This window comes from Barbus barbus (assembly GCF_936440315.1).
Source record: "Barbus barbus genome assembly, chromosome: 3".
NCBI lineage: Eukaryota > Metazoa > Chordata > Actinopteri > Cypriniformes > Cyprinidae > Barbus > Barbus barbus.
Window position 1 is genome coordinate 36,838,682 of NC_136731.1, and position 144,179 is coordinate 36,982,860.

Below are 144,179 nucleotides of genomic sequence, written 5' to 3' on the forward strand. Positions count from 1 at the left end.
GCGCCATGAAGAGGAGCAGTTGAACTCTCTGATGGAGAGAGAGAGGATGCATTCAATAAATGTTGAATATTAATTAAACAATTCAGACCATCTGGATAATGATATTGAAATCATAATACGGCTGATTTACGTATTTGCATCTGAGATTTTATAACTTTTTATCCCAGGAGCCTCAGAACTCCGCCAGTTTTTATTTTTTTATTATTATTGTCTTAAATGGGTTCATATTCAACTGTACTCCTGTTTTTGATCGCTTGTGTTTCTTTATCTGATTTTTATGATTGAAAGCTAGTGGTTTACGAAGATAGAATCTTCACCACACTAAAATGGGTTTATTTTAAACTATTTGTTTGTTAGTCAGATGTCAGGAGCTTTATTGCCAAGTATGTTTGCACATACAAGGACTTTGTTTTAGTGTCACAAGCTTCCAGTTCACAGACATAACAACACACAGATAATAAAAAAAAATAAGATGAGAATAAAAATACACATGTATAAATAAACAAAAATAGAAAGAAATTTGAAAAATAAAATAAATTGTATGTACAGGTGTGCTATAGATAGAATAGAATAGAATAGAATAGAATAGAATAGAATAGAATAAGATATAGGGATGTACTAGGATGTAGGGTGGTAATAAATAAATAAATAAATAAATATAAGGTTATTGCACATATTTTTATTGTACAGTAGGGCGAACATTTAACTTTTCATGAGGTAGATTGCACAAGGGAAGAAACTGTTGTTGTGCCTGGCTGTCCTGGCAGTGTCTAGGTATCTGATTGATTAGTCTGATTGAAATTATTTTCCATTATCTGGCAGCAGGGCCGTTATAGTGGGGTGAAAGGTGGTGACAATTAGGGGCCCACGGCTGAGGAGGCCAGCCTAAAAAGATGCTCAGGACGGGCCACTGCTGCGAGTCGTCACGAAAGCTTATCATTTGCATGTGTTTTTAAGCCTTGCCAATTTAAACATTCAAAAGAGTTTAAAGCATTCAAACACAAGACGCGGAAAAGCTCATCTGTACTCGCGCGCCCACGCAGAGTCACGTCTCACAGACAGCAAGACCGAGCCAAGCTCTACCTTCACGTCCTCCTGCACCTGAACGAACAAATACAAATCGCAGTTTAAACATGTAAAAAGAAAAAGATGTGAAAGAGTCCAATTCAGCACCCGCGCGCGGTGTACTGTCCATTACATCTTACGTGAAAGTAAACAGTTGAGAAAGAAATCTGATGTGCATCATTACATTGGATGCATTGTCTCTTAAAGGAACACTCCACTTTTTTTGGAAATAGCCTAATTTTCCAACTCCCCAAGAGTTGAGTTTTACCGTTTTTGAATCCATTCAGCCGATTGGTCTGGCGGAAGCACTATTAGTTTAGCTTAGCATAAATCATTGAATCAAATTAGACCATTAGCATCTTGCTCAAAAATGACCAAAGAGTTTTGATAATTTTCCTATTTAAAGCTTAACTCTTCTGTAGTTTATGGAAGCCCGTTCCTGCCACCTTAAGAAAAAATATAATTCAGTAAGTCATAATAATGAGATACTTTCTCATAATTATGACTTAGTATCTCGTTATATTGAGAAACTTAATGACTTAGTTTCTCATAATAATGACTTAGTTTCTCGTAATAATGATAATAATTACTTAGTTTCTCATAATAATGACTTAGTTTCTCGTAATAATGATAATAATGACTTAGTTTCTCATAATAATGATAATAATGACTTAGTTTCTCGTAATAATGATAATAATGGCTTAGTTTCACATAATAATAACTTAGTTTCTCGTAATAATGATAATTACTTAGTTTCTCATAATGATATAATTATACAGTTTTATTAATGATAGATTATACAGTTTTAGATTACAGAACAAATGTTTGCGGTGTTCCTGCATGACTTTGACCAGCAGATGTCGCTAGCGTGCCGCCACTCATGCACTGCGCATGCGCGGAGTAAGTGTTTTTTTTTTTTTTTTTTTTTTTTTTTTTTTAGGAGTATCTCATTATTACGAGAAAATAAGTCATTATTGTGAGAAACTAAGTCATTATTATGAGAAACTAAGTCATTATTACGAGAACGTTTCTCAATATAACGAGATACTAAGTCATAATTATGAGAAAGTATCTCATTATTATGACTTACTGAATTATATTTTTTCTTAAGGTGTCGGGAATGGGCTTCCATAGTAGTTACATCGTGTACTAAGACCGACGGAAAAAGAAAAGTTTTCTAGGCCGATATGGCTAGGAACTATACTCTCATTCCGGCGTAATAATCAAGGAACTTTGCTGCAGTACCGTGGGTGCAGCAGGCGGAATGATATTATACAGCGTCTGAAAGTAGTCCCCAGCTAGGTAACCAATTATGATATAATGCAACCTTTTTACACCACAGATTGATTGGCCAACAAAGTATTGATAGTTGTGTAAATATGTCATACTAACAGTTGCCTAAATTTTTGGTTGATTTTAATCCATTACATACCTTTCAAAGTTATCTGACATTATCAAGATTAATTTGTTCTGACACAGTTTAACTCTTCTTGTCATATTTTATTACCATTTTCTTAACCATAGCAAATAAACTATGATTATTCGGTTTCTGTACCTGGACACCTACATATTTTAAAAAACTTAAACATTGTGTGAATAGCACAAATAAATAAATAGAATGAACATACAAATGAAATAATTTCAAACAGGGCCCACTGGTACAACCTGCACCGGGGGCCCGCAATCCCCAGCTACGGCCCTGTCTGGCAGGTACAAATAGAACAATTTTAACACATTTAATAAAGTTAAATTAAATATACACTCTAAAAAAATGGTGCTAAATGGCACTAAAAGTGGTTCATTAGCTCGTTATCATAGGGAACCACTTTAAGTGCTACATAGCGCCTATATCTTTAAAGATGGTGCTATATAGCACCTTGACCATCCCAAAGAACCGCTGAAGAACATGTTCTTTATAGGTGCTATATAGCAAATTGGTTCCCAATTCTAATTATCATGGACAGCTGTCAATACAAAAACTAGTTACTAATAGACTTGATTGATTCATTTTAGCTATGATTTTGAAGGAATCATATGTGTTTTGAGTCAACCTTTAATTAAAAGTTTTAAAAACTGTTTTCTTTTGGAAAGTTCACTGACTGTCTAAACGGTCAGACTGCCTTACTCTTTATCATTTAAGCGTAGCAGCTGCAGCTTGTATAATTTTTTTGGTTCCAATTAAATTTTATGATCAGCATGAATGTCATTGCAAATTAAATTGTATTATCCCCAGATGGAACCATTAAAATTCAAGCCTTCAGTTTAAATGGCTGAAATAATTTCTGAACAGTCTCTGACTGGTCTTACCTTGCCTGTGCAGTCCATGCGTCTGGCTGCTGCCCCGGTCTTGTTGTAGACAAATGTCATGTGTCCGATGGACTTCAATGTAGATGGTCCTTTCACTCTCTGATACGGGACTAGTGTTTTTATACAGATGTGCCACCCACCCCTCCGTCCTCCGAGGTTAATTACAAGCATAAATTAGACTGGCAAAGAACACCAGCTGTTATTACCCCCTTTATTTCTTCAACGTCATGTTTCTCATTTGTGAATTATGATACAATAAAGAACTGTTAGGGTTGTTAGCATCTTTGTCATTAGCGTCTGCCTGTATCCAAGTAATTGTATGGAGAGCTCTTTAGGACTATTGTGGAGGGCCAGACAAGCTTCGTTAGCGAATGCCAACAGAATGAGTGTGTGACGAGGCCTGGACTTAATTAGCTGGATATGTAGAGGGTCCTGATACAGTGACAAAAGGCTGAATGGAACAAAGGAGCAACAACACATCAGTGTCACTAATAAATAAGAATATGAATGACAGGATGCCTTTGTGTGAAGCAGAAGGTCAGAGAGCAGTCAGAGTTAACGGCCACATACACAGGTAGATGGACCATCCCAACTCGCCACAGAGAAAGAGCAGTCTATTTATATGATGTGTGATGGATTGCATTAGTAATGGAATTCACATTATACGTAAATGGAGCTTTTTGGATGCGAGCACTCGTAGGACACTACAAGAAAAGACAAACACAACCAGATTCTTTCAGTATTTCAGCAGGCTAATTATGAAGAAATGTACAGAGGAATGTAAAACATGAAGGAATTCAAAAATTATGCAACACAAATCATCGTAGTTGTAAATGACTATATATGTGTGTAATGGTCTGTACCAATGTCACGTGTCTTTGGATTTGATAGTTGTGTTCCTGTAGCTCAATATAACAATGCCAAAGTCTTACAAAATGTATTTCACGAATGCACATTGAGTCTAAAACCTGTATGACCTTGTGCCATTTACTCTACCTTTCAAAAAGTTTTAATATTCAGCAAGGATAGATTAAATTGATCGAAAGTGTCAGCAAAGCCATTTATAATGTTACAAAAGATCTCTATTTCAAATAAATGCTGTTCTTTTGAACGTTCTATTCAAAGAATTCTGAAAAACAAAAATGGTTTTGATCAAATAAATGCAGCATTTGTGAATATAAGACTTCTTTCAGAAGCAATGCAAATGTACTGACCCCAAACTTTTGAACAGTAGCTTATGTCCTCTGATTTTTAAAATATGTAATACAACATATGTATAAAAAATGACCTGGAGACATTTCTGATGTCAATTAGCTTTTATATAACATCATGTGGGCTTTATAAATGACAGACATCATCTCAATCAGATGTTATTTGACATTAATGTGACAGTAAACACCCAAATTCTTTGACCCAAACTACATTTTCCACCCTGGTCCCCTCATCTCCCAAACATTTCCTCTTCCTGTGAAGTTTCAACTGATGAAAACTGGTACAGAATGACACCTGTTTACACAAATATAAAATAACCTCCGTTTTAATTAACACCTACCCACAATATTAACAGCAGTAATAACAATATTCATGAACAGGGTGTATTATTGGGTGTGATGGGTTTCTTAATGAGATGGTCAAGTGTCCTTTACTTTGTCTTAAAATTATTAATTCTTCATTTATTGAAATATTTAATTGCTTGTCTGATCCTCAGTGGTGCTCAACGACTGAGATCCGTATTTTCCCAGCGTCTCTATTCTTCCCAGTAGAGCCTATCTCAACGGGACGTATCCAGTTTCCAGTTTAGAAACAATTTACACACTATTCCTTATTCAAAATACACCACATATGCATCACACATACATATATATATATATATACACACACACACTCACACACACGACCCCTGGAGAAAGGCCCCTTTTACGACCAAGGTATACTGAGCTGACAGTTTTCTTTTTATCTTAGGAGTCAGTTCTAAAATTAATAAAAATGTGTGGAGGGGCCAGCAGAGGGAGTGAGAGAGTCTTTAGTTCTACATTGGTGTAAACTGAGGGGGCCTTTGCCTCTATAAGCGAGTTCTCATTTGTATTGCTTTGTCTTGTTCTGTTTCCTGAAGCTCTCTTTGTTTGCTCAAAATACTTTACTTCTGTTTCAGCAAGTAGTTTTGTACTTTTCAAAAATTCTTGCTCCATCTGGAGTCTAGGGAGATTCAAGTTCAATAACCGCCATGCTGTTTTGACCCACTTTTGACTTTACTACAGATTTACGAACATCGGTTTTCACAAAAGAAGATATTTTAAGAATGATTTAACCACTTTTGTCCATACAATAAAACTCAGCGGTGTTCAAAACAACACTGGACCCCATTGACTTTCATTGTATGTACTACAACCACAAGAACATTTATTTTTCAAAATGCCTACTTTTGTGTTCAACGGAAGAAAGTCATACAGATTTGGAACGAACTTGGGGTGAGTAAACGATTACCGAATTTTCATTTTTGGGTGATTTATCCCTTTACATGACTGATTATGATTGAGATTTGGGGCTTTTGACTGAATATCGTGGCTAGAGTTAAGTGATCACAGCAAATTTTCAACAGCAGCTGTGTCACAGGAGAGCTGGTCACTATAATCCTTTAAAACATGACTCCATAGTGGGGATACCAATTTAAGACCTGAGCCCAGCAGGCATGGTGGGGCTGGGAAGAGAGTTAAACTGGCTCCTGTGTGTCCTTCACTGAATCACCCCACCTGACTCTTTCCTTACGGCTTCCTTTCCCTGGTTTAAAGAGGCAAAGACCACCTTCCTCACAATGTGGATAATTGTGGATCTTCCTCTCTCTCAGTGCAGGGTGGTGTTGTCCGGCTCAGTCTCGTTGATGGTATGCAGAGGCCGTGCGTGGGGCGGCAGTAGAGGTGAGGCAGGGGACGTGGATGCTCCGTTCTTGGCCAAGCCGCACGAGTGAGCAGCACAGTGAATCTGTCGCAAAGTGTCTACCGCTTCTCCTTTTGCATGCTTCAGCAAGTCTGCCTGGCCCTAAAAGACACAGAAAAAAAAGAGAAGTTCAAGTCGTGACAGTAAGCACAGTCAGAAGTTGTGAACTACTGAGGTTGCAGAACAAAAATGTGCAAGCAGGAGGTGCTAAAGTTATGCTAACTGCAATAATTATTTCCGACTTGAATATTTCCAAACATATGGATACCCTGCATTATATATATATATATATGGCATATCTGTAATTGTAAATAAAACACCCTAAAAGAGGATTTACCAAATTGTGTTAAATAGACTAACAAATAAATATAAATAATAAAAATTTAATTATTATAAATAAATAATTAAAATGTCTCATTACTGCATTAAAAAATAGGTCCCACTTTATATTAGGGGGCCTTAAATACTACATACTTCAAAAAATAAGTACAATATGTATTGCAAAACACTTCTGCCGATATTGAGGTGGGATATGGGTAAGGTTAGGGACAGGTTTGGTGGTATGGATAGGTTTAAGGGTGGGTTGAGACGTAAGAGATGGGTAAACGGTGTAATTATAAAAGTAATTACAGAAATTAATTACAGATGTAATTACATGCAGGTACTTTTTAAAATATAAGTACAATGTAAATGTCAGTCCTCTGTCGTTTGTGTCATGTGTTCCTGCCTCTTGTTTCCATATTTAGATTGTTTCCTGTCCTCGTTTAGTGTCATTATTAGTTAATTCTTGTCCAGCTGTGTTTGTCTCATTGTCTATGATTATCCTGAGTATTTATAGTCCTGTCTATTCAGTTTGATTTTGTCTGGTCTACTCGTTACTCCCCGGTGTTCCTGTCTGTCAGCCTTGCCCTGATGTCTACATTAAAGACTGTTCATTTGAGTTTACTCCTCGTCTGCGTGTTCTTGTATCCTCCCTGCTGTGTGTACCGTGACAGTAAAAACATGTTTGTACACAATAAGTGCATTGTATCAAATTATTAATTGTAAGTTCATAGTAGTTAAGGCCACTTAATATAAAGGGGTACCAAAAAAACTTATTTCTCACTGACAATGTAGTCTTTTCTAGTTGAAAGAACTGCATAATTTCTTTTATCAGGGCACAGCACAGGTGTGGGTTTTTTTTTTTTCATTTTAAAAGATTGCAAATAATGCCAGAACTACAGTAGATTTGAAAATATATTTAATAAAAAAAACTTACATTTTACAGAGGTGCTAGATAAAAATACTGAGAATAAATCTATCATGCTCCTGAAATGCAATGAAAGGGTCCATCCTGCAGGGTTCAGTCTAACACAAGGTGACTGAGCACATAGAGCACTGCATACATTCACAGCACAGCCAGAATCCTCCCAATCCCCTCCATAAATCAACCTCTCCTTCTCTCTTTCTGGAAACGACCCAGAGGGGACTGGATGAAGGGGACAGAGACAGTGTGAGAGGATGGGACAGGGAAGGGGGAGGGAGGAGGATCAGAACAGCGTGTCTCCTCGTCCTGTGTGAAATGTCCCTTAAAACAGTGTGCCAGGAAATTTATAAGCTTTTATGTATGCATTTATGTGTGTGAAAAGACATTTTGAAGGGACATAATACATAAATGCTAATATACAAGGACATATCAAATACACCTTCACCTGCAAAACATGCATAACCACACATAAATTAGCTTTATATCTTTCTTACAAGGACACCAGTCCTCCCCAGCCTTGTTTCTTCATTGGTACAAATCTAAGCCTAGGACACAACTTGCACTTTCCTTAAAAAAGTCAAAGGAAATAACATGTTTAGGTATGATCGATTGAAGCTTATTTGTCCATTTCAGATGTAACTGCATGGACTAATTTCGCAAACTTTTCTTCTCTTGAGTTATAATTTATGATTCAAACACGAACCAGCCAATGAAATCTCCCAAGCGCTTTTAGCAGAGCCGCATCATGAGGTCACCTAGCGTTCCTAACCAGAGTAAAACAGATTCAACTTTACTCAACGTGATGACAACTCCCTAGGAGAGCACTGCAACATCAGCTGCACTGCGTTTTTATCATTTAGACTGCAGTGACGCTCTTTATGCAGCCTGATGTGAAACAGACAGGACAGGTGAGACTAATACAGGTGGCTGGATGCTTTTCCTGCATGTGCTCCAGCACGGATCCTCGGAGGACACCTGCATGGGTGCCCAGAGCTGAAGACGCTCCTTGACCTGGATAGAGGAGTCTTTTGCCATAAATAAGTGATATATTTTAAAACAGATTAATTATGCATACAGCGTGACGCATATAGACTCTTAGGCTGTGGGGAGAAGAGAGGCTAAGAGCACTGCAGAAAGAAAAGGTGGTACAGACAGTTTGATGTCACTTCCTGGAGTCAGGACTCATCTAACTCATCTAAATGTGTCACAGGATAAAATTAAGCATGAAATGAAGTGGTTAATCTGCACAATGAAGCACAAAATATTTCAAATGAATGATTAGTTTTGGGGGTCCGTGCAAAATTGCAGAGAAAAGCAAATGTTAAAATAAAGGCCTACATTTTTTTAGAGATTACACAATTAAAGTGTTAACTTAGAATATTTATTAAATACATTAAATATTTATTTAATATATAAATTATATACATTAAGTTTACTTAATTCAATAATTTAAAAAAAACTGCTGTGGAAAGGGTTTTATAAATAAATTAATATTGTACTTATAAATAAATGCTGTTAATGTTACACAATTATTCACCTTCACGCAAATTAACAATTAATATTCAGATATCAATATGTATTAATAATTCAAATAATTCAAAGTTTTTATAATTGCTTCTGCTATAATACAATGATATAATACCATTTTTTAACATCACACATTATTATTATTTTTATACTTATACTTAAAATTTTTGGATGTGTGTCCTTAACAATTATATAATTATATTGTATATTGTAACTATATTTAGTTACATACACTAACATACATGTTTATAATTATTTTAAAAAAGTTCTTATATAAGTAATTTAATAAACTTCAACATAAATTTGATATTTATTTTCTGTATATTTTCTGGCTTTTCTGTAGCTCAAATAGTAGAGCATGGCGCTAGCAACGCCAAGGTCATGGGTTCGATTCCCAGGGTAAGCAAGAGCTGGTAAAATATAAAAACTGTAACTTGAATGCAATGTAAGTCGCTTTTGCTAAATGCATAAATGTAAATGTAGATCAAGAAATGTATTACAATAGGATCATAATTCCCGGAATGAAAACCGGTCTGACCTGAAGATTCCCACCTCTAGTTATATTTGGGGGTGTCAAAAAGTTTAATCAAAAAGTTAGAAAAACCCTTATCTAATGCTGTCTGGCTAAAGAATATATGCAATTTCATTCAGTTCTGTGCATGTGGAACAAAAGTAAATAAATAAGATGATACATACAAAGACACACAAACAGTAAGGTTTGTGTGGAATGCAAACAGTTCAATCCCTTTTAGGCCTCTTTAGTGCTTTAGTCTAAAGTCATATAATTAAATTAAAGACTTAATTAAGACAACAATCTGCCCCACCTGTGCTGCATACTTGCTCTGCAAACACACACAAACCTATTTTAACAAATAACTCTTTATACATATTCAAAACACCCATTAAATATACTACTAAATATTCTACAACGTAGATATTTCAAAAAGAGTGAATTGCCAATGACAGTGAAATTAAATCTACAACTAGACCAGACACACATCCGTACCGTTGTTCCGCGGTTTGACACTTTCATTAACACTATCACACGCTAAAGGTGACATGTCCTAATCTTTGTTCCCACTGTGTGCAGTTTATCTGTTTACATAAGTAAGGACACAATTAATCTGTTAGGAAACATGGCTCTTTGGTGAAGCTTATCTTATCATAAACACCATAAATATATAAACACATCTCCAGAGATAAAGAGCGAGCAAGAGTGATTAAACAGAGAGAGAGCTGAAAAGAAGAGGCAAAAAAGTAGATAGTAGTAGTAAAAGTAGTAGCAATCTGCACAAATGAATTTTCACAGTGTTGGTGGGATAATGGGTAAGACTGGAAAGACCCTGGAGTATCATTTCAGGTTAACTGTCTTTCCATGTGCTACAGTGGAAGCTGACTGCTGTTTAGAGATGCATAATACATTACAATATATATTACCATCATCTGACATTTACTGAAAGCCGTTACTCCAGTCTTCAGTGTCACATGACCCTACAGATATCATTCTAATATGCTGAAACACTACTTATTATCAATGTTGAAAAACAGTTGTGCTGCTTGGAAACCATTATGCTTTTTTTTGTATTCTTCATTTAGAAAGTTAGTAGAACCTAGTACCAATCAGTGAGAAAAAGAGCACAGGACAGACTTCAATATAAAGATCCTACACTAAGGTAAATACTATGTTGGGTGACACATTTGTATAAACAATAATAGCAACCATTGACTGCAACCATAACCAAATGATTGCTCTACAGACTTTTATTTTCATATCTTTCATAAAAATCCACACATATAATTTTATAAATTACCATGTTCTGTAATTCCACGGCTTTAGGGTGCAGGTTTAAGGATCATGTAGTTTCAACTTCAGCCATTGTAAGGTACACAACGATGTCAGGATAAAAGCTATTTAATTGTGGCCTCGACTAGCGTGAAATCTGATTGGTTGTGTTTCAGCTGCAAGCCAGGAAACACTTTGAGTAGTTGCACTGGATGCAAACCAATTAGCAACCCTGTAACGATTATCCCCTATAATAAAGTGTTTTACCTTGTGCTAAACAAGGCCCTGGTGTATACCAGCCTCAATCCATAACATAAAGAATAGGTACAAACCTTCAGCACAGTGATGTTCCAAGCGTAACTCTCCATGGCCTTCTGTAACTTTCTCCCTTTCAGTCCTTCCCTCGCCCCGATCCGATGCAGATCCTCATGAAAGTCCAATCCTGAAAGTCCAATAAAGCAACATCTGTTATAATTCCTAGCCAGCATACGGTGGACTTCAAGAATATGTTTTGTAAACATATGGGCAAAAATACCACACAGTAATACAGGAGTATTGTTATTGTTAGAAGCTGTTTTTTTCTGACATGCTGCCACAGGGCAACCCCAGTCGTGACTCACTCCATATATCATTCATAACAGAGAGAGTCACACAGATAAAAAACAAACAAGCAGAGCACTTTGACAAATGGATGGATGGACAGATGGACGAACTTAAATGAAAACAGCAAGTGAAAATAAAAAGTATCTGCTTCAAACAATAGAGCTGATCAAAGGCCGGCTGTACGATTCAGAAACGTTTGTTAACAGCATCCCAGTGTCAGTGAGCCAATCTGACGGCAGACAAGAAAGGGCTGTTTATGTTGACAAAAATCGCCAGCACAAATGTTCTCTCAAGTAGAAGAGTTTATATCAGACTACACTCTATCAAAAATATGTTTTCTGCCTAGTAAACCAAAGTCCATTTTGCACCAATAGCCATCAATCCTTTACGAAAAAGTGCTGTGGCAGCTCAAAGTACTTTCTGTTGGGGATTTATGTCACAAATATCTTTCAGGTTAAAGAGAGAAAAGCAATGTTTACCCTTAAAAAGTGAAAGACAGTGGGCGCTGACAGCCTTGTGGTTAGAGCGTCAACATATAGCACAACTGCACTCATGAAAACTCGAGTTTGATTCCCGCCTTGAGGTCCTTTTATGGAGCGAATTTTGTGCCAATATTCATCAAACAAATCCAGTGTTTTGCAAATAAACACAATCTGCTTTGCAAAGAAAAACTCAACTTTCAAACAAATGCAAAGTGATTTGCAAATACAAAACTCTATTTGAGAGAGAATGCAGAGGTATGGACAAATATATGTATTGTGTGTTACAATTGTGAGACTCATTTGCCTTTTTATGAGGAAACTTGGCTTGATTTTCTCACAAGCGTGCAGGCTGATTTTCTCACATGTGCAATTGAGCAACTTTCTTTTCCAAAAACAGCAGATGGCACTGTAGGTCAATTTACACTAGTCTCCCGAGACCTGAAACACCTCTTTACCTTTTCAGACCAATATGAGTGGGGAACAGGTGAGTTTCTGTCTTACTAGATCTATAATTAACCATTTAGATGTTTTCACAAAGCAACCCTACTACAGTGTCAGTGAAGTTCACAACAAGTGCTGTAAAGTTGTTAACATGATTGATTAGTTCAAATATCAGGAGTGACGTGGCTAAACATTTAACTAGGCTGTCTTTCCCTTTAAAATCTGATCCATTCTCCGTACCTCTTATCCTCTGTTGGATCGCGGGATATAGAATATACATATATATTGATACAATTGTTCAACATTCAAAACAATCTCTCCACCAAATACTTTCCTGTCCTCTCACAATCAACTTATAAGTGCATTATCGCCACCTATCTCTCAAATGGACCATTGATACTCTATCTACAATCTCAATTAGGAGTGTCAATGGTCCATTTGAGTGATAGGTTGCAGTAATGCACTTACAAGTCTGGAATCCGATGTGAACGCGCTCAGGACATCTGAACAGTGCAGTGGATCAGAGGTGAAAAACAATATAAATACTGTTCAGTTTCTTGCACAGATCGATCGTTTCGTGTCTTTAGAACTCAATGTATCGTCACAAGCTGCAGGGTTTAATTTGGTTTTGTATGTGCATGTTTTTTTTTCTCTCAAAGCCGTGAGTACCATTGACTGACATTATATGACTGGCAGACTGCAACGGTTTGAGTTAAAAATCTTTGTTTGTGTTCTACTGAAGAAACAAAGTCACCTACATCTTGGATGCCCTTGGGGTAAGCAGATAAACATCAAATTTTCATTTTTGGGTGTACTATCCCTTTAATTTTTTTTGGAGGCAAAATTCAGTCATTACAATAGGAATTTGTGCAATCTGAAGATTCGAGTGTGGGTGAAAAAGTTCCCCGCACAGATTTACTTCAGTACAAGCTCACTTGTTTTAAAAAGTAGTTTAAATGTGGGTTCTGTGTGAGTGGTGCTTCATGCATTGCTACACTATTGGACGACGACGTTTGCCAGGCAAAATAAAATAAAATAAACAATAACTGCAACTTCATACTCCAGAGCTGCTTCTTGCTATTTTTTAATGTAGTTTTATATACGTATATCTAAATCGTGACTTTATATCTTAAAATTTGACTATTTATTCTATTTTGAATTATCTCTTTTTTCCGTGAGGTTGAAACGGACATCCTATGGCATGCAAAGGTGAAATGAAGCAGCAGTAAAGTAGTGCCCCAAACACACACACTTTTCACACTTTCTGTTTTTTGAATTTGCTGCCAATGTGACTTTTACTCTGGTTTTCACACTCTCTCTCATGGATAAAAGCACCCACAAGCCTGCAGAAAACACACACTTGTGACATCCTGAATGAGACGCTAGATATGATGCAGGTTTTCAGCTGGTGCGACTAGTGCACACGTGTAAGAGAAACATCTGAGTGTGTATTTGTGAAAATACCCTTTAGGTGCTAAGCCTGAAGGTGTCAAAACGCTCCCTAACACCTGCCCACCATCCACTTCACTCAGCTAGGACTCGGTCCAAGAACAGCTCCTCTTGTCTCCACTGCCAAAGCCTAATTTATGCCAAGAGACTAGGCTAGCTAGTCATAAATACTCTTTTTTAAGTACAAATCGGCTGCAGTTGATTTTACATAGGCCTCGAGGCCACTAGTGCACAGCTGTACACAAGAACAGCAAGTTTATTTGCTTACTATGTCAGTATTCTGACAACATCGTTATCTAAATGAGCTCATCTGGAGCTCCACATTTTCACGGGCACAGAGCGAGGAAGGCCTTGTGAGAAGGAAGGAGTAATAGGGCTGCAAATGACAACAGATTCCATCATTTCCACACAATGTCCCTTTCCGAGCTGTCAACGAGTGAGAGGATGGCTACATGTGTTTGTGCCTGCGAGCCTTTGAAGTTTGATGCAGATGAGAGTGTTTAATGACAGACAAAGTTGCCCTGTTACGTTTAATGTGGTTGCTATGGTAATGGGGATGTATGGTGATCCTCTTAGAATAGGCCGCGTCCTGATTGCACAATCGGATGTGACATGTTTGCGTGTGGGATGGGATCTTTAAGTCGGAGGTGTCATGATGAAGGCAAGAGGAAAAGAGATGGATGAAGAAAAGGATTAAGGGAAGAAATGAAGGACAGGATTAAAGTAACAGGATAAAATACAGGATTGAGTGATTGCAATGAATTAAAGAAAGATTGTGTTAGTTATGGGCAGTACTGAATAGGCGTTTAAATGCGTAGATAATTTGAGTGTTTGAAAAAGGAATGTATGGGCATGTCAAGTAGATTATTATGAATATAAACTGAACGCATACAGTTATATTTATATATATGCATGTGTGTGTGTGTTTGAATGCATATAAACATGCATTTCAATTAAGTGTGAGAGTTAGACCTGAAACATCCATCCATCTATCCATCCACCTGACGTGTTGCAAACCACAAATAGGTTACAGATCTATTCTGATGAGTCACGGACACCAGGTAAAAACTACAGTAAATGTATAATAGTTCGGCATTGTTGAATCATTTTATTGTTAAAGTGTAGATTTCAAAACTCAAAAATAATTGCCAAGTTTAAAATATAAATTACTTTCTACCTTTTCTGAGGCCAGGATTTAACATCTGGAGAATGTTAAAATGTAAAAAAACAAAAATGGGTCCCACTTTATATTAGGTGGCCTTAACTACTATGTACTTACATTTAAATTAATCATTTGATACAATGCACTTACTGTGTACATACATGTTCTTACATTGTACTTATATTTTTAAAAATACCTATATGTAGTTACATCTGTAGTTAATTTCTGTAATTACATTTATAATTACACTGTTGACCTATCCCTTACACCTTAACCCATCCTTAAACCTACCCATACCACCAAACTTGTCCCTAACCTTACCCATATCCCACCTCAATAGCAGAAAAAGTGTGTTGCAATACAATATGCAATACATTTTTTGATGTAAGTACATAGTAGTTAAGGCCACATTATATAAAGTGTGACCAAAAATGTAATGTAAAATGTAAAAAGAAAAAAAAACATACTAATTGCATCTCAACAAATGTTATAAAATAATCATTAAAAAAATTAATTTCATGCCCCTCTAACTAAAACCTGAGCTATTAAATCCATTAATTGAAATAAAACTGAAATAACATATAAATATTAGATAATTGTTTTTAAAGTAAATGAAAATTAGAAATGTTTCTGCCAACTAAATGAAATTAAAAAAAGATCAGGTTGAAGTACTAAATTTATTAAAATCAGAACTGAACTAAATTAAAGCTAAATAGAAATATTTTTAAACAAAAATAAAAAAATACAAAAGCATATAACAGAATTACAAAAAATTAAAATTAAAATTAAAACTGAAAAATAAATAATCTCAAAATAATTCAAAATATGAATATTTACTATAATAGTGTATAAAACAAACAAACAAACAAACAAAACACGGGTTGGGATATAAAAAAAGAAAGAAAAAATTTTTTAACTTTTAAAAGGGAGGGAAACCAGCTTCTCATATCTTTAAAGCCTGTACAATATTTTGGTGGAAAAACACCTGGTAATGCTAATTCAAATTTTGAATGAATGAATGAATGTTTGTTTAATGTGTCACCTTTCTGCTGTTCATAAAACAATCAGTTATTCTATTCAATTTATGTTATGTTATGTTGGGCCTAAGCAGGTCATGGTAACATTAATATATAGTTCAGTCATGAAACTCTAGATGGCACAGGCTGACCGGTTGTTAACGTAACTGATGATATTCACAGAGTTAAACATGATGCATGATTGGTTCATGATGCATATGCAGCCAATGAGCTTACTGCCTTGCATTTATATGGCTGGCTAGCATTCACTTGAGATTCCTGCAGCACGCTTTCAGAGTTTCTCTGAAACCCTCCACCTTCCCCAGCTCCACCTGTATAGATCTGCTACGGGTTATTTTATATGCTATTTGTGCAGCAGCAGTATGTCTTAAATACTCACGGCACCGTATCGCCATATGCATTGGCAGTAGCAAGTTCCTGTACTTGCTTGCAGCAGCAGCAATAATCTACAACTACAGCAATAACCAACAGCAGCAGCGTAGCAGATCTATTCCGCTGAGACCAAATACATTAACACTGTCATATCCATCACCATGCTAAAATCTTCCGAGAGTTGTCATGATTGAAATACAGTTTTTACAATAAACAACTTTGGCTTTAAACTATTTAATGACATTTTCAAAGGCACATTATTCTTATAGCCTGACTGAAATTAAAATGCATGCAAACATCCAGGGAGGTGAAGAGTATATTTCTGGCCTGACACAACCATGGGAAATGATAATCATTTGAACACGTGAGCAGGAGCTGACAGTTATACTTGTCCTATCCCTCAATCCTCTCCATCATGATTACTTAACTCACATTTAATTAGCAGAGTCTGACCGAAGTGTTTATTAGAATGGAGAGGTGCTGGACAAGGCTATCAGCGCCTTCCACAGCTGCCCACCCTCCCCTCACGCTACTAATTATGCTTCAGATCGGCAGCTGTGACACTCAGCTGGACAAGTCCAGATCCGCGGCAGAATGTGAGAGACTGTGAGTGCTGTAGAAACGTGATTATTTTTTAGTCAAAACCAGTAAGAGCAGAGAAGGTCATTAGCCAAAGTGTGATTCAACCTCCCCACTGGCGCGAGATAGATGGAGGGAGGTGGAAGAATGCGAGATAAGAAAAAGTGGGCAAGGAGACAGCGCTAGAGCACGCCAACCTTGTTTATTTACTGACGCTCTACTGCTCTCTAAAGCAGATTTCTCCATTAACATGGTGACACAAGGCCGACCAGGGGTTCTGAGGCAATGTTATAAAATGGATTGTTCCAAATTTAGCATGAGCTGCATTCAAAGCTACATATAAACACACTCGTATTAATGCCCACATTCTGTATTAATGCACAATGTAGCTTGGCAACCACAAATAAACGTCAAATTAGCACAATGAACTATATTGCTTAGTAGAAAATGTTTTGTTCATTTCAGATTTTTATCAATAATAATTATTTGTGTCATGTTATGCCTTAGGCTGTAGTCACACTAGACTTTCATTAATATGTTAAGCTCATGTATAGAGTTTCACATTTCAAATTTGGTGAACGCTGACTGGCGAATTCAGATGATGAGAATAGATGTCACAGATCTTAATGTCACAGACTGACATCTTTGGCTGAATTGAAAGAACACAAACTTGGAGTAGATACTATATTTTCACATTTGAATGTGCACTACCATTAAAAAGTTTTGAGTCAGCAAATAAAAAAAAAACAATAATACTTTTATTCTGCAAGGATGCATTAAATTGATCAAAAGTGATAGTAAAGACTTTTACACTGTACAAAAACAGAACTTCCTATTAATGAAAGAATCATGAAAAAAAATGCTAAATTAATTTGAAATTTGAAAAGGAAGGGTTAAATTAATTTAAATTTGCTTTAAATTTGCAATAATATTTCAGAATATTTCTGTTTTTTATTTTTGATCAGATAAAGGCAGCCTTCGTGTACACATTCAAAATTATTTAAAAATCTCACCAACCAAAACATTTTGAATGCTTGTATATTTTAATTACTTTATTAAACAAAAAAAAGCCCTAAAGCACGATATCATATCTTATGCTCTGTTGTCTTATAAAATGTTGCATTCTTAAAATCTAGTGTAACTGCGGCTAATCAACACCCCAATTCCACTTTAAAATCACTGCAATGCATGACCTTGTGGCATATCCTTTTATTAATCTATGATATAAATACAGTTAAACAAACATTGTTTTATTAAAATGTTTTCTCTCTGTTGCCCAAATCTTTGCCTTATCTATGTGAACATAGTAAAAGGCTTTAGGGCACAAGCCTTCTTGCATCACTTCAAAATAATGAATAATTGTGTCTGTTGGTATTTGTGTTTTATGTGGGTAAAAAAGCCCCTAGGCTATTCAATACTGTCCACAGGAGGTCAGAGGATTCAAATGTTTTTTTCCAAAACATGCAAAAAGACGCAGAAAAACATAGTTTTCCACTGTGCTCTGGAGAAAAATTCACATCAGCTACAGAGTAGATTATTATAGGGTTCACTGATTATTAACTGAGTAAGAAACTGTGTAAGAGCTTGTTTCCTGTTGCTCCATGAGTAAACAGACAAAACATTACAGTCATTAATAATGCCTAATTGTGACATACTGTATTTAAATGATCAACCGGCGATGTGCTTGCACTGTTAATCTCACTGTTTATATGTGAATGTGTGTTTTGTGCAACATTACCTGCTCGCTGTGCTTGTGTAAGTTTAGAGTACACGCCATCAGCTGATTCGATCAGTGTGCGACTCGTCTGGATCATCTATAGGAAACCAAAAACAGGAAACAGGATGTCAGGTCTCAGCAGGAAGTGAGACTTCCAAATCAGGAATGCCCTCCCCAGAGAAGCTCAAACTCACAAACACATTCACACACTCTGTAATGAGCTCTATTGACAGAAGAGATTGAGCTGCATTCCTCAGCCCAGGTGAGATGTGTTTGCTTTCGTTGTCTCTTTTGTTATTGCTACTGATTCAATGATACAGTTTAAAGGGGTCATCGGATGCAAAATTCACTTTACAAGTTGTTTGAACATAAATGTGTGTTGGAAGTATGCGTGCACATCCATCCTATAATGAAAAAAAACCACCAAGTGTTTTTTTTTTTTTTTAAATCCCTATTTTAAAATCCCCTTTCTCAAATCAGGCTGTTCTGAGATTCCTGTCAGAATGATGTAGTTCTGCACAGACCCCTCCCGCGAGAGTTGATTGACACAAGCGTCTTACCTTAGACCCGCCCTGAGTGAACTGAGAGCTGTCCGCCATTGTGTCGACTCCGGTGCAGGGGAAGACAAGAATGTCTCCGATTAAGCGATTGAGGTGTTTTGTTGTTGGATGTAATAATGAATATAGCAGTCGTCAGTTACTCCCGACACCGCAGAGGATAAACGTTACTTTCGTTTTGAAGGGAATGCGCCGATCCCGATCTACATAAATGCATCTATGTTCGCGTGAATCATTCGTGATCCAGCTTCATCTACAGAAGAAGTGAGTATAAGGGTTTTTATGAATCTTTGCAAATTTCCTTTCCTAATATGTGCTAGTTAGCCAGTTCCGCGGCTAAAGTAAACAGTACTGCTCATCACCCCACAGAAGAGAGGGGCGGGGTCAGCAGAGCTCATTAGCATTTAAAGCAACATGGACTATATCAGCGTGCTAAAAACACAGCTAATTTTGACAGGGTAAAAATGTGTTTTTTATACTACCATTGAGAAATTTTAACCAAAGTATTTTATGGACTTTTTATTAAGACCCTAAAGAATCATATCAACTGGAAAATGGGCATCCGATGACCCCTTTAAAGCTAAATTTAGAATCAAGTAAGAACATATACACATCAATATACAGTATATTATGTACACACATTTGCTAAACTGCTTTGGCATTGAGTGTGGCTGTCTCATTCCACTCCCTAGTTTCTTAAAATGTAAATCTATACTGTATATTGTGAACCCAAAAGCACTAACCACTATAAACCAACCTGGACCAATGCAAAAATTCATGCTGGTCTAAGCTGGTGCTTTCAAAGATTTGTCAAAAAAATTCTTCAAAATTTCTACTGTGAGACAAGACACTACATTCCTGATTCAGAGCCTAACAAATACTTTGACACCTGACAAATAGTTTGACCCTCATGGAGGCCTAATCCAAAGTGCAAATCCTACACAGCCAATCTTGGGCTGACAAGCACTGACACACACACACACACACACACACAGAGAGACAGAGTACATTACTGCATACATTATATATGAGCATGTTTACTCATATCAAAATAGAATTGTGCCATGAAAGGGAAAATACACGGCAGAGTGTGATAGAGCAGCTTTGGAGGGTATGGAGTGTTTGTGTGAGTGTGTGTGTAATACAATCTCACATTTCTGCAGAATTTAATCTGTTGTAGTAAAGTCCCATTATAAAGGAACAAGCAAGAAAGAGCAGAATGCTGCAGCTATTCTGCTGTAGATAGCCTACTGAATTCATTAAAGCCAATTAAAGTTAATCTACATGCTGTATAACTATATAAATAAATATTTAGATTTATAAATATATATCTTGATTTATTATTCAGTACAGTATATAGCCTATATAAAACAAACATATATAGACACTTTCCTATTCAGAATTTAAATCTATATATTAATATTCACAACTATAGATTCAGCATTTATGGCATTATATTCAGACTGTCTTCTACATATTCAGGACCTATGATTATTAAAACAACACATTCTGTATTTATGACATACATTCTGGGTTTCTGAAATTATGTTCAGATTATCAACTATTATGGATTTATGACAGTATATGCAGAGTTACAACAACATATTCTCGATATATGACATTCTGATTTTCAACTGTGTACTCAGGATATATGACTATATATTTATATTCGGAACTATGTATTTAGGATTTATAAAAAATATTTATTCAGATTTACCACAATATTATATTCAGGATACATCATGTATACATGTATATTCATATATTTTGGATTTAAAAAAATATATTTTGATTTGCTAAAGTGTATTCAGAAGTCATGACATTATATTCAGATTTATATATTCAGGATTTATGATTATATACAGTATATGTTTATCTTGATTGTTAAAGACCCTATTTTTGTTCAGTTTTGCAGTACAACTATTAAAGAAGTTAATGCAATATTCAAGCTCATTTATTACCATCATGTTGCCTCCTGCAGTATTTTCTGCAACGTAACAGTTTAATGGTTCACATGTGCTAGTTTATTCACATTGCGGTACATAAAGTTAGCATCACGCTGTTGAATTTCACCCTACCGTGTCATAAGCGGTGAGCACTTTACGCAGAAGTTCTGGAATGGGGCCATGGGCTTCCATGGTGGGGTAGGCCTCGCTCAGATTTAATGTAACCCGCAGCGCTCGCTCGCTGTTCATCAGCCAGGAGGACACAGTCAGGATACACTGTTTCATGTTAGCTGCCGGAGTCAAGCCGCAGAGCTCCTTGAACGACACCATGGCATTCTGGAGAAAAAAGATACAAAAGACATTAGCTTTAGTGACATGTATGAAAACTGCAGGTAAGTTTCACATTCAAGATAAATGTGAGAATAGGGCTGAAATGATTATTCAACATTATCAATGAGAAAGAACAGTCAATATTTTTGTTGCCAATTAGTCGTCTGATCTCATTTGACCTAATGTAAGGGCCTGCAATAATGCGGTTGAACATAGTGACATTATATATGAATGTATAATAATATATCCTGTATGTGCAATTACCCACAGCAACAGCACACAGTGTAATGCTGTTCAAATACATCTACATCTGACCATGGAGAAGCTCAAATTTGCCTCAACCAAGCGAATTATTAAATTTTCCTCTCTGTTTTTGCTCAGTAACTGTAGAATGTGCACAAGAGGACATGACAGTTGGAGGCTGGATCAAAGTCACGCACAAGATCGTAATGGAAGCACATTCAGCCCATTGAGTCTCAAAGCGACGCAGAAAGGACTAAGCTTTGCCTTCTAGTAACAAACGCTGGAGAACTAAATCACCACTAAGTCTGAGAACCGCTCTTGCCAACAATGTTGCCTTAGTTCAGGAAATTATTATGGATGATATCATACACATCTAAGAAAAATGAAGTTTCTATGAGAGCTCTGTAAACACAGAAGGTCTTTGAGAGAAAAGCAGCACGGTTTAAGTTCCCATGACATTAGGATCTCAGACTGCTTGGATTTTGGGTTATTTGCAGACTTATGCTGTGTTTGTGTGTGTATTACGAGAGTATCAAGCAAGCCAGTGTTTTGATTCATGAGTGTGAGGGTGGACAGCTGCTTGTGAGCCTTTGACACTGAACATAGCAATGCTGTTTTCCTGGCCTACAGACATACACACACACAACACAGTGAGCACCTTACGGCTTCACGATTAATTGGAATTAAAATGAAACCATTGCGATGTGGTTTAGTGTAAGTATGTGCTTTGTGTTTCACAATGAGTCGCAGCACTGTTTTCTTTTACACACAAGCAGTTCTATGTTTTCTGTGTCTCAGAGCGACTCGGTTCACAGTGAATGCTGCTCTATGCTCACCCGTATCTGAATCTATGGGTCTGGGTTGCATATACAGTACAATGTTCATTTGGGAATGCAATGTGTCAACCATTCCCAAACTTATATTGAAAATAGGGCTGAAATGATTATTAACACAAAATTAACACACAACAAAAATGACAGTGGTGAAAAAACAGTAATTAAGAAAGCATCTGATCATAGATAAGTTTGCACTAGCTATTTTTCATACAGTTAATTAAATGGTGAATTTCTCCGTTATCTCATTTTGTGTGCCAAATACATTTATATGTATTGTTAAAAATAATTGTATAATAATTGTAAATGTACTATAGTAATATATAATTGTTTGAAATTTTCAAAATATTTTATTTATTAGTTAGAATATATGTAACTCCAAATTTTAAAAATTTTTAAAAGCTGAATAATATAACAGTTTACTGATTAATCTGTGAAATAATCAACGTGTAATAATCGTTAGATTAATTGATTATCAAAATAATAGTTTGTTGTAGCCCTAATTGAGAAGCACTTAAACCGGCTTTTGTCAACAAATAGAAGCTTTAATGTCTTCTTGCAGCTTTCCACCAAAATAAAAGCTAGACTGCCACTGCATGGATAAAAACAGTTCTACAGATTCAAAAACATTCTTCAAACGATCTATCATACAGGTTTAAAACAACATGAACGTGAGTAAATGATAACAGATGTTTCATTTTTGGCTGAACTATCCCTTAACAATACTCTGGTTTTGGTATCATAACAGCATTTGTCAAGCCGACAACCATCTCCAGACACATGCAGCCACATACTCTTTCACACACGTGAATTTATATTTAGAGTATTTATTAATCTGTTTTCCCTGTGGGACAACCCTCACAAGATGCTTTCAACAGGATTTGCTATTCCCTTGGGACATTTTCAGAAATATGGTCCCAACAGGAATACCAAAAAACCCACCTATCTACTACGTTGGGCAGCAAAATGATAAATGTTTATAACGCTATCACGTTATCACGTTTATCACGCTAGCTGAGCTATAATGCGAAAATGGATAAAAAATATAGTGTAAAAACAGACTATCGTAACCATAGATTTGGGTCAAAATTGAGCTTGTGAGTCACTGAGAACATGGAGAATCATGAATAAAAATGAATTTGGATTATGTGGAACTTGAATTAGGAATTAGCCAATAGAAAAAAAATTCACAACGAAGATCTATTTAATATCTAAGTTGTCCCTATTAGACACATTAGTTTAAATGGAGAATTTATTTCACCCAAAAATGTAAATTCATCATTCACTTTACCCTTGTGTTGTCCCAAACATGTATTGCTTGCTTTCATTTGTGGAACAAAAGGGGGCCACAAGGCGGTGCAATGAAAAAAAAAAAAAAATATATATATATATATTTTTTATTATTTATTAGTTGATATTCCACAAAAGAAATAAAGGTCATTTGGCTTTAGAATGCAGAAACCCCAGTTCCTCAAAAGAACGAGACACTGCGTCAGGAGACGCTTTGGGGAACGCCTACAGCGTAACCGGCTCTGAATACCAATGAAATCTGTCCAACGGATGGGAGGGACGTCACGGGCGAGGTGACGTAATGACCAGCTGGTATAAAAGCACCGAGACCTCCTTGGTGGTTGATATAATAGACCACCGATGTGTTGTCGGTGCGAACTAACACATGGTGACCTCTCAGGTCTGGGAGAAAGTATTTCAGAGCCTGAAACACGGCCAGCATCTCGAGCCTGTTGATGTGCCAGGCGAGATGATGACCTCTCCACTGACCGTGGGCAGGGCGGCCACTCATGACCGCTCCCCAACCGGTGAGGGATGCGTCTGTCGCTAGCGTTACGCGGCGACAAGGAGCTCCCAACACCAGGCCCTGGGACAAGAACCAAGGTTGTCTCCACATGTCCAAAGCACGTAGGCACCGTCGCGTGACCTTGATCATGCGAAGTGGGTTTCCCCTCGGGGAGAACCCCTTGGTCTTGAGCCACCACTTTAGGGATCTCATGTACAGCAGGCCAATAGGTAACACGTTGGACGCAGCCGCCATCGGACCCAGCAGTCTCTGAAACTGCTTGACAGTGAGTGACTGGCCTTCTCTCACTCTCCTGACTTCCGTGAGGGCTGACTCAATCCGAGCAGGAGACATATGTGCCTGCATCGTGGTCGAATCCCACACTACACCAAGATAAACGGTTCTCTGTACAGGAGAAAGAACACTCTTCTTGGCGTTTAGTCTTAACCCCAACACCTTCATGTGGGCGAGAACAACATCTCGATGTTGAGCCGCCCTCCGCTCTGAATGAGCGAGAATCAACCAATCGGCGATATAATTGAGTATGCGGACGCCCCGTAGCCGCAGCGGAGCTAACGCGGCGTCCACACACTTCGTGAAAGTGCGGGGTGAGAGTGCTAGGCCGAAGGGAAGTACCCGATATTGGTAAGCTTCGCCCCCGAAAGCAAACCTCAGGAACTTCCTGCGAGAGGGAAGGATGGAGACGTGGAAGTATGCGTCTTTTAGATCGATCGCGACAAACCAGTCCTCGGACCTGATTTGGGACGCGACCTGCCTGAGCGTGAGCATCTTGAACTTCAGTCTGCTGACTGAGTGGTTCAGACGCCGCAGATCCAAAATGGGATGAAACCCTCCATCCTTCTTTGGAACTATGAAGTACCGGCTGTAGAACACGGACTCTCTCTCGTGAGGAGGACCACCTCGATGGCCTCCTTCCTTAAGAGAATATGTACCTCCTGTTCCATTACCAGAGCCTGCTCGGGGTTCTATTCTCCGTCCGGCAGGAATTGTAGGTGGGGGGAGTGAATGTCCAGCGCTCTCTCCACCCTCAATACCACGACTGAGGTGCCCTTGAGCAAGGCACCGAACCCCCAACTGCTCCCCGGGCGCTGCAGCATAAAATGGCTGCCCACTGCTTCGGGTGTGTGTTCACGGTGTGTGTGTGTTCACTGCTGTGTGTGTGCACATTGGATGGGTTAAATGCAGAGCACGAATTCCGAGTATGGGTCACCATACTTGGCTGAATGTCACTTCACACTTCACACTTCTTGGCCGAAGACCTCCTCGCCTGAAGCATGGTCCGCAGATCCTGCTTAGGCTGAGAGGTCCTCGGTAGCGCACCCTTCTTTCCACCCCTCTTACGAGGAGGCGCACCAGTGGCCACGCTCTCCTTTTGCGCCTCCCTATTAGGCTTGCTGCGATAGACGGTGTTGGCGGTGATACCGGTGTTAAGCCGCAACACCGGTTACTTCACTTGCCCACTGCGGCACCGTCCCTCACCATAATTTAGATTTTTTTTTAACAGTAATAAAAATCATTTAGTTCAGTTAGAGAACAGACACTACAATCAAAACTGAACACGGCTGCTCAATGCAACACATCGAGCGAACGACAGTCGCACATCACAGATCAGATTTCATTGAACACGTGAGGAGAGTGAGCCGAGGTGACTGACAGAAGAGTGAGGTGAGACAGACAAGACGATGGCAGAAGAATTTCAAAACGAAATGTAAAAGCGCCTGTTTAAAAAATTATTTTGGATTTTGAAAAGCCTGTTGACCTGCCATTTATCTAAGGTGATATTGGAAGTTTTTTTTTTAACATTCGTTTCTCATTTATTTGGTTCCACAGTATTTGCTAGTTTTTATTTTATTTAAACTGTGTGATTTTCCCCCCAAGTGAAAGTAAAATGCGCACGGTGCTTTTACATGCAAAGGAAAGTGGGAAAACTCAAACAAACTAAAAACAAACAACTGTTTGATGCAGAATTGCCGCAAATTCGAGGAAAAGAGGGAAAACTCAAACGACCCCACCACCACGGTAATACCGGTATTGTCACACGTCGATTAACCGGTGGGAAAATTTCCTCACCGTCACAACCCTATTCCCTATGCGAGGAGCCAGCATGCGGCAGGGGCTGCTCTCGCCCAGCAGCCCCGAGACGAGTGATTACCTCCACAAGCTCCTCATACTGGGGTGAAAGAGGGGGTGCGACGTGTTCGGCGCCTCCCATGTCAACCTCCTCAGAGGAAGACAAGAGAAGCACCGCGGCCGCTGCCCGAGGGAAAGTAACCGCCAGACGTGCTTCCGGACTCGGGGAGCGGTCGCGGGATCCAGCAGGTGAGGATGGAGATAAACGATCGCTCGTCTCCGATCCCGTTGCGAACCCCACGAGCGCTGTCTCCGCTCTGCCTCAGCGAGAGCGGGACCCGCGCTGCGGGGAACGCCAATGAAAGAACCCTCTCCTGAAAAGAGGGCCTTTCGGGAGCGAAGCACACGCAGAGGAAAACCCTCACAGTGCGGACAGTCAGCCCCCTCGAGGGCTGCCTCCGCGTGCCTCGCTCCCAAGCAAAGCACACACAAGCTGTGTGTATCCTCCGCACACAAATAACGTTTGCACGGAGGCACACATAGCCTGTATTGCGCCTCACTCCTCCCAAACTTGGTTTTACAAAGCCTCTTTGACATTGCAAAACGGACAGACAACAGTAAACAAGACTTACAAGACACAGAGCGCTTAGCTGAATGACAGAAAGCTGACGCCGGTTTCACCGCACGTGCTTTTATACTAGCTGGTCATTACGTCACCTCGCCCGTGATGTCCCTCCCATCCATTGGACAGATTTCATTGGTATTCAGAGCCGGTTACGCTGTAGGCGTTCCCCAAAGCGTCTCCTGACGCAGCTCGAGTTCCTGAAGAGGAACTCCTACATTCTTTAATGAAACAACAATTTGTTTCCAGATCTATAAAAAAGCAACCTTTTAGCAATAAAACCTTCCTAGCAGGGCCTAAAATTAACACTCAAAAAGCGCCAAATGCATGCAAAAATCAGTGCTGGCGAGTACATGAAGCAGTGTCACTTGCCAGTTGTCTTTTTTATTAATGCTTACAAAGTCTGAGAACGCGATATGGCTTAGCGCGATTATCAGATCGCAAAGACTGCGCTATAATTATGCAAAATGCAATCTTCCTAGTAAAAAGCGGTTAATGCAGAAGTTCATTATCATGAAACTCTATAGATGCTCTTACAGTTCACAGTTCTCACACTATGACAGCTGTGATTTATTATTGCTGTTGAAGCATAAAGCTGTCGCTCAATGGCCATGAAATACTCATACTTACCTATTAAACACTGCAGCACAAGTCTAATTCATCCATTTACTGGCTCTGTGGTTTAGACTATAGAGCTCAGACTAGAACAGGCACGTTAACTTTAGACAGGATGTTATGCTAGTCAAAAGTGCTGACTCATGACAGTGTGCATAGTAAACACTGTGTTGTGCACGCTAATATGTGCATATGTAAATCAGAGCAGATTTAGATTAGAATCAGACTTCAATATGCAACACAAGCGGTTTTTTTCCTGCATTGAAAGATTACTTTCTAGTGATAGGCTGACAGCATCGAATTTAAAACTGACACGCAAGCCACAATTACAAGTGGATTTGTGAGACTAAAATAGTTCAAGATGTGCTTTCAAAAATAAAAACATTAAAGTATCCATACCAGAGAACCATAATCTAATCATCTGTGTATTCACATGTAAGTCTGTGTATGTGTGTGTGTGCTGGCATTATTTCATTAGTGTGAGCATGCGGTTCACAGCAGTGACAGATAAGTCTACACAAAAAGCCCTTCCTGTGGGATTGCTATGACACCATGGAGACCATGAAGACATGCTTGCTGTTTAAGTGTATGAGAGACATTGAGAAAGAGGAAGAAGCAGACAGCTTGTCGAAAATTTACAAATGATGATAGAGCAGAATAACATCCTGCCAAGTACAGGATCACCTGCCGCTTGATACATACTGGAGCTCTGCACTCGTCTTCCCTGATCTTATTCCAAGATACAGCAGGACGAAATGAAGCCTTACGCAACACATGCATTCTTAAAAGCAGCATTAAAACCCTACACACATTCTGCAGTGTGACTGAAGTTGTTCACTGATCCCTTTAATTTTTACACACTTGAAAGGAGTGTTTTCCTGCACCCTTCCCCCTTCTTCTCTCGTCTTTAGTTGACACACATCAGTTTCTCACATAAATAATCAGTAGACTAGAAGCATTTTACGATATAAAAACTAGGTGAACATATGCAAAACCAGAGAAACTGACAATGCAAGACAATAAGAGTATGCAAAAACACATCTGTGGAATAGGAACAGCAAAAAATAAGTCCTGGCAAATTAAATAACACAATTACACACATACGTGCACAAATTTAAAGACAAGGGGAGAGATCCAGAGCAGAAGGACAGCTTAAGCTGGCCATATGTTTTCTGTCTCTAATCATCTAATGGGATGTCCTTTGAGGTTTTAGTCTTCTTAAATTAGGACCATGTGCTAGAGGACAACGTGTTACATCTGCTGAGCAAGAGTCATTTGAAATCAATATTATTTGCAGTTTACATCCAGTCTTTCATGACATGAACAGGAATGATGTATTGCCTTCATAACCCTGCAATTTTACTCCTCCACCACCAGTATTCAATAACAAAGCTTGATTAACATTCTAGCATTTGAGAAACATCTGCAGTCTCACTGAATTATCTGATCTATAAAAGCACAAACATTTTTTAAAAGATGTGAAAACATCTTTAGAGAGGAAAATCGGGTATCCGGTTTTAAGGGCATTACTAATGAGCTCAACAACAAAAGCTTCCACTTGGCTTCTTTCTTGTATAATTTTCTCTCTCTCTCACTTTTTACCTGTCCCTGACTACACAGGCAATTTTAAGTGTGTGTTTTTAATTAATACCATGTTGTCATAATCCTTGTTATATCCCCTTTACTTCCCTTGAACTGCCTGCAGGGCCAAGGCAGCTTGTGAAAACTGAAAGTGGCAGCTGATGCCAGTCGACATGGGAGGAATTTACCATTTTTTCTTTGTGAGACCTTCATCTGACATTGCAAGCAAATTTCACATTTCATACCAAATATATTTTGTACTTTGGCACAACATTTAATATTGGGTTTATTTAAATGTGGAGAGGAAGGAATGTGATTTCTACTATGGGGGAACCCCCCCTCCCACCAGACCGCTTGTTTAGGGCCCCCAAAAAGCTAAACATGCCCAAATAACTTTGCTCTCTAATGAGAAAAGAACATTTGACAGTGTCATCTAATGAACTCCTGAAGCAATAAAAATATCACTAATACTTTCAATATCAGTGGTTGCTGCCTATGCATCAATTTCTCAAAAATTTATCAGTGCAAACAGACTCTTAAAATCACTGACCCTGAAAAGACCGAATTCATACCTGCACATTTTCCCGTAGGTCTGTTGCTTCACGTAGTGGCTGGGTAGATGCCCTGAAGAGCTCATCTACCACTTTGATCCCTGTGGTCTTAGTGGAGGTGTATTCCCTTGCTTTGCGGCCTTTTCTCACAGAGAGACCCCTCTTATGGGCCTTGCCCCCACCTCGACGATTTGTAATGGCAACGTGAACAAACAGTGTGGTGTTACGCAAAAATTCCCCTGTAAGTGACTGCAGTGGTACGTGCCGGTAACCAGGAAGCAGGCACTCAAAAGGAATGGTGTACTGGCCAATAAATTCATCGCCAATGTAGTCATCATCAAGGACAACAAAACGCAAAGCAGCCAATTCCGGAAGGTTGATCTGGAACTCAAAGCTTTCATCAAAAATTGGATTGTCACCATTTTGAGAGACAGTTTTTGTGCGTTGTTCTGAACAGTCTGCAGGAATTCCGTGGATCTCCACGTAGATGTATGGCTCTACCACATCGCCTTTAGCAGCCGAGCCTCGAGGCTTTGGTAGGTTTTGACCACTGATCACTTTGATGTGGAGAAGTTGGGCTGAGACTCCCGGAAGTGAGTCACGAGCATTGGCACTGAAATACGACACCTCCTCACGCATTATAGCTGGACGCAGGACATAGCCACAGTTGCCGTTTTGCCTGAACCAACCAAGGTTCAAATCCATCATCAAGCCTGGAGTCTGGTAATTCATGGCCACGATTTGGCAACCGCACTTCCAGAAGTCCTGTGGATTCATGTTGCTAGCATCAATGCGCATGGGTGTAGGGTACACCCGTGACAGAAATCGCTTATTGTAGGAGACAAAGTCCTCAGGAAACTCATTGGCAAAGCGGTTGGCATCAACCTCGTTAAAGGAGCAAATCTCCCAATGCTTCTGTTCCCGTTTCGATGTCTCAAAGTCACGGAACTGAACAGACTTGCAGAGGGTGACTACGTCAGAAAGATCTTTGCAGAGTCGTAACCGTTTGCAGCCAATCCCGTTGAGCTGGTCCTTATCGTCTCCACCCATCATTCTCCTGGACATCTCAAAGCCTTCTTCTTCATCTGTGACCTCCCCTTCAGAGTCTTGCAAGTCTGAAGGCAAGCTCTTCCCTTTGATGAGTATCTTTCCCTTGAGTTTTTCAGGGGAGGGCAAGTAGTAATCCTCCATATTGGGAGGATCAATGTGCAGTTTGTCCCCAAGGATCTTCTTCAGGTGTTGAGCCATGACCCTCTGCTGGGGAACACTGCAGTGTGTGACAAGACAGAGGATTAGTGGATACTCTGAACTCTCAAAGGCATACTGGTTAATGACATCTAGAACTTTACAGAAGGCCAGCTGGGAGGCAACAGAACTACCGATATAGACCACGGGCTCACAGTCAGCGCCATCCCAGACTACAACCTCCAGGCTTCGACAACCCATGCGTAGAGCCCGAACGTAGCTGCTGAGGTCCGATGAGCCCCAATAGTGATCTTCCAAAAGTGAGGCGTTGTGGGAAGAGTTGATGTAGTAGTGTGAAAGGGGCTGCGTCATATCCTGACAAACATGCTGGTGCTGCGGGTCAAAAATGTGGCACTCTGCTGACAGGAGGTAGTGTGTGAAGCCATCTATGGACAAGTAGCCATTTTTACGTCCTTCAGCGGAGGGTTCGTACTTGTGCACAATCTCCCGACACATTTCCTCTGTGACTCCCTCGACTCCCTGCTCCACCTCCACAAAGAGCATCAAGTCCTTGGAGTCCAGGTACTCTTTGTTGCTTGAGAACTGCATCAGCAAGAAAAAGATCTCAGGACGTGTGCACAGTTCACAATAGGCCTCTACAAATGTGTCTAAATCGATGCCTTCACCATAGCAGTCCTTGGCCTTCTGAAGCTCTTTGAACTTCAGTTCAATACGGGACTCCCTCATGCCAGGATTGAGACCCTTGATGATTTGGGTGGCCCGGAATAGGTCGATGTGTCCTTGCCTTTCTGGATCAGCTAGCTCAAATACGGACCCAATCCAGGACGTTCTTACACTGGGTTGACTAGGCTCAACTACACCCACCATGTGCCGCCCGTATGAGACCAGGTAACGCAGTCCCATCACCCAGGTGCTCACCACATCTGCCGTGCTGGCGACCAGATCCAGGGACTCGTAGTTGTCTCCGTATATAATTGAGAATGCACACTCATCCGGGAACTGATCCGAGAGGCCGTTGCTGCGTAGGACGGGTGTTTTCTTTCCCAATCGAACTTCTTTGATGCTCTTGATCTCAAGCTTGGCCTTCTCTGAGTCTTTCTTTGATGGTTCCCAGCGGAGCCAGCACATGTCAGGGTCCAACAGGAAGTAACGATTGTACATGCGAGAATTGGAACGAACTTTCTTCATCTCACAGCCTTCCATCATGAAAGCCATGCAGGCAGCTGTGCTGTTCATCTTGCGGTCACTTGGCATGGAGCTGAATGAGACAGTCTTCTTCCTTGCCTGCCTCTGCTTTGAACCATCCTGCAGAAAGAGTACAAAGAAGGCCGATAAGTATATCTGACACACACAATCTAAAAAGCAAACATTACAGATAATTGTTTCTTATATAGGTTATCAAAGATATGGAACATACTAGAATGCCTATTTTAAAAATCACTATGCCTTGAGTTGGGATGTTGAAAGTTCTGGTGCTTTGTCACCACATAAATGCCTACTGAGGATTAAAAATCACCGTAAAGAGTAGGCTTTGGGGTGTAACAGTACATGTATTCGTTCGTACCAAAAATTTTCAGTATGGGTATTTCGGTTCAGTACGCATCTGTACCGAACAAATACAGCAATGTTTTAACCACTGCACAAATAGAACTTTATTGGAAAGTTCCAGTTTTATTTAATGTTGCTTCAAGATTAAAGATTTTTATTTGTCACATGCACAATTATACAGGGTATAACCAGCAGTGAAATGTACGATAATTTACATGTTTGCATGCATACAATTTATTTTTAAGTTGAGTGTTGATTATTATATTTAAAAATAAATAGTAATTGAATTTAGGTTTGGGTTCTGGTGTTAATTTATATGTAACCTTATAGTAATGTAAAAGTGCTCACTATAGTTTAGAGCATACGCTGAGGTCGATTTTTTATCCCTAAGAAATTTGTAATTATAACTGAATTTATTTAAAGAAAGAGCAATTTGTTCAGTAAACCACTGATTAATAATAAAAAAGCAATTCTATGCTTATTTTTCCCCCTGCAGTCCAGAAACCATACCAAACCGTGACGTCAAAACCAAGGTACGTACCGAACCATCATGTTTATATACAGTTACACCCCTACTAGGCTTATATCAGTATTGCTGGGGGTGAACAGAACAAGAACTATCTGAACATAACATAATGAAAAATAATTTCTATATACTGTTACTCAACAAAAACATAAATATACCTTCCATATCACTACATAATCAACCAACATTGATAATAATCAACCAACTAATCACTGCTCCTTCTTTAATTTTCTACAGAGCATGACAACAACACATGTTGTCTTTTCCAGGAAAGATATAGACAGATATTGACACTACTAATCAGTCAGGTGCAAATCAGTGGCAATAGGCTATAACACATTAACAAATTTACAACTATATACATTAAGGGAAATAAAGTAAATGGTGTGAGACAAGGCACAAACATGTATCAAAGGAAATATGGACAACTATTGTCTGGAATACATATAAGGAAACAACCATAAATACAATGCTATCTACACCTGCCTCAGCTACATAAAATCTAAAATACCCATTCTACCACAGGTCAATGTAATCTGTCACACAGCAATCAATACAGAACAGACAGGAAAGAGCAGCCAATAGCAGATATGCCACTTAAATCAAGCTTTTAACCTATAACCTCTGATAACGACCACTGAGTGTCCTTTAAAAAAAAACACACAGAAAAAACAATTACACACATTCATGCATGCTTTAGCACACATAAAAGAAAGAAATACAAAGTGCAGCGATATTTAAACTATCAAAGATGCTAAGTTGCTGTCTTCAGCTTCAATAAAAACTATAAAGTTTCTTCACAGATGAGACACTACCAATCACATACCAGCAAAAACAGCATGCATACACAGAAGATCAGAGATATGAATGTGTTCACTGCCAGAAGAAACATCAAAATAGATCTGATTACTTCTAAATATGAACTCCTGCTCTGGAGACTTTTCAAGTTGATGCACACGCACAGAGTAATACCAGGGGAATCTTCAGCCGGATCAAAACCATATCAAGCCCATATCACATCAACCCACCTCTGATAAAGAGGTCTGTTATGACAGCTGAGCTTTATGAACTCTTGACACATATGAATATCAAATCGCACACATTACAGGAAGCATTAAATGAAAATGGGAGTGTTGTGGAATTTAGTGCATGTTTGTTAGTTCTAAGCACATAATACTGAAGCTGAGCTGCAAATGTGAGTTTACAGTCTGAATTGAATTATAGATGAGACTGAAAATATATATATATATATAAAACACACTAGTGTTGCAACACTCTGCATTTTACACACCTTAGTCTTTTGATCCAGTTATTTTAATTAATCAAATATGACTCACAACCTCAGGAGTTTGAATTAGTGAATCCTTTTCTGAATGAACTCACTGAATCCATTAGAGTGGTTAATAAATCAACATTTTACTCTCTCTGAACTGTAAATTTTTACATTACTTTCAGTAATGTTGATCTGAAAATGAGGCATGTTTTGTGTAGATGACATCTATGACTATGTGATTAATGACACAAATTTCCAAGATTTCATAATGAATTATATTATCCTGTTGAAAAAACCAGCATATGCTTGTTAGGTATGTTTTGAAGCATAGCTGCTGGTTTGAGCTGGTCCTTAGCTGGTCATGCGCTGTTTAAACTGGTCCTGAGAAGGAGCTAGTTGCTTAGGACCAGCACATGACCAGCTTAAACCAGCTCAAACCAGCAGCTATGCTTCAAAACATACCTAACCAGCATATGCTGTTTTTTTCAACAGGCTAGTTTTTATTTGTATTTAAGCTTTATATTTATTTTATTTTAAAAGTCCTTTCCCAAAGCATTGCTAATTAAACCAATGTTGCTGGTTAAAATGCTCAAGCAAACTGTTGAAGTCAAACAAACGATTTCAACATTGAACACTTCAAGTAATGTGTGTGTATTTATATTCAAACAGACTTGTAGTGATTTGTGCTAGAGACCTGATGAAATGAGCAAAACAAACTCAAAAAAGCCAATTTCTGGTACCAGGCAACTTAGTTCAAAAGGTTGAGGGTCGTATTTCATTTCCTGGAAAATTCAGAGTTTATTTCGGCACTTGGATTATTTTGGCATCGCTACACAGGAAGTCATTTCACCAAGCCATGTGCATGTTATTAGGAGTGGATCCGTGAGGGTCGTCTGCACATTAGCCTTGTTTCATAACACAGCTGTGTTTGCCCTGAACTGTTGAAGGGTGTCTGCATGCAGACTGCTCCTGAATGAGAATGACAATGTCAGCGCATGTTTGAGAACGTCTCCATGTGATGAGGAGTAACTGACAGAGAGGTTAAGGGTGAGGGTGCACCAAGCTGACAGAGAATTATTGTGCACTGACCTTTGTCAAAGGATAACAGAACATATATCTATACGCAAACCCACACACAAGACATGAGAAGGAACACGACTGTCTTCACTCACAGCTATTTACACTAGTCAAAGTGTCAGCACGTCTGTGTCTGCTACAGGAATACATATACATATCCTTGTCGAATAATCTGTTCCTCCTAATATGTGACTATAGGAAAGAAATAAATATCTCTAATGCCTTTAATGATTCTCCTGGACAGCAATGACATTAAACAGTAACTTCTTAAGCGGTATCGTCTCTTGCTATCCAGTAAAAAATAAAAAAAAGATAAGTTTACTTGAGAAGCAAAATTGTGAAATATAAATATCAAATGAAAATATCAGTGATATCAGTGAGCAAAGAAAAACAACCTCTAAGCAACTTCTGTTTAGTTGGGTTGGTATTTTGACATAAGCAATGAGAAGGTTATTCAACATAAACAGTTATTTTCATGCTGTGGCTCAATTGCTAGGAAGGCTAATTGCTTCATTTGAAGAATAATGAACAGGTGAATATCAAAAAGAAAGCCTTTGCATATAGACTTATATCTGTGTTTTTGATAAGCACTTCAGTTGGTGAAAAAAACACTCGCAAATGGTTTTACTTTGTGAAATTGATTCAAATCACAGCAAAGGACACACACATTATGATCAAGTTCAAAGAGGTTAATTTGTCATGTTACCATGAAGGAAACTGGAATAAGAGGATAAAACATACATGAAAGCATAAATGATTCTGATGTATACACTTTGAAATTCTTACACTCTCAGAAGGGTACAACACTTTCAAAAGGTACTAATGTGCACACTTTAGACACTTATATGTACTTTTAAGCTAATATTTTGTATCATTTAGCAGCAGTAAATAAAATACAAAGATGCGCCTTTTAGCTTTTGCACTAGTGACAGCTTTGTACCTTTTTTTCCAAGAGTGTAGGAGCTGCTCAGACTGAGAAACAGTTTAGTATCTAACCTAATTTAAGCATATAGGTTGTGGGATGTTGATAAGAACAGGAGGGGTCTCTCTTGTGTTATCTACTATGCACTTGGCTCATGTTTTTGGAATTATTTTTATGTTTTTCCAGCTTGTGCATGTATCTACTCCAAAGGGACCAATTAGAGTGCTGTTTGTGATACCGCACTGGTCATACTAGCTCAATCCCATGTGTGCGTGAATTAATGTATGTGCACGGCACACAGTCAGTATGTGCTTTATCAGTCAGTATGTGCCTGTAAATCAGTTATGGTGTGTTTGTGTACGTGTGCGTGTGTGTGAGTGTGATTCTTTTTAGCTGCAATGCAGGTTGCAGTCAAGGATTGTGCGGCGTATATAAATCCTTTAACAGGTTTCTGTCTCTCAACATTGTGTATTTCCATTCTCTCTTCGATTTTGCATTATTAGATGCAGATGTTTCATTGACATGCTTTGTTTAGACAGTCGATATGACTAACACATACCTGTGATTTTTTCTTCACAACATTCTGTGAAATTTTACTTTATACTGCCAATTAAATTAACAAACAATCATTCAGTTTAGCAGTGCTTTAATTAGTTGTGAATTCTGTAACTTTGGAATTAAGTAATAAATAAACTGAGCACCTGTTCTGAGTCATTAATTACCTACACAGATTATGCTTATAGATACTTCTTAGAGATGATCAAGCTGGCCTTTTTTGATATTTTTGAGTTTTCTGATTGGTCAGAATGTCTGAACGCAAACAGTGCATGCATTATGATGGAATCATCCTTTAGGAGGCAAATGATTGGCCTGTGTAAATGGATCTGAGCATGGTCTCAAGTGTGTGGGTGTGCTTTCTAGACACTGTGTCACTTCTGAAAGCAATAGCCCTAATGGTTTGACTTGATATTTATATTGCATAATGGTTCCATTATATACACTTACATTCATGCATCTGGCACATTCTTCTATCTAAAGCGACTTCCAGTGCATTCAAGGCATACAGTTTTTTCAGTTTATGCTTTCCTGGGAATCAAACCCATGACCTTAGCATACCTCAAGTCACTTAGCTGGAGCTATAGGAACACTGTACACTGTACTCCGCATATAAAACATAGTATGACTGACTCTAAATTGTAGTTGAGCTGAAATCAAACGATTGAACTGCTCATCATTTGAATTCTACTGTGCCAAATCATGTTGTTTGGCACCCACATAAAGCCTACAGTGAACTGATTAAGTATATTATATGGCACAAAAACTGTTGCAAATCTAAATCTAAATACTATTATTATTAATGATTATTAGTAGTAACTATTTCTTTTGAAGAACACCAGTGTCTTTCTTCAAACTGATGTTGCCGTCATTTTGTAAACGTAATAAGCCACATGTGAATTTTTCTTCCTGTAATATACACTACTACAGAGACAGAATAATGTCATTTAGTAGCTGTTTGCCAATGGAAATTAAACAGTTCCCTTGTGTCTGTATATTGTGCTTTTGTATGTGAGTGTTTTTGACTGTGTGTGTTGTGTTATTCACATTTGTGTGTATGTTAAAAATGCACGAGAGCCAGTTTTAGCAAACTCACTCTGCTAAAATTACAGACTGAGGAAATGAAACACAGTCCCAGACTGCAGACCAACAGTCTGAGAGAAAGAAAGGAATAGAGAGTTAAGAGCAAGTAAAAGAGAACATGGTGGGAGTTACAGAGAGTGAATGGAATTGATGTCAAGCACTGAAAATGTAAATTTTGTCCACTCCATTCAATCCTGTGTTCAATACATATTTCTTAGTAACAAACAAACAAACAAAAACATCTTAGATTGACAAACATCCCAGACTGGTTTTAGAGGGGTTTTGAGTTTTCAACTGGTCAGACTGGGAGACCGGCTTAAACCTGCTGCGACCAAAATTGTCAGTAGCGAATACACAAAAACAAAATTTATATTCTAAGATTGATCAGTCATTACTATCAGTATATTATACAGTAATGGCCAAAAATATCGGCACCCTTGGTAAATATAATCAAAGATGGCTGTGAAAATCTGCATTGTTAATCCTGTTGAACTTTTATTTAAAAAATTCACAAAACATCTAACCTTTCTTTGGATAATAAGAATTTAAAATGGGGGAAAATATCATTATGAAATAAATGTTTTTCTCAAATACACATTGGACAAAATTATTGGCACCCCTAGAAATTCTTATGAGTAAAATATCTCTGAAGTATATTCCCATTCATATTCACAATTTTGAGCACTCCAGGGTGATTATAAACATGAAATTATCCAGCCATGGCTTCCAGGTTTCACAGAAATATAAATAGGAGGGAAAACAAAGCCCAAATTCCCTTAATCATCCATCACAATGAGAAAAACCAAAGAATATATTTCTGATGTGCAGCAAAAGATAATTGAGCCTCACGAATTAGTGAAGTGGCTTTAAGAAAAGAGCTAGAGCAGTGAAAATTCCCATTTCCACCATCAGGGCAATAATTAAGAATTTCCAATCAACATAAAATGTTACGAAACCGCTTGGAAGAGGACATGTGTCTATATCGTCCTAATGCACGGTGAGAAGTAGAGTTTGAGTGGCTAAAGACGCTCCAAGGACCACAGCTGGAGAATTGTAGAAAATAGTTGAGTCTCAGGGTCAGAAAACCTTAAAAAAAATTGTCAAACAGCACCAACATCACCGCATGTTGTTTGGGAGGGTTTCAAGAAAAGTTCTCCTAGCTCATCCAAAAGCTCCAGCATATTCAGTTATCAGACACGACTGGAACTGCAAATGGGACTGGCTTCTATGGTCAGATGAAATAAAAAAATTAGCTTTTTAGCAGCAAACACTCAAGATGGGTTTGGTGAACACAGGGATAAAAAGTACCCCATGTGTACAATGAGATATACTGCTGTATTTTTGATGTTGTGGGTCTGTATTTTTGCTGGAGGTCCTGGACATCTTGTTTAGATACATGGCATAATGGATTCTATCAAATACCAACAGATAAAAAATCAATAAGTGACTGACTCTGTTAGAAATCTTATAATGGGCCATGTTTGGATCTTCCAACCGGACAATAATCCAAACACAAACCTCAAAAACAACACAAAAATGGGTCACTGAGCACAAAACCAAGCTTCTGCTATGGCCATTCCAGTCCTCTGACCTGAACCCTGTAGAAAATGAGTGAGGTGAACTGAAGAGAAGAAGCACCAACATTGAGCTGTGAATCTAAAGGGTCTGGAGAGATTCTGGATGAAGGAATGGTCTCTGATCTCTTGTCAGGTGTTCTCTAACCTCATCAGGCATTATAGGAGAACATTTAGAGCTGTTAAACTGGCAAATGAAGGTTTCAAAAAGTATTGAATAAAAGGGTGCCGTTATTTGTGGCCAATGTGTATTAGAGAAAAACATTTATTTCATAATGATATTTCCCGCCATTTTAAATTCTTATTATCCAATGAAAGGTTATTTTTGTGAACTTTCTTAAATAAAAGATAAAAAATGCAGATTAATTTTCACAGCCTTCTTTGATCATATTTACCAAGGGTGCCGATATTTTTGACCATGACTGTATACTGTATATCATTATAGTATTACCTGCTTATGGTAGTGTAAGTGATTTCACAGGTAAGAGCCAGAGTCCAGATCGAGACAGGACTAACTCCATACGTAAGATTAATATCCTGCAGAATGGCCCATTTTCATTCTCCACTTATACCTGCACATCCTTTCTGATGAAAGGAAAACAGCTGTACAGGTCAGACGCTATTTAATTCCTCATATATCATCTCACTGCAGATGACAGGCAGCAGACAAACCAATTTTGCTGTTCTTCCAGTGTGTGTATGAGTATGCATATATGATTAGGAAACTCATAAATGCCCTCACCCCTTCCCATTGTTCTCCATTTTTCTATTTTATTCAGAACTAATCAATACTGATTTAAGTAATCAGTCTCACTCTTTTTTAAAAGAGGATGCAGGGCTAAAATGCTCTTTTCCTGTGTGATTTGGATTTTTCTCTTTCTGTCTTTCAATATTTATAACGCTGTTTGTAAAACGCAACTGTATGCAAATGCGCCTTAATTGCTGTTGAAACATACACATGTACACAAATGCACACACACCATGAATGTGGAATAGCTGGTGGGTGGAATAATTGACAGGTATGCCTTACAGACACAAAGAGAGATAGATAGATGGATAGATGGATAGATGGATAGATGGATAGATGGATGGATGGATGGATGGATGGATGGATGGATGGATGGATGGATGGATAGACATTTTTCTTCGTGTGTTTTTAAGAGTGGGAATATTAAAGCATCCTTTTTTAGCGCAGAAGTCTTGGCTCGGTTCTGCTACGTGAGGGTTCCTCTGGCATGTGACGCGGGCCGCCCCTGCAATGGCATAACCCACGCACTGCTATAAATACATCCAGTACGGGTGCTCTGCTATAAATCTGCTCAGCCCACTGAACACCTCTGAGCCTTTGGATCTCTCCTGACGCTCCAACGGACCAGAACTTTAGGCCTCAAAGCATAAAAGATTTTTCTTAATCTTGCTGCCAAAATGCAAAGGCTACAGTATTCGGTTTCTTTTCCGTGCAGAGGAGGAACGAGAATAAACCCACCTTGACTCTGATTTGACAGATGCCCCATGTAAACTGTCACTGCACTCCATTGTCTTGATTGTGCTGTGTGTGCTTGGCGTTTGATGCCGCTGTTCTTTTGTGGCTTATGTTCCACAGAGTTTGCAAAGCACTGTTTTTGAGATCTGAACTGTTTCTGTAAGAACATTACATTTCCAAAAGCCTAAAATGTTATTTTAAAATGGTTTATGATAATTAGTTTTTCTATCTAGACTTTCTTCCCTTCTTAATATTTAGTACCCTAGTGAAAAAGTAATATAATGAAAATACATTTATTTCATACCATAGTTCAAATCTATTAACATATTTACTGAAATATCGTTCAGAACTTACCGATATAAAAATTATAATTAAACTTTCTTTGGCATACTACTTATGCATAATGCACATGTCTTAATATGAAGTCTAAAATGTGTTTTAATGTCACTTTTGATGAGGAATGTATGATCTTTGAATAATAATATCGGTCTTTAAATGCGAAATATTTAAAGTGTATCTGAAGTATAGCCTACTTGCAATAGTTCCACTTGAGCACGATCAAATTTATTAAGTATATCTTTAATTGGACTTCAGCACTACTTCCGCATAATTAAAGTGCATCAAGTACAAAATTAGCTGTTCCAATTTAGCAGACTTTACGTATAGCAGTTTAGTATACTAAAAGTACAATTGCAGGGCATTTTATTAAGTACATAAATATGAAAATGTATTTGCAGTGTACTTAGCATAAATAAATGTATTTTAAATACATTTAAATATATTTATTTTTCACTAGAGTAAATTAGAAAGTGAAGAATCATATCAGAACACACGTCTGACTGGAGCATTTGACCGCTTAAAGGAGATGTGTGTGTTAATGGTATTTAAACCACTCAGCACCAGCATACAGTAAAGGTGACCTGCTGACTACCCAGAATGCACTACGGCCACATATCAAGGCCACCTACCCAGTATAGCCCTGCACGTACTTGCTACTTCCTTTGGGAGAAGAAGGAGTGGCTGCTCAGTAAGTACCTCTGCAGGAGCGGAAACAACAACTCTTCTCACCTTGTTTCCCAAGGGGTCGACACAAACAGTGCAGAGTCTATCTGACCTGAATTCAGTTTCGCAGTTTCTATTACAACAGCATATGTGAGATGAACTGAATGAAGGAGGACCCAGGTTGAAGGAACAGTTTACCAAAAAAATGTAATGTACTCACCTTCAGGCAATCTAAGATGTAGATGAGTAAAGTTTCTTCACTGGAACAGATTTGGAGAAATTACATCATTGGCAAGCATTAGCTCACAAGTGGATCCACTGCAGTGAATGGGTGCCGTCAGAATTAGAGTCTAAACAGCTGAGTTCAAACACAGTCTAGTCCATCAATTATTAACTTGTGAAGTGAAAAGCTGCGAAACAAATTCATCATTAAGGCGTTTTAACTTTAAATCATTGCTTCTGGCCAAAATGTGACTGTTCTTGATCTGTGCATATTTCACTCCTGGTTTAGAAGAGTTGACTATTTCACTGGAGAGAGCAATATTATGGATAGAGGTCTTAGCCAAAAGCAACAGCTTGAAGTTAAAAACATCTTGGTGATGGATTCGGTTCTTACAAACACAGAGCTTTTCATTTCACAAGATGTTAATTGACGCTGGATTACTTGTGGATTACTGTGATGTTTTTATCAGCTGTTTGGACTCTCATTCTGACGGCACCCATTCACAGCAGAGGATCCACTGATGAGCAAGTGATGCAATACTTAATTTTTCCAAATCTGTTCTGATGAAGACACAAACTCAACTACATCTTGAATGGCCTGAGTGTGAAAAAATTCAGCAAATTGTCATTTTTAGGTGAATTATTCCTTTAACACAAATTAATGATTCATGGAAACCCTCGGCAACATTCTGGATCCAACATTTAGACACATTCATACATGCCTATGTACAATAAGTATAACCATCAGATTTAAACAGCATGCAAACAGCTGCATTCTGAGCAAAATCATAATTTAAATGAGCAAGTCCTACACAATAAAGACCTTTGTTTACAGAGTCAACAGCAGCAATTTTCCTTCTATTCAAAAGAAAAACAAAAACACACAAGCATACCTAACAATATGAATCAGAGCCAACAACTCTCATAGAATGGCAGGTCCTAAAGTTCTCAACACCACTCTAAAGTGTAAAAAATCTGTAGAAAGTATCCTCGCAGCCAGCTTTTGATAAACAGAGCTCACTTCTTCTTACCATAGTGCTCTGCATAGCGAACACAAGCATTGAAGCACAACGTGACTTACAATAGTCAGCATTTGCTTTCTCATTCTCAAAACGAGACCTCTCTCTGTGAAGAACAGAAAATACACTAAGACAGAAATAGAGATAGCAAAAAGAAATGAAACTTTGGAACAAGAGCCAGATACAAACTTGGACACATACACACAGTGAAGTGCGGCATTAGTCAGAGCTCTCCAGGGAGAGAAGAGAACCTGTTTGTATGTTTCAAAAGGTAAATGACCGTACATGACTAATTTAAACCTGTGGCAGAGCTGCTTTTAATGATGGTCTTTCAGCTGAGGTGTGTGACGAGTGGACGGCAGTGCTTAGTCTGGGGGAGGATGGCTGTACAGAATTAGCAAATCTGCACAAACTTTCCAAAAAGCACCTGCACATCATTGTCTGCTATTGAATGAAGAGTTCAGATGAGTGGAAAAACATGTACTGGAACAATCCACCACTGAACCCAACATAAGCTGATTAATTCAACATTTATATATCAAAAAGCAAAAATTAAGTTGCTAACGCTTTCTTATACAGCATTTCTCTTTCAAATGACATATATTACTATAATTACTTAGGCCCAAACATTCTTTATGCCGGTATCTGAATGCAAATACTTCTAATTGTGATTTTATTTTGTGTTCACAATGCACAAGTACACACTGCATTTTCTGCATTACCACAAGGTGCACACTAGTGGGTATTGACATAAAGAGTACACTGTAAAAAATATCAGTGAATTTAATGGTAAAAGACTGTAAAATTTCTACAGTAAAAACCTGTTAAATAATTAACGGTAAGTTTCCCTACTATATATGGTTAATAACTGTATTGTACATGTAATTTGACAGTAGTATACCATTTTTGGAAGTGAAAAAGAATGTATAATTTAAAGTGAATAACCATAAATTGCCATTCCCAGAGAATTCCCTGTTACATTTCAAATTTGATGTTTTTTGTTGAAATAACTATGTTTCTCTAGTTAACTATGTAACTCGGTTTTGTACATTAGGGTTGTATGTTACATCTAATGTTGTTAAATTAATGTTTATTGCATTATTTCAGTTTCATGTGTGTTACCATGATGGTGTTTAGTGTATATGTGAATGACACTGTGCACCTTCATATATATGTTTGTATTTAAAAGCTGCTTGTGATGGGCTTTGGTTCATTATGTTACTTTCTCATCACCGTCTGCTTTTGGTGGTTATCAGTGTATTACAAAGGTACAAAACAGATTTCAGTACTTCAATAGTTTGGTATATTAACAATATACCAGTTATTGAAATTGCGGTATTTAAATGTAATTTTAAGTTAAAACAGTTAAACCTAAAATGTTGCTACTGTATTTTTCACGGTAAAATTCTGGCAACCACAGCTGCAAGTTTTTACAGTAAATTTTACCGAATTTTTTTACTGTGTATTTTTCTAAAATTTCAGGTAAAATACTATCATGGAGGAGATACAGTTGACGTTTATTGCTAGCAGTATAGTGTGCTTTACATATGTTTAACAGGACTGTGTTCACATCTGAATTTGTATACTTGCCTGAAGTACTATGGCATTTCTTTTACATTGTTCAAACAAGTCCAAAACACACTGTACACAGTTTTATGTTTTAGCGCCGTGTCGCATTGATTTCATGCCGCATTTTTATTGGCTGGTTAGTAAACGTGGGTCGTAGCATCAAACACACTGTGCGATGATCATGCTGAATTTCTGACACTGTGAGATAATTATTGCAGTCTATCTTTGGTCGCAAGACCGTGACAATGGGCGTTTTTGAACCTCTCTCACTGTACGACATTAGAGCCCCGATTAGGAGCCACGATCACAGAAACGATTGTTTCACGATGCCAATCTTTTGTCTGGGACAGCCGAAAATCATGCAGTGTGTCTCAGGCTTAATGCAAGAGCATGCTAGGTTAAATTCACTGAACTCTTTATGATCTTTTGCTAGTTATTCTCTGTATTCTTCAAAGGTAAAAGTGTGTGCTGAAATAAAGCCTAAGATACCATTCCTGAACTTTTTCTCCTCAGAGTAAACAGACAGTATCTAGAAGAAGGGAGAGAGAAAGAGACAGGCAGAGAGTGAGTGAGGGAGATGTTTTTGTGTGCTTGTGCGCAGGTGTTGTGTTCTAAATCTTTGAGATGCTGCCAGCCTTCCACTAAACACAAATGTACTTTTTTGCTTTCTTCACACGGTGCGACCTCTTCTTGCTACACTACAGACAAAACTGCCTACAGCTGTGCTTGCTCTCACCCTCTCCCCCTCACACACATCGGCTTTATAAAGTAGAAATAATCATATTTGCTTATATATTTGCCAGAGTTCATCCTGTCAAAATCTGTCGGTTTATAGTTATTTTTAGACAGGCAGGTCCAAGGCTACTACCACACGCAAATGCTGCCTTTTGTTTTTTTATCAGACCTCACGAAACTTACTCTAAAGATGCAGTAACACTTGTTTGCGGGTGAAATCCAATCTTTTAAATAGGAATCCATGCCATGGAGTTCCTTACACAGATTTCACTCATGTTCAAGTTGGTCTCGCAAATTCATTTGAAGGTGACTTTTTGTCATTGTCTCATTGTAAAATATCAATAATGTGACTGAACCTTCATACAAAATACACCAGTATTTGATATTTGCATTTTATTTTTTCATAATATTTTAAAAAATCGGGATAAATACTTTAATTCACCGTAAAATATCAATAATGAGACTGTAGCTTCAGACAAAATTCACAAGTATTTTATTTTTTATTATTTTTCAAAACATCTGGGACAACAATTATATTTGTTGTCCCATTTGCTCCAAGTGTTTTTAGTTTAGTATTATATAAAGAGTAACAAACATCAAGAGATTGATTTTTTTTTTTTTTGTCAGAAGAGAAAAGGATGTCAAATTTTTCCATCACTCCCTTAGCCGTTGTCTTAGAAACACTCATGCAGCAACGTTAACCAGTTTTCTGTAATTTAATGCCAAGGTAATGTAACACAAAGTATAGTTATAAATGTACACTTTTTCATGGACATGGAGTAGCCTGGTATTCTAAATTGTCTAAAATATCTGGGTTTTGGCTTTGTTTTCCTGCTGTTTTCATACATGCTAAAGGTAATGTACATTATCGACCAAATTTGGCATGCAAAAGGTGGGATCTACAGAGAAAGGTCAAAGCAATGCAAATACATGTACATTTAATGGACTGTGCAGAGCATATCAGTAAAAACCAAAACATGCAAATTTTAGGCTAAAATTAGAACTTATGGTCACCCCAATTACCTACAGATTTACCAAACTCAGCCCTACTGTACCGGTCTTCTATCAGAATTTGTTTTTTAAGATCTGTTCCATACAAGGTCATTGATGCATGCACAGCCGTATCACGCATAGGGAGACCAAGGGCCCGCTGTCATCTGTAATGTTCAAAAACTGGGCCTGATGGAGGCTTATTTGAGTAGAACAGTAGCATTGATTAATGGCAGGAGGAAATTCTGCACTAATGCTCTGCAAACATTCCAACAACCCTCCCTCTTATGTCCTCCAAACGTTAAGTGACATTGAAGCAAGGCAATAGTAAAATGATTCCGACTAAATGATGATAAATCAATGTATGACCCTGTGAGGCTGCTCTGAATCCCTTTTAATACTCACCCTATATCTTTCTTTCTTCCTTTGTCATTTCCTTTTCTCCTGTCTATTCTTTCCTTTTCCTTTCCCTCCTTCCGTCCTCTTATGCCTTCCTTTTTTCCCTTCCTTTCCCGGTCAAGCATAATCACTGTTATCAAACACGAGCAATTTGTAATCATCAATCTGCCTATCTCTATTAGGACACATCTGTCATATGAGCCGTATAGCTGAATTCTGTCAATCTTTTGCAGGCTGTAGAGGTGTATATGTGCACTCAGCAGACTTGACAGAGGATAATAAGTCTTTGAACATTAAGATAAAAAAAAAAAATGACTTGGGCGGAAAAGCTTTTAAATATTTTCCTCCAGAGGCCACAAACAGTCAATGAATTCAGCCATTTCATGACAAAATAATAATAACAGTCCTAATAAGAATGTGTGCCTGGAATAACATTAAGGGAATATTACAGTGGCCTTGCCATTTTCCAACATATTCAAATAATAATGAAAAACAGCTTTCATCAGTATATATTATTTTTTTATATCTAGAGTTTTCTGCTAGCAGCCAACTAGAAAAAGTGTTTCTGCTCTAAAAAATACCATATCTGAAAAAATATACAGACCACCTGTTGCCTGAATCCCTGAAACTATATTGTTAGATAAGGTAAGAGGACTTTAGATCCGGCGTTCAATTGGACACTAAAGCTCTCTATTGGTTCACATCAGATAAGTACCATCTTAATAACCAAAAAACGGTTTGAGCTAAAAATCTTCATTTGTGTTCTACTGAAGAAACAAAGTCACCTACATCTTGGATGCCCTTGGGATAAGGAGATAAATATCAAATTTTCATTTTTGGGTGAACTATCCCTTTAAAGCCCACACACACACACACACATTTTCTTCTTTTATTTGGATCCACAAGACAAGCTACAAAAAAACAGAATCCAAATACCTTGGGAAGTCAGTTTGCAAGATGACAGGACTTTTAATAATACTAAATACTACTATAATATTAAAACTGAAATGTGCTTTAATGTCACTACTGATGATCTTTGAATAATATCGGTCTTTAAAAGATCGGTCATTGTATGATGTTTGAATAATATCGGTCTTTAAAAGATCGGTCATTGTACGATCTTTGAATAATATCGGTCTTTAAAAGATCGGTCATTGTATGATCTTTGAATAATATCGGTATTTAAAAGATCGGTCATTGTATGATCTTTGAATAATATCGGTATTTAAAAGATCGGTCATTGTATGATCTTTGAATAATATCGGTCTTTAAAAGCAAGATATTTAAATTGTACCTGAAGTATACTTGCAATAGTTCCAGTTTTAGCAGTTTAGTATACCAAATGTACAATTTTGCAGGGTATTTTTATTAAGTATATAAATATGTAAATGTATTTATAGTATACTTAGCATGAAATAAATGTATTTCAAAAACGTTTATTTTTCACTGTAGGGCACACACACATTTATCTATCAAAGCAATCAAAGTGAGAACAGACGGCAACCTTCTACGGTTTTATATAAAATGAATTCTAATTACTACAGACTATTCTAGATCTCAATCAAATAATTTAATAAAAATATCTTTCAATTGAGCACCTCCCCAAGTGTCACCAACGGGAGGTTTTGTCAATAATCTTGGCCAAATGAAGCTAAATAACCCCACACACACTCAACACATCTAATGACTATACAGCGCCACACTACACGACCTCAGGAGTCAGTAATCTCTCTGCGTATTGTGCATGCTGATATTGACACTGAATTAGATTATTAACCATTTGCCATTCCCAATTGAATGCTGAGCTAATTAACGAGCTAAATCATAATGCCAGATTAGCTCATAATACCAGAGTAAAGTCAGCGTATTGTTGTGATCCCTTAATATAGTCTTTACACTTGACTTGAAGTTTTCATATATAGCGCCATTCATAACCCATTTTACTTTGATAATCTAATGTATTTTCAACCAGAAATAAATATTTGAAATTACATGGACCAATGAATTCTGCACAATAAGACAAGAAACATATATTAAGAAAGTAAACAGGGTCAGTTTTTTAGGTAATAGAGTTCTTCAAGCCTTTTGACTTTGAGGTGTTAAACAGGAACAAAAAGAGACTCAACGGAGTCAAGGCCTCATTGTCCTGCTATAAATTACCTCCTGACAAAAAGAGGCCATGGAGAGAAGGGACACAGGAAATCTGCATCTGAGAAGCTCTCAATCTCATTAAAGTGTTAAACCCTAATCATGAATGCCGGCCAAGAATGCTTTAGAGCTGGAGGAGTGAAGGATGTCAGACAATGACACTGTGTCTCAAACCATAGCAAGCTGCCTTGACAGTATTATCAGGCTTTATAGACATGCTTACTTTGAAGCTACAAAAAAAATTTAAATAAACAAAAAAATAAAATCCACCCTGCTTCCAGCTTCTTGCTTAAAAAAAACATCTTTAAAAAAGATACTTGCTTAATTAGGTAAATAAACTTTATGTTTCACAAAATATCGAATGACTAATGTAAATCTAAGCTGTTTCAATTGAAAGAAACTTGCAATGACTGATCTTAAAACATGTCAGTGCTTTTGTTTTGTCTCAAGATGTACCCCAGTAATATTTTTTTTCTAAGGCACGTTTATAAAAATTACTTAAATGTCCTAATTGAACTATGGCCTAATCCTGGCTTAGTCTAAGCCCTGTCTCTGAAACCAGGCCATAATGCAATATATACTAAACCAGCATGTGCTAAATAGTATAGTATATATTTTATATTCTATACAAAATATATATACATATATCTTTAATGTATATATTTTACAAACATGCATTTTACAGTTTTCAGATATTTGTGTACATGTCTTTCAGGGCGTCAGTGATAGCAGCATTGCCTACTTTCTATTATTCCAGAAACAGTGGCCAGGGGAAGTACAGGAAAGGCTGTTGCTAGGCAATATGATGATGCCTTTTAAAACATGGTTGACATGGCAAGGTCAAGGACTCTTCCCTCAGACTTTCCCCTTGTTCTCAGTACAAGGACTAAGTGAAACAAAACCAGCTTTCACCTGCACACAGCACCCACAGCGATACTAGGATTTTAGTATCGCTGTAGAATCATAGACTGACAGTTTTATAACTCTACATTAAAATAAAATGAAATTGAATGTATACAATTTGGTGTCTTTGAGAACTTTTAAAACTACCATTCGACAATTGGAGAACGAGTCAATGATATGTAAATGTTTTTAATTTTATGCTTGTAGAGGTTTTGTGTTCCTATAAGTTACACTGGGCTGCCTCTCTAGGCCAGGACACTTCTGTAAAAGAGATGTTTTTCATCTCAGAGAAGTCTTTCCTGATTAATTAAAGGTTAAATAAATTAAATTGAATGAACTGGTTGCTCTAACAACTGAAACTGTGTGTGCAGGGAGGAATGTCAGGACACATTTCTCAATAATTACAACAAAATGCTTTAAAACTACAACACTTCATGCATCTCAACATTAGGAAAGGCTGTCACTAAATAAACACACGTTGTCACTCAGAAAACAACAACCTAAAACATAGGTAGTGGTATATGTTTTCAACAACACTATGACCAATTACTATGAACTAGTTGCTTATTAGCATGCCTATTACTAGCATATTGGCTGTTTAATAGTACATATTCTGCATGATCATATTCTATATCCCTAATCCTACCCAATACTACAACTACAACTACATTTTCTTTTGTAATATATATATATATATATATACATACATAGTTTGTACATAGTTTTGATGGTGGTTGTGTTGGAGTGAGAAAAGAATTTTGAAAGATGTAGTCGTTGAATGTATTTTGTGCCAAAGCAATGAAAAATTATCCACGATTTACCCCACATATAGAATGACAAAACAAATGACCTAAGTATTGAGAAATGTGTTCTAGTGAATATATTAAAAACTGTAAGCTCACTGAAAACTGTTCAGCTGAGCTGGTGACCTGAATCATGAATCAAAATAGTGATATTTGATTACTTGCAAACCCAAGTGTGCTTGGTCCAAACCCCCAACCAGTTTCTTTTTTGGGTCATGTTAGTATGACAATGATTACTAAAGCACGACTAAAGCAGAGTAATGACTCAGATAGAGAAAATGCCAGTTTAACGGTAAAACCTTAAATGCACGCAGATGCTTTGCAACTTGCAAGAGGTGCAAAAAATGAAAGTCAAATGAGAAATGCATTACACTGTCTGTAAGCATACAAAGATGCACATATTTTTATATTCTTGAAAATTATTTGGCCTACTATCCAGCTTAAAAATGAACAAAGGACAGCTTGTACAAAATGTTTTTTATCCTAACAGCTCTTGGTAAAACTTGCCTTCTGGATAGACAAACCTGAAAGGCTGAAACAGAGCCTAATGATTGTAATTCCCAAAGGGACCTGTCATACTGACACAACCGTCCACTGCTGACAGGAATATGTTCTCTTCACATAATGAGACCGTGGCTTAAGGGGAGACCTGAGGCTCTGGAATGCAGCACAGACAGGAACCAGCTGCCCGGCAGGGGATGGGTCTGTTTCTCTGGCCTTGTGTGCTGGGTCAGCAGGATAGCAGAGGAATCCTGACCTCATCTGCCCTCAGAATCAAACTCAGAGTACTTATGCTTTTCTGGACATCTACTAAGAAAGTTGCATGAACACAAACATTTCAAAATGCATAAAAAGCCCTCATCCCCAGCAATGACAAAGACTTTGAATCAGTCATAAATATCCATGTCTGCATGCATGTTCTGTGTCTCTGTGCATGTGTGTATCTTCATGTCTCTGCGTGTATGTGTGTGTGTGTTTTTATCCTGCACTATAGTTATCAAAAGCTGAGTTACTGAGATAAAAGACAAAACAGTTTACTAGAACACATTTGATTTCCTGTCTCCTCTGTTACAACTTTCATATCAAATACACCCTCAAATACAAACACCCACACAAGCATGTTTTTTCTTCTATCATGGTAGGGACTTTCCATTGACTGTTTGTACTGAGCTACTGATATTTTCTACAGCAAATCCCCAAGTCTTACCCTTATAGAAACTTTTCTGGATTTTTATTTTTCATTAAGGCATTATTTAGTATGTTACTTAACTTGCCATTGCCTGATCTCAACAATGATTTCATCCTGTTATTATCCTTATGAATACATTTGGTTCCCACCACAACACAGACAAAACGTGACCCACACATTTATTATTGGCCCTCACCGAAGCCATGGATACTTTGTTAAGGATGAATAATTTAAAAGACTGATGTGTTAATAGTGGTCCAAGCCCTTGGGCCGTGTGTCCACCAAAGCGTTTTTTTCCCCCAAGGCTAGCATATCTTTTCAATTGTTTTCAATGGGAATTTTTTATAACGCCAGGAGTGTGATGAGGCACTGAGTGTTTAGCACTCTGCATTTTTTTCTCAGTGCCAAGAGTTGAAGAATATTCAACTTTGTCACTTCACAGCCGTCCATTCACAGTGGAGGAGGGGCGGGACAAATACCACCCCGACCAACTGCCACATCCTGCTAATACAATAGCAACAGACGACAACAACAAGCACAACAACAGAGCAAAATCAATTAAAGCAAGGGCCAGAGCAATTACAACATTTTTATATTCAAAAATAAACTGTCTGTGAAATCCAATTGACAGTTCTGCGGATATTCCGTATTATAGCAAATAAAGCATCTCAACTGAAAAAGAAAGAAAGAAAGAAAGAAAGAAAGAAAGAAAGAAAGAAAGAAAGAAAGAAAGAAAGAAAGAAAAATAACACACTGAAAAATCATTACATGAAGTGGCAAGCCAAACGAGGTTACCCACAAACCTACTGGGTATCTCAGGGCCATCTGGATTGCTGTGGCCAGATTCAATAGAAAACCCATTCAATTTAGCCCGACAGCCATTAGACAGCCTGGACAACATTTCCAAGAGTCAAGGACTCTGATGGGACAGATTATATGTTGGTAGGAGATGCTTTCACAGGCCTGATGACATATAGATCTACAATCTCTAGGGAAATGGTATGTGGAAAAGCAGTGTATGTCACTGCTAATGTTCACAATCACTCACAATTACACACACACACACACACACACACACACACACACATTAGACATACAAATGCTTCTCCTTTAAAAGACTAGATAACTTAATGAGCTGAAATGACTTTTTCTCTACATGATTTCAGTTTTCAGTAAGAATGAGGCCAGAAACACACTACGCAAATATGAGAACAAAAATACAGCGTTTCATACTTATTTTATAAGTATGAATTAAATTACACCATGCAAAGAGAGTAAATGACTTTCTGGATTCTAGATTTGATTTATAAATGAGCTACAAAAAGAAGCAGTTTTATACACTACCACTTGGGTCATTATGTTTAAAAAAAAAAAAAAAAATCAATACTTTTATTCAGTAAGCATGCATTAAACTTGTTAAACTTGTTAAATTAAAAAGGATGCGTTAAAATGTTCTTTTTAACTTTCTACTCATCAAAGAAACCTGAAAAAAAAAACACATATATATATATATATATATATATATATATATATCACAGTTTACACAAAATGTTTTTGGACATTAATGTTGGTTTTCAACAATGATAATAAGAAATGTTTTCAAATCAGCATATTAGAATGATTTCTGAAGGATCAGGTGACCCTGAAGACTGGAGTAATGCCCAATGGCCATTACAGAAATAAATGACATTTTACAATATATTAAAATATAAAACAGTTATTTTTAATGTTGATAACATTTCATAACATTACTGTTTTTTACTGTATTTTTCATTAAACAAATGAAGCCTTTGAGAGCATTGGAGACTTTAAACTCCAAACGTTTAAATGGTAGTGTAAATATGTTAAGTATGGTTAAAACACTTAAATGTCTATTTTTCCTGCAGATGCTGAACTGTGCTAAATAGCTGTCATCCAGATCAGGCACTGAAAGGAAAAAGATGATAAAACTACTATTTTTGTCCCAGTCAACCACTCTCTTGCAATATGCAGTTTAATGTGTATATTTGTGCTAATATTTGATAAATGGCTCGCTAATCTGATTTAATCATGTGAATCCTCTAATTTAACATCCTTTCCCTATGATTTCTCTTTTGCAGTTTCCTCATCTTGTTTCCTTTCCTCTCTCTGTCAGCCCACCTCCCTCCATGAGCAATCGACATTTGTCTAAACTTGTGAATATTCATCATATACAAACTAAGGAGAAGATTAAACACATGGCCCATGTGTGTGTGCAAGGCGACATTTGATTACAGGTCACCATTATTCATTTTTATTTTTCAGTTCACATACAGCTTGTTGTATAAAACAAAAGCCAATTTATAACAAATATGTGTGCGTGTTTGTGTGTGTGTGGATGAATCTAGTAAAGCCCTGCCAGTTGTCTGTTCTTCATCTCACATGTTGACTCTCTCACTCTCTAAGAGCTATCCTACAGCTTTGTGTGTGTCTGAATACTTATGACCAGGCACAATCTTGCAGTTTCTGGGAGAGCATGGTAAACATGGTAAAATGTGTTACACAGTTGTACTAAACTCTTACAGATAGTAAATTGGCTGAAATATTAAATAAATGAAGATGTGTACAAATTTGTGAATTTTGACTCAACCGAAATCTATGTGTGCAGATTCCATGCATGCCTGCTTATGACATTGTTTGTGGTCAAGGAAATGATCAAAATAAAACATAACCAGTGCACAATCTCTTTCTCTCTCCTCTTATAATATTTACAGTCTTTACAGGACCCTACTGTTTTTACAAGGAGAGAGGGGGTTCATAGATCTTTTGCTATTTGCTCCTCAGCTACTTCTGCCTAAGAGAATCATCTACAAACACCCACAAACGTGTGTGTGTGTGTGTGGGTGGCTGTGTGTGTGTGCATCTCCGCAAGGATCTGAATCACTGTTCAGCCCAGAGATATCACACAATAACAAACACATCTCTGAAACAAACAAACACAGACACACACACACACAAACACCAACAGTCAGCATCCTCATCAACAATACATCAAGTTCTCAACTTTTCCACACTTACACACACACACTAGAGATGCTGGGATAAAGGCTATGAATGCAGCTGAGATGCCCCAGGATAACATCCTGCACACACACACATTGAGAAGGCTGATGGGGAGCAGGGGAGGTGAGGCTGTTGTGACTCATGCAACAAAAGAGAAAAAAAACAGTACAACAAACTCTTCTACTCAGAAATTAAAGGCAGAAAAGGCCAGCTGCAATAATCTATTCAATCGTGCACTGTACTTCCTCTTGCTTCATTTTTTCCCCCTTTAAAATTAACATTTGTCTTTCATCTACAGTTTCTGTGACCTACAATATTATTTCATCATGGATTAAAATATTACTTCTGTGTGGGAGGGGACATTTGAGTGACAGGTGAATTGTCCAGTCACCTTGCTCCAATTTCACTCTAGAAAAGCTCTAGAAAACTCGCAAGGGCTGCATTTATTTGAACTACAATAAAAACAGTTATATATTGTGAAATATAATTACAATTTAAAATAACTTCTCTATTGGAATATATTTTAAAATGTAATTTATTCCAGTGATGGCAAAGATGAATTTTCAGCAATCATTATTTCAGTCTTCAGTGTCACATGATCCTTCAGAGATCATTCTAATGTGATGATTTGGATTATTATCTTTCTTAAAAACAGTTGTGTTGCTTAATATTATTGCGGATATCTTGAAATATATATTTTTAAGGATTATTTGATTAATACAAATATCGAAAGAACAGAATTTGCTAGAAATAGAAATCTTTTGCAACATTATAAATATTTTTATTCAGCAAAGATGCATTACATTGATCAAAGTGACAGTAAAGAAATTACTTTTTTTTTGTAGTGTATCTCAATGCAATTGTAGGATTTCAGCCTTTCAATAAAACGTGGTTATGGATCAATCTGGGACTGGAGTACAGACATGGATTTACAAACCAAATGTAATTTTTTTGTTCATTTCTAATCTAAAAATAGTGAAAACTTGTTCCAGCCCAAGGCCCACCGCATGCTATCCACTCAATCTGTGCAACATTTTGCAACCATTGACGTGAGTCAATGCAACACAATTGCTGATTTTTAATGGGGCTGAGGCGATCACAGATTTGGGTGCTGACAGCTGAATTAAACACAGATGTTTGCAGAGGAGGGGTGAAGATGAAAGATGTACAGTAGGACCGAGAATGATTTTGTCAATAGTCACAAATAAGCAAATTTGTAAAGATTTTAAAATTAGTTATTTTTTCACCCATCACATTAAGAATGTAATTTGACTTATTTCACAATCGTTCCATATGAGAATGTTAAGATAAATGTTTAGGAGTCCCAGTAGTTACAGTTTAGATGCTTATGTGTGAATTCAACCATTATTTTTTTTCATGCATTACAATAGACAGGGTGTGGTCACAGCTTTGAGGGGGCCCCACGGCGAACGGACGGAGGTGGAAGGCCCCTACCCCCAGAACGCGATTGCGAACAGACCACACAACGGGCCCCGCATCAGCTAAGGACGGCCCTGATAATGCATAAAAATTAAAGTAAAAATTACATTGTTGCTAATAAATAAAATTACATATAATTTCTACTGTTGTGAAAAACTGCACAAAAATGCCCCCTTTTTAAATAATTAGTTTTGCCTTTTTGATAGGACGTTGGTAGACAGAATGTGAAGTGAGAGAGAGAGGAAGGCGGGATCAGGTAAGGTCCATGAGCTGGGATTCGAACTTGGGACACCCAAAGCGCAATAGCAGAAATATGCCCTTTTTTTTTTTTTTTTACTATATTTTACATCTTGCACTTTAAATCTTGAATATATTATTTAATAATAATATATAATATATATATTTTTTAAACTGTCAAAAATTGTCAAAAGGTTGGAAAATCTACTAAGATATCCAAACTCTAAATACTGTAGGTCTAGAATCGCCTACGCTTATCAACATTACACTGTGGAGGACAGAAAGAGAGAGACAGAGAGACATTCATGCATAAACTTGACAGCACATGCTTAGTCTCTCAGTGGCAGGATGTGTCACTGAGGTCAATATGTTTTGCAAATGTAAATAAAAGCACTGATGGAATGGTGACCAGTCACTGCCCCCTCATCCTCCAAGTTTAGGCCTATATGTGGCCAGTGGTTCTGGGGATTTAGTTGAATTGAACCTCTCAACAGCACAAATACTGTATATAAGGAATAAGAAATGCTACTTTTTAATACATACTTTTTAACATTTAACATAAAAAGGTTTCATGTTTGACAAGTTACATTTAGATCATCTAACGCTACTTTGAAGTTAATCTTTAAACCCATTAATAAATTACACTGTCAAATGTAATCTTTAGCAAATATCAAAATGAATATTGATTTTTCATTCTGTACAATGTTATGATTCTTAAATGTATTTGTAGCTCTTAAAATGACTGCTTTTAGCTTTCAGTGTTTTATTATTTATTTATTCAGACAAAATATATATAAATTTAAATATATCCCATTTGTCAATGATCCATATGAGCGAAATCAGTGCATTCTTACATAAAATTCATACAAAACGACTTCACGCACATCAGCTTTAAAAGAAAGTATTCTGAAACAACTTCATGTGAGCTGTAATCTGAATAATTTAACTACGAACAGCACCAAAAGCCAACTGGAAGCACAGAGCTCTGCACTGTCAGCACGAGGAGCATTCCATAAACCTGCAGCTGATCTGCTTATAGTATCCTGCCCCTCAAGTAGTGGACTGTGGAGGGTCTCTCAGAGAATTTTTAGGAACTCTCTAGAGATCAGTACTGGCATAGTTTACCTCCAGATTCCAATATGCAGCAGCCATATCACCCTGCAGCCCAAGACTGATTGCCCACTGAAGCTAAGCAGGGTTGAGCCTGGTCAGTACCTGGATGGGAGACCTCCTGGGAAAACTAAGTTGCTGTTGGAAGAGGTGTTAGTGAGGCCAGCAGGGGGTTCTCACCCTGCAGTCTGTGTGGGTCCTAATGCCCCAGTGTAGTGACGGGGACACTATACTGTAAAAAGCACCGTCCTTCGGATGAGACGTTAAACCGAAGTCCTGACTCTCTGTGGTCATTAAAAATCCCAGGATGTCCTTCGAAAATGAGTAGGGGTGTAACCCTGGCATCCTGGCCAAATTTCTCCATTGGCCTCTGACCATCATGGCCTCCTAATCATCCCCATACACTGATTGGCTTCATCACTCTGTCTCCTCTCCACCAATAAGCTGGTGTGTGGTGGGCGTTCTGGTGCAATATGGCTGCCGTCGCATCATCCAGGTGGATGCAGCACATTGGTGGTGGTTGAGGAGATTCCCCCCCATCTATGTAAAGCGTTTTGAGTACCCAGAAAAGCGCTATATAAATGTAACAAATTATTATTATTATTAATTCTATACAGAATAATAGCACCGCACTGCTGGAGAAAGACACACACACACAGAGCCACACATACACAGAGCCACACACACACACACACACACACAGGGCTCACAGCACAAGATCTCAGCAAAAACCTTAAGCAACAGATTGAATCAACATGACAGCCAAAAACAAGGATGCTATTTCCATTTGCACATGACCAAATCCTACACACATACGCACACAGCATGTCAGCATGCACACAAACACACACCGTATACGCCTCCTCCACTTTCATGGCACTAGTTGCCATCGTATCGAAGCCATCTGTGTACCAGCAGTACTGGCACCTTGAGTAGAGAGAAAGCCAGGACAGAGTTAGCACCATGCTTATCTACAGGCCATTATAATACCAAAGACTCATTTAAAACTCATGCACTGTAAAGCAAACAACCAAAGGGAAAGCTGACAGGCTTTATAAGGTGTTAAAGGCATTATTTAGCAAGATTTTTTCTAGCGATCAAGCAAATTGGCGGTCATCAAGTCTTGGCGTTGTTGGTTGCTAGAAGGCATCAGCTCACAATAATAGTATCCAACTGAGAGAGAGAGACAGATTATATATGTGACCCTGGACCCCTAAAACCAGTCATAAGTAGCACGGCTATATTTGTAGCAATAGCCAAAACAACATTGTATGGGTAAAAATGATTGATTTTTCTTTTATGCCAGAAATCATTAGGACATTAAGTAAAGATCATGTTCCATGAAGATATTTGGTAAATTTCATACCGTAAATATATCAAAACTTAATTTTTGATTAGTAATATGCATTGCCAAGAGCTTCATTTGGACAACTTTAAAGGCCTTTTCTTTGCACGCTCTGATTCCAGATTTTCAAATAGTTGTATCTTGGCCAAATATTGTCCTATCCTAACAAATCTACATCAATGGAAAGATTATTTATTCAGCTTTCAAAAATCTTAATTTTTAACAACTGATTTCTATTTAACTATACTTTTCAATATATTTTAAAATTTAATTTATTCCTGTGATGCCAAGCAAGATGTCTTCAGTGTCACACGATCCTTCAGAAATCATTCTAATATGCTGATTTGCTGGTCAAGAAGCATTTCTTGTTATTATCAATGTTAGAAACGGCTGTGCTGCTTAATATTTTTGTGTAAACCGTGATACTCTTCTTTCAGGATTGTAATGCATCCCTGAGTAAATATCTGTTGCACTGTCAATCTTTTTTTTCTCATAAAACTTCAATATTTTGAATTTTTAAATATTTCCATGCTCCTGCTTAGATTTATGTGTTTTTGCTCGTCTCTTGGTTGCATGCTGCCTTGTTTCGAGGTTTTTTGAAGTTTGAACCACCTTCAGGTGTTTTTCTAATCTCAGTAGTTGTTTACTGCTCTGGCGGATGTCTTTTTTAGTTAAAAAAACAGAGCAAAACTAGACTGGACTGTTTTGGGAAACATGTAAATAACAGCAGAACAACCGAGTACAATAGTTCATCACACAGCCTGCAAACACAGGGAGGACAGGGCAAATTTATTACTAATAAAACCACACGTAATAAAACATACAAATCTTGATGTCTACTGTAGTATATAAGGCCCACAGACACACACAGTGCTTTATTACTAACGTGGGAACATGCAGTGCTCTCTAGAGCACAGTGCCAGCTACAACATATAATAGCACATACATAAACAGGGAACTCATGTTGAGGTTGTCAAGTTGGTAGACTGTGATTGATCATCCTGACCTAACCTTAGTCATGACAACTCACATTAAAAACCTGTTCTGAGATCAGTCTTCCCATCACAACCTCATTCACTAGCTGCTCTCACTGTCTGAATCTGAGCCAGACGCCTGGCTGAGAGGGTTGGCGTACTGTCAAGATTGTGTCTTCGGGACTTTTAAAGAGAGTTTGAGTGTTCCCGCTGTTCTTTACTCTACCCTGTGAGAACAAGTGTCTTTAGGGTGCGGAGCTAAGAGTCTAGCACAGCTAGACAAACTCACCCTGCAGCTACTGATCTGACTGCAGTCAGAATTCAGCCACATGAGTGTATGCATGTTGGGTAATTAGTTAAGGGTAAATAACTATAGATCCATGCAAGTTAAGACTGTCAGCTAAATATTTTATTTGTTCCTCAGAACGCAGTCATACGAGTTTGGATGACAGCTTTCATTTTTGGGTGAACTATCCCTTTAATCAGGGTTCCATACTAAAAAAATGACTAGTAGTGAGTAATTGGCTCTGAATGTGAAAAATTTAGGAGCCAAATGCCTTTAGTTGCCAATTGCTGCGATTCACATTGAACCAGACATGAGCAAGTTTGAGGCTGTTTTGTGAATCTTTCTGATTCTGAGGCTGAGCAGTTCACGGACTCAGTCAGTCCGATTCAAAGCGCTAACTCAAAAGCGAGTTTTGTGAATCTTTCTGACTGACTTCTTAAAAAGAACCAGTTCATTACATTAATTTGTTCAAATCAGACACCTGCTGTGTTCATGCAATTGGAGAACACTGGCATGTACTCTAAACATTAATGCCACCTTACAGGATCACACATAGCAAGAAAATAATGCATTTTTGTTGCAATGTTTTATTTTTTTATTCAGTTTTGCATTTGCATCAATTTTATTCACAGTCTAGATCCCTGCTTTAATTTTTCTGCAGTAATATGACTTCCAAGAACATGAGTAAATGACAGAGTTTCCATTTTTGGGGGAACTATGCCTTTAATCGTGGATTCAGGCTTAAAAAATGACTACAGAGCAATTGACTCAGAACATCAAATATTAAGGAGCCAAAATCCTTTAGTTGTCACACACAGTGATTCATTTTGAAACGGACATAACTAAAAAATGACTTGCGGTTCAGAAAGGGAGTCAGTTGTGAACTAAGCGACAGCTCTGAGCAATTTGCTGAATTTACAAACGACTTTTGAGATTTGTTTTGTAAATCTTTCTGACTGACGCAGTTTTTCAAATCATATATAGTGGCTCGAGTTGTGTTCACACAATAAGGAAGCACTGACATGCATCAAACCAATATGTAATTAACAGCACCTCTTGAAATCATCAACAGCAAAAAATATTGCAGAAAAGTTTATTTTTGTTGTATTTTTCAACCATTTTAATCACGGTCCAGATCCCTCTTTAAATATTTAGAAAATAATATAACTTACAAGAACATGAGGGGTAGTAAATCCACTTTGTGGTGAACTATTGCTTTAATGTTTCTGTTAAGCAGTGATGTGGTTTTCAAGAACCATCTACAATTTAAATGAAGACATAAATAAAACATAGCTCTACAAGATACATTGATTTCCCATGCATGTGACAACCACAAACACATACAGTGCTGAAATATGACCTGCAATGTGCTGATAACTACTCTCATTTCCTGTTTTTTTTTCTTTTTGAAAGCCAGCCAACTTCCTCCATGCCTCATGCACTCCTCATCCAGGCAAGACTTCATCATGTGACAGAATGACGGGGACGAAATGAGACAAAATGCAGATGCACTGAGCAGTCAAAGTAAACAAACCAATCAGATGGAACATTAGCAGGGCTTTAATGAAAGAGGATAAATTTGCTCCCTTTCAAGGGACTCTCTGTCTGGCATCATGTTCTCTCACTATTTACTGACACCTGACTTTCTGCTCGCAAAACTTGATGGATGGACATAATTATGCATGCATGTATGAGACGTATGGTTAATGATTCACTGAATTTTGTACTGAGATTCTCTTATTGAAAAAACAACCCTATAACTACACTTACAACATAGACAATGGTCTTTTTTTTAAGAGACAGTTTGCTGAACTAATCAGTTTCATCTATTTTTGATAATCTAATGCGCTGCTCTATATTGACTGACCTGAATCTTCATGACTGGAATGCATTTGTCAGCCAACAGTGATGAAATCCCACTGTCTCTGTCTATGTGAAACCCAGTCTTTATGAGCCCAGTCAGCTGGTTGAGGAGATGACAGATGTGTGGTCAGTCCAATAGACTTACAATAGATGTAAACAGTCCCTGCCTTTTCAATGAAGTCACTGTTGTAATTTGTAGCATGTGATATACTGAGCTTCACACAGAGGATAAGAGTCCATGAAAAAGTGCCACAAACTGGGCCTGCAGCCAGCTGCCTTACCTGCTGCCAGGAGGGGCAGGCAAAAAGAGGACAGGCTTAGAAAGAGGGAAAAACGGGTTTCTTGAATTACCTTTCAGTCGTGTATGCATGAAATAAGCGCACAATGATCGGTTTACACCAGAGAGAGCAGATATCTCACAGAAGGCAGAGATCTACCTGCCTTCCTAAGAAACAAAGATGGGAACACAGATGAGAACAGAAAGAAAGCATGCAGGACGGGGTGTAAAATAGCTCTACGTGCTCATGCTGTTAAATGAACCTCCTGAGCAGCTTCAAATTAGGACTAAATTACTCTACAAGAACTTCAAGACCACCTTAACTAAATTCAAAACCACAGCTGCATACTGTATTACTTTGCATGCTATCCATACTGTCATACACAAGATTAGAACAATTTCTTGTATACTGTCTTAAAGGGATAGTTCACCAAAAAAATTTAAATTCTGTCATTAATTACTCACCCTCATGTCATTCCAAACCAGTAAGACCTTTTTTATTCACATTTTATTCAAAATTTTTTAAACACATTTTTTTTTTTGATGAAATCCAAGAGCTTTCTGTCCCTCCATAGACAGCAAGGGAACTACTACTTTCAAGGCCAAGAAAGGTAGTAAGGACATCGATAAAATAGTTAATGTGACATCAGTGGTTCAACCTTCATTTTATGAAGCTACATGAATACATTTAATGCGCAAAAAAAAATAAAAAAAATAACGACTGTATTCAACAATTTCTTCTCTTCCGTGTCAGTCTTTGACATGTATAAACAAAGTGTCCTTACTATGTTTCTGGGCCTTGAACGTGTCAGTTGCATCGCTGTCTATGGAGGGTCTGAAAGCTGAAAATAAACGAGGATCTTACAGATTTGAAACAACATGAGGGTGAGTAATTAATAACAAAATTTTCATTTTTGGGTAAACTATCCCTTTAAATCATCGTATCCTGAATATATACTAAAGATTGCTTGTATGCTATAATGCATGTGTTTGTCTAAATTCACTTGTAGCATTTAAAATGACTGATTTTAGCTTTATTTTTAATGTATCTAGACAAAAATAGTGTTTAATTTAATATCGGGCATAACATGAAATCGGTTATCGCTGGTCTGGTTTGATGGTTTCAGTGTGGATCAGCAGCTTGGATAGCTGAGACTATGAGACTGGCTAGACCACCAAAGCCACTTTAGGCTGATTTAAGTCTGGTTTTGTAAGCTGGGATGTGGCTTTGTTTTGGCATGATGCTAGTTCTACAGAACAACATCTAACACTCACCAGATGCAAAAGCATTATGAGTGAGAAAAACAGTGTTATTGGAAGGCTATCTCACGCTCTTGCTCCAGCTAGATTCGTATCCAGTTTCATCACAGCCTCACTGGACTCTGGGATACTAGACTGAATGTATAGCTTTTGGATGACAGAGCCGCTTCCTGAGAGGGGGTGAGGGGAAACACACTTCGTGGGGGGAGGTGAGAGGAGAAGGAGAGAAAGAAACAAGGGTCCCAGCCACAATCTGGTACACATGAGGTCATTTCTGGGAAAAGGGAGAGAAAGTATGCCCAGATTTCGCACCATGAACAACAGACTCACAGATGCACTTTGTCTGTCTCTCTCTTTCAAAAAACAAAAACTGGCATGCTGATGATACATAAAAGAGAAACATGTGAAAACAGAATATTAAACAGTGACTGGACATTTGATGCACAATGAAGATCAACCGTATCATGAGATTTTACATATAAATTTTAAATATAAATGTGTGGAATGTAGGATTTTTCATGTTTTTGAAAAATTATGCTCACAAACGCTGCATTTATTTGATTAAAATTCAGTGAAAACAGTAATATTGTGAAATACTATTAGAATTTAAAATAACTGTTTTCTATTACAATATATTTTAAAATGTAATTTATTCCTGTGATGGCAAAGCTGAATTTTAGCAGCCATTACTCAACATCACATGATGCTTCAGAAATCATTCTAATAGGCTGATCTGTTGCTCAAGAATCATTTTATTATTATCAATGTAGTGCTGCATAATATTTTTGTGTAAACCATGAAATAGAACCACGAAAAGAATGTTCAAAAGAAACAGCATTTATTTGAAATAGAAATATTTTGTAACGTTTTAAAATTCTTTACTCTCACTTTTGAACAATTAAATGAGTCTTTGTCAAATAAAAAGTATTATTTTTTTTTTTTTAAATCTTATAGAGGCAAAACTTTTGAATGGTAGTGCGCATACAAAAATATTTTATAAGTTAGAATTTTTTTAATTTGAAGTATAAGTATATTCCATGTAGTCTCTCTATGAGGTCAAAGATTCAGCATGTATAATAATTTGAAAAGAATGAGAAAATTCACTGTATGTACACTGTATGTCAGTTGCCTTTTTATATACACATATTCATGCACACACACATACCCACACCCAATTATGCATACATACACACTGACAGGGCTCTGCTGCTGTCCAAGGTTCAGGTATTATGTAACACTGACAAGTGAACATGTCCCTCTGGCAACTTTTGGGGGCCTGGTGACAGCAAAATGTAATTGTGGACAACCACTGAGACACACATACTGTATCCTTAACACAGACTTAAAACCTGATAACGCCTGCACGCTGATAAAGATAACTAATAGAGACTAATATAAAGATCCCTCAAACATCAAATATGTTTGATCATGGAAATCCATGACTAGATGAAGCTTCACACACTCGCAGAAAGCCTGAGTGCATTTGATGTCTCCACTAAAGCGTATGTGTGAACTCTAGAGACCAGTGACCCAGATTCCCAGCGTACTCTTATTCGGCATCTATGCGTGTCTTCCAAATGTCACTTTCATATGGACTCTTTACCTACAATGAACATGAACAGAGACAGCGTAACAACGCTGAAGTCAAAACCCATTATACCCAGAGCAGACAAGGTGGTACTCTGCACAAATTAGCTTAGTGGAAGCCTCCATGAGGCAGCATTATCAGATGCTGTCTCACACGTAGTGTGGCCCCACTGACCACCTCAGCAAACTCACATCAGATTCAGCCGAGGGCGATTTCTCCAATGCACATATTCCTCCAGCCATTCTAATCTCCAAACCTCCAGACGGCCACCCTGAGCCTTTCTCCCCAGATGAGACCAAAAGGAGAGCTGTCTATGGCCCAAATCCATTACCACACTGAAGAAAATCAACGATGCAGCATGGATTTGAGTGGACTGTTTATACCAGCAGTGCATTTATTCTCATAACTGGAATTTTGTCAAAAGTGTAAATGGAAAAACAAAAGAATGAATGCATAATTATACCAAACACACCTCAAAAAAAAAAAAAAACTATTAAAACATTAATTAACATTAATTGAAATAAAGCTGAAATAACAAAAACATTCAAACCTAAAAACCTAAAACTTAACCTAAATAAAAATTTTGAAACACTGCCTTGGTAACTAACTGAAATACATTGAAGCACTAAAATTACTGAAAAAAAATGAATTAAAACTAAACCAGAATTAAAAAATAAATCAAACCCAAATAGAAAAAAATTATACAAAATATTAAATTAAAGCTAATTCAAGATGTTAATAAAATATAATGTTTAAATAATACTTAACTAACACTGAAGCACACAATAAATTTGTGATAAACAAATAAAATACTGGAAAAATGTGATGAGAATTTATATGATATGATATGATCTGAGATTGAGACTTCTGTATCTTGGCGAGTGTGTTGCATTTTTAAGATCTTTTCTCGAACTCTAGAGTAGACACTTGTGAAATTATGAGGGAACATTTTCTGAAGACAAAAATCTGGAAACATGAGATGCCAGCAAAGATCTCCATTTATTCTCATTGCTGACACAATTGCGACATTAGAAACATTTGTGATTTTCCTACCTATAAGAAGTGAATGTACAGGACATTAGCACATGTCAACAAACTAAACTACAGCCTAAAGCTGTTATACAGTAATGAGCCAGTCACTTATCAATGTCATAATTAATGCCTGCTCGACACAACTCAGTTACATATACACTAGGTGTGCGATTTATAATAACATAATCAGAAAATGTCACATTTGTTAGTACGCCATGGCCTGACTTCACCTGTTGTTTCCTAATATGCAGAGGCGTGCACGTTGCTACCGAGTCTAGATATTTTTCCATTTGTCAATGACATTTGCTCGGTTTAACAGCATCTGATTTGATTAAATGCTCCTGTGTTCACTCAACCAAACGCACAACAACCCTTTCCCTTTCACTTTCTCCCTTTTGCTGTGTAGTATTGAAATCACCCACCGCTATTCTCTGGGTGTCGATATAAACTCATAAGCAACACGGTAAATTGATTACCAACAGAAATGTCATGAATACAGGTTTTATGAGCAGAAGCATCAAGCATTTGTGACTGACGCCTTAGAGATTTATAGCCGTTAATCATTATTCTTGAGGGGTGATGCATCTATCACCCTCCTGATCAACCTCAACAGTCCTGTTCACACCAAGGACGCTAACTATGAATTTATTTATTATTGTTCTTGATTTCTGATACCATAGAACTTTCATAATTCTCTTCACCAGTGTCAATATCACAAAAAAAACTAATGCTAGCCTAAATAAAAAAACAAACAAACAAACAAATTCAAGCTCCCTGATGACATGTGAACAGTCAGTGATTAAATAAGAATAAGAAACTAATTACAAGCAATAGGACAAAAAAGCTACAGTAGAACAAATAAATGAGAAATGCTACATTGTATAAAGTACTCAAATGTATACTGTAAAACACTGCATATTCTTTACTGTGGAAATTAAATATATATTTCTTCTTATTAAAGTTACAAAAGTGAGTTAGTCAAGAGCAGCGAGATATTTTCTCTCTCTTGTTGTTTGATTAACATTAATGACAGACAGCAGGAATATTAGACTGCTGTCACTTTAAGAGCTGCCCGGATCCAATATACTGTTACACATGTGTTTTCTTTCTCAGCTGTTTGCTTTCACTTAAGACCTGAATTACTGTGTTTATGAGGATACTTGCAAAAACAGGCATTTTGACCGTTCAAAGCCTATAAAGGGGCAAAAATAACTCAGTTCAGTACTCCCAGTAGCTCCTCCTATGAGCACCGTCTTCGCAAAATGAATTCTCTTTCGCTGCTGATTGTGTTTAAAATCACTTGTTTTTAAACAGAAATTCTTTAAAACGCATGTAAACTGTAACAATTTTCGTGACCATATAGCACAGAGCATGAGCATGTAACTGCAATAGAGACAATAGTCCAAAATCTCTATCGGTTGACAAATTTCTAGCGGTTAACTGTGTCTGCCGGTATATCGCATACCCCTAGGGAAGTTCATCACAACTATAACAGTAACAACACAGAAGAATGATATTGTTGGAATCACTATCAATCATTTTTTCCAGCTAATGAATGAATGAGATGACAAAACGGCAGCACAAAATAGAACAATAAGCTATAGCATGCTGGTGTGGATGCTACTATAGTAACTGGTGTGAACAGGCCTTTAGTCAAGATAACTACCCTTAAAGGTTATAGTAGCCTAATCCCATTTTACTAGTAAGATCAAAGCAAAAGCCTTGGGTTTAAAAATACAAGAAGGCCAGACCCAGAGCACAGGTGAGGAGAAGGAAAGATGAAAAGTGAGACAGATTTTGTGCTCTGGATTGCTTTGGCCCTGGGCAGTTTGAGTGAGGGATCTGTTGTAGCACGTTTAACTAACAGAGTTTTAGCTGAGGACGAGTTGCTGGTAGACGGTCACTTTTAACATCTCAATAACAGATCACACACTGCACGAAAGCATATTTCATGATACCTGTAAAAACTCTCTGCAACCTATAATCATAGATGGAAAATCATCTGCAAATGAGGGACGAAATAGGTCTGACAAAGAGAGAATTGTGTGATATTCCTGAGCAAAACAGCACAGTCAAACCAAGCCCCTGACAGCTAGTCGATTTCTAACACCTGGGTAATGGATATTCAAGTATACGAAAGTTGATTCCCTATATAATAAAACTTAGATTCTCTTTAACAGTTGTCTTGAGCAAATACTGAATGCTTGTTTACTTCCAGTCTGCTAAATCTTCTACACAAGCACCACAAATACGTACACACCAAGTATACTTTGAGTGCTCAGATGTCGGCACGTTGAGTGCTTCTCTGTCATACTGGTCCTCTCGTGGGTGCCAAGACACCCACACAGTCACATAGGAATTCAATAAAGTAAGGGAATGGGAGCATAGCATGCTGTTTTGTGTCAGTTGCTAAGCAATGTGAATCAACCCAATGACAATTTTGACGTTCGGCTCCTGGTTCATCTCAGACAGCAGCGCTGACCCACAACGACCTGACCTGCTTTAAAACATAAGGGGTGACGTACTTTTTGTACAGTATCTTGAGCTGACTGTATTAGTCTTTTCTTTTTCCTCCTTCTATCTCTTCTTTGACCTAAGAACAATCTTTTGCCTGACAGGATAAGTAATTAATCAAAGTGCCTAACAGGGTTGTTCTTTGAGAACTCAACCACTTCATCATCTATTGTTGACTTTGGTACCAAATGTCAACTGATCAATCGTATAGATTTATTGACCCAAAGCCTTTCTTTTGTACCAACATTAAAATTCAGCCAATTGTATAGTTCAGGCACTCTGTATACTAAAACAAATCACTTTTCCACTTAAAACACCACTTGACAGCTGCCCTTCCAAAAGTTGAGGTGCTTAAGGATAGCTGTGCCCAGGACTGTGACCAGGACGTGGGTCAAACAGTCACACTGATATACATTTGTACCCCTGCCTTCAAACACAATGTTGCAGTTCTAATCTAAATGGCTATGAATATGTACACAAAACTGGTGAGATGCCTACTTACACATCATCGACCCAATAATTCTGCATTTTGGCATATACATACACACACACACACACATATATATATATATATATATATATGAGCAATTTCACATAAGCAGCCATGTGATATCACTCTATAACAGCATATGTATATCCATATATACAAACATTCGGTTCCATACAAACATCACATCATACAAATTCATAGGAAATGACGACCTAATAAAATAGTTCTGTTTTCACATGAGATTGGGTTGGATACTGTTTTTATTATTTATTGATTTAATAAATGATCGGTTCTTTAATATCGGGTCTACTGATAAGTGTTGTAGGAATTAACAAAGTGTCCATTGTTTAACCACTCTTTTCTCAACTGGAAATAACAGTACTCAAAAGTAAAGTAGCTTACTTATTTAATTCACAGCCATTCTTTTTAAGTGATTTTAGGCTTAGATATAGGCTAACTCAGAATAGTCCTAGATAAATATAAATTTGATAAATATAAATGGCACAATTAATAATTTAAACTAATTGAAATATTTATAATGCATGTTTTATATGCTGCAGCCTAAGAATTATTTATTAAGAATCATTTATTACTCAAAATAATGGTAAAAAACTAAAAACTCAAATCTGCATTTCTGTTATCTGATAATTAATAATTATAATTTCTGGCTGTAAAAAAAATGTTGGTCCAGATCTTATTGGGCACAAGATGTCCATGAGATATTCCAAAATATTCTAGGTATACAGTACATCTCACTTGGTTTTGAGCCAGCAATTCACGAAACAACTGGGGAACACACACGAAACATGCTACAGAAACAGTAGAGCAATGCTACATAATGTGTTTGCAGAGCAGTGGACGGCTGCATGGGCATTTGCATCGCTGCAGAGCTCTGGAAGTCCTCAGTCAATAACAAAGTGATGACACTCACTCACCTTCATAATACCGCAAGGTGGATTCCCGGTGCCGGTGCACCTCTCTGCAGAGCTGTCGCGGTTTCGGATGCCGATCCTCGGGCTGCTGTGCTCCCTGTACCGTCCGTTAGAGTACACCCCCTCGGCCCCGTACCCCGGGTGTCCAGCCGCCGACACGTCCAGGTATGTCTGGTAGGTTTCGCTGATGCTCAGCGCCGCCGCCGCCGCCGCGTCCCGGGTCGGAGTGGTATCCTCGGAGGCGAGCTCGTACAAGGGTCCCGCCACGGATTCAGAAGCCTGCGGCTCAGCCATCGCGCGCTCTGCCATTAGCTACGCCAAAAAACTCACCATCGAAGTGAGTGCGCCTGTGATTTTAACAGCCCACGGCGAGACAAACAGCCATCGGAGTCTCGTGCGTCGGAGTGAGACCGTAAAATCCATGAACGGAGAAGGCACCGCACGTTCTCTGCCAGCCGAGGAGGTGAATAGATTGTGCAGGCGGAGAGATTCAAACTCCCCTCTCCTCCCTCTCACCCTCTCACCCCTCGTCGCCACTAGGAGAAAATAAAGCGCACAGATGGCGCTCGCGCCGTGGTCTGCCGGTGGGCATCCGTAACTACCGAGATAATACAGGGTTATGAGGGCCAATTAGCCTCGTTCTGTCCCTTGATTGCCAGACGCCCTGTAAGCAGTGATGGAGGGATTGTCAGTTCGCGTGCTGTCACTTCAGTACTGTCCCTCCAGCGTCTCTCTCATGCGTGACCTATCAAAGATGACTGCGGAGGATGCTTGTGACTGGATTAAAGGCACATTTGGAGATCCTGCCACTTGATTTGCAAACTATCCCATCTCACTTAAACGAAACCACAAAGCCATAAACACGAGCAGATTTACATAAACATGCTACTCTACGACTTCCAGCATGCCTGGAAAAGAGTGATAAACAAACACAGTGCCTCCGCCTGGGGTACACGTAAGTACACCATGAAATTATCCAGTAATTGCCCCTTTTAAAGAGGCAGCCAGAGATGTTTTGGCTTATAAAGAAATGCCCTAATTGCATGGGAAAATAAAGGACTACATAAAGTGTACTATAACTATAATTATACAACTATAAAATTATCACAGCCTTGTAAAGTCAATGGCAGTTTATAAAGTTTCAGGCGCGTAAATTGTATTGCACTTTCAAAGCTCAGATTTAATGGCGTCTCAGCTATTATTACTTTATTTATTAACATTTTTTCTAAATTTTTTAAGGGGTATGTATATATATATATATATATATATACACACACACACACACACATAACAATTTTAAATAGATTACACTATAAAATAAAATAGTAAGTGGCCTAGAGGGTGCACAGGGTCATCACAAGGACAAAACACCGTCAGTTTAACGCATATGACACTAAAGAATAATGCATTAAACATAAAATAAGAAATAAGAAAATGTAACACAAAACACCCTAACTTATAATATTTATATAATTTTTTTGTAAAATCTAATCATATTTTATGTCACATAGGGATTTATGTGAATGCATACAGTATTATACATTAATTCATATTTTTTTACTTGCAAAAGCTGTAAATTTTACATTGTTTTACAGTAAAATAATGAGATGTTAAATCTTTAAATGTTTTACCATAGGCCTATATGGTAAGGTAACTTACAGTTTACCAATTAACAAGTTTTAGTCTTGAGTGAATTTGAAGATAAATTCTTGAGTTGATACTGTGATTTTTAGATGGCAGACATCTGAGATTTTGTGACATAATGTGTTTTTTATTTTTATGCTGATATATGCATTATATATTGATTCATCCTCAGGACTCTGAAACACTGTGGACTTTCTTTTGACCTCTGCTGTTTTTACACAGAGGTAAGGTAAGGATATTCTCTGTCCCCAAACCCTGAACCTGACCTTCACACAAAACTTTCTGCATTCCTACATATAATTCAAAAATGATTTAATGAAAATCCCAGACCCAACACACTTCTGCACATATAGGCAACTGTGTGCTCACAGACAAATAAAGAGGACAGACAGAAAGAGGGGAAATATTATACTGTCAAATTATATCCTCCAGAAAAGCCAAATCACATTAGCTGGTGATGGCATGATAGAAATCATATGCTCCTCTTCCCGAGCAGCCATTACAGCATGATTCATCACTTCCAGACTGCAACAATCAAATGGCGAACAGGGGCATTAAGGCCAGACAAGAGCAATATAACTCAGAACAAGGTCATTAACAGCTGACCAGAGCGCCACTGGCACATACTCCTACAAAACTGTAGGGCACGTGACATAAGGTTTCAGCATTCAGGAGATCTGAAGTTCTCGTGCTTTGGAAGATGATGCAAGGGTATCATTTATTTATTGTCAGACTAAGACATCGAGGTGATGGATGAGGAATTGCCTCAAGAACAAAAGCCCATAATTCCCTCAGCACAATCAGTTGATGCCATCAAAACACTGCCTGGAATCCATTTCTAAGAAACAATTTTATGGTCGGCGTTTGACGTTGGGTTTCCTTTCACAATGAAGCCCTTCTGTTCTAATAAGGCTGAAAAATGCTTTGGTTTCGTCCACTTTTTTCTTTCTCTAGTTCTGAATGAGGACAGCAGCCTTGTCATGACCCCAAACCGTCCTTGCAGATGACGCTTCACCCCCACGATCATGAGCAGTGCACTGATTCATTAGGCATTCTTTTGGAAGTGATTTATTGAATGGTGTGGTTGTCTTGGTGTGAGACCACTGAAGAAAGGTTGATGAAGGGTGAAAAACAGGAAGTTTATGACATATAGACAGACCTCCACCCATTTCTGATGGGGCAAATGTAAGAGAAAACATTTCTTAGTACAGATTTTTCTCCAGCAGGGTAATTGTAACAGTACAGTTTTTGATGGAGGGGGAGGTTAAAGGCTGAACTGGGCTGTTATACTGTACACCACCTGATATATGGCCACACTTTCCACTGTGAGTTAAGTTATCACCAGTGTTGCTTTTTTTGTGCTAAACAGCCCTCTACTCAGCTCCAGTTCACTCATTTGAGTGAGACAGATAGGAAACAAAAGTGATAAAAAATGATCACTTTGATCTCTCTTTAGGCAGATCATATAGCCAATTAATTTCTTACCACAATAACATCCTGAGACAGGAAGTGTGCCATATTTCAATTTTCCACCCTCCACTGATTCACAGCAAAACATCTCAGCATGGACTCCACCCTGAACCCTCCATGCACAACACTAAACATGTACATATGAAAAATCACTCAAAAAACCCATTTCACAGGCTACAGCTGCACTCAAACGAGTCATTTACGTGTAAATGTGCTACATAATTATAATATTAATACAATTTTTAAAAATATAATATTCATTTTAATGTGAACAGTTATTTCGAGACGCAGGTGAGGTAAAAAAAAAAATACAATGAATACATTTAGCCTATTTTAATTGATAAAATCTAAGAACTGTACTACTGAAAAGCAAAAGTGTAAAAGAAAGTCAACGGTGTGTGAGAGCAAAGAGTATTATTTCCTGTCAGTGTCTGATCACAGAATGAGGAATCGAAAGCAATACTGAAATTCTTCTCACTGATCTGACATGGCAAAACTCTGAGGAAATATACAGGGGAGATGGCATTCTTCAACACTATGCAATATTTTACATTTAGATATGAATTAAGTTTAATAGGTACAAGAATATGTAATACTGCTAGTAGAGAAGAGACGCTGAACAGCTACAGTGAAAATTGACAGCTCCAAATTTACCAAGCTCATCAGTTCACTCACAAGTTGTGTTTTTGCGACATCTGCTGGTAAAAAAAACAAAAAACGAATAAATTAATTTCGGTGACTATGCAGACGGACAGTAGGCTACATGAAAATAAAATATCTCGGAAAAAATGTTATGGTAATTCCTGTTATGCATTATTCTTCTGTAAGCATACAGTTTCTAAAAAATAAATATGCACTGAAAAAAATGATACAAATTTTTTTTAAGGTAAGTGGTTGCAATCAATCTATTTTAGCTACATTTAAATAATCAAATTTAGTTGACTAACTTTCAGTAAAATTTGTTTATTTAAATGTAGCTCAAATAAATTGATTGCAACCACTTACCTTAAAAAAAATTAGTAAATTCAATGTATCATTTTTTTCAGTGGGGTTGTGCTGTAAATTAAGTATTTATGAAGCACGCAGCAGACTGTAGTCAAGCTCAGAGACTTTACTGATTTAAATTTATTTCAGTGACAAGAAAATGAACAGGACTGAACATGCCAGGATGCAAGTAAAGAGCTAACGTTCGCCACTGAGTAAAGAGGGATTGAGATGACATGAAAGGTGTATATTTGAACATCACAGAAGAATTCAGAGAATCCACTTCTAGGCTACTTACTTACTGGTAAAATAGGCTAGGCCTACTGCTGTTTTTTCTCTCTCTCTCTCCAAAAAAAAAAGGCTGGCTCTATTTAAAAAGATTAACATGATAGACGGTGAAATTTAGAAGCATAAGAAAAACGAAGAAACTGATTAATAGTAAAAAGAACAATAGGCTTCTTAAGACAACACGTTTTGTTGTTAATAAATTGCTTTTTAATAGAAGATGAGGCTCCTCCCAAATGGAAACTAGGCTAATTTAAAAATGCGATTAATAAATTAAATAGCCTAGCCTAAATTAAGCTTTTTAAATTCTAAAAATGCTATTTGTTTTCTTTTAGAGTTATTATTTGGCTTAGTCTGTATTTATAGCCTATTTAGCTCAATCAATATGAGTCTAAGGTGTGTCCTAATTCAGATTATTTAGGCTAAATAAGCGTAGCCTATACAATGGGCAATTTTTAATACAGATAATAAATACAAAATGTGTTTAGGTTTAGTGACACTAATTGTTTCAGAATGTCCTGCAAAGATTAAACCCAATGTCTTTTCTACCTTGACTGAATTTTGTGAGTCGCTGAATTGATTTGATTAGGCCTATCAGTAGGCCTACCTGGTCAAAGAGCGGATCAGCTGACTCTGATCTAGCTTATTGTTCAGCTTTTGCTAGTGCAGTACCTGGCATATACTGTTTTTCTATATACGGCTCTATTAAGCACAGGTTTCTGTCTCCAAGCAACAGATGAGATCTTTCCTCAAGCAATATTCTCCTTGCAGTTAGAAACATAAAACATGTGCTCCCGCCTGACGGTACATTTCAGTAAAAAACAATTTTTTTATAAATTATATCTGAAAGGATATCCATTTTCCTGAGAGGAGTGATGGTTTGAGCTTATAAGGTGTCTAGATAATTTAAGTCAATTGATTCGTTCTCTCACTGCTGGTGCAGCTTCTCATCGGACTGGCATTCATCCATTTCAACCAAAAGAGGGGGCAAGTTTACTTCATTTTAAACTGTTTTAACCCGTCCAAAAGGGACAGGAAAATGTTTTTGTGTGCGAGTTACGTTGTGAATTATATAGGGAACAACAGGATACCGGAACGCGATTTTACATTGTATTACATTCTATACATTCACTTTTAATCTAACATATTACTGAAAGGTTTGTAAACCCTGTTGAAACCTATTTGTACGAGGAAAAAAGTACAAATAGTTACTTATTTTCAAAATAGTTACTTATTAATAGTTACCCCAACTCTTACCAAGACCTAGCTGAGACAAACTTTGTGTTTTTATGTCAAAACCAGATTGTAAAATGTTTTTTATTGTTTGTGTGTGTTCTCTCTATACACATGATTTTAATGCGTGTGAAGGAATGACTCAGTTTTGCAAAAATGACTGCTGATGTTGCATGTTGATTCATGTTCACACTCGGCATCCATTCTTGCTGTGTGGCATTGATGTGCCATCATGATACTTCACACCACTATGGGAACGGGGAACATTTCACCTTCAAAATCAGGAAAACAGCTTTGAAAACCAGGGTTGTAATGTCTTAATTTTGATGTTTTCACTGACAGATATTCTTTAACTTTTACATTTGGTCCCTTGAATGTTGAATAATCTGTTTCATTCTCGCTGAAAACTACTTCACAGCTTGAAGAGTCCAATGACTGGAGCCTATAAATGTCTGCTTTTAGTTTATGAAGAAAAAGACAAATTTGAGTTTTCTCAGATACATGCTGTAAGGAAGAGTAGTTGCAAAGAGCACAATGATTACACCAATTATGAATCAAAGTTCATTTCATTCTCACAGGAAAGACAAAGTGCTCAGACCACTTGTGCTGGAGTCCAGATTATTAAAAAAAAAAACCTTTATTGTCAATTTAATTTCTCTTCTCTACAGCCAAACCACAAACACGAGACGAACACAAAACAGAGCAAAGCTGAACATGCCAACACACGCACACACACACACACACACCTACAGTGAGAAACAGTCTACACAACAACATAACAGATCAGTTTGAAAACAAAGACAATAAAAAAAAGATGAAGAAAAATCACACAACTTCCTATGTGTCTCTGCCATGACAGAGAAATAGAGAGGGGAAAATAAATCAACATCCACTGCGAGGAATATACCATCCTTTAAAAAAAGAATACAGGCATCTGAAAGTGGGCGTCATAAGTCAGGTTTGCACGTTACACATTACAGTAAGCACACAGGAAACGTCTCTTCGTGCTAACTTCGCTGTTTGGCTTTTTCTTCCATGCGAAAGCTCAGCTGAAATCTGAAGTGAAACTACAGAGATGGCAGCGACCGATCGAGTACTGATTTTGGATCAGTATGTCAGGGCTTCTATCAACAATCATACACAGTAAAGTGTCATTTTGCTCTACACAGAGGGCCGGAGCCATCTAGCGTCCTGCAGTAATAAAATAGAAATATGTTAACAAAAAATACATTTCATATATACTGGATATAGGTACTTTCTTTTAATTGCGTCATTTTTATTTATATTTTATTATTACTATTATTTGTATTTTACATCAACTGTACGTCAATGTCCTGAGTGGCCAAGGCTTCTGTGCAGGCGTATGCAAAGTACGAGAGAAACAAAGATGCAGGTCAGTTACATGCAGAAATGTGAACCTATAGGATGGCGTGTTAGGAGCATACGAGGAGCAGCATGTGTAACCATGACGAGGGGTTCTCTTGTTTTGTTCCGAGAGGAAAGCATGAGAACAGATGAGGTCATCACCTGTTGCACTGGAGAGAGACAGACAGAGAGCGAGAGACGGCCTGTGTAGTGTAGTGTGAGCCCAGACGCTCAGCGGACCTCTCTCTGCCCCATGTGTTTCCATCGCTTTACCCGGGACGGATGCGAGCGGGCGCGTGTGTGTTTCTCATGTGTGCCTCATTTCCGGTGATGTAAGTGACAGGTCGTGTGCTGCTGGTTTGGAAGCGGGTGTAACTTGTGTTCAGAGTTCAGATTAAACACAGACGTAGATATAGCTGCACCGAATGTTAACAGCCTTGCAACCTAAACACTCTTTAGTGTACAGAAGCGTTACATTGCAAACGCCATATAGTAACAATAATGTCAAAGCATTCGTTTAAGAGCGCAAAGGATAATATGCATTTACTTCAGATGCAGTAGATATTTGAACACCCTCAAAATAAAATGGCAAACAGTTTGAAAAACAAAAATGTTCCTTACAGTAGTACATCTCAGCTTAAGGGTTTCACAGACTCGTTCTGTGAAAAAAAGTCATTTTGGAACAAAACAAAAACAACACACGCACAAAGAAAAAGAGATAACATGCATCTCTCTCTCTCTCTCTCTCTCTCTCTCTCTCTCTCTCTCTTTTTCTACAATACTGTTTGGTGGTATTTAATTAGAGGAAGGCTCATAGTATTTTCTTCCATTAGCTCCTTCCTCTTCTACAGAAACAAGGGATGGGGGAAAGACATAGAGGTGTGATGATGGAGAAAAATAATTCATGAAGACCCACACTGAGAAACAAATGGGGAAAATACACTAAGAGTGAAAGGAGAAATATATATATAAAAAAAAAACATTGTTTAGAGAAGTCACAGGTCAAGAGGTCATGACTGCTGGCCGCTCCACTGGCCCTCCATCGGTCGACGGAGCAGTTCCTCTACATGCCTCGCTACATCCATGGTGTCGTCCAGATCGAAATCGCCATCAGCATCCAGCATAGGGTCTCCACTGAGAGAGATCAAGTTACACGGAGTAGTTTGAAAACAATAATCTTGATAATTCATATTCAATTCCATAGTATATACAGCACATTTTAGAGGGTTATTTATTATAAAAGCTGATATTTTATATACAGTGTGTGCTGGTCCAGATGAAATCAATAGATATTTTCTATGCTGATTTGAAGGAGAAAACTGCAGAATTGATTTAAAGGGATAGTCCACCCAAAAATCCTGTTAAGACATTAATCATTCATCATCGGAACACAAATTAACATATATTTGATGAAATCCTTTCTGGGCCTTGAACGTGTCAGTTGCATTGCTGTCTATGGAGAGTCAGTAAGCTCTTGGATTTCATCAAAAATATCTTAATTTGTGTTCCCAAGATAAACGAAGGTCTTACGGGTGCAGAAACATACGAGCAGGCAGAAACACTCACATGGGAGGATAGAGTCCATAAGCATGTGGTTGACTGACTGCTGGAGATGCCGCATGATCCATGTAGGTGGGGTTTGCTGCAGGGTCGGGGTTAGGTGTGGCAAACCTGCATAAACACAGACGCACACATAAAGTGTCAATTATTTAACATCATCAGTGTTATTTTAGTATTATTTATATACTGTTACAGTATTTATTCTTATTTTGAATGAGCTTTTATTTTAATATTTTTCTTTTTATATTATACTTTTGTCATTTTGATTAGTTTTTTTAATTTAAATTTGGTTTTAATGCATTTTTATTTCAGTTCAATTTAATTTTAGTCTTTTGACTTCAACATTTTATTTCAGTTTTGTTTTTTTAAGTATAAGTCTTTCATCTAATATTGAGAAATGAGTTTGAATCCAGTTTGATATACGGTATATTGATACAGCTTCACGTAACAATTCATGTCATTCTTCTGTTCTCCTCAATAAAATGTCAGAAAGCTCCAAAAATAACTTAAAAAAAGACGTTCAGCTTATTTATGCTGTTCAGCTCTAGTTCACAGCTTGTTGCTAGTGGGTGCTAGCGGTCCGAGCTCTTGCTAACCCTCAAAATGAAGAGCTAAGAGTCTGATAATCACTCCCTCAGCTAAAATGCTAGCGTGCAATTAGGTTTACCGCTCGGAGTTAACAGGTTAGCTCTTGAATGTCAGAGATGCGAAGACCTGTGCTGAGAGGTCAGAAAAACACACAGAGACAGAAGTGTGTGTGTGTGTGTACTTACTCAGGCACTACTTGTTTGATCTGTGGTTTGACGTATCCGTCCACAGCTTTAGCTGGAGAGGTGGGAAAGATAAACAGATTATTCCTAAACCATAACATAACACTAGTTCACACTGTGTGTGAATGAGAATACGAATACAAATACAAACACGCTAGATTAGCCAGAGTGTTACACTTTCATTTAAACACAAGGACATAAACACACACATGCAAACACACAGGCTAGCAATACTGTACTTGTAATGTTTTTTACTGGCTCTAAAAAAAATAAGCAACATTGTGCATACTGTGAAGATTTTAATTTGCTTTTAATACGACAATTATTTTCCTAAGGATGGTGTCGTTATACTACTTTCTCAGTCCTTCCTTGTGTCATGACTTGAGAGTATACAGCTGTTAAAACAGATGTTTTACAGTGTCCCTGATTTCAAAATCATTTCAAGATGGTACGTTTCATTCATTTTCATCAATCAGTTCATATTGTTCTTTGAAGTAAATCATTTCAAAACTTTTAACTCTCTTAATTGTCTTAGATTTCAAAAATCCTTTAATGTTTAATGTAATGTATGTGTGCATATAAATCATTTTGAAGGAATATTTTAAGAAATAAATAAGTACATACACTACCATTCAAAGTTTGGGCTTGCAAATAAATTTTCAGTTTTTCAAATATGTCAAGACTCACCGAGGCTGCATTTATTTCATCAAAAATACAGTAAAAACAGCAATATTGTATGATATTATTACAATTTAAAATAACTGTTTTCTGTTTTAATATATTATAAAATGTCCTTTATTTCTGTGATGGTAAAGCTGTATTTTCAGCATCATTACTCCAGTCTTCAGTGTCACATGATCCTTCAGAAATCATTCTAATATAATGATGTGTGCTCAAAATATCATCTTTTTTTATTAATTTTGAAAACAGCTGTGCTGCTTAATATTTTTGTGATTTTCATGATTCTTTTATGAATAAGAGATTTTTAGAGTAACATACTTGAAATAAAAATCTTTCGTAACCTTACAATTATCTTTACTGTCACAAAATAAATAAATAAATAAATAAAATACTGACCCCAAAACCTCGTTGAATAGTTTGAATGAATGATAGCTTGTGTGTTTGTATATAATGTCAAAAAAGTGAATAATACGTAGATAATTAGAGATCAAGCTTACACAGCGGAGGGGTGTAGTATTTGGAGAAGACCTCGTCTTTGGGCCGGTCTGGATAGAGGAACAGGAGATGATTCAGGTCGCTGATGCGATCCGCCAAGGAGCGGATAGAGAAGTCTTTGGTTGTGTATGGCATGAGGTTCCAAACCATCCTTTCTCCTATGAAGAACAAACTTTTTTTGAACTAGTTTTAAGAGCATTTAAAGCCACTGTAAGTGATTTGTTTTGAAATACCATGTATAAAACGTACAACTAAGTCAGGTTTGTGTTGAGGAACGGCAGTGGAGAAGCAAAGTAATGGTTCTACCTGCTTTGTTAGGGTTCTCTGCGACCCAGGCTATGGTGATGCCACCAATTTCCGAGTCACTGAAGCGCAACAGGAAGGTTCCGTTGGGTTTGGACATCAGCATGTCCTGAGCTTGCTGTTTATTCACAAAACCAAGAATCGCCCTGAGACATACAAGCACACAAACACATGAATACAAAAGGACGTTTACGCACACAAAAACAGAGAGGCTGTTATATTGTGTATACTGTTCAGTTTCACCATGATTTGTATACAAAGGATTACAAGATATGACGACTGGGGGTTGAAAGAGAAAAAGATAAGCAAAAAAACAACAGAGAGGGAGCTGGATCTTATCAAAGCCCTCTCAGATCTTCCTGTGTTAATCTATCCATGGTTTAATGCCTTAATGTATAGTCTTAACCAGCACTATCTCTCAATCAGCCACTTGACATGGCAAAGAAGCACTTCATACTGAAGATATCCATTATATACCACTCAAAAAAACAAAACAACAGATTTAAGAATGTGATTCATTATGAATCATTATGATTCATTTTCCAGTAGAGTGGCCAGGTGAAATCTACCAAAACTGAAGAAATCAGAAGTGTCCATAATTTTTGACCCAATTACTTTGCAGAAATAAATAAATGGACATTTATTTAAAGTGCATTTTCTATTTAAAGTCACGTAACTGAAATACGAACAAACGTCACTGACATTTCTTTGTGAGATTCACCCCGCTGGGTCATGCGGCATAAACGGCAGCATTCTCAGATGAGTGTGAGAGATGTCATTGTTATGTGAGGGCAGACAGGAGCAATTTCTTTCTGTTCGTTCATTGACTGAGCAGCAACAAAGAGTTTTTTTTTTTTTAGCTTTTACACATGGATGATATTTTATCTTTAACATTAAATCTGTAGGAGTGAGATGTTTCTTTTTTTTCGTGTTTCTAACTGAGGTCAGGTCTTACCCATCATTCCAGTGAGGCTTCAGGTGTTTTTTAGTGAGCTCCATCACACCATCAAACCACTGCCAAAAAGTGAAGTTCCTACCTGGTAAACTCTCCTACAATGACAACAAACAAATCAGGATTAAAAGACTAACATGCACAGTAAATAAAATGATGCTAAATAAATGATGCTGAAAAAAATAACAGCAAGCAAAGATTAACGTAAATTTGTATTCTGTAAGTTCTAACAACATGCAATAGAAACAAATCTGAAGCATCTCAATGCAGCTTTTCTATTACAAAATACTAATAAAAACTTTTCATTTTAAACAACGGTTCAGTTAATTTAGACTTCTTCCTAGTATGCACTGACAAGGGCATGAATAATTAGTACGGATTAATTTACATTTCCAACTTTATTTATATAGCTATAGCTGATTTTGTTGTCACATTTAGTAACTTGTGAAATGTGAGATAAAAAGGGAACACTTTGTATAGAGCTGATATGGTCACACTTTATTTTAAGGGCCAATTCTTGCTATTAACAAACCATTAATTATGACTTTTACCTAAATAAACTGCTAATTTGCTGCTTATTAATAGTAAGTAAGGTAGTTGTTCAATTTAGGTATTAGGGATGTAGAATATGATAATGCAGAATATGTGCTTTATAAGCATTAATAAACAGCCAATATGTTAATAATAAGCATTCTAATAAGCAACTAGTTCATAGTGAGAATGGGTCACATACAACTTAAGAAATTTTACAGATTTTAAATCATGTCAACTTAACATTTTTATGGGGTAGTTCACAAAATATTTATTATTATTATTATTATCATCATATAATATACATAATATATATTAAGATAGTTAGTGGTCACTATAACAGTTTGGTTACCAATATTCTTCTCATATATCCATGTTCCACAGAAGAAAGAAACACAAGTTTGGAACAACATGAGGGTGAGTAAACAATCAGAGAATTGTCAATTTCTTCATTCCTTTAAGTTCAATAATTTTTTGGTTACATCTACTTTTTATACAGTGTGTAAAGAAAGTGTTAAATAAGCCTTAGTAGCAAGTTGTAGACTATTCCTCATCAAAGCATGTATGAAGCTTATTTCCTCACAGACACTTAACAGTTATGGAAAATAAAGTATGGAAGTATGAAAAAACTATCTGCTGAATTCCCGGTATGTGTTCCTGGCAAGTGATGGGTTCATTGGAAATGGGCATGGAGTTGACATGAATCAGACAGTAAACAGCTAGACATGGGTGGGTTTAGAGCTTGAGAAACACAGGCATGACTGGCTGAACGAGAGCATGATCCACTGCCTCATGTTCATTCTGTTTTTAATCAGTCATCCACAAGCAAAGTCACATTACTTAGGACTGAAGACAGGAAGCGTTCGTCTTCATCTCTTTCACTTTAATCAATCTATTTCTTAGAACACAATGTCCTAAGTTCAGACTGTTTCAACAGTTAGCATGGCAGATCACACAGAGACTCTCATGAACATGTACAATCAGGTTCGAATTCGGAATTTAGAATCTAATTTAAATATGGAAATTATTAGTCAAGCCACATTTATTTATATAATATTGTATACAATACAAATAGTTTCAAAGCAGCTTCAGAAGAGCAGGAAAATAAGAGTCTTAATGCTGCAAAATTGACCAGTTATGAAAAAAAAAACTGTAAAGCAGTTATAATTTCAGTTCACTGAACTAAATTCAGCTATTTAGTTCAGTATTTATTTATTTCAATATCAGTGTCAGTGTTGCAAAGTTCATCAATTTTATTTTGAGAATCAACAAGAACTTTATGATACTACTATAATTCATATATATTTTTCTATTTAACTTTTGACTCAAACTGTTCACATAAACGTATAATCATATAAAAGCGGATCATAAATTGTAATCAATTCAACTTGTGTTTAATGCAAAATAGCATTTCCACATGTGTTCACAAACTATTTGTTTGGTTTATTTAGTCACTGATACAATACTCACGTATGCATACACTTGCATAAATGCAAACTGTATGAAAGCATTAAATCATTAGCATGATTTCAAAATAACTTTGTATTTATGCAAGTGTGTGCATACGTGAGTATTGTATCAGTGACTAAATAAACAAAGCCATAAACACAAAAAGCCTGAATTCCAAAGGCCTTCATTGGGAACACTGCCCGCTCAATGTAGCAGATCAGCAAAGGGCCGTTTCAAAGGCAGCCACAGCCTTAGGCCTGCCTACACATCAAAAGCTCTCCGATCAAACCTCACTTCCTGAATAAAAATTAACTATTGCAATGGAAGCAATAGAAGCAATGCTGATCAGATTAGCTAACATTCTGCCTCAGGTTGACGGATTGCCACTTAAACTTAAGAAAACAAAGTCAGAACGATGAGAGAGTAGTTTGGGATTAAACCATCTGTTAGAACATCGCTTGATAACGGTGGCACTTTTGGGTAACAAGCAGCAGGTCACAGTCACGGTCAGAATTTGTTACAAAATAATAGGCCATACTGCTTTCAGCTCATTTCAAAGCTCATGTACAGCTGTCAAAACCATGATTTTAGGAGTAATGATGAAGTACAAAACTAATTATATTCAATACGGAGTGCAACTGAATGCAGGGGTCTTGATTTGTGACAGCATGGGATGTGTCGTTATGAATATTTTATTTTTATTTTTTTTTATCTCAATTTACATATCAAACCAGGTATTGCCTATTTATGTTTCAACATTGAAAACAGTTTAAAAAGTTTGGATTTTTTTGGAAGGACACATAAAAGGGATAGTTCACCCGAAAAAAAAAAACTGTCATTAATTACTCAAGACATTCATTCATCCTCAGAAAACAAATTATGATATTTTTGGTGAAATCCAAGTGCCCTCTGACCCTCCATAGACAGCAACGCAACTGCAACGTTAGGTAGTAAGGAGATCATTAAAATAAAACAATGTCCTTACTACCTTTCTGGGGCTTAAATGTGTCAGTTGTGTTGCGGTCTATGGAGGGTCAGAAAGCTCTCGGATTTCATTACAAAATCTTCACTTTGAAGGTGAACGAAAGTCTTACGCGTTTGGAACGACACGAGGGTGAGCAATTAATTACAGAATTTTCATTTTTGGGTGACCTATCCCTTTAAATTAATTTAAAGTAACCGTAAAAGCTTTTAAATGGTTACAAAGAACTTTTATTTAGCATAAATGCTGTTATTTCAAACTTTGTTCATCAAAAAATCCTGTAAAAGCTATCACAATAATAAGCGGAACAGATGTATTCAATATTGATAATAATAAGAAATGTTTCTTCAGCAGCAAATCATCATATTAGCACGATTTCTGAAGAAAATCATTTCATGTGGAACTGAAGACTGGAGTAATGATGTTGAAAATTCAGCTTCACTGCCATCACAAGAATATATTATATTCTAAAATATATTCAAATAGAAAACAGCTACTTTAAATTGTGAAATTACTTCACAATATTACCGTTTTAATGTATTTTTGATCAAATAAATGCAGCCTTGGTGAGACTTCTTTCATTTAAAAAAAACTGACCCAAAACTTTTGAACTTTTTATGAGGGTCAAATAGCAAATAGAGGAGTTTTGACCTGCTAAATACAGTAATTTAGTACAGTTTGGTGATTGAGTGTGAGTAGTGTATTTACCCTGTTAAACTGTGACCAGGTCATGGTCATGTTGCGGTAGTCCTCAGAGTTGATGCTGGAGCTGCTGAAGGCTTTCTGAGCGAGAAAGACGAGATTCTCCTCAGACAGACCTCGATTTGATTGCACCTCTGCCTTGTACTTCATATTCAGAGCCTCACACAATTGCGGCCACAACACCTTATCGGGCACAATAAAAGGCACCCGTCCCTGAGAGAGAACAAGAAAATTAGACCATTATCATAAACTTTTTTTTTTAACCTATTACAGCTGAAAAGTGTCTCATTAGGTGGATTCTCAGTGGGTCACGATCAATTTCATGGCAGTGTAGAGGGATATATTACACCAACTCAGCTATTTTCCTCATCATATCCTGCTTGATTTGCATAAACATCTAACATGTTCTGTATGGACCCCACTCACTGCTGCCTTGAAGAAAACCATATTGGTGACTCATGATGATCTGATATTACACAAACCCTGCAAAACCTGTATGGACTAAATTTGTAATGCTTTTATTGTTACTTACTCACTATTTGTGTTCCAGGGAAGAAAGAGGTTGTAAAAGACGTGAGTGATGGCAGGATTTAAATTTATGGATGCAATGGTAATTTAAAGAGGGTATGTACAGTAAATAAACGTGAGTCATATGCCTCCAGCCATCCAATCAACACCCACACTTTGAAACATGACAGTTTTGTTTGTTTGTTGAGGGGAGATTGAGACCCTGGTGAGTGAGAGAGAAATTACATTACGTATGATTGGGAGAATGAGTCTTGTGTGTTGTCAAGGCAGGGCTGATCTTTGTGATGTTTAATATAGTTAAGCTATACAACCTTTATTTATCCCCACATGACCTGGGAATTTGTTTCCATAACTTTCATGTGATATCGCTATACAATGGCCTCATGAGCTTATTAGAGGCATAACCAACCTGTTATTAAGTACTTTGCTCAAGGGCATAATAATGATGGCCTGAATTTTAACCTCTACACCACAGCTTCCATCCAAAGATGCACTGATGTTTCAGGAACTCACCGGTTCAGCAAATGCATTGTCCCACAGAACGGTGGCCGTGGCATTGTTGTCTTGACTTCCATGAACAATTACCACCACAGGCAAGGAGAGAGTCTGGGGAAAAATGTGTGGATGATAAAAATGAATAAACCAAGTAGTAAAGGACTTTATTATATACTATGGTGCTCTTGAGGATGGCTATTTAACTATTATAATTTAGCTGTATTGCTAGTGGTTCCTGTTAGACTGTGTTTACTAATAGTGATTTGCTAATAGGCACACAACCTCTCAAGCTCACCTTAACCTGAAATACCAGCTCATTTCCCCCAACACTGAACTGTGATTCAAACAAAATGGTAAATTTCTCCTCGGTAACAGACTCTGCCCCTCTGCGGTCTGAACGCCTGATCCGCTTCAGAGACTACAGGACACATGAGAAAGAAAAGAGAAAAATATATATGTTCTTTATTATAAGCAGTTCAATTTGTTCTTCCTATTTAACACGAGTCATTATCACATAAAACACCCCCCAAAAAAGCACTCAAGCAACATCATTCACTGCATAAAAAATAGGACTGTCAAATTAGATAAATTATCTAACCAAGTGTTCATTATAAATAAAGTTTTAAAAAAGCATAAGCACCTTTGAAGTGAAATCCTTCACAAGTATTTTTTTTATTTAGATTTATAATATAATATAATATAATACACTGCACAAATTAAGGCAGGATTATTTGGAGACTTTCTGGTTGATAAATGCACAGAAATATACTTATTTTGTTAAAAGAAACGTAAGTGCGGAGATACTACTTGGTTTGATATTTTGTTTATAAATTACCCTGTACAGACTATTATATCATATCTATTGTTTCTAAAGGTTCAATAAGCTTTTTATGAGAACTGATTTATATGACAGGCTTTAAAGGGTTAAGTGTTGCTCAACTGAATTCATTGTTGATGCATAATCGAGAATAGAGCTCTGTTCTCTAAGCAGGTCCAGAGTAAATTATGAATGGACCTAAATGGTGGCTGAAACCCCTTAGAAACCCCTACAGTCAAGTTCACACACTCATCTTGCAGGAGTTTTCTCAAAAGTCAGACTTTAGACGGCCACACCGCACTCACCATGTTTCTGAAGTGTGCACTGAGAGTGCCTGTGGTCTGGTGGTACTCCATCACACAGTTGTTATTCAAGATCTCACCACTGCTGTCACTGTTAGACAGACACATACATATACAGAGAATATGATTCTGCATATAGTCATACAAAAAATAGAGGTCCATTAAGTGACAAATTTAGGTAAAAAATGGGTTTGTGCATAAAAATGTGCGTTAGTAAATGTACAGTAGAATGTTGTATCAGGGGGCTTTGTTTTAGCAGCTCTGGGTGCATTCGGCCAGATCACAATGAGTCATCAACAACACCCAGAGGAGTTACTAAATACAATGTGTTGTGTTTCTGCTCACTTTCTGGTGTTTTCGTTCTTGAGCAGGGCCTTGGCCTGTTGTTCGCTGATGATGGTGGCTTTGACCTGCGGTGGGTTCATGTGCACGTTCAGTTTGCCACCTACCAGCAAACGCACGGTCGCCGCAAATTTAGTTTGTGTTTTCAGCACCTGAGGAGGCTGCTTTTCAATGATGAAGGTACTGCAGAAAAAAAACACACCCACACGTATTTACTGTACATTCATATCCATAAAACATACTGTATATCAAAGGGGAAAAAAAATATGTGCACCACTGTATTAAGTTTAGGGTCAGTTTTTTTAAAGAAATCAATATCTTTATTCATCAAGGATGCATTAAATTGATCAAAAGTGACATTACCAAAAGACCTTTACTCAACAGTTTTCAACATTGATAGAAAATACTAAATGTTTCTCGGGCATCATCTGATAGGTGATACAACTATTTGAAAATCTGGAATCTGAGGGTGCAAAAAAAATAAAAATCTAAATATTGAGAAAATCACTTTTAAAGTTGTCCAAATTAAGTTCTTAGCCATGCATATTACTGATCAAAAATTTAATTTTGATATATTTACAGAAGGAAATTTACTAAATATCTTCATGGAACATGATCTTTACTTAATATCTTCATGATGTTTTGCATAAAAGAAAAATCGATAATTTTGACCCATACAATGTATTTTTGTCTATTGCTACAAATATACCCGTGCTACTTATGACTGGTTGTGTGGTCCAGGGTCACAAATTAAAATGATTTCTGAAGGATCATGTGACACTGAAGACCAATGATCCTGAAAATTCAGCTTTGCATCACAGGAATAAATTATATTTTAATATATATATTCAAATAGAAAACAGTTATTTAGAATTACAATAATATTTCACCATATTACTGTTTTTACTGTATTTTTGATCAAATAAATTCAAACTAATAATATATCACCAAAATGAGCACTTTTTTGCTTTCCATTCAACTTGGAAAGTCTAAATTTACATTTAGCAAAGTGCAATAGAACGGTACTTGAAAACTTGAGCAAAAAGGTGTTGAACGTGATGGAACCTTTTTAAAAAATAAAATACATAGTTAATAAATAAATTATTTATTTTAAAAACAAATAAATAAATGGTTAACTTAAACTATGATTTAAATGAAAATGATATATTGATATAGTTATGTATTAATTTTCTAAAAATGAAGCGTTTTAATTTAGAGGCAAGGTTAAGATCAGTCACTAGTCATTTGTAGTAGCCATTGGAGCATGTGCACTATTCACCAGGCCTAACTATAACTGGTTTGTAGTAATCCGAACTGGATTCATTTTGATATGTGGCTATGTTATGTTAAATAGCTACACAGCCAGCGTTACACTTCTCAGGGTGATGGAAATCCGTTTAGACACTGATGGTTTTTAAAAGCACAGTTCCCATTAACCTCAGTGTTTCAGTGACTGTATAGCCTGAGGCACCAAACACACACACACACATGAATGAAGCACTACATGCATCCCCTGTGGTAGGTGTGAATGCCGACAGCTTGAGATATTATAAGGAAGAGAGTGAAGGAGAGCAGAAGTTTGTAGACATCCCCCTGTGTGCCACCAAAGTGATCTCTCTGACAAACGGCCTCGGTTGATTTCTCACAGATACCAGCACATGCAGGGTGAGTGAGTAATACATAAACACTCATTTGCTACTGAGACATTCATCATTTCATTTCATAAAATGTGAGAATGAAAAATGTGAAGGGATAGTTCACATGCAAATAACAACTGCATCATAACTTACTCATGCTATCGCAAACCTTCATTCTGACCTTTTCTGTTCCTTACAGATGTAAAAGTGATAGGGTAGAGTGGGGTAAAACGCCGCCCCCCCCCCCCCCCCCCCTTAAGGATTGTGTCATTTTTTGTGTTCAAAAAAGTTATCATAGTTTTAGTGACAATGACATAAATTATAAACCAAGTATGAAAAATGTCCAGAGTTGTCATATTATTAGATTTTTAACAAAAATTTAATTTGTGCCGAGGGGGCGTTTTACCCCACGTATGGGGTAAATGACAAAATTTATACAGAATTTACAAAAATTATAATAGTCTATTTGAAAAAAAAAAAAAAAAAAGTTAGCTGATGATAACTGGCTAGCTAACTAGCTACCTGATGCTAACTTGAGGTAATTTTTAAATATAAAGTCCAAATATTTTTATTCAACCAACTAGTTAGAATTCATTTGATGGAAAAACAAAGAATTCGATGTTCAGAACAGAATAACAACAGTAATTGCCCATTGCCCATTGCCCATTGCCCATTACCCCCTAGGGGGTGTTTTACCCCACACACTATGCTTGAGAAAAAAATTGTGTCATTCTGAAAATAAAATTATATTTTTATTAAATAACACATACTCCGTATCTACAGGCCCTACTGTTCTCATATCATATATAACTGTGATGTTCTACAAAACAACAAGCTTTAAAACACTTTTTTTCTTACTGCTAAAAATGAGATCATTTACTGTGAAGTCCATTTTCTCTCTGGTACATCACCAGTGTAAGCTTCATGGTGAAAACTTCTACATCAGTCTCGTCAACGTAGTCCATAGTTACAATAAAATTTATTTTGCCTTTATCTAGTGGTTATTTTGGGAAAAACAGTAGAGGGGCGTTTTGCCCCACTCTAGCCTACATATGACTAGCACAGTATATTTTATAGTATGTATTTTTTTCAGAAAGGAATGCTTCTAGTCCCGAAAGAAGGCTTCAATTTATGCAAAGTGACAGTAAAGACATTTAATAAAGATTTATTTTTCAAATAAATGCTGTTCTTTTTAACTTTTTATTCGTCAAAGAATCATGAGAAAAAAATGCATGATTTCAGCACTGATAATCAGAAATGTTTCTTGAGCAGCAAATCATATTAGAATGATTTCTGAAGGATCATGTGACACTGAAGACTGGAGTAATGATGCTGAAAATACAGCTTTACCATCACAGAAATAAAGGACATTTTATAATATATTTAAATAGAAAAGAGTTATTTTAAATTGTAATACTATTTCACAATATTACAGTTTTTACTGTATTTTTGAGCAAATAAATGCACCCTTGGTGAGCAGCTGAGTTTCAAAGATACTGTAGCTCTCCTATGTCCATTCATGATTGTTCATAAGAAAAGCAGAAATCTCCACTGAGTCTGAGCCAGATTCAAATCACTGAATAATGTATTAACTAAACTTATATTATGAACTTCATAATAACTCTCTCTCTGTTACACACACAAAGCACTATATGGCTTCAGAAAACTTGAGTTTTACGGACCACTTGAATCCATTTATGAGGCTTTTGCATCCTTTTTGAAGCTTGAAAGCCCATTCACTGTCATTTAATGGAAAAAGTGATCATGTGAATGTGAAAAGTGAGCATTTTCTTGTATTGAATGTCTGAAATGGCATGAGTGTGAGTATTTCTTGGAACTATTCCTTTAATAATTATTTCTAGAACATTCACCAAGTACCCCTTCCTTTATACCCAAAATGTAAAATCTCCTTAAAACCTATAACCACTTAGACTTGTAAGCTACTGAGTAAAATACACACACATAAAGAGCACCACTGAAATTGTAGCAATGCCGAGAAAGAGATATAGTAAAAATGCACAGATTTGATTATTGTTTGTGTTACTGCTGCACTTAGCAATCACTTAACCTCACTGCTATTCTCTCTCACACACACAAACACACACCTGGTGACTAAAGCTGAGATGATGTCCGTGATGGTGCTGTTGAGTTCGGTCAGCAGCTCTTCGATGGGGCCAGGAATGGGCAGCTGCTGTCTCAGATGCTCTGCCCTCCGGATCTGCTGACGATTCTGCCAAATGGTTTCCGCTAGCTTCTCACACCTGTGCACAAACACACGCAGAAATGCCAAACCCAAGCGTAAACTACAGAGCTGCTTTCTGCATATGTTGTTGTGTGTGTAATGTAAACACAAATGTTTTATGCAAAACCACAACATGCGCATGCCTCTGATTATTTGCATAACTGTCTTAGTGTGTGTATTGCTTTATTTAGCCATGCACTGGGACAAATCTGCCCCAGAAGATAGCAATAGTCTTTTTAATTAGCTTTAGCTTTAAAAACAATAGAGGTCTATGGTATGTCCTAAATTAGACTGCTAAGTATACATGTGTGCGCACCATGACTGTAGTATGTCCAGTCCTCCCTCGGGCGGCCCGCCATTGCCAGCCAGCTGTTGACGTCTCTTCCACTGAATCAGCTCGTCGTCAAGAATCACCGTCTGCTGTTTACGTAGCAATGCCAGTGTCTTCTGGTGTTTCTCTGCCAATCCCTGAGCACACATACGCAAGCTCATATAACACCACATGAACGGACATGAACATATGTGCTGTTCTAATGTAAATAACAATGGCCATCAGGTTTACTGCTGTACTTAAAAACAAATGGGCAACATCAAATGGAAGTGTTGTTTTAATTTTAAAGAAGACATACTGTATAATGGAAAATAATGAATCTTTTGAAATGAAAGTGTTCCTCATTTGACCTAAAACAAGGTTAGCCGATCAAAACAGAGGTCATATATAGATGCCTTAATGTCGTGATGTAACGGATGTAGAGAAACATTTTTCTGTATTTTCATATTATGACATAGACCAATGCAAAATGGATTATCGATGGTTCTATTCATTGGTAGCTGATTAGATGAAGGCAGATCTAAATGTGAGTTTGCAGCAAGGGGAGTGTTTTAAGTGGGCGTAATGTTTGGAAAAGTCATTTTACCGCAATATCAAGTTATATTTGATTCTGATTCTGACATTTTGATTTGAAGTTATGAACAGGGATGAATCGTTCACAATAAGAGCATCAACATGAATTTTCATGCTGATTCTAAATGTTGGTTGGTTAGCCAATCAAAACAGGTAAATTACATATAGATGGTCTTAATTTACAGTAGCAACAGTTTCATTTGCCATAAAAAAGGTTAAAGAAACTAAGAAAGAGTAAAAACAGTAATATTTGATTTAATATATTACTACAGTTTAAATGAAGTGTTTTGGTTACACTTTATTTTAAGGTGTCCATGTTACATTGTAATTAACTGCATGTACTTACTCTATGGTTAGGTTTAGGATTAGGGTTACTGCATGTAAGTATACATTATTTATTGATATTATAATAGTAAGTACATGTAACATTGTAACCAGTGTTTTCTATTGTAATATATTTTAAAATGTAATTCATTTCTGTGATGGCAAAGGACAGCAGCCATTACTCCAGTCTTCAGTGTCACATGATCATTCAGAAATCATTCAAATATGATGATTTGCTGCTCTAGAAACATTTCTTATTATTATCAGTCTTGAAAACAGTTGTGCTGCCTAATATTTTGAAACTGTAAAAAGCATCTATTTGAAATAAAAATCATATGCGACATTGTTAATGTCTTTACGGTCACTTAAATATCCTTGCTGATTAAAAGTATTAATTTCTTTTTAAAAAACTAAAAAAAACATAGCAAACCTACAAACTTTTGAGCAGTAGTGTATAATGCTACAATGTTTACAATATGCAGTATAATGCATATGCTACTAATGATACAGTCTACTCAGAGCGTGTGTGTGTGTGTGTGTGTGTGTGTGTGTGTGTGTGTGTGTACCAGTCTGTATTTCTGCAGGGTGTTGGCCTCTCGGGTCAGCCAGGCCTCTACTGTGGCTCTCTTGCTGAGAAGACTGGGCTCTCGTAGCTGTCGGTCTGCTGGAGGCAGCGTGGCCAGACTTGATAACTGAGCTGCACACAACAGAGAGGAGGATTTAGTCCACAAAGATGAGGTTTGCTGACAAAATAATTATAAAAAAATAAATAAAATTGCATGTAAAAGAGCCTGGGTACGAACAAGTCAGCTGAGAATCTAGCAATTGCTTTGTGACAAACGTAGGTTTCTTTTCTGTGCAGATATATTTTCAGTTCTTTTTTTTATTGCTATGAGTAATGTCATTTATAAATGATTACAACGAGATTTATATTCAGGCTTAAAGAAAAAGTTCACCCAAAAATGAAAATTCTGTCATCATTTACAATCCTCAAGTCATTCAAAAACCTATATGAAATTTTTTCTTCTGTTGAGCTTCTCTTGAATGTGGGTAACCAAACCACTGTTGGTCCCCACTGACTTCCATAGTAAAGAAAAAAATATCAATGGGGGAATTCAACGGGGACCAGAAACTGTTCGTGAATTTTAATCTTTTTGCTGAACTATCCCTTTAAAATAGTTTGATTTGTTATTAGGTGGTATTCTCAGGAATTATGGGAGCCTTCTGGCTTTTTTAATGACGGCATTTTTGCTGTAGTTTGTACTGAATGATAAAATAGGCTGTGTATATGATTGCATACATACGACTGTCCGCTGGTGTGCGTGTGTGTGTGTGGGGAGGCCAAAGTTAGATTCCAAGGGCGTACATAAACTGATGAAATGTATATCTTGAATGCAAGGTAAGTCACTTTGGATGAAAGTGTCTGTTAAATATATAGATGTAAATGAGGGTGGCTGTATACCCTGTATTCTGAGGCTCTCCTGGTACTGTATAATGAAGTATTCCTGGTTGTGCTGTAGTTTTCTGAGATCATTCTCTGTGTCCTGAGTCAATATTCTGAGCTCCTCAAATGCCTGGTTTATCTGATGGTACTTCTGCGACATGCTGTCCATCAGGCCGCCCACCGGTGAGCTCGACTGCCAAGCACAGACACACATGAGTGACAACCAAGTTGCTGTCTATTGCTCAAAATTCAGTTTCAATAAAATTATGATCAGAATATTTCAGAAAAATGAAAAGAAAGATAGCTTCATGCAGACTTTTTAAAAGAAGAAGAGCTAACGACGTACAGTTGTACTACATAAATTCAACTAACCAAAGCTTGAATATGTACTGTAGGGCCTGTTGTGTATTAATAATCAACCCAGATAAGGTTATTTGTCTATAGCACGTGTACTGTGCGTTTGTTTAAGCAAACTATATATTGTTTGTTTAGTGCATACATGGTATGTGAACATAAATATTATGTCTTTAAATACAGGTGTGTATGAGAAGAGTGGGCATTTTCACGTATGTAAGCATCTAGATTTACTGATATCTTTAGTTTTATGATTTTATAAGTTGTCAGTTGAGCTGATAAAATCTGAAATTTCCTCTTTTAATCTCATAAAACTGAGCAGGTATCATGAATTTGTGTGTAGGGGTAAATATGAATCTTCCTCTAAGCATGCACAAAGCAAACACACAAATGTTATTTTTGAAGATCGTAAAAGTCAGTCATGTACAGTAGTCCTGTTTATTACACATGATGGTTTTTAAATTTGAATGAACTTGTTTGAATTTATGTATACAATGACCATCATTTAAACAAGAAGACAGTAATGGTAGTGGGGTCAGTAAGATTTTTCATTTATAAGAAATTAATTGTTTTATTCAACAGGGATGCATTAAATTGACCAAAAAAAAAAAATCACAGTAAAAATACTCAATTACCAAAAAATCAGTTTCAAAATAAATGCTATTGAATTTTCTATTCATCAAAGAATCTGAAAAAAATTAAACAGCACAGCTATTTCTTACTATTTTAATAATAGTAAGAAATGTTTCTTAAGCATCAAATCAGTATATTAGAATGATTTCTGAAGGACCATGTGACACTGAAGACTGGAGTAATGGCTGCTGGAAATTCAGCTTTGCCGTCACAGAAATGCAAAAATAATCAAAATAGAAAGCAGTTATTTTAAACTGTATAATATAATATATATTACAATATTTCACAATATCACTGTTTGTACTACATTTTTGATCAAATAAATGCAGCCTTGATGAGCATTAGAGACTTCTTTCAAAAACATAAAAAATCTTGCTGACCCCATATTTTGAATGGTCATAAGTGTGTATACCTTCTGTGTATTTAAATTATTCATTTGATCTCTCCAGGGCTAGAATTCACAACTTTAAAATTCCCTTATATTTCCAGGTTTTCCATGACTGTGAGAACCCTGCATATACCTCATTTGAAAACAGTGATAAACAGTAGTATTTACCTAGAAAAGATGACATGAAATTCATTTAAAATCAACTGTATCAACTGTTATTTCACATAAACTTCCAGTCTGAAAACTGACAGTCTGATTTAGATCTGCCTACTCTGTGTCCACTCACATTAGTCGCCTCTCTGACGAGTCTTTGCTCTGTGTACAGGATGTGTTTGATGCATCTCACCAGCTCCAGGGGACAGCGGTCATACGTGCTCTGAAAACACACACACAATCAGAATAAACATCTACTCTGCCATGTTTTACTTCAACACACTCAATTACACCCCACAACACTAATGACAGTAAACACTGAGACGGCACTTTCCTGACCAACTGGTTCTTAGTAATAGCTTTATCATCATGCTTTCATCATATCATATGCTGTATGTCATCAACTGTCTCATTAAGCTTTATCTATATTCTCTCATTTTATTTTATAAACTGAGATATTTGAAGAGAATCTATGTGAGTCTGCATGTGTCTATTTCACTGAGTTCATTTACGCAGAAGTATTTGGATGCATTTTATAAAATGCTAATAAACATTTTAACTAAATCTTTCCTGAACAGTATGCATAGACAAAAAAAAAACAAGCAAAACCTTTAGCTGTGAAGCATAATGTCCTAATTTAATCTTGAGTAAGAAGCCATCCTCTCCCACTTGATGCTCCGCTTTCTTCTGTAGTTCCTGGATCAGGCTGTCCAATAAACGCTTGGCTTTAATCTCCTCCTGTGGGTTCTCTAAATCTATGGCATCCCTGAAAGAGGACAAAAGGACACACTTAATAACACTGATATACGAAAAAAAATTACAAACTGACAGGTCAAACGCTTCACATACCAGAGTTGTCCCTCTATCCACTGGGACAGGTAGTGTCGCACCTCTATGGGGAAGTGTTGCCCGTAGAGAGACTGCATCTGGTGTAGAGCATCTCCTTGCAGCTGCTGGGCCTGGATCCACACTGCCATTTTCACTCTGAAAGAGACAAAAAGACAGAGAGCGAAGTCAGGTATAGCACAAGAGACAGATGAGAGCTGCAAACATGAGAAATGCTGAATTATGTTGATGAAATCATTTTTACTTCATAAATGTAATAAGAATAAAATTGTGAACTACAAATAAATCACGAATGTGAATAACAAAAAAATGTGCTTGATTGTCATGAAAATCTAATCTCCCACATGAACCTAAGTTCAGCATGTTTAAGACTAGGCAGTGAGCACTAGGCCATTACACTAACACTGTGCATAGTCACTGATACTCCTGTGTCTGATTTGTCTTCAGTTCGCACAATTTGAGGGAAAAACTCCTGCGTAATATAGATGATGGTGGAAACATTCACAATACAAAGCATTGTGGGCTGTAATGTTGTGTCTAATCTTTTCACTCCTTGTGGCTTTCCGAGAAAGGGGTCTGTGCGCATTTAATGGATTTGTTGTGACAACACAGCCACTTTGCTGGCATAGCATGTGTGTGAGCGCAAGAAGAGACTCACAGAAAACAGAAGAAAACGTGAAGAGGAAGGAAATTATTGTGTTGAAATTAATCTCATGCTCACTTCATACACACTGAGATGCTCATACTCACAAATTTATACTCATTTGAAGTACTGCAAGTGAGAAAATGTTAAGGAACAACATAGGGAAAATGAGAAAAACTAAAGCAAGATATATCAGGGGCTAGGGAGGCAGTGTCTCCTCAAAATATTGTACGAGGAAAAAAAATCATAGTAAAAAAATAAAACAATGCCAATATTATGCCAACAGTGACACCAGCAGGTAAAGTTACAGCGGAAGTCCGTGTCTCTCTCGCCTCCCCTGAGTCCATTGAGTTTTAACAGACCCCCCTAAAGTGTGCCATGACTTTTCTGGGGTGTACAGGTGCATCTCAAAAAATTTGAATATCATGGAAAAGGTCTTTTTTTTTGTAATTTAATAAAAATAAAAACGTTCTTATATTCTAGATTAAATGCACAAATTGAAATATTTCAAGAGTTTGTTTTAATTCTGATGGTTACAACTTACATCTTAGGAAAATAAAAAATTCAGTATCTCAAAAAAAAATTGAATATTCCAGTTTGAGCTTGATTAGTTTGATTAATTTTGAGTATAAATACTGGGTACCTCCTGGGCTAGTTTAGAACATGAAACCACAATTATGGGGAAGACTACTAACTACTGTCTACTAAGACTTAACAGTTGTCCAGAAGACGATCATCGACATCCTCCACAAGGAGGGTAAGCCACAGAAGGTTATTACTCAAAGGGCTGGCTGTTCACAGAGTTCTGTATCAAAATATATTCATAGAAGGTTGACTGGAAGGAATAAGTGTGGAAGGAAAAGGTGCACAAGCAACAGAAATGACCGCAGCCTTGGGAGGATTGTCAGGAAAAGCTGATTCAAGAACTTGGGAGAGCTTCACAAGGAGTGGACTGAAGCCAGGGTCAGCGCATCAAGACCCACCATGATCAGACGTCTTCAGGAAATGGGCTACAGCTGTCACATTCAGAACCAAGCCACTTCTGAACCAGAAACAACGTAAGAAGCGTCTCACCTGGGCTAAGGAGAAAAAGAACTGGACTGTTGCTCAGTGGTCCAAAGTCCTCTTTTCAGATAAAATAAGATTTTGCATTTCATTTGGAAATCAAGGTCCCAGAGTCTGGAGGAAGAGTGGAGAGGCACAGAATCCAAGCTGCTTGAAGTGCAGTGTGAAGTGTATATTTATTTTATATATATATATATATATATATATATAAGAAAAGTATGTTATATTTATATATTACATATATTTATATATAATCTAAAATATAAGAATATAAATATATAAAAGTGTATACATGTAAATATTTTCAATATATATACTGTATGTGTGTATTATATACATAATAAATATACACAGTACACACACACACACACACACACACACACACACACACACACACACATATATATATATATATATATAAAAAATGTTGATGTATAGGCTCTATATCTAAATGAGCATTGTTATCAGGCTCCAATATGTAGGTTCCAATACCAATATGTATTTTAGGAGACAATTTCAGACAGCACTTAGAGGCTTTTGCATCTGAACTCTTCATGTATAGCCTATATCAGCATTATATCAGCCAGCTGATCTCTAGACATCAGTATCAGCCCATATCAGTGTTAAAAACCCATACCGGTCAACCACTAGTCATTTGAGCATGTGCAGTAGTGTTGGCTTGTGTCTGTGTTTGTGTTTGTTAATCTAATTGGTTTAAGTTATCATCATATCCTCAGCATGGCTGCATGACTTTCTTGTCTCTCAAATACAAGCCTATAATCACACGATGCACATAAACACACTCAAAACTACATATTGAATCATCACTCCAAGCAGGGTCATCTGATCAGTCCGCTGACAGTTTTTATGATGATGACTGCACAGGCTGAAATGAACCAGCAAAGAACCTCAGTGACGTTAGACTGAAACATAATGCATTAAAGTGGAAATATTTTACACTTGAGTAGCATTTTATTTTTCCCCTAAAGCTCACTTAGTTTTTTTTCATATGGTTTCCCTGAAGTCGTTAGAAGATGACAGACAGAAAGACAGACAGACAGACAGACAGACAGACAGACAGACAGACAGACAGACAGACAGATAGACAGATAGACAGATAGACAGATAGACAGATAGACAGATAGATAGATAGATAGATAGATAGATAGATAGATAGATATAAGGTGAACTCTCACTTATGAGCATGAGCTTTCTCTCAAAGAAGTAAGTAACTTGGCAAAGAAGAGAGTTCACAGCCCGCCTCTTCCTGTCCCACTCTTTGTGTGTGTGTGTGTGTGTGTGTGTGTACGTGTTTGTGCGCATATGTGTAAGCATGTGTGTATTTCCAAGCAGTGCAACCACACAGACATACATGTATTGAAAACTGCACACCTACACAGAGACACAAAAACCACTGATTTCCAGTCAGCTTACCATACACACGAACAGTATGCTTATAAAAAGGCAGACACAAAAGCCACTCACTGCCAGTCAACTAACCACAAAGACAAACACTCGATTCCGGTTGATGTGATGGATTAAGGAGTCTGATGTTTGATGTGATTTGGACAGTTGCTGAAATCAGGTCAGGTGTCTGTGTGAACTTATGAAGCATTCTTGACCCTGAGTGCTCTCTGTAGGATATAGAGTGTAAAATCTCTATTAATGTAAATGGAATGTGCATAGGTTTGGTCTTGGCAGACTCGATTTGCTACTTTGCTTCTTCTAAATGTTCAAATCATAAAATTAAAAGGAAACATGCTGCTGGTGCTGCTGCTTGACAGTGGAAAATCCCCCGTAGCAGATCTAGGCAGGTGGTTCTGGGGAGGTGGTGGGCTAAGATGAGTACATGCATAGCGTGCAGACATAGTTGTCACAAATCCTGTCCATGGCCTTCCGTCTGCTTGCCACCAGAGGTCACCCCCTCATTATATTGACTCTCACATTACACAGACTGTTACATGTCACTCCGGACTACATTTCCCATGTTCCATTTCACTGATTACTTTTCACCTGCAGCCAATTACACAAACTATAAAAATCAGTCTCAAACCACCATTCAACGCAGAGTATTAATAAAGCTTCACATTTTTACGTGTCGGTAAAAAGACAGTACAAGTCATTATAACCAGTAATTATGTCCCCACTGGCTGCAACAAATGCCTCATTTATAATGGGTTTTATTGTTTTTGTCTCTTCGTGCTGGGACACGCCATCACAATATGGTAAGGGGCGTAACATTTCCGTCATTCCGTCAAGTATTTTCCTTGCAATGGAAATAGTTTTATTAGATTAATAACATGATATGCAGATTAATTAAAAGAATCACATTAATTTCATATATCAACCTTTTCTGAGAAAGTCCAAAAATGTTTCTAATTGAGGGTTTATGTGAACATGCAGACACTTCTTTGATCATTGTGTGACCTTATGCAGATCATCACATGTGACCACACATGTAGACCTCAAGTCAGCTGACCTCTCTTGATAGTTAGAGCTTTGTGACTATAATGGCCAAATAAGGTTATCTGTGCTGCTCTGAATGTCATACATAATACATTTGAAGAAGCCAGGATACTCTACACGACTTCTTATCTGCATTTAACTACAGTGCCTTGTTCTCTTGTGGCTAAACCGCAGATCAAGCTGTGATTCTATCATATTGTGAATTCTGGACTTTGTCTCTTGCTGAGAGCAGTATGTTAAAAACAACAGCACTACCGTCTCATGCTTGTTTCTTTCTACTAGGGCTCCTAAAAAACTCAGATCCTCCCAGTGCTATTGTCTGTAAGTACACATAATATGAGGAATTCAGATAAGAGCTGTTAAAATGCAGATGATACGGCCCTGGTAGACCTGCCAGATTGCTCAGAACATTTTATTAACCTCTTGGTTTCTAGAATCACACTAGACCCCTTCGCCCACAGTGAAATCTCACTGATTGAAAGTACCACAACACATGGCTGTATATTAAAATGCAAATATTTTTTGATTAGCTGTTACGTCACACGGTTTTACTTTCATCGTGGACATACAAATTGCTTGTTATTGGAAATCATGCTTAAAAATTCTGTGTTAGGAAACATACAAATTTTAATATCTGAAAATCTGTAATATGCAAAAAGTACAGCAAAAAGTATCTAGGAATTAAAAAGTCCCAAAAAAATTCAGTTGCCTGGGCTCAAAGGGAAACTAGAAAACAAAACATGAATAAAAATTTATTGTAAATTCCAGCTCAATCGACACCTTCCCTGTGAAATCCCATGTTTGGGGCTTTGCCGTGAAACCCAAAGGAACAGATTCTTGCACATTTTCAACACAACTGACTTTAGAAAGCCAGTCAGGATTAGACCCCACGGGCAGGATTACGTAATCTCTCAGAAAACGAACTCTCGTTTGGCAGAGGTCATGGTGAGATAAGAGGGAATCCATGTAGAAAACCATGCGCGACAGATGTTAATGAGGTGAGGAGGGGAGGTTTGTGCGTGATCTGATGTGATAGAGTGAGGAACATAAACATTTGTGTGTGAGAGTGTTTGTGAGCGGGAACAGATAACCAGTGAAGAGAATACAAACACTGCTTTAGATGGCAAAGTGGCATTCGTATGTAGTGTCATCTGGTTACATGAAGTTTATACAGAGTGAACTGGGCACACATATTAACACAAAAACACTCATCTGACACTTCACAGGCTGCTAGAAGGGCCGAAGGCAATTTTCTTAAGGGGGCAATGTTCAAAGACACAGACAGCCCTGAAGCTGTCGCGTCAGTCACACTGTGCAAATACTTCCAAGCAGATATCCAAAAGAGCATTCCTAACCCCCCCACCACCAATTCCCTTCCGATCGCTTGCTTTCTCTACAGGAGGATGAATAAAAGCATATTTATGGCTAGTGAGGATATAGCAGACTGGTGCCAGCTGACCTTATGCAACAGAAACACACACACACACACACATTCCAGGCTCAGTCCTCTTCAGATGTAGGTCTTCTCATTCTGGGAGTAAACAAGACTTTTTCACTCTCAACCTATTGACAGAAATTAGACTAATGGTGCATAGAATAAAAGAAGAGTGAATCAATAAAAGAATAGTTCAGCCATTATGGTCTCACTTCTGAAATCTTATGATGTTATTTTCTCCATAGACCACCAATGGAGATGATAAGAGAACAGTGAATAGTGACCAGCGGCTACCAAAAAGACTAAAATGAACCATAAAAGTAACATAAAAGTAGTCTATATGACTTGTGTGCTATCTTTCAAGTAACTTGTTAACTTTGTGTGAGGATTATACTAAAATTAAAAGTAACATACTGAAAATCCCTCTATACTTAGTCTATACTACGTCATCCGCTGGACACCACTCTCTCGTGAATATGTGCAACAGTTATCATAAACTATAGATTGTGGTTTATAAAGATTTAAATATGCATATTATTCTTACAAAAATGCTTCAGAAGGCCTTTATTAACCCTCTGGAGCCGTGTGGAACATCTTTTTACGATGGATGGATGCACTTTTTTCGGGCATCAAAATCTCAACCACCATTCACTGCCTTTATAAAGCTTGGAAGAGCCACGATATTTTTTTTAATATAACTCAGATTGTATTCGTCTGAAAGAAGAAAGTCATATACACCTAGGATGTCTTGAGAGGGAGTAAATCATTGGTAATTTTCATTTTCGGGGTGACCCTTTAATTGCACTAGTGAAATTCATTTATGAATATACAAGATGAGATTATTTGTGAGTAATTAGTAAGTAATAATTCAAATGATTTTAGACTTCAAAAGACGATTATATCACAGTCGCTAGCCAAATGAGCTACTGTTAAGGTACTTTTATGGTGCTTTTTGTTAATTGTGGAGCTTGATCGCTCTTGTTGCCATTCCCTTTCATTATCCGAAAAGAGTAGGGTGAACATTCTGCAAACTATCTTTTTTTGAAGTTGTATTAAAAGAAAGAATGTCATGCAGGTTTGGAACAAATTGAGGGTACAGAATTAAATTTTTTTTGGGTGAACTATTCCTTTTAAATGTTGTTTTTCTATATGAGCAACACTTCTTTCTGCTAATAATGAAGGAGAGTGTTTGTCCAGGAAAATCCACTGACAATTATATAAAAACAAATCATCCCAGTTAAAGACACAACTGAGTACTGTAATAAATACGGACACGAAATATACTCAGTGACACAGTCCAATTAATTCAGCACCAGATTCCGCTCCAATAATTGAAATTTGAATTAGAGCGTGTTGTTTGATTTCATCCTAACAAACAATCAAATGTGTAACTTGCACTGCTCTGATAAATAAATCTTAGAGTCCCTTATTTAGAGGGAGAGAAGCATGAAGAGAACAACCAAAAGAACCGAAAAGACCTCTATTTCAACAAGTCACGTCAACAGGAAGGAAGATGACCATAGAAACAAAACAATACACATAAATGCCCACAAATACTGCTATTTGACTTCATCCAGGCTTCTTCCACATTAAACACATTACAGTGTCAGGAGAGATTAAACAAAGAAGAACAAAGCAGTAACACAAAAGGATGCGATTTAAAATATATATGGTCTGGATTTGGGGTGGGCGATATACCGGGAGACACAATTAACTGGTAGAAATTTGTCAACCGGTAGAGATTTTGGACTATCGTCTCTATTGCAATTACACGTTCTCGTGATATCGCTGTGCTACGTGGTCACAAAAACACATCATTTGCTTGTGTTATTAAGCATTGCGGTTTGAAAACAGGCCATTTTATTATTTTTGCCACTTTATAGGCCAAAATGCCCATCTTTAGAAGTATCCTTGTAAACACAGCAATTTAGGTCTTAAGCAAAAGCAAACAACTGAGAAAGAAAACACATGTGTAACAGTATATTGGATCCAGGCATTATCCTTGTTAATATTGACACTGGTGACAAGAATTATGCAAATTCAATGGTATCAAAAATGTTGATATCATAAAACCTTATTTAAAGCAAAATGAACCATGAAATAAAATTACTCATATCGATTTTGGTCATATCGTCTAGATATCAGGATTACAAGAAATTGAAATCAAAATATTAAGTTATGTTGAAATCATTAGAAAATTTGGCTCATGGCACAGCCGGGCAAAGAACAAGTTGAAATCCACACCATTTTTGAACTTCTATGAAATGTGACTGTCCACAAAATAACATTTTAAGTCCAAGTAGAAAATATGAAGACAATTTACTTGCACGGACAGAGGTTAAAATTGACAAAACTCATCAGAACAGAATCTGTGTCTGTTTGTGTGTGTTCAGTATTATTAGTCTAAATCCTGATTAAAAGGTCAGTCTATGTGAGCTAACACAGGCAGTGACTCAGGCCTGTGTAAATGCCTGTGTGTGTGTGTGTGTGTGTGTGTTTGCATACCATCTGCCATTGCATATCTGATCAAATTAGACGAACCCTCCAGAGTCGCCCTCATGACATCTATAAATACCTTTGTCTCTAAAAGCCCCTATATAATACCCTAAAACAATATACAACAACAATCAATGCACAGGAATGAATATGCGATGCATTTGTTGCAGATTAATCTGTGAGAAGATAATGTGAGCATAAAACTTCCTGTGCAGGTAACAATAGCAACCGACTCAACCGCTGTAATTGCCACGCCTACCACTAACCTCTGGTTGCCATGACGACGAAGCGCTTGAGAAAGGTGTATTAGGCCTAGAGGCTATGAGCCGGTCACACTAACTCACAAAGAAAAGGTTTCTTTCCTTGTTAGGATGCACATGAAAATAAATGACATGTTATTATGTTCTAATGAATCCGCTCTGAATACTTGCATCTTATATTCATTAGCACACAGTATGGAATCTGCTTTTCACATTTTTAAGCAAATGCACGGAGATAGAGTGACATAATAAGGGGTTCGCTGGAATAATTTTGGGCTGTTATGAGTGAAGAGGAGGATTGAGGGGGATAATTTTGCGAAAAAAGTGGCGAAATAACACTTGGATCATGGGGTCAGTCAGTAATGGCTGCAGATTTCATCAAAAAAAAAAAAAAAATTGAAAAGCTTCAACTTACTGAAAAGAATTGAAGGAAAGAATTTACACATATATTTGTTCTTTTGTGTGTGTGTGTATATGTATTTTCTTTGACAGCAAAGAAAAAAACAACCATAAAGTTTTTTAATTAGGTTTTTAAATAATAATGATTATTATTATTATTGTATAAATAATAATATTCTTATATATTATATTATTAAATTATTCATATTGTAATATAATATTAATTTAATAAATTTACTTATATAAATTAATGTAAATTAGTGTGTGTGTGTGTGTGTGTGTATACACACATCCATTTACAAGCCATATTAATTTACTTATTTATTTACTTCTCTGTTTATTAACTAGTTATTTATTAGCATGCTTATTAATAAAATATTGTCTGTTTATTAGTAATTATTAAGCACATATTAATGTCTTATTCTGCATGATCACATTTTAGATCCCTTAACCCCAACCCATACCTAAACTTAACAGCTAACTTACTAACCACTGAGGCAAATAGTTAACAGTTAGTTAATAGTGAGATTGGTCCCCAAACTAAAGTGTGACCATATAAGGCAGCGATTACAATATATATATATATATATATATATATATATATATATACACATTGTACTGTGTTTCCGTCCATGAAGGCATTTATGCATACAAGCCCATTCAGACAAGCTGTATAACACACATCAAATAGGCTGGAACATCTCTAAAGTGCACTATACATACACACACATTCTGCGTTTGCTGAAAAATACAGAGAACATGGCAATACGAAGGTTAAGTGTTTAAACTCACTGAACCCTAGACCAGACAGACAGACGCACTCACACAGACATATTGTACACAGTATGAACAGCTTGAAGTGCTCTGTGAAGTGATTACATTAAAGCACAGGAGGAACAAGAGGACATATGTGTCATTCACGCTTTTACTGGGTTCCAAGAGCCTCACGGTGATGCATTCCCTGTAATCAACACACAAACACATGAAATAATGCCAAAATGGGGAAATTATTAGCTTATTATTTTAAATCATCAATGATTAATGACTAGCAGAGCAATGTTATTCATAACATTTTATGTTGACTTATTGGTTCCGCTGCGCTGTTCTCAGTTCATCTGAAACGCTCTAAAAACAATGTACACAATAACGCAACATGTGCACGGCTCTCTTGGGCCCCATTAAGACCACGGCTAAAGTGGCTGTAATGGGGATGTTCAGTCATTCGTTAATTTGTCCAGCAAATGGATTGTTTTCTTGGGACTAGGTGGACAGCAACATCACAGCGCTTGAAGCTGGGTGGATGCAAATACCTGTTATATATTCTCTCCTTTTCCTTTTCTGTTTCATATTATATGACCGTTAATGAACACAAACTTGTTGCAGATGATCATCACAGACTATGTACATTCATCTGTGCATTGCAAAGTGAACTACAGAAAATTGCAGTTGTTGTATCTTTTTAAAATGTATAATACTAAGCAAAATATTAAAAACAATTAAATGTACTTAAGGCACCAAAATATATTATGAGAAATAGGACTGTCTAAGATTGTGCTAATGACAGAAAAGACAAAAGAAAAAATATGTCATTGAATAATTTAATAAAATAATAAAATAATTACAAATAAATATCAATTAATAAAATTAATAATAAAATAAAATATAAATAAAATATTATTATTAAAATTAAATGAGCTTCTACTCAATATTTTAGTTTTTTTTCGGTCAAACAAGCAGTTTTGGTTTTAAATTGCTGAAATGTTTTAGGGGTCGGCACAAGACTATAATTTAGTTCTGTAAACAAAGAATTAATATAATATGAGAAATAGGGTTGTCTGAGATGAGATTGTGCTGATGACAGATATTACTTTAAAAAAAGAAAAAGAAAAAAAAGTCACTATAATTCACACATTAAAACTTATAAAAATATAATTTATAATTTAATATAACAATAAAGCAATTTGTACTATTATCAATTAATGACATTAATAATAAATTAATAATACAAATATTTCTTCTACTCAATATTTTAGTTTTTTTCTGTCAAACAAGAAGTTTTGGTTTAAAATTGATTAAATGATTTAGGCGTCAGGACAAAACAAAGAAAATGTCAATGAATGTGGCTGAGCAACTTGGACTTTGAAAGCAAACCTGTTGTCTGACTGACAGGAAGGGCCTCAGCCAAATGAGAAGCATATAAGTGACATTTATGAGACCCATCACACTGTTTATTGGGATGCTGAGGCTGACTGTGCTAAAAGCTGTGCTTTAATAACCAAATGATCTTCATTAGCTCTAAATTTAAACCTTGATAGTGTGCTGGGAGAAGAGCGTTAGATGTTTAGCAAGACTGGTATGCGGTGTGTGTCTTTGTGCATTTGTGTCTGCTGATCTATTAACAGGTCCTTTGTGATGCTTATTTTGAACCTCACACACTTTTTGACTGCACAAGATCATGTTCCTGTGTGTTAGTGTATAGCGTATGAGGGGGAAAACAGATGTCTATGGTACTGTGTGTGTGTGTGTGTGTGTGTGTGTGTGTGTGTTACAGTTTCACTGTATAGCAAGAGGAGCTATATTAACCCATCACTGACCTCTCATCAGATCAGTCTATAGAAACCTATACAATCACACTTGTTAGCTTTTAAATGAACTCAAGACAAACGGAGGATGTCATAGCTTTGCCATATAAACAGCATTTCATTCCAGAGCAACAGTACTGAACTATGGACAGCTTTCGCAAGACGGTCCAGTTCAGTTTAATGAAAAACACAACTGTACTGTGTTAATAATTCTACACACATACACTTCAAACAAAGGCAAACAAACCACCTAAAAGCCCAATGTTCCCTGAGAAAACTCAAGTACAGTGCACTTTTAAACTTTAAGAACATACAACGACAGACTGGAGCACATTGCAGTGAATGGATGTTAAAAACAGAGAAGCGAGCCAGTCAGAGAACGAGGGAAGAAAGTGACATGGAAATTGTGCTGCCTGGACATGCGAGGTGTAGAAACAGACTGAAGTCTGCAGGAATGAGGGGAATGAGAGCTGTTAAGACCAAATGATCAATAAGTAACTTCATAACTACTGGTTGCCATAGAAAAGTCTATAAAGCATGCTGGAGACAGGGACAGAAACAGAAACTGACATGCTGACACACACACACACACACACACACACACACAAACGGCTGAGTCTTCGCCACTTATGTTCCAGGGCTTGATTTTTATTTAATCTAACAGGTTTCATCATTCATTTTTGCTACTTTTTGAGCAACTTTTCCCAGACTTTCAATTTTAAGCTCTGAAGAGTCATTAAAAATATATATAAATAATTATATAGAATGAATAATTACAAGAGCATGTTTGAAATAAAATATGAGACATGCAACAACACAAAAATCAAGAAAAAAAACAAGGTTCAAAGAAAAAAAAAAGTATGTATTATATATTTATTTATTGTGCGTAATTTAATTACATTGTTAATTGCTAATTATGCATAAAAATAAATAATAAATATGTATTTACCAGATATAAAATGTTAGCTATTAAATTAGCAATAATGAGTCAGCCTGAAAAATTCTAAATATGATTTAAAGAGAAAGCAACTTGATCGTGTGAATTTCTTCCACTGAAGCTCAAAATGCATCATCTCAAATCATACTGGAGAAGGTTTGGCACAGTCTTGTGGAGTTCATGTAGCTTGAGTGCTGCGTTCATTAAAGACAACTTTTTAACACTTTTGCCTCAATATTTTCACTAAATAACTAGTAATGGGGAAAAAAATCTAATAGCAAAAACAGCTGATTTGCATAATCGCTAGATCATCAAAAGCTGTGTGTTTTTCAGTATTACTGTCTATGTCATTGCATATTTTCTTACAGCTTCATAAACTGTTGTCATGTAAAGGAGGAACAAAGAAAATCTAGATTTGAGGGTCCCAGACCACAAGACAACCGTTTTAGTCAGCACACCACTTCTGTTCTCTCCCACATTTGTAAACTCAATACAGAGACACAGAGACTTCTTTAGGTAGAAGTCTTTAGGACTTCTTTAGGTTCTTTAGGCCTTACAGTTATATATGCAAACATGATGAAAAGATACAAATAGATGTGGTGAGTGGTGCCTGTGTAAGACTCACTTTCACTCTCAGAAATAAAAGGTACAGAAGTTGTCACTGGGGCATTAGCTTTTCAAAGGGTGCACTTTTGTACCTAAAGGGTCCACATTGGTGCCTTAAGGGTACATATTAGTTCCTAAAGGTACAAAAGAGTACCTTTTCAAAAGGTATACTGCCCCAGTACCAGCTTTTGTGTAGGGTTGTTGCTAATCAGTTCTTGTAGTCTTCCAAGTGCTTTCTAAATGGTTGCTTACTTGACCAGGTCAAATAAAATAAAAAAAAGCAAACAAGTATGATATTCTAGTCTCAACTCAAGATATGGTATATCAGTCTGAGTGCTTAGCAATTTAATAGTATGACTCTCCTCTACAAGCCACTTGATTTGAGTTTTAATTCATGTTTGCAGCACAAATGCTGCAGGATTAGATGCACCACCATTCAAACATCTTGAAGTAAATGTCAAGATTTAAAATGTTTTTGAAAGAATTAATATTTTTACTTAACAAAGACACATTAAACTGATCAAAAATGACCTTAAAGACTTTTACATCTTTACATGTTCTATTTCAAAAACAGCAAATGCCATAATTCCACAAATTATGATTAACAACAGTGACGTTTACCTTAGTAAATTTTGTTCAGGACTGTCTCTCACACACAAAAAAATCTACAGACAGTGTCCTTCTGCAAACCACACTAGTAACCCAGCACCTGTAACGAAAGATCTTTAGACCCGGTGTAACACCATTACATCAGTGTGCAATGCTTGGAAGGTGCTTGTAAAACATCAGTAATTACAGGTTCCATTCACTCAGATGCAGGATATAGACATTTGAGTTTGATGAGTTTCAGCATAATGAGGGAGAGCTCAGGTTTAGAAAACTCATCAGTGCACCTAAATTCCCAATAAAAGAACAACAGCTTGTAACTTGACACTTGCAATGGATCTGACAGTGCTTGTAGAGCAAAGGTGTATGACTGCTAACAAATCACAGGTTCAAGGCTCAGAGCAGGTCAGCGCTGGTGCTGTGAACCACGTCATGTTCTGATGAGTGCTAGTACCTGTGACCGCTGCCGCTGAAAGAAGAGTAGTCAAAAAAGAGGTCAGTCTATAAGAGAGAAACACGTTCCTAGATGTACACCAGCTAATGCTATAAGAGGATCAATAGCATGCTGGGAGACATTTCTTGTTATCACAGTAGTACAGCACCATTGATACTCCACTGGTCTTTGTTTTGCTATATGTTATTATTATTTGACTAATGAAATTCCCATCAGCATGCTTGAATATGCACCGTGATAAAGCTTAAAAGTTGAAGGAAAGCATAATATACTGTATGGTAAATATATGTTATAAGCTGTGTGACTTTAAGTATATTTTGTATAAATCTTTAACTGCAAAAATACTACTTCAAGGGGGAAAATTAATTTCCAATCAAAACATTTTGGTAAATGCAAAATGTTTTTTTTTTTTTTATAAATTTTGGACAATATAAATATATTTAAAATAAAAAATACTGTAAAATTAGACACAAATATATTACACAATGTAAGCGAGAAAAATATATATTTTTGTAAAATATTTGCCATATGTGAAAACCAGGACTGCTTCTTATTATAGTAGTGCACTTATAGTACTACAGTCTGTACTATTCTAAATGCCCTATAAGTGTACTGCGGTTGCTAATGAACTAATATAATTACATAAAGATGTCTGACTAAAAAGATAATTCAATTAAGTTCGTTGAATTGCACAGTGAGTGAACTTTCAGGTCAATTTTTGAAATTTCATAATGCAGCAATGGTATCATTAAACTGTTTTTATATAAACATTATTTAAAATTTGTTTTAATAATGTTTTTAAGTTGCTTTGGATGGCATCTGCTGAATATAATAAACGTAACTGAAAAATTCCATTACAAAAATGGCATATTTTTGTCAAATCATACATTTACTTAATTAGACACATTCTCAAAAGTGTAATAATTAGGGTTTTAGGCAGCCCACATTTTCAAACACAGCATGTCATTTTCTTGGCCATCATGACCCAGCATTGAAATGAATTATGAGATTCTGGTGTGTCGGAAAAAAATGGACTAAAAGGCTTATCTGATGTGAGGCACCTCTTACCGTTCAGCTGTTATGCTGCAAGTCACTGCTTGAGTCCTGAGAGAAGATGAAGAGTTACCACTACATGCTTTTACCTTATTCACACACGCAACCTGCACTGCCTTAAAACATGTGACAAAGTGTTAATGCTAAAGTGTGTAATTTCTTTAGATGATTTTCTCTTATGCCAGTCAAATATGCAGAGACAATTAATTAAGCTATTGGAAAAAAAAAATCAGCTCAACCAATGGTGTGAGGTCAGGGGAGAGACTGTTTGTTTTTTGACCAGTGGTTGATGGGGAGTGTTCAAGAAACCTGTTTGAAAACATTATTTATGCAATTCCATTAAAGGGTTTGTTCACCCAAAAATGAAAATTAGTCCATGTTTTACTCACCCTCAAGGCATCCTAGGTGTATATGACTTTCTTCTTTCAGATAAATCCAATCAGAGTTATATTAAAAATTGTCCTGGCTCTTCTAAACTCTCGAGTGTTTCTGTTACACAGTCCAAAACACATAAAAATAAAGTGCACGAATCCATAAAAAAAATTATCCATATTTAAAACGATATAAACAGTTTTGTGTAACTTCTGCTATCTGTCATACACGCGTTCACAAGAGACTGCCTTTCTGGCAGACAACGTAGGACGCCGGCGTGAGTCTTGCAAAAATCAACATTGTTTATAGGAGCAAAGAAAGCAAAGTTTCCTTACTTTACCAAAGGAAAACCAGTCTCCTCTCGGCTTATATTGAAATCCTCTGACATTTTTCTTTACAAATCCTCGTTTTGTGCTTCTAGTTTGTGACCGGTGTTTTGTTTTGTTCTCTCTCCGTGTTCGTCACTAATCACACACCGCCAACGTCCTACGTCATCCCCCGGAATGATTTCTGCTTTTGACAGTCAGATGAAGTGAGAGAGATGTCTTTATTATGTTTGAAATATGGATTTTGTTCCTTACAAAAATGCGTGGATTTGCAACAGGAGGCCTTTATTCATCCCCCGGAGCCATGTGGAGCATTATTTTGTGAGTTTTGAACTTTATTTTATGTGTTTTGGACTGTGTAACAGAAACACCCGAGAGTTTAGAGCCAGGACAATTTTTAATATAACTCCGATTGGATTCATCTGAACGAAGAAAGTCATCAACATCTAGGATGGCTTGAGGGTGAGTAAATAACAGGATCATTTTTGGGTGAACTAACCCCTTTAAGTGTCACACACACACAAAAACAAACATCACCTCAAAATATCACTGGCTGAAACTCCAAATAATTTACTGTAAAATGACATAAAAGGCATTTCATAACAGGAAATGTCAATATCCTAATCTAATTACAGCACTCTGTAGGTTGCCGTTTTCCATTTTCATTTCTCTTCAGTCTTTAAACTGGCTGAAGCAGAGAAAGACACCTTGCGGCAAAATTAACTGACAGAAACGTCCCAGAGCAAAATCCTAACCGGTTTAACATGAGGCCATGTATCAAGCTAGTGTCTTGAAGCAGGCAGCGCCTGCCACCATATGCTAAGTCATCAAATTCCAGCCACACTTTAATCCAGCCAGACCGAGACCCACGATCCATTAGAAGGTCTGTCACCCTGTAAATCACCCAGAATGCAACAGCACTGACTGATGACAGTCTAAGAGAGGATCCACAGGCACGGCAGGCCATAACTTAGACTTCACGCTGTACAGCCATAGTGTGTAAAAATATGAACTTATGTAATTGAGGAATCTTTTCTGAATATAAATATGATCAAATGAAAGGATTAACTTTTTCTTTTGAGCAATGGTACCACTTTATATTAGGTGGCCTTAACTACTATGTAATCGTTTGATACAATGCACTTACTGTGTACATGCATGTTTTTACATTGTACTTAAAAGTACCTGCATGTAATTACATCTGTAATTAATTTCTGTAATTATATTTATAATTACACTACTGACCCATCCCTTACACCTTAACCCGCCCTGAAACCTACCCATCCCATCAAACCTGTCCCTAACCTTACCCATATCCCACCTCAATAGCAGTAAACGTGTTCTGTAATACAATATGAAAACTGTATGAACACAATAAGTGTATTGTACTTATTTTTTGACACAAGTACATAGTTGTTAAGGTCACATAATATAAAGTGGGGCCCTAGCAACACTATCGGCACCAAACAGAATTACAAAACTACTGTCTGTTTTCATACAAGTTTATGCCACTGTTCAATGCAAACAAGCAGTCATTTGTTAAACTAAATTTGTTGGTTGAGCTAATGTCGCACAAAGTCAACAGATTTCTGTTCTGTTTAGTGTTGCTAGTGGCTCTCAGATTAGACAATTCACTCTTAAAACCAGAAAACCAGAAAGCCAACATTAGCAAACTGAATATGTCATCATTCACTAAAATAGAAAGCAGTTTAAAAAAAAACAGAAGCTAATATCCACTACATGAAGCATTGCTGAGAATGATTAAAAGTAAAAAGTAATACAGTTACAAAACAATTAGTCAAAGAACTGAATACTGAACTAATAAAATACTCGCTACTGTACATTGATTTTTACACTTCCCATTCAGATTGAAACTGGCTTAGTTTTGTATAATAAATCCTGTCTGTGGTGTTACATTTTTTGGTAGGTTGTGTAAAACTTTGATTGTGGCCAGTTATTGGGCAATGCAGTTGTCACTCTGTGATATTTTTTTACATGCTACAGTTCAGTGCCAGAAGCTGTGATGAAAGAGACCATTTACTGCTGTTAACCTTGGCATTGTACTATCTAATACTGTCCAACAAAGATTGACAAATTTTCTCCTAGTTTGACATTTTTTTTTTTGTTCAGTTCCCTAACAAATATCAACTGAATGCTGAAAACCTAAACTGACACAAAAATCACCTATTGAAAACCCCTTCCGATTTCTCCTTCAGGCTGTGGATATTCTCGTAAATTCCTTAAACGATACTGAGAAGGTCACGGCTATAAGCGCTTTACACCACACATCAATGGCATCTACAGAATCATCTTCTGATGTTCGTGGGATGTGATTTTGGTAATCCACAGACTGATTGCTGATGTTTCAGGAATCTATTAGGAGACAGATCTTGAAAATGATGACCACATTTATGACAAAACTGTCATGCAGACCCAACCCTCAAGAATCTCTCACCACAAACAAAAATGGAAAAATATTAAATATTAAGTCTTTACCAGAACTTACACCAGATAGTTAAAAGGCAAAATATTTAGACCTTGGATCCTGGTAACCCCGGTTAAATTGAGTGTTTCACTCGGGCATATTGTACCCTGTAAAAAAAATAGACATCTAAAAGGAGTGAGCCGGGATTGAACACATATTTTTCATAACATCTGGTTGCTGTGTAATCAGAAAAGAGTACAAGAGAGGGACTGGGTAACTGTAGAGCTCAGCCAAACAAGTTCAACAGTTGCCCAATTTCCTTTGGGCATTAGTCATTATGCAAATGGTCCTGCATTTCCCAATAACTTCCTGACAAATCATTTGTTGAAGTTTTACAACTTTTCCATGTGCAAACATTAAAATATAATGATTGGTTTTCAATGAATCTTCTTTTGAGGGAGATTATTTTGGGCATTAGATGTCACTTTTTTGCATTCAAGGGTTTTGCTTTGGCAGGTACCATTCAGATTTTCTTTGGAAAATATCAAAATTGAGTTGTCAGGTATATTATTAGCTTATTTATCCTGGCAGAGGTGCATTACTATCGCAAGAGATGGCCACACGCATCTTTTTCAAGAAAATGAGAAATTACAAAAGCCTTCCCTAAAAACTATATTCAATCTAAAAGAGAAAATCTGTGATGAAGTTTGTTCCTGACAAAATTCCTAATGGGCACAAAAGATCTGTCCAGAGGGAGCTTGTCAATGAGATGAGGCATTCTCAAAACAACTTGCACAACAGGGTGGATTCTTATTTTCATGTGAAACTGCTCACTGGAAATCAAAAAGCCCCTTTTAATGGGAACAGAGCAGTGCTGCTCTCTGATCTGAATGGATGTTAAGCTCAGAAGGGCTACAGATACTGCAATAGACTCTTATAACAATGATTTACCAGTAAAACAACACAGAAGTTACACAACAGTGAGAGAGAGACTTATAGATATATAATAAAAGAGATAGAGATGTATATAGACTTACAGTGGGCAGTATATATATATATATATTTTTTTTTTTTGGCCCAAATCGGCTCATTTCTGCCAGAGGTACTATTAATTCTGACATAAATCATCTTAGGTACAAATCCCATGCTATTGCACATTAACCATTTATAATCAAGTAGTCAAGTAAAACCAAAATTCTATGCCTCCATATGTATTACAGGAATGGGTCCAGCCTGGTTTCATTTTAGGCTGCGATTTCCCTGACTTGATTAACTTGACCCTGAAGCAATGAACCATTTGTGGGGAAGCTTCACTTTAAGGTAATCATGCACTACATAACCTTACTTATACAAATAGCCAGTCTTCAATTTTTCCCCTAATTTGAACACTGGAAAAAACATATGGATTTGATACAAGTTCATGTTCACACTGCGACAGGACACTGCAGTCATCTGAATGAATAAACTGGATTTAAGTCTTTTATGTGATTTGACCTAATTGCCACTTTAAATCCCCCCACCACCCACCACCACCACACACACACACACACACACACACACCTTGCTGTGGGTTGTGAGTTTAATACAGGATACTGACTTCCAAGACCATCTGGCCAGGCTAATGTTCCCAGGAATTTGGAACATGGAGAACAACTCACCATGTCCTGGAACATCGACAGAACATTTAGAAAACAAACTCTCTCTTACAAGCCACCACTGCCCACTGCAGCTAATACCCAAAGAGCAACAGTGAGATGCTGGTTAATATACACAAACAACGTTTACTCTGTTCAGAAGGTAAAACGTAGAGTATACAATATATATTTTTTCTTTTCAAATCATGAGCTGGAAAATTGACCCAAAGGATATTAAACTGGAATCTTATGTTTTCAGACATTATAAAACATTAATTATTAATCATATAAATAACTATGCCCTATTAATTATTCCTATTTCCTGGAACAGAACACATTTTTGTGCATCACTTTACAATAAAGTCTAATTTGTTAACATTAGTTAACTGCATTACTTAACATGAACTCACAACGAACAATATCTACAGCATTAATCTTAGTTAATATTAATAACATTTACTAAAACATATTTAAAACCAAAAGTTGTATTTGTTAGCATTAGTTAATGCACTGAGAATGAACAACTGTTTTGTATTAATTAATATTACAAAGATATACACAGATTAATAAATGCTGTATTACTAATTGTTAATACATTAGCTAATGCATTGACTAATATTAATAAGGGAGACTTTATTTTAAATCGTTACCTATTTTTGTATGATTAGACATAATTAGAAATGTTTTTAAAATTCTAACATTGTTAAAACAATTCATAATTTAAATCAAATTTATTTAAATTTTGCCATACTGTGGCACAAAATGTCCATTACTGTATTTTTAGTTAAATGTAAATATATAGCAAAAAAAAAAGACAATTTTTATGAAAATACTGCAGCATGAAATGTTATTTAAAACTATACAAGGGCAGTCATATTATACATTTCTAAGAATTTTTGTTTATTTTAATTATACTAGCTTGGGTTCAAAATCAAATTCCTGTTTGCCACATCAATTTAAAATTAAATTTAGATTCAGGAATTAAATCTGAGTTTAAGTTCCAATTCATTTTTTAACTCTACACGCCCCTGTTGCAAAGGGGGTCCCAGATTTTGGTTTTCCCCCTTGTCACTTATACACTTCATTTGAAAAGACAGAGGAACAGTGCCAATGAGTGCATGAGTGATTTGTGTGAGTGTGCGAGTGAGTGTGTGCCACAGGAGAGGGAGGGAACAGCGTGTTAATCTTCTTATATAACCAAAAAGCAGAGGGGCCAGCGACACACACACACACACACACACACACTGCCTCTGGAAACACAGAGAGAGACAGCTGAGGTTCTGGTGCTAAAAGACTGTCCAACCCTTTTAGCGTGTGCAGATAATGAACACAATTTTGTTTTTCATCCTCAGGCTTTTTTACATGGATTTTTAATAGTTTGGTCTTTTGACCAGGAACAGGTTGTAAATTTTTCTTTGTGTGTATGCATGTGTGTGTTTGAGTTGTCATGACGGTCGACTAATTGAATAGTCAGGGTCTAAATGCACACAAGCAAACATGAAACACAAAATGTGGTTAACATTTACATTTCTATAAATAATTTTTTTATAAAAGTTTTTTATATTGTAGCAATAATACACACTGACAGCATTGTGCAAAGCAACATTTGGTTATCATTTTTAAATCAATCAGCTTCTACATACTTAACTTACATAATTTTCAACAGCATATAGGCCACCTGCAAAGAAACATAATCAAGAGGGGACATGTCTCTATGAGAGGAATGTAAGTGAATGGAAATAAATCTCTATTTATTTTCCATTTTACCCATCTCATATATAAAGAGGGTTCACTGTTCAATGCTTGAGAACACTAGTGCACACGGACATGTATGAATATTTACACACACACACACACACACACACAAATGCAGTTACACAAACACAAATCACTTTGGAAAGGGCTGGTTCACAAGGGCCCCATCTCCTCATAGATGTCATTTTCACGGCCTATTGAATTGCAATAAGGCTCTCTGATAGGCCTGGTTTGCAAAACAACTTGAAAACACACAATCATGCTGCAAAAAGCCTCTCTGGGAAAAAAAAGTATAATCCCCATTTCCTCTCTTCGGTTATCTCAGCAGGGACTCAGAGTGAAGAGGTTAGATGGCCAGGAAATCACAGTCTGAAATATACTCATATCCCATGTTTATCAGACAGGAAACATTTATTTATCCATGGAAATATATTACATACCCATTTTTAGTCTACTAAAATCAAGCCTTTGATTTCATTTTAAAGTTGATATGAAATTTTAAAAAATCCACCCTCCATCTATTTTCTACATTTATATTATTGTGAACAATTCATTCATGTATATGTGGCTTTTTAAAATAGTTTTGACCTCATAATATTTCACCAAAATTTCATAACTGGATCTTTCAGTGAAAACAAAGGACTTATCTCTGTATGCAGGACTTCTCAAATCATTCTGTCTGCTTAAACCGCGCTCATATTCATCTGCCTCCACTTTTGACTGCAATGACCACATCTCAAAATCCAGTCAACAACCAATGCATACAACCAAGCATTGTTCAGGGTAAAGCATTATAAGTAATGTGGGTTACATAATCAGACTTTTATTTTAAGTAACTAGTAAAGTAACGCATTACTTTTTAATTTAGAAGGAAATATCTGAGTTACTTTTTCAAATAAGTAACGCCAGTTACTTTGTTTCCCATGTATTCACTGACAGCTCTCGTGTTGCCATGTTGAGAGAAATGGGGAGTAAGTGCAGAGGCGTTGTGTGTGAACATGATCTAGACTAAATGTGAACATGCATTTATTCATCTCACCAGCACAAAAGCAGATTCACTATTCCTCAAAATGAGTAAAAACAGTCAAATGCAAACTCAGATTATACAAACCTGCAATAATTAAATATAGTAATAAGACACATTTCATGTTTAATCCCATTTTTAACCACTGTCTTTGATGATTTAACTACTGACCTTTGATGATTCAATTCAACCACACTAAGCAAAAATGACACATTTGTGTTTCATTTTTGTTGAACAGTGTTGAACTTTCTTCTCCTGCGTCATATTCTTCATACAATTTGTTTGAGCTGCGCCCTCTACTGTACAGACGTGAATTTACATTTCCTTCAGCCTGAGGTGTATTCATTTCACTTTTGTTGTGAAAGGGCTTTAACATTTGTAAAATAACTTTTTTTATGTATAAAAACAAACAAGCAATCCCTGCCCAGATTTAAAAAGTAACTGAAATGTAACGTAGTGCATTACTTTCCATAAAAAGTAACTAAGTAACGTAATTAGTTACTTTTTTAGGGAGTAATGCAATATTGTAATGCATTACTTTTAAAAGTAACTTTCCCCAACACTGCAACCAAGCAGGGCCATAGCTGGGGCTTGCAGGGCCCCGGTGCAGATAGTACCCATGGGCCCTATTTGAAATTGTGTAAATAGCACAAATAAATAAACAGAACATAGATACAAGTTTTTCAAGTGTGTAGGTGTCCAGGTACAGAAACTGAATAATCAAATGTAAAATGGCATTGCATAGTCTTCACTGTATAAATTAAATATAGATTAATTCTCATTAAAAGTACTAAGTAATTCAGTAATGAGCAGTGAGTGATTTTTTTCTTATTTCATTTCTTGGATTAACATTAAGGACACTAACAGCAGCTAGTAAATTAGGCGAGTTTGGTTTAAAAGACAATACATCCACTATAATGATACACATACGATTTCTTTCTCAACTGTTTACATTCAGTCAACCAATGTTTTTTTCGAGGGTAGTTGCCAAGATAGGTATTTCGAGGTATTTCACGCGTGTGCTGAATTAAGCTTTTCGCGTCTTTTTGTGTTTGTATATTTAAACTGGCGAGATGTATTTGTTCGTTCAGGAGGCCGCGGTTCGGTATTTGTGTACTGTCTGTGAGACTGCGAACGTCTGACACAAAAATGAAAACATCAACAAAAACACTAAGCCCGTATGCCCCTCCATGTTTACAAGCACAACACCGGGAGGCGCAACCGTTTAGAAGCCATTTCTAGTCACAGATGTCACAGAATTTACCGGTAAATTGAACCAGATGTGGAGCTTCACCGGTAAAACCACAGAACACTGTTGCCTGTGTGAACAGCGCATGTTTGAATTTACCGGTAAAATGGTTCCAGTAATTTTACGGCAATTTACTGGTATTACTGTGTGAAAGAAGCTAATATGGAACAAAATATCAGTCTCTACTTCTTTTTCATCATTAATTTTTTTTTTTTTTTTTTCTCTTTCTGTATTTTTTGATATTTGAATACATTTGCAATCGATTTTCAATATCAAACCAAATCATTCTGCCACACTTTCTATTCATCAAAGAATCCTAAAAAAGTGTCATGGTTTTCACAAAAATATTAGTCCGTAGCTGTGCAACATTGATAATAATATGAAATGTTTCATGGGAACCAAATCAGCATATTAAAATTATTTCTGAAGGATCATGTGACACTAAAGACTGAAGTAATGATGCTGAAAATCCAGCTTTACCATGACAGGAATTTATTTATTTAATTTATAAAATAAATCAAAATAAAAAAGTTATTTAAATTGTAATAATGTTAACAATATTACAGTTTTTCTCTAATAAATACAGCCTGTTAAGCATAAGAGACTGCTGTTTGACTTAAGACCAGGCCTGTATATGCCTCTATGTATCCTCACTGCCAGAGTCATTCAGGGCCAAGGTCAGTGCTGTTAGTGATAAAAAATGATGCCTCAAACTCTGATAGATGTGATACTATTTCACAGAATTTGGTTGAACTTCTGAGACATAATGAAACTGCACAAGTCAGCAGTGATTCACTACATCGGCACTGACAGCTGACAGACTTAATTTTAACGACCTTTTACTGTCTGCATTAAAACCATAATATGATTAAACAATAAGGCAGCCCAAAATAATGTACATATATTAGCAAATATTCATTCATCTGTAACCAGTGGATCAGTTTATGTATCAACAGTGGACTGGAGGCATTACCTAGAAACACACACACACACACACACACAAGAGAATACACTGACCTTTAGGTGACTTTCAGGTGCACTGAAAAGGGCCCACAGGATGTGAGAGTAACAAGGGCCCATAGGACATGATCCCACATATACAAATCCTGTCGCACTTTACATGCTTACACAAATAGGCCAACGAGGACGAAGATCCTTTACGTCTTTGCTCTCTCTCACACACACATGCTTGGTAACAAGGACCCGTGAGGGTAAAGTGCCAGAGAGGAGGCAGAGCTAACAGAGAAAGACCTAATTAAGACTAATGAACAATGTTGTCTGGCCTCCTGCCTGGGAGCCCTGAACAGACGGCAACTCAAGAACAATCTTATGCAGAGGTCACCAGACCCTCAATCTTTTACCAGTAAATGCACAGTATTTAACACTATCCTCATTTAATGCATACCTCTGCTGGCTCACGCTAAATGCATATTTCTGATAAAATCACTTTAGTTTTAGCACCTGATATTACTTAAAACATGTAAAAGCCAATAAAAAGTGGCACTAAACAAAGTCTGATCCAAATATCGACCCATAGGCCAACTAAATTCCCAGAGCAACAGTGTACAGAGGAACTCTCTCTCTCTCTCACACACACACACACACACGTATATATATTTATACAATATGTACAATATTTTCGATCCTCTAAACTACCGGTCACAGAAAACGTTCTGCATTTTACATAAAAAAAAACACTTAATTTTTTTATGATTTACCACCTAAAAAATGTCCCCACAAGGAAATTACAGGTATTACTATAATGTAGGAATACCATGGACAGTGCATCTATACCTTACATATGCAGGTAAATCACAATTTCTTATTATTAAAAAACAAGCTAAACAGACTTCAAAGCTAGCGCTAGTGAAGCGGTCAGTGGAATCTTTCTGCCTCCAGCTAAGCTCCGCCCACAGAAAAACGTCACCATATTTACTAACAGAAAAAGGGTCTATAGAAAAAACACTAACTCAAATTTTGTAAAGATATTCACAAAAAAGTTCAAACGCATTTAGTGGATTCTTAATATTTCTGAAAATGATTTGTCAGGCCTTAATGATCTGATTTCCAACAGACTCGGTTCTGATTTGTTGTTAATGCCTTGTTGTAACTTGCACTAGTGGTTCATACTACAATCATATTGTAGTCTGTTAAAACAAATGTAATGTATGCTTTACTAATGGCACCAAAATGCGAAAAAAATACACTTTTATGAACTGTTATTGTGAGCTTTAAAACTATTGAATTCATAAAAACTTAACATCACAGTGTAAGCTGTAATTAAATCTCTCCAGAGTGAATGTTGTGACTGTTATATGGATGTAATCCATCACTTGGTTCAATATAGTAGCACAGGTTTTTCTGATTACAATATTAAGAGTGAAAACTCAATAAAATTCTGACAAGGAATAATTTGTGCTCATTTAACAAAGTGAAATCAATAAAACTCAGCAATTACACAAAACAATTACACTAAACAGTTCTTCTTGTTTTCAAACACACAAATGCTTGCATGCACACACACACTAGTAATCACAGATACAAAGCCCAGGTTATTCAGGTTTTTTTGACAGCTCTATTTTTTTCAGTTTCACTGAAAGAACATCATTTGAGTGCCCCTTTAGAGTTTAATCTGGTGTGAAATCAGCGAAAAATTATATATATCACACAGAATATCAAGCACACTTACAGGATAAAATAAATAAACATAACATACCCCTATTATTATAAACCCGCACATGTAGCGCTGGTTATTCAGGTTTGACTGAGTAACAGTGACTCTAGAGAGCACTTTAACTGATAGTCTAATCTGTGTCCATTTAGAATATCATCAGAATACTGGCTGTTTTCAAACATGCAACATGTGGGCATTAAAAACACACTTGTAATTACAAAAGCACCATGCATGCTGATCTCCATCTGTTAGTGTGATCCAAAGGGCAACTGCTTACACACACAAAATCTTTACTTGTCACGCAATTTCTGAAACCTGACACTCAAACACCAGAACCACACACCAAATCTGCAAAACCATACACTAATTCTCTGCCTTTTCAATTTCATAAAACACTTTTTGCAAAACACAATTCTCTATGTAACACATGGAAGTAACTTGAGTAACCAATCAAAATGCCACACTAATTCATCAGTGCCTCACACTAACCCCTCACATGTACAAACACTGATTGCTTTACTGAACACCAACCAATCATGGCTTTAGAATAGCACATATACACAATTACACATGCTTGATGTCATTTTTTTTCTTTCGTATTGTGTAATACTGGATTCACAACCACAAATGCTTAGCGTAAAAACGTTTGGTTTCAATCTTGCTTTCATGGTTACCGTGAATTTTTCAACATCTCTCTGCTTATGAAAGACGACCTTTAGGTTTAGAATAAGTGTGTGTATATATGATATATCCAAAAATATAATATTATGGCAAAGGTGTTTGCAATGTAAGATAAATGTTTGCTTTTGAGATGTGTTTGTGATATTTTGAATGCAGTGCTTCAAGAGATGTGAGGCCTTTTGCATTGTGTGTGAGCAATTCTTGGATTTGTTTGTAAAGTTTTGAAAATGTACGTAAGCAGTTGAAAAAAACCCATGCAATTTTAGTTAACTATTGTAAAGTGTTACCAATATTTTGAATGTGGTCATGCCTTATGACTTTTCTTTTAAGGACAACATAAAAGTCTGGCAACACGACAATAATGTTTCCTCGCTGTGGCTTTAGAAAAAGCCATAAGAAGAAAATATTTTGCACACTCTGACTCTTTGACCCAAGAGATGATAAAAAAATGTGTTCACATCTCGTGCAGCTGAAGTAGAAATGCTACAGTCAATATACTGCATTCATTCAAGCTTACCACTGACATGGAATATGCTGGGGCTTTTAATGCTTTATTTAACATCACTCACATGGAATACTTACACAAATGATTGTTTTGATGTCACTACCAGGGAATAACCTGTTCTTTGATAAATTAGAGATTTAGTTAGCCTACAACTAGTTCATTAGCATCAGCCTTTGCGCAACAATAACAACAACTCCTTTGTCCTGACGTAACAGATGACATAAAAATGTCCCTTGAATGACTGGTATTTCTGACCCCTGCACCTTTCAACCCTCTGAAGCTCTCACTGTAGAGGATGAAGGCCTCAGAGCGAACACTGCATAGTCATGATCACCTCTAAATGGAGCACACCCTGTATCTTCTTTGCACACACACAACTAGTGAAGACAGGAAGTGAGATAACACCGATTATAATCAAACAGAAGCAACTGAGACTGATTTATAGCCACAATAAGGCTAGCAAAGAGCAGAAGCACCATAGCTCTATTCTTATAAAAGGTTGCTACCATCCCTGAGAATTGTTGAGTGTATTTTCTTCACACAGATGCATCCCTTCTAATATCTCTCTAATCTAATTTTTGTATAGCCTACTTTTTGTACACTTTCTGTGTGCATGAACAGGTAGACGCAAATTATCTGCTATCTGCAGCGCTATGTCTGTGCGGGTCAAGCTGAAAATTATTCTCTATCCTGCTGTGAACCTCCTACTTCATTGTGCACAAGCATGTGACTGTATTCTCCAATTGATTTGGATACATGACCACTGTTCGTCGTTACTGTTTCCTCCATTCTCTTCACACCGCTTCAGATAAACATACAGGCATTTTCGACTATGAACTTTAACCTTTAGCAGTTTGTGGTGTGCCAGGGGTCAAATAGCTGCTGATTCTCAGTTACCCAGAGTGTCTTGCTTCGTCACCAGATCACATATCTTCTTCTTACACACCCGTACACACACACAAACATGCACACACGCTCCAGATTATTGGGTCCCAGCAGGTTTTGCGGTTACTAGTACAGAAACTAAAGTACTGAGGTTGTCTCATATCTGCTTATCCTTTTTTAATGTTTTAGTAAGCCAGTCACTGTGTCAAATAAATAACAAATGGCACCAGAATTACCTCAAACTACCTCTGTGTCAACACACCCAGAGCAGATTAGGACTAATCCTGCGGAAATGTGGACAGCACTACAAAATACTGCAGTCTGATGGACACCTACAAAAGGCAAAACTATCAGGGTCTTGCTCACTTGCACTGTAAACTGTAAGGGTTTTTAATCAGCATTTGAAAGTGAAAATATATATTTTTCGCAAATATTATTTAAATAATAATTTAATATATTTTAAATTCATTTATATTAGTTTTTTTTCAACTGCTTACACACATTTTCAAAACTTTGCCTCTTTTTTTTAAAACTTAAAAAAAAAACTTTACACAAATCCAAGAATTGTGCGCACAAAAATGCAAATTGCCTCACATCTCTTGCAAAATGAAGCACTGCATTCAAAATATCACAAACACATCTAAAAAACATTTGCAAACAAACACTTTTGCCATAATATTAATTCCTGTTAGATTTTTTGTGATACATAGAGAATTGTGTTTTGCAACAAATGTTTTATGAAATTGAAAACTGAGTCAAAACCTGAGAATTAGTGTATGGTTTTGCAGATTTGGTGTGTGGTTCTGGTGTTTGAGTGTCAGGTTTCAGTAAAGATTCTGTGTGCAAGCAGTTGAAAAAAACTTTAATATACGTGACCCTGGACCACAAAACCAGTCTTAAGTCGCTGGGGTATATTTGTAGCAATAGCCAAAAATACATTGTGTGGGTAAAAATGATCCATTTTTTTTTATGCCAAAAATGATTAGGATATTATGTAAAGATTGTGTTCCATGAAGATATTTTGTAAATTTCTTACCGTAAATAAATCAAAACTCAATTTTTGATTAGTAATATGCACTGCTAAGAACTTAATTTGGACAACTTTAAACGTGATTTTCTCAGTATTTCGATTTTTTTTTGCACCTTCAGATTACAGATTTTCAAATAGTTGTATCTCAGCCAAATATTATCCGATCCTAACAAACCATACATCAATGGAAAGCTTATTTATTCAGCTTTCAGAAGATGTATAAATCTCAATTTAGAAAAATTGACACTTAAGACTGGTTTTGTGGTCCAGGGTCACAGTACGCGCACTGATAAATATTAAATATATAAAAACATAAAATATTTAATGTAAAAATATAAGTACTTTTACTTTAAGATCTATCACAAAAATAGATTAAATAGTTTAAATAAATTTATAGTAATGTATATATAGTCAGATACATTTGAATTGAAATGTATTAAAACTTTAACTGTAAATTCTTTGGAAACAGTAACGAAAACACTTTAGTGACGCAGATGACCTGGTCATTGATTTGACTGTAACGATGCCAAAGAGCAGAGGTTAAATCTTAAGACTATTGTGACAACAAAGGCAGGTGAATAAACGTTCACATCAGTCACGTGATTTCCTTCACACTAATTAGCTTCTAAAGCATTAGCTTAGCCTACAATACATGTAGCCCTGGTAATCTCAGCTAATGCTCCCAAATGCTAACATTCAGGAAGAGCTAGCATTAGCCTTAGTGAGAATTAACAGTCTCTTCAGCATTAGTGTTCTGTAGTTAGACCAAGTACTGAGGAAGTGTACACAGTGGCACATCTTCACTTCTCTCAACGCCTCTCCACTGTTATAGTGTAAACAGCAAAGCTAGTTCAATAACTAATAGCATCAATAGCATGACCTGTATGGTCCACTGAAGCATACAAACATACAATAAGGGACAATGACAGCTAGCTAGACCCCTTTTTTGTGTATTTGTGTGCACAGCATAGAATTTAGAGTACCAATATAGACCCCCCCCCCCCCCCCCCCACACACACACACACACACACACACAAACACAAGCAAATCATTTACTCTATTACCAGAGAAAAACACAAGTAAAAAAATGAACTCCACAGCGCTTCTGAAAGCAGGACTAAGGTCAGCTGTAACAATATATAGGCTATATATACACACACACACACACACACACACACACACACATGCATGTATGTATATCGACATCAGAGTGTGAAAATTATTAGAGCAAACATAGCTACTGTCAACACCACTGACTTTTGGTCAGAATTGGCACTTGAATAATTTCAACAAATCAGTGTTTTTGTCTTGTTTTCCAATTAAACTAGAAGCAAATATGTGTAATAAATATTACCATATGAAACAAGATATACAAATATATATACAAAAAGACTGGAGTTTTGTATGAAAACAACACTTTTATTCAGCAATTATGCATTTTTAAATTGATCAAATGTGATAACATGATAAAATGTGTCTTCCACAAATTATTGAGCAGCACAAGTGTTTTCAATATTGACAATAATAATTTTGTTTATTGAGCAGCAAATCAGCATATTGATTTCTGAAGGATCATGTGACGACTGAAGTAATGGCTGCTGAAAATTCAACTTTGCACCACAGGAATAAATTTAATTTCAACTTTCAAAAACATTAAAAAGAAACTTACCGCAAATTAATAAATTAATTAAATCATGTTAATTAAAATCTTAAAGAAAAACATTTGCAATGTTTTTTTTTTTTTTAAAGAAAAAGTCTTATTATGCAGTCTTTAAGGAAGTTTACATATTTTTATACATTTTTACACTTTGTTTGGATTTATTTATTTTTATTTTTTATGTTATTTTATTTATTTCTCATATAAGTGTCTCCTCAGTTCCCCACCCTCCCCAGACTGTGCCAAGACCTAGAGAGTGTTACATTTTTAATTAGTGGGTGATACTCTCTATGTATTATGCAAAGTTACACAGTGTGGTCATAGCCTATTTGAAGCTATAGGAACAGGTGCAAATGTACACACATGCAAACACTTACCCACTTACACACACACACACACCTGCTGTCATTCCACCACTAAATTCTCATGTATGTTTTGTGCATCCTTATCATTCTCTAGTCCTCACAGCTGGAAAACAACTTCAACTTCTGCTTTCGCCACGAGACATGAGATATTTACTGTAATAAATCATTGATGTCTGATGCTGCAGGCACTCGTTCTCCTTCTCATGCCTTAACATTAATTTTTAATTCACACTTTTAATCTAAATTAGACAGAGCACTGAGACCACTTCTCAACCCAGAGTTTAGTCCATCTTCCAGCCAATCGCAGTCTGTGCAGGAGGATGTCAGTGCGAGAGAGCTGATTGGCTGAGCTGCACAGTCAACAGTACCAACAAAGGATTGATTGGCTGTCGCCGCACAGGACAGCACTCTAGTGTTGACCCGTTTACAGCAAGCCAAAAGAGAGAAATAACAAAAAAGAGACAGAAAGGGAGGGAAAAATATGTAGAGGGGGATTAAACAAAATGCATTTTATGAGCCCCATACATATAATCAAAAGAAAGTTCATGCATTTCAAAGCATTATCTGTTTTTGGTGACGTTTTAGTTTTACAATAGCATCCAATCCAAACAGAGCCACAAATAGCAAACCACAGATTTCAACATTAGCATGTTTTATACCTTTTTTTTTTTTTTTGGAGTTTGCAGATATAACATTTCCTACCATTAGCGAAGCCAAAGTGGCTAGCACAACAAGCTACACTAGAAATATGACTACAAATTATACAGATGCTTTAAAAAGTCATTCATTTAATCCGCATATTATTCAAAACAGTGTTTATATCTACTCAAAATGTTTTCCCAGTCCCTGAGTACACGCTCTCATCAGATAACTCTTTTCTCTGCAAGTGGGACAATAAATTTGCCATGAGGTATTTCAAGACTGGGTCTGGTTATATCATGCATGTTTTACACTGCATCATATTAGAGTCTCTATACTAAACATTCACAACCATTCAACTTTAATACTGAGGACTAGACCATTTCGTTTTGTACTTTAACATCAAACAGGAGACAAAAGAGTGAAGAGATCATTAGAGGTGAAGAAGATCTTGTCATATGGGCATTACAATCAATCTGCTGATGTCTGGTGGCAGATTAAAAGACCAGCAACACGTCTGGGCAGCTAGTGCTAATCACAAAAGCTTATGGATCATGTACCGCTTTCATTATCATCCTCAGTGCTGTTGTTTGATTGTCTTGCAGTAAATTAATCTCCTGAAGGCCTTCCACAATCCCTCGGTCCAAAAGACAAATGCCGTGACCTTTACTAAACATGTGTGCCACAGGATCCAAAAAACACAAAGCAGAATGTCTCAATCACTAAACATTGTGTATTAAATGTCTGCCGGATTCGCAAGATTGTACACACAAATTTGCTACATTCTAATCCAAATTATCCCGTATAAAATCAAATCCAAATGAATCAGTTGTAATTATGTCATTTAATTATATTTTATTAAAAAGTTAATTGTTTAAAGGGTTACTCCACCCCAAAATTACAATTTTGTCATTAACACAATTTAAGATATTTTGGATGAAAACCGGGAGGTTTGTGACTGTCCCATTGACTGCCAAGTAAATAACACTGTCAATGCCCAGAAAAGTATGAATTGTAATTATTTTAAATAAATTTGATTTTGCAAACAAATTCATTATGACTTTGAAAGTTCACAATGATTTTTTTTTTTTGCACAAATATTTATGTTTGCAAGGTTAGTGAATGAGACATCAACACTTCTCTCAAAAGCTCACTATCCTTGCCTCTTATTCTTTCAAATTAATGTCAATTTCATGGTACATAAATACAGTAAACATTCAGTAGCAAGGTCACCCCCTTGTAACTAGCTTGGTACCATTCCTTACAAGGTAATTACTCCATTAAACACCTTTAGGCTTGAATTGAAACATTCAAACTGACGTTGATGATGAACATAAAAGTTTTTATAAAAGCATTGATTTTATAAAAGCAAAATAAAACTTAAAATTGAAATAAAAATACATTTAAATAGTATCAGAGATGTTGTGATGTTCAAACTCATTCTTGTCACATATGCAAAAAAAAAAGTCTGGCCAAAATAATATATGGTAAATATAAACAGTGTAAACAGTGAAACTCAATTAAATATTTTTTCCTGAAAAAACATGAAAATATATACTGAATACTAAAAATATACATCGTTTCAACCTTGACATACCAAAATGCATTTTACAATGTATTTCAGGAGCAAGAAATACATTTCCAATCTTACAGTAGTCTAAATTCAGGCTAAATACAAATGTGGATAGAATAGCCTACATCCAAACTAGATTTAATGATTTAATAAAGTTTAAATAATATCTATGTTAGTACGTTCCTTGCTGATTTTTATTCAAATGGTGTTATATGTTCACACATGTTAACAAGTTTTTCTTCAAATGTGACGTGATTTTTAATTTAAATATATGAAGGGCAAAATGTATGTTTAAATGCTTAAAAAAAAAATACAAAAAATTGCCAAACTTGATATTGGTAGAAAATATATTCACATGAATATATTTTGAAATATTTTAGCAAATTTTAATTGTTGTTGGATCTTTGCAATGAATCATTTTGAATTGTTTATGTTTAATCATTTTAAATCTTTAATAATTTTGCGATTTGAATCCTACTCCAGCCCACTGGACTGGAAGATTATTGTAAATAACAACTTTAAATCTGTCTATCACACAAAGCTATCATACTGGAGTATAGCGTATTATATAGTGTTGTTTATACATGATAATTATACTGAGCTTAATTGAGTGTTTTACCTTTTTAATACTCTCAGATGAATAACAAAACATCTGTCTCTCACCGTCTTTCATTCTCTTTTTCTACGTGCTAAAGAGGCACTGCTTGGTTCGGTAAGCCTGTAATAGGCTTATGCAGGACAGAAACACTCTTCTCTCTGCTCTCGCACTAGCTTTATGGCCAGCCTCTCTATCAGTGATTTATTCTCAGGGAGAAAACAGAAAGAGTGAGAGAGGCAGAAACAAACAGACACAGCATGGTGGACAGTGAGCAGTCAGGAGAGATTTACTCATTCAACTGGAACAGATCTAAAACATTGACCACATGCACACTAATGCAAACAGAAATGAAACAAGGGCATATCAAAGTGCCCCGACAGACTAATAGATAAGCAGATATTGTCCTGGATGACAGGAAAATATTCAAAGCAGCTTCATTAGGTCATCTGCAGTTTAGGTAAACTGACTGCTGTATGAACCTGATAGTCAGATAAGCTACTCAGGACTCTGCCCTGAACTTTGACATCTGCTGCCCCTCCTCCAGCCACCACCTTCTCACAAACATTTCTTATAAAGGCTCATTTCACAACCATGACATTGAAATGAAGCATGAAATATAGACACAAGCTCCGAATAATCAATGTTCATTACTAGGAAATATTCCAACACGTTACACATCTGTATCCCTACACGTACTGAGCTCGTATTTAAACAAATACCCAAGCCACATATATTTAAATCCAGATAATTCAGCTAGATCTCTAAATACACTGCGCATGCCTACAGTCTTGTCAGTCGAAATTTAGTTTCACTTCACTGATTTGGGCTGGTCTCCATTCAGTCAATCAGTTTGTTCCTATGGGAAGCTCTCAGAATGTCACTTACTCTTTACCGCTCCGATTTAACCATCTGAACTTCAATTCTGCCTCAGTAATGTCACTCGTCCTCTACAGCACTCACTCTTTTAGGGTGAATGAAATATAAATTTCATGAATGAAAAAAGACTAGGCTATATAGAGAAGATTTAACAATATACAACAAACATAGTTAACCGATTTAATTAGTATTAAAGCTTGAAATTGGGTGTGCGAATAATGAATGTGCAAAATATGAATCTGGAAAAATCAATGCGTTCATCAATACATTCTTTTACAAACACCACCGTTCTGAAGTTTGGTGTATTTTTAATAATTAATTATTATTAGAAAATTATTACTTTTATTTAGCAAGAATGCATTAAAGATGTTCATAATGTTACAAATAATTTGTATTTCAAATAGATGGGGTTCTGTTGAACTTTCTATTAAAAAAATAGTATCACAGTTAAACATAGAAAGCAGCACAATGCAGCACCAAATCAGCATATTCAAATTTCTGTAGGATCATATAGAAAAATCAGTTTTGCCATCAAAAGAATAAATTACAATTTAAAATACATTCAAATAGAAAACACACTAAATTGTAATGATATTTAGCAATGTTACTGTTTTTACTGTATACAGATCCAATGTAGGCTTGTAGAGCATTAGAGACTATTTTTTTTCAAAAACAAAAAAAGAACAGTAAAAAAATCTTCCCCCAACTTTTGATCGGTAGTGCGTCTACTTCCTAAATTTCAAGTATTTTTCTCTGTTCCTTCCCCTTCAAACTCTAACTGTTGCTTATTAAAAGGAAAAATGAAACAGATTCATGAACATGTTAGTGGTCTAAAATGAATTAAAACTTTGCCTTAAGACAAATCTAAATGTAAAAAACAAAAAATCATACTTAAGACAAGTATTGAATTTTTATATTTCTGTGGGTGTGTGCCCTGTGGATATAGTATTATATAATACTGTAGGTTTGAATTTCCAATGTGCGTAAGTTGAGAGATAATTACGCAGTGGACAGTCAATATTAAAAACACAGCAGTCATTCATCAAACCCCCTGGGGACTGACAACTAGGTAACTCTCAAATTGTCCTTTACATATAAAAGCAGAGAGGAATGACTCAAATATGATCTGGTGACTGAAATCAGTGGCATTCTTTACAATGGCTTTTGCATCGGAAGTTATGGTAATGCAAAAAACTAGCCAGAAGGGTGGTCCCACGAGGACTAAATTTTTCCCTAAGGCCATATTCCTGCTTGCATTGGCACTGCCAGAAGGAACTCTGAAGTGACTGAGCCAGCCAACAACAATGTGACTGAAGCACAGCACTCAACAACATCAATAACTGCAGGGGGAGAGGTGCCTGGATCTCGGCATCGGCCTATCTATTGCAGTTTCCTACACTCTAAAAAATGCTGGGTTAAAAACAATCCAACTTGGGTTATTTGGCAACCCAGCGCTGGGTAAATATTGGACAGAACACATTCTGGGTTATTTTAACCCAGCTGGTTGAGTTCAATGTTTTTACCAAACATGCCGGGTTGTTTTATTTAAGTCATCTATTGTTTAATTATTATTACTATTGTTTAATAATTAAAAAAAATATTATATTGCTGGCTTAAAATGGACTGGAAATTAGAAAAAAAGACTTATTAGGCAACAGCAATAATCAAAAGATGAACATTTATTATTACGCAGGAACACATGGACAAATAATACACCACATGAACAAAATACAAGACAAATTTTATTTATTTGGGTGAATACAGCATAGTTTACAATATTACATACATTTAAACTCATTTAACAAGCATTTTATACATAAAAATGTAATGTTTAAAAGTAGCATTTTAATTTTCAACCGTTCTCTGTAATCGGTTTTTACAGAAATATTGCTAATTCTCGTGCCGGTGTGATGCTGAAATCTGAACACAGGGGAACACGTGTTTCACTCGCGACCCAGCAACTTATTTACAGAAAAACTACCCAGCACCTGGGTAAAAAAAATATTAAAATGGTTGAAAAGCTGAACCCAGCATTTGGGTTAAAAAAAAATAACCCAGCATTTTTTTTAAGAGTGTAGAAGCTAATTTAGTCCCGCAAAAGGCATTCCTATAATTAAAATCGTTCCCAGTTTCTGAAGGTGAACACACCAAAAAGCAGGTACTTCTGGAAATAGTTATAGCAACTACGACAACATTCCTCTGGTGTGAAAGCCACCTCACAGCAGCCTTGAGCAGCGCTTGTAACCATAGTGACTGATAATGATAGTAGGCTAAATATCAGGACTTGTATATGTCCTTTAGGATGTGCTTTTGAAACAGTTTAGCATTCCAGACTAAATCTGTTGCTTTCATCCTCTCAGATATTAGGCCAAAACCTTGTATTCCTCAGACACATTTAACAGGCGATAGCCTTGCTCTCCGACCACACAATCATAGAAAGAGTTAACATGTAATAACAATTACATGCTTTGGTCATCATCTGCTGTTCTTCTTAAATCAGACCAAAATTACATTACTTTTCAGTAGCCATTTTGATATGCTCCAAACATTTTTTTTCCCCTTTTACTTTTACTAACCATTTTTCCCCCATACTCTACACTCTTTGCTAAAAATAAAGGGGGATTAAAAGGAGGATAACGAAGTGATGCCATAGAAGAAGCACTGGTTAACCAAAGAACCTTTCAGTGATCAGATCAGAAAAGATACATTTTTTCTTAGTGTGAAGAACGTTTTAATAATCTGAAGAAATATTTTCCACTATTTTGTGGAATTGAAACGTTCCATGAATGCTAAAAGTTCTTTATAATACCATATATGCCAACAAAGAACATGTATTTTTAGGAGCAAATGGCCATTTCTTATAAAGCAGGTCGCACAATTGATTGATAAAAGCATGGATGCACATTTGCATCTCTAAAAACATGAGAAACCACAACACTTTGAGAGATGCAGTGGGTGTGGGCGACTCCAGAGCAAATTGCATAAGCATTTAAACTGAAGATCAAAAGTCTTTCCTCTTTTACAATAAACACCACTTCATTGGGAGTGACTGCTAACAGGTTTAAATTAACCACAGCAGTTTCTCTGTTTCTCATCTGAAGCTCTCTTATCTTTCTGTCTACCCAGCGAGATGAGCACTGGATGGGCGGAAGGCAGGTCAGTTAGCAGAGCGTGAGAAACCCCAAAAAATAGATAATATGTAAACCCCAGTAACAGACACAAACACTGGAAGACGCCAGCAAAGATGCACAGAGAGAGTGCAAAAACAGAAAGTGAAAGTGCACAAAAGAACTTGTTAAATATAGATTTAGAGGAAACTAAAAAGTAGAACGCACTCTTGCAGTGGTCAATGGTAAATATTCAGTATAGCTGTTTTAGTGCTCATAGATTTTAAGTGATTAGTCTAGTCAGTGTAATTTGAATGAATTTCATATACAACACTGAGTATGTTCAAATAAAAAGCTGCTCTAAATTGCACAAATCGATGACAGTACTTGTTTCTGAATGAACAAGAATTGAGGAAACTGCTCTAGCACTCGCTAAATTTCCCTTACTTTCATATCCTCAATCTCTCTGACTTTTGATTCATGAAGTGTTTGAACGACACAGCAAGTGCTCCATCAACATGCAGACTGTATACACACTTCATGGCCAAAAGGATGTGGACACAAACATCTAAATAATGGGTTTGGCAAGGCCTAGTGAATCTTAATGCTACAGGATACAATGACTCGCTTGCAACTTCATGGCAACGGTTTGTGAATGGCTTTTTCTCTGTCTTGTGCACAAAGCGAAGTCTACAAGAAATGATTAAGTGAGTTTGAAGTGAAGAACTTGAATAGCATCCATGATGTGTGCTCCAAATAAACACCTTTGGGATGGATTAGAAATATGACTGCAAGCCAGATCCCATTGTCTACTAATGGTTGTGTCTGAATGCAAGCAACAGGGTATCTGCAGGATTTTTAAGACTGGATTTAAGACCTGCACAAATAAAATGAATACCATATGAACGGGAAAGGGCAATGTCTATGGTAACATATTAATCTGTAAAAAGCATGATTTACAGTTCAGATGCAGGTTTTCACAAAAGCAAAAACGTTTGATAAAATGACAAACTTTTATCTATGACTATGTTAAATTATTTCAATTAAAATGTTAAATAAAATGAACAAAACACATAATTGTTAACGGGTTCCATTAACAATTCTTTCTGGATTTTTAATGAATTAACATTGGAAGGGGTGCAATTCCACTGCCACGACATGAGAGGAGTTCAAAAATAAATATATTTAATAATAATAATGCCTTCAAATACATAAAAAATCTTATCAATTCCATACTTTTGAATAGTAGTTTATTTCATAAAAAAATACTACTGACAAAACCTGTGTATTTTTAGCTAGATGTTGTCATATGAACAGACATTACCCGCACTGATTTAACTGATATTTCACTAAATTGAACCCCAGCTCATAAGAGACTTTCAAACATCATTTGATTCAACATTTGTAAGAAAATCCCACAAGACAAAACATAAAAACACCGGCTACGCAGCAATCCTCATCCCATTACAAATCTGGAATACAGAATCGCAGTGTCACCTGTAGGCTTATTTAAAGCAGACCAAATGAGTAAATGTGAGGCTTTCCTTGGAAAAGCAGCAATGAAACATATGGCTGACTTTATGAACCACATAATAAATATGATAAGCTTCCCCTTCTTTATGCATCACAACATTAATAACATGATCATTGATGTTGGTTAAAAAATGCTAAACATTAGACGTACAATCCAGAAAAACTAGCTGATCTTGCTGCACAGACCTTTGATTTGCTCGCATTTCCAGGTGCTCGTTAAAGAAGAGCTTTCCAAGAAAATGCACAAATATATGTGTAACCAAATAAAAACACAACTCTGCCCTCCACTTCGGTTTACAGGCCTTCTTTCAGCTCCCTCTGCCTTCCTATCTTTTTCTCTCCTTCTGTACACAGTGTGCCGGTCAACATGATGAACGCATTCCCTGCACAGCACTCACGTCCCAGCCAACACTCTCAAACGCTGTGTGTCGACTCCAACAATAAGGGCATCAACCGCACAAACATTGGCAGCACAGGTCAACCTAGGTTGTACAGTCCAGCTAAACAAATACATGGTGTGCCAACAGGGCTAAATGTTCAAATGCACCTCCAATTCACTTATTTATGAAATGTGATATTTCAACAGACCTGAGGTTCACCAGAGTTTCCCTTCTAATCCCACACCAAATCCTCTACATTCCTGATTTCTCTCAGGCAGGGTTGGCCAAACAATTTAGCCAAACATGTGTTTGACTTCCAGTTGTGGAAAGGCGTCTTTACTCAGCTGAATTAAGGCTGCTCTGTGCCTGCTCAAAATTCAGTGTAGACACAATGCCTCATCAAAGTCAGACTGAATTATGCCTGTTCAGATCCACCTCAGCCCCTAATATCAAAGTATACAGTAATTGCTGTGTAAATCCATTTGAAGGATTAGTTCACTTCCAGAATAAACATTCCCTAATCATTTTCTTACCCCCATGTCATCCAAGATGGTAACGTCTTTCTCGCTTCAAACTGACACTGCACAGGTGACACAAAAGTGTTTCTGGAGAGGCATTTTAGCATATTTATCCAGACTACCTATTTAATGCTGCCCAGAGGTGGCATAAATGCATTTACACAGCCATTGCGGTACTTTGATTCTTAGAGTACATTGATGGGTTAGAGCAGGCATAATTTAGTCCGCTGTTTATGCAGCATTGTGTCTTTACACAAAATTCTAAGCAGGCACAGAGGAGCCTTATCTTGGTCCTTAACCTTTAGTTAAGAGAGAGAGAAAGATCTCTTTTTTCTACAGGTGGAGAAATAGCAAAACAAACATTAATAGCCAAAGGTCATTTTATAGCACATTAAACATAATGTATGGAAATAAGGAATTAGAAACACAAGTTAATACATTTAAATAATAAATTAAACTTCTAAATACGTTTACCCTTTATATCCTACAAACCAAATGGGTTGGCCTAAACCATATACAGGTTTCTTATCGCAAACACCCACCAATTTAAAGGGTTATTCCACACCAAAATTAATATTTTGTCATTAATCACTTACCCCCATGTCATTCCAAACCCATAAAAGCTTCATTCGTCTTCGGAATACCATTTAAGATATTTTCCATTATTCTCCAAAATGGCGCTATGCTGACGCAGAGGAGACAAATTGTTGAATACAGACGTTATTTTTATTTCCTTTGCGTACAAAAAGTATTCTTGTCACTTCATAACATTCAGATTGAACCACTGATGGCAGATGGACTATTTTGACGATGCCTTGACAGTGTTATTTACTTGGCAGTCAATGGGACAGTCACAAGCCTCCCAGTTTTCATCCAAAATATCTTAAATTGTGTTCTGAAGACGAACAAAGCTCTTACGGGTTTGGAACGACATGTGGGTAAGTGATTAATAACGCAATTTTCATTTTGGGGTTGAGTAACCCTTTAGATGTTTACCCACCAATTTACTCTTTGTTGTCTTGACAGGCCAGCTGTTTCCAATCTTGTGTGGTCTTAAGTAATCACCTCCGATGCTAAATGACTGCCTACTGAAAACACATCTTCAAACAAAGCTAGTACGGCGTTAGATCAATGAGTGACTGACACTGGTCAAGTACATAAACACTCTACTTAAGCGGCTTTTAAGTGCTCATCGAGAACCATATTTCTCAGGCCTGAAATGCAAACACAAACTTCATAAGCCTCCTCCAGTTGAGCTACTACAAAACACAAGACACAATGTGAAATAAAAGACTTCTGTAATATATTCCAAACTGGGCTAAAAATCAAACTTAATCACTTTATGACATCACAGTCTGATGCACTGTAACACTAGTCAAATTTTTACCAAATGCAACACGACTGCTAATGTATTATGAATTTCCAGTAGGCAGTGCTTTATCGCAGCAAAGTGTGACTAGATGGGTTGTTCCTTGTCATTTATTAATGTGCACACAGGAATAGGAAGTCATGCATCAAATCCCTTCCAGAACTCTGCAGCAGCCTCTGGTTACATGTGAGTCAAAAGGCAATGCGATACATACTAGACTGGAAAGAATCATGTCTAATAGTTTAATAAGCATGAGGAGGTATTAACATTTAGCTAGATCTCTGGTCATTTTCAACATGCGCTCATAATAATCTTAATTGGAGTTAGGATATAGTTCTAATTAATCCCAAAATTAACACAGAAAACACACAATTTGTTCTATCTATTATAGGCTATAACACATCCAAAAAAAAAGGATACATAATTAGCAGAAATAAATGAGTTCTGAACATTTTAAGAGCATACTAAAAAGCAATGTCTTCCCATTAATACAATCGCATACTTACAACGCACATGTATAGGTTACACATCCTATAATAATTGCACAAAAGCGCACACATGCACGCGCTTGACACTGTTGAACGGAAACTAACAAACTGCATGATGGGAGATAAAAGAATCTTCTGTGGAAGATAATATCAAAGGGGAAAATAGAGAGCATGCCTTCAACTTTCTTACTAGGGCAACAGCAACTGTCGTGTGCCAGGGATGAATAAACTCAGATACATATAATTAAAAAAACATCCATTGCCCTTAAGTGTTAACGCTGGTCTAAATGAACGTGCGCGCACGGCTTTCTCGTAATCTGCTTGTTTCTTTGCAGTGACAGTCGCGTGGCCAAAATGAATGTGACACCTCAAAACGGAAGGACAGTTCACAATTCGGCAAGAGGTATGGCTTTAATAACACACTCCTGCTTTATTTAAATCTCCGGTCACAACCGCATTGAATCATGGCGAGTGAACTGTCTCAATCATTAACTCTTAACGTTATAAACTTTAACCCACTGAAACCCCTTTGGCTCTTGAACCACGAGCCCAAAAGAAGTGCTGCTTGCTGACAGCTCCGCACTATGGCTCAAGTTATCCCCTCATAACGGTAAATTCAACAGCCTGGCGAAAACTTTCGCCCGGAGAGTGCGCTTGTTTTCCGCTGAGCGCTTATAATGTGTCAGAATGAACTTCAGACGCGAACCGGTCAAAGGCGCAGAAGTATGGAGCTGCGCTCGCTGGACTGGACTGGAGATGGAAATGTGAGCTGGACTGTCCCTGAGACTTGACAGGCGTGCTGGTGGGGGGCTGGACTCTCTGTCTGTTGATCCGATAAAAAAAAAAACAGGGTGCAAGAGCTTGGGGCTTGCGAAACACTGGTGGCAAACGCGCACTGTCTGAACTGAACAGGAACCTTTTAAATAAGACTCTATTAGACATGTCATATATTTGGAAGCACTAAGAGCTTTAATTCAGCGTGAAAAGTCCAGCCCAGTGGAGCCTCAACAAAATCAGCCGTGTACATTTGTTTATCAACAACTATGCTGTTAAAGCAACAACATTTAAGACACACTGAAAGCGCACAGACGCATGAAACATACCTCGGCAGGTCTTCTCGATCCGCTGTCGTTTCGTATAAAAGTGCAGCAAAGCTCCAGAGAGGCAACCTTTCTGCCCCGTCTATCTCAACCAGCAGTGGGTTACGCAGTTTTTCATGTGCTTCCACCCCTCCTCCCCTCTCTCTCTCTCTCTCTCTCTCGCTCGTAAACGAATCGTTCGTTTGAGTCGGATCGCTTAATGAATCATCTGAACCGTTTCAAAAAATTCTTATAACTTTCACTCGGACTTCGACGGATCCGAGTCAACAAATCACTGAACTAAGACGCTTTCGGACATGTCCCATTTGTAATGAATCGAGAAATAATGATATAGCAAGAGAAACGAAAAAATAAATAAATTGAAAGAGAACAGTAGAAATGTTAAATAGGCTACACTAGTCAACATTTGAAGTGGATCAAAACCTTGCATCAAAGTTGTCCTAAATCCTAAAACCAAAATGCGTTCTTGTCTTAGGACAAATTTGATTAACTTTTTTGATCCACTTCAAATGTTGACTACTGTAGGCTATGCATGACATTTTAATCAACACGCATACAGAAATGGTTTTATCAAAACGTGAAAAACTTTCTTTTTTTTTTTTTTTTTGCCAAGAGACATTAGCATTAATGTTACTGCAAATTATATTTAGGTTATAAATTAAACTTTTTTTTATGAGCTAAAAAAAAAAGCCTGCAACAAACTAAACCGGGACACATAAAATGCCTTTGTAAAAAGACTCCATTAAACCCCATCATTAATAAAACTTAATAAAGGTAAGTAATATATAACCTACAAATGGTTAGTCAATGGATTAAACACGTAATATGTCGAGCTGAGACCACGTGATGGCGTACTTACGTCATGACGTAAGGAATCACTGTACTTTGAATCTGATCTTTCAAACGAGCTGTTCAAAAGAGCCGATTCGCGGAAATGATTCGGACTTCCCATCATCTTTCGCACTTGTAACCGCCCGCTTCCGGTGTTGTTTCACTGGTGAGAGAGTCGCGCAGTTTATGCAAGGATCTGTAAGGTAAGGCAACTGTAAGGTAGTTGGCTGTAGTTAAAAAGCTGCGCGCACTTTAAAAGGCAAATTATTATTATAGATGTGTAAAAGGGTTAATACGCGCTGCGGACGGGGGCGGGGCTATGAAATATACAGCCAGCCAGCGGAGCGCGAGGACTGCTGATTGGGCATCAGCGTTTGCGCGTGACTCGAGTAGAGGGACATAACGCAGAAAAACAGTTACTTTGAGCTGCTGAAGCGTGCATAACGTGAGTACAGCTCTTCTAGAACTGATAAAGGTTCCCACGGATGCAGAAACCTGTAAATACAAGGGAATTAAAATTGTGCATTGATAAATTCTGGAAATTAAGTATTAAAAATAATGGCAACATGACAATGTAGTTTTTGCAGTTATATCTCTGCTCGGAAATTTTGCAGTTTTGTCTTGCATGGAGCTTGCAAATAATACAATTACAACTGTAAAATAATTGTTCATTTGAGTCGCTTCTTTTTTAGTCAAAGCGATTCGCAAATCGGTCGTAACGATTCATTACGACTTGGTATGAATCATAATTGTATAAAATTTTTATACAGTAATTACAAACCTTTGGAAAGGTTATGGAATTTTATTGGTCAGAAAGTAAACCTTTAAATAGTTAAATAGTGTGTGTGTGTGTGTGTGTGTGTGTGTGTGTGTGTGTGTGTGTGTTTGTGTGTTTGTGTGTGTGTGTGTTTGTGTGTGTGTGTGTGTGTGTGTGTGTGGGGGGGGGTAGTTGACAAATAAAAATTGGACTGTCCTATGGTGTGACAGCAAAAATATAGACAAAAAAACTTAACATGAGAAAAATGTATCTTCATTCTTAGAGTTACAAATAGCATGAGAGTTGTATCTTCATTGTTAGAGGTTTTATATATATATATATATATATATATATATATATATATATTTCCGTCATACCATAGACACATTGATACGTCAACTACCTTTATAAATATATATATAATCTCCTTTGAGCTTCAGCAAATAGATAATCTATTATTAATTTAGCAAGTGTGGGTTAAAATGTGCTATAATATAGCCTATTTATTATGCAAATATAATACTATGATAATAGCCAGAGGTAAATCCATGTAGATAGGTAAAGCACGTAGGCAGACTTCATCTTCTGCTTCAGCTGTGAGCTCAACACTTTTACCAGCTCAGGAGTGCGGCTCTGGGAAACAGGCACACTGTAAAAAATAAGCGTCATTTTAACTATAACATTTAGTAAAACACTACTGAATAAACTGTTAATAGGTTAACAATATGTTCCCGTACTATATACAGGGAAAAACTGTAAAAGATCTAACCAGACATGTAATTTTACAGTAAAATGCTGTTAATTGTACAGTTTTTAGGAATAAAAATGAACAAATCGATGTATAATTTATAGTCAAAAACTGATATTCTCAGAATTCCCTGCATGACACTCCACATTTGAAAGTATTTTGTTTAAATAATCATGTTTTTTAATAGTTTTTTTATCAGTTATGTACATTTGGGCTTTATGTTACATCTTCTGTTGTTTATTTAAAGTCGTGACGTATTGTCAAGTATGGTGACCCATACTCGAAATTGGTGCTCTGCGTTTAACCCATCCAAGTGCACACACACAGCAGTGAGTAGTGAACAAATGCACACACACACACACACACACACACACACACACCCGGAGCAGTGGGCAGCCATGCTGCAGCGCCCGGGGAGCAGTTGGGGGTTCGGTGCCTTGCTCAAGGGCACCTCAGTCGTGGTATTGAGGGTGGAGAGAGCGCTGTACATTCACTCCCCCCACCTACAATCCCTGCCGGCCGGGGACTCGAACCCGCAACCTTTCGATTACGAGTCCGACTCTCTAACCATTAGGCCACGACTTGCATTATTTAAGTATCATGTGTGTTACCATGATGCTGTTTTGTGTTTGCATGAATGACTCTGTGCACCTTCTATATATTAGTATATACTTCTGCTTGTGGAGAAGCTACCAGTGATGAGCTTTGATTCTTCATGTGGCTTTCTCTTTTACCACCTGCATTATTATGGTGGTTGTCAGTATGTTAAAGGTACAAAACAGATTTTAATAGCAGTGTGT

The 144,179-nt window shown here is 36.8% G+C and overlaps 2 protein-coding genes across 3 annotated transcripts; both read right to left on the bottom strand.

The window, feature by feature from the left end:
• Positions 1-4,673: 4,673 nt before the first annotated feature.
• Positions 4,674-71,195, bottom strand: LOC306849466 (inactive phospholipase C-like protein 2). The gene is made up of 6 exons (XM_079384507.1): positions 70,467-71,195; positions 29,890-32,379; positions 21,340-21,543; positions 18,726-18,801; positions 11,195-11,304; positions 4,674-6,408 (listed from the first exon to the last, which is right to left on the bottom strand). The coding sequence occupies exons 1-6, from the start codon at positions 70,770-70,772 to the stop codon at positions 6,214-6,216; spliced, it is 3,381 nt and encodes a 1,126-aa protein (XP_079240633.1). The 5' UTR covers positions 70,773-71,195; the 3' UTR covers positions 4,674-6,213.
• A 5,489-nt stretch (positions 71,196-76,684) lies between these two features.
• On the bottom strand, positions 76,685-141,196 carry LOC306859267 (signal transducer and activator of transcription 5B-like). 2 transcript variants are annotated; one of them, XM_079400227.1, is made up of 19 exons: positions 141,047-141,196; positions 97,282-97,416; positions 97,042-97,198; positions 96,566-96,655; positions 94,923-95,097; positions 94,027-94,157; positions 92,549-92,700; positions 92,096-92,251; positions 88,357-88,536; positions 88,015-88,102; positions 87,188-87,310; positions 86,911-87,003; positions 85,876-86,082; positions 82,209-82,303; positions 81,257-81,399; positions 80,953-81,108; positions 79,778-79,829; positions 79,011-79,115; positions 76,685-78,578 (listed from the first exon to the last, which is right to left on the bottom strand). In XM_079400227.1, the coding sequence occupies exons 2-19, from the start codon at positions 97,407-97,409 to the stop codon at positions 78,455-78,457; spliced, it is 2,355 nt and encodes a 784-aa protein (XP_079256353.1). In that variant the 5' UTR covers positions 97,410-97,416; positions 141,047-141,196; the 3' UTR covers positions 76,685-78,454. The 2 variants fall into 2 exon arrangements, with proteins under 2 accessions (XP_079256353.1, XP_079256354.1); XM_079400228.1 differs by having other exon boundaries at positions 140,969-141,186.
• Positions 141,197-144,179: the final 2,983 nt, after the last annotated feature.

Bases quoted from the DNA above. Each gene is read 5' to 3' on its own strand.
- LOC306859267 (XM_079400227.1), bottom strand. From the start codon at position 97,409: ATGGCAGTGTGGATCCAGGCCCAGCAGCTGCAAGGAGATGCTCTACAC. The intron at 87,004-87,187 runs GTGAGCTTGAGA...ATTTTTCCCCAG, and splicing joins AGCTGGTATTTCAGGTTAAG to ACTCTCTCCTTGCCTGTGGT. The intron at 81,109-81,256 runs GTAGAACCATTA...TGTTCTTCATAG, and splicing joins AGAGAACCCTAACAAAGCAG to GAGAAAGGATGGTTTGGAAC.
- LOC306849466 (XM_079384507.1), bottom strand. From the start codon at position 70,772: ATGGCAGAGCGCGCGATGGCTGAGCCGCAGGCTTCTGAATCCGTGGCG. The intron at 32,380-70,466 runs GTGAGTGAGTGT...CTCTTTCTGCAG, and splicing joins CACCTTGCGGTATTATGAAG to GATGGTTCAAAGCAGAGGCA. The intron at 6,409-11,194 runs GTTTGTACCTAT...TGTGTCTTTTAG, and splicing joins GGAACATCACTGTGCTGAAG to GGCCAGGCAGACTTGCTGAA.